Source organism: Martes martes (genome assembly GCF_963455335.1).
Source record: "Martes martes genome assembly, chromosome: 14".
Taxonomy (NCBI): Eukaryota; Metazoa; Chordata; class Mammalia; order Carnivora; family Mustelidae; genus Martes; species Martes martes.
Genome location: NC_137902.1, coordinates 56,256,894 through 56,399,025, shown reverse-complemented (window position 1 = coordinate 56,399,025; position 142,132 = coordinate 56,256,894). Strand labels below are relative to the sequence as shown.

The following is a 142,132-nucleotide window of genomic DNA, read 5'->3' as shown; positions in this document are numbered from 1 at the left end:
ATTCTCTCAAAGAATTCATTGAAAGTTCTTTAGAATCCACTTCAAAAGACATTTGGGACTTGTATTTTCTTTGAGTTAAGATTTTAACTACTGCTTCAATTTTTTTGAATAATCAGACTGTCTGGGCTTTCCATTTTTTCTTCAGTAAGGTTGATTAGGTTGTATTTTTCCAAGAATGTATCTACATTGTCATATTTTTCAAATATAATGATATAATTTTTTATTTAGATATAATTCAAACAATATAAAATTCACCTTTTAAAAAAAGTGTACAACTCAGTGTTCTTTAAAATACCAAGTTATGCAACCATCACCACCATCTAATCCCAGAGCATTTTCAGTGTCCCAAAAGGAACTCCATCCCCATTAGCAGCCACACTCCCTTCCTCCTGAGCCCTAGCCCAGGCAAACACCACCCAGCTCTCTGTCTCTATGGGTGCACCTGTTCTGAACACTTACAAGATGGAATCATACCATATGTCCCCTTTTGTGTCTGGCTTCTCTCACTTAACGTTTTCAAGCTTCCTTCATGTTGTAGCATGTGTCAAAACTTCCATTAAATGCCAAATGATATTCCATTGTATGGATATAGTGCGTTTTGTTTATTCATTTATAAGTTGATGGATCCGCATTTGGTTATTATGGATAATGCTGCTGTGAACATTTGCGAACAAGTTTTTGTGTGAACAGATGATTTTCATTCTTTTGGATATACATCTACTAATAGGATTGTTGGACCATATGCTAACTCTATGTTTTAACTTTTTGAGGAACAGTGAATTGTTTCCCAAAGTGGCTGCATCGTGGATATTCCCATCACAGCAGTGTGTGTGTGTGTAGTGGAGCATTTTTACCACCTTGTCCTCGTCAACACTTGTTATTGGCAGTCTTTCTAATTACCGCCATCCTAGTCGTTATGAAGTAGTATCTCACTAGGTGTGGATTTGCATTTCCCTAGTGACTCTTGGTTTTGAGCATCTTTTTTATGCTTATTGCTCATTTGTGTATCTTTGGAGACACGTCTGCTAACATCCTTAGCCAATATTAAAATTTGGCTATTTCTCTTTTTATTGTTGAGTTTTAAGTGTTCTTTATATATTCTGGATAATAGACCCTTCTGAGATGTATGATTTACAAACAATGTCTCCCATGGTGGTGGCTTGTCTTTTCATTTTCTTGATAATATCCTTTGAAGCATACAAGTGATACTTTTGATGAATTCCAATTTATTTTTTCTTTTGTTTGTGCTGGTGGTGGTGTATTTAGAAAACACCCTTGCCTGACACAAGGTCAAGATTTACCCCTATGTTTTCTTCTCTGTATTTTATAGTTTTCGTTTTTACATTTCGGTCTTTTACACATTTTGGGTTAATTTTTGTATATGGTGTGAGGGAGAGGACCAACTTCGTTCTTTTGATTTGGCTATCCACTGTCGAATCCCAGCACCATTTCTTGAAAGGACTGTTCTTTCCTCATTGAAGGTTCCTGGCACTTTCGTCAATAATCGATTGACCATAAATGTATGGGTCTATTTCTAGACTCTCTGTTCTATTCTGTTGATCTATAGGCCTACCACTATGACATGGAGTTTTACTAATATTCTCTCGTTATTTAAAAAATATCTAGTGTATCTCTAGTTATGCCCCCGTTTTCATTCATTACATTGTTCAAAGCCTTTTCTCTTTTTGTTGATCAATTTTGCCAGAGACTTTTTTGTTGTTTATTTATGTCTACTTTGTTTGATACTAAGATATTTGCATGTTATGGTTAATGTTTGCATGTTATATTATTTGCTGTCCTTTTATTTTCAACAATGTGTACACTTATATTTGAAGTGTGTCTTTTAGGGGCACCTGGGTGGCTCAGTGAGTTAAGCCTCTACCTTCTACTTAGTCGTGATCTCAGGGTCCTGAGATCAGGCTCTCTGCTCCGCAGGGAGCCTACTTACCCCCCACCCCTCTCTGCCTGCTGCTCTGCCTACTTGTGATCTCTCTCTCTGTCAAATAAATAAATAAAATCTAAAGTGTCTCTTTTGTAAACAGCATTTAAATGGATCTTATTTTGTCTTGTTTTTATATCATCTGATAATTCCTGTTTTCTAAATGGAACATTTATTCTATTTACATTTAATGTAACTACTGTTACGGGTGGGTTTAATCCCATCTCCTGAATGCTTTGTATTTTAAATTGTCCTATTTGTTGTTTCTTTATTTCTGTTTTCCGGACTTCTTCCTGGATTAATCAAAGTAGTTTTGTTATTCCATCTTAGTTCATCTATTGGCTTTTAAATTATACTAATTGTTAAATGCTTTCATTTTCTTTTGAGATAAACTCTGCACACAATGAAATAAATAAACTAAAATTTTCCATGTGGTGAGTTTCAACAAATGCACACCCTGATACAATTAAGTGGACAATATTATCTTCATCCTGGAAAAGTTTATTTTGTCTGACTGAGGTGGTACTCTAGGGGTTACAATATGGATTTTTAATGTATCACAGGCTACCTTAGTGTTTTACCATTTCATGGACAATGTAAGAACCTTATTGTATAAATCTATTTACCTTCCTCCTGCCCTTCATGCTACTGTTAACATATAGTTTACATATATATTTGTTTTAATACCTACAACACATAGTTATTGTTTTAAACAGTTGATAGTCTTTTTATATTAAAAATGTGTTATGTTAATCCACTTGGCTACTTTTTCTTTCATTGTACAGTAACATGATTCCTTCTGGGATCATTCTCCTTCAAACTGGAAAACTTCAGTTAGCATTTCTTGTAATACAGTACTACTGGAAGTAAATTCTCTCAACATTTATTTGTCTGAAAATGTCTGTGTGGGTTTTTTTTTTTTTTTTTGCCTCATTTTGGAAGGATATAGGTTTCTAGTTTGGAGATTCTTCCAATATTTTAAGGATGTTATTTCATATTTTTCTGGCTTCCACAGGTTTTTGTGTGAGCTCATACACACACACACACACACACATGCCCGCACGCGTGTGTGCGCGCACACACACAAGTGGGATGGGGCAGAGGGAAGAAAGAGAATCTCAACAAGGCTCTACAGTCAGTTCAGAGCCCAGCATGGGGCTTGACCCAATGACCCTGTGCTCATGACCTGAGCTGAAATCAAAAGTCAGGTGCTCGGGGTGCCTGGGTGGCTCAGTTGGTTAAGCGATTGCCTTTGGCTCAGGTCATGATCCTGGAGTCCTGGGACCAAGTCCCACATTGAACTCCCAGCTACACAGGGAGTCTGCTTCTCCCACTGATCTCTCTCCTCTCATGCTCTCTCTCTCTCTCTTAAATAAATAAATAAAATCTTAAAAAAAAAAAAGACGCTTAACTGACTGAGCCACCCAGTTGCCCCTGACTTCCATAGTTTTTGATGAGAAGTCAATCACCATTCTTATTTTTCTCCTGCAAGTAATGTGGCTTTTTTATTGTGGATGTTTTTGAAGGTCTCCTTTTATCCCTAGTTTTTAGCATTTTAACTACAATGTGGGTGGGTGTGGCTTTCTTTTTATTTGTTCTGCTTGAGATTTGCCGAGAGCTTCTTTAATCTGTGGGTTGATGTCTTTGTTGGATTTTGAGAATTCTTGGCTTGTGTCTTAGTATTTCTCCTCTCTCCTCCTAGGACTCTAATATACCTATGTTATATTATTTTATGTCTCATACATATTTCATGTTCCACTCTGTTTTCATTAATTTTTTTTCCCTCTGTGCTTCAGGTTGCATAACTTCCACTAACCAAACTTTAAGTTCACTGACTTTTTTCTGTTGTATCTATTCTGCCATAAGCCAAGCCAATGAATTCTCTCTCTCTCTCTCTCTTTTTTTTTTTTTTAATTTTTTTTTAAATTTATTTATTTGTTAGAGAGAGCGAGCGAGCACAGGCAGACAGAGTGGTAGGCAGAGGCAGAGGGAGAAGCAGGCTCCCCGCGGAGCAAGGAGCCCGATGTGGGACTCGATCCCAGGACGCTGGGATCATGACCTGAGCCGAAGGCAGCCGCTTAACCAACTGAGCCACCCAGGCGTCCCTCTCTCTTTTTTTTTAACAAAATACTGCATGAGAAATGCTTAGCAGAGGACATGACTAAGGAGTGCCCACAATAAATGACTATCATCAGGGGCACCTGGTGGCTCAGTCATTAAACATTTGCTTTCAGCTCAGGTCGTGATTCTAGGGTCCTGGGATCGAGCCCCATGTTGGGCTTCCTCCTCAGTGGGGAGTCTGCTTCTCCTTCTCCATCTGCAGCTCCCTCTCCATATGTGCTCTTTCTGTCAAATAAATAAATAAAATCTTTTAAAAAATGATTATCATCAGCATTGGATTAATAGAAAATGTTTTTTGCTATACTTTATATTGATATCTAGTTTTATTGGGTAATGATAAGAGAATGTCTTATAGAGTAGGATGAGATAAAACAAGTAGTATTTATAATTTTTATTGAGATATAATTGACACATAACATTATATAGTTTTGGGTATAAAATGTGATGATCTGATTGGGCACCTGGGTGGCTTAATTGGTTAAGTGTCCAACTCTTGATTTTAGCTCAGTCATGATCTCAGGGTTGTGAGATTGAGCCCCACATCAGGCTTCCCACTCAGCAAGGAGTCTGTTTGAGATTCTCTCTCTCCTTCTCCCTCTGCCTCTCCATCCCACTGTCTCTCTCAAAATAAATAAATATTTAAAAAATATAATGCTGATATATATATAGATCCATCGATCAATCTATCTATATCTCAAACTGATTGCCACAATAAGTTTAGTTAAAATCCATCACCACACATAGTTAACAAATTTTTTTCTTATGATGAGAACTTTTAAAGTGTACTCTCCTAGCAACTTTCAAATATACAATCTAGTATTTGTTAACTATAGTCCCCATGTTGTATATTACATCCCCAGCACTTACTTATCTTATAACTGGGCATTTGTACCTTTAAACCACCTTCACCCATTTTGCCCACCCTCCTCCATCCCCACCCCTAGTAACCACTTATCTGTTCTCTGCATCTATGAGTTCAGTTTTTTTAGATTCCACATACAATTAAGATCATATAGTGTTTGTCTTTCTCTGTGTGATTTCCTTAGCTTATAACATAATACCCTCAGTCTCCATCCATGTTGCGGCAAATGGCAGGATTTCCTTTTTAAGGCTGAATAATATTCCATTGTATATGAATACCACATTTTCTTTATCCATTCACTGATAGACAGAGGTTGTGTTTGTATCTTGGCTATTGTAAATAATCTTGCAGTGGACATGGGAGTGCAGATATTTCTTTGAGATAGTAATTCCATTTCCTATGAATTAATACCCAGAAATAGAATTGCTGGGTGATATGGTAGTTTTAGTTTTAATTTTTTGTGGAACCTCCATACTGTTTTCCACAGGAGCTAAACCAATTTATATTCCCACCAACAGTGCATGAGTGTTCCCTTTCCTCCACATCCTCTCCGACACTTGTTTCTTGTCTTTTTGATAGTGACCAGTCTAACAGGTATGACATGATATCTCACTGTGGTTTTGATTTGCATTTCCCTGATGATTAGTGATATTGAGCCCCTTTTCATGTACCTGTTGGCCATTTATGTGTCTTCTCTGGAAAAAATGTCTACTCAGGTACTCATCAGTGTTTTAACTGGATTCTTTTTTCCTGTAGAGTTATATATGTTTTTGAAATACTTTGGATGTTAACTGGGTACCTGGGTGGTTCAGTCGGTTGGGCATCCAACTCTTGGTTTCAGCTCAAGTCATGATCCTCAGGATCATGGGATGGAGCCCTACAAGGAGCCCATGTTGGGCTCCTCACTCAGCAGGGAGTCTGCTTGTCTCCCTCTGCCCCTCCCCTGGCTCATGTGTACTCTCTTCCTCTCTCTCTCTAAAATAAATAAATAAATCTTTAAAAAAACATTTTGGATATTAAGGCCCTATCAGTCGTATGATTTTAAAATATATTCTTTCATTCTTTAGGTTGCCTTTTCATTTTGTTGGTAGTTCCCTTTGCTATACAGAGCATTTTAGTTTGATATAGCGATAATGTGAAAGAGCTTACCCTTTGTTTTCTTCTAGGAGTTGTATGGTTTCAGGCCTCAGGTTCAAGTCTTTAATTCATTTTGAGTTCATTTTTTTTTAAGATTTTATTTATTTATTTGACAGACAGAGATCACAAGTAGGCAGAGAGGCAGGCAGGGGGTGGGGGGGAAGCAGGCCCCCTGCAGAGCAGAGAGCCCAATGCAGGGCTCGATCCCAGGACCCTGGGATCATGACCTGAGCCTAAGGCAGAGGCTCTAACCCACTGAGCCACCCAGGCACCCCTTGCGTTCATTTTTGTGTATGGCATAAGATAGTGGTCCACTTTCATTTTTTGGTACATGGCTGTGCAGTTTTCCCAACACAATTTATTAAAGATACTATCCTTTTCCCAATGTATAGTCTTGGTTCCTTTGTTGAAAATAAATTGACCTTAAATGTGTGGGCTTACTAGTCTGTTCAGATTTTATATTTTTTCATGGTTTAGTCTTTTTTTTTTTTAAGATTTTATTTATTTATTTGACAGATAGAGATCACAAGTAGGCTGAGAGGCAGGCAGAGAGTGAGAGAGGAGGAAGCAGGCTCCCTGCTGAGCAGAAAGCCTGATGTGGGGCTCCATCCCAGGACCCTGGGATCATGACCTGAGCCGAAGGCAGAGGCTTTAACCCACTGAGCCACCCAGGTGCCCCTCATGGTTTAGTCTTAATAGTTTTGTCTTCTAAGAATTTATATCTTCTAAATTTTCCATTTTGTTGGCATATAACTGTTAATATTAGAATCTTATCAACTTTTGTATTTCTGTGGAATCTGTTGTTAACATCTCTTTCATTTATGATTTTTATTTATTTGAGTCATTACTTTTTTCTTGGAGAATCTAGCTGAAGTTTTGTTTAGTTTATCTTAAAAAACAAACAAACAAAACAAACAAACAGCTTTTAGGTTCATTGATCTTTTCTATTGTCTTTTATTGTCTTTATTTCACATATCTCTATTCTGATCTTTGTTATTTCCTTCCTTCTACTAAATTTGGGCTCTTTTTTTACTTCCTTTAGGTGTAAAGTTAGGTCGTTTATTTGAGATCTTTCTTGTTTCTTAATGTAGGTGTTTATCACTAGAAACATCTCTCTTAGAACTGCTTTTGGTGCATCCCATTAGTTTTGATATATTATATTTCCATTTTATTTCATCTCAAGATTTTTTTTTAACTTCTCTTTTGGTTTCTTTTTCGACATGTCATTCAGTAGCATGTTGTTTATTCTCCATATATTTGTGAATTTTCCAGTTTTCTTCTTGTAATTTCTAGTTTTTCTAGTTTTATACCATTGTGATCAAAAAAGATGCTTCAAATGATTTTGGGTCTGGTTAAATTTATTAAGACTTATCTTGTGGCCTAACATATGATCTATCCTGAAGAATGTTCCATGTGTGCTAGAAAAGAATATGTATTCTGTTGCTTTTGGATGGAATGTTCTTTATATGACTGGTAAGTCATTCTTTTTCATTCTTTTTTTCTTTTTTGCTCCTCTGATTGGATGCATTCCACTGCCCTGTCTTTCAGTCTGCTGATCCTTTCTTCTGTTTCACCTAGTCTGATGTTGAGCCCTTTTATTGAATTTTTCAGTTTAGTTGTATTCTTCAGCTTTATGATTTCTGTTTGGCATTATCTTATATTTTATTTTTTTTAAATTTTTTGCATTATCTTATATTTTAAATCTTCTAGTTGAAATTCTCCTTTTGTTTCTGCATTGTTCTCCTGACAGTGGTGAGCATCTTTGTGACCATTATTTTGAACTCTTTATCAGGTTAATCCCATATCTCTGTTTCATTGAGGTGTTTTTCTGGCCTTTATATTGTTATTTCATTTGGAACATATTCTTCTGTTTCTCATTTTTCTTGACTCTCTAAGTTGGTTTCTATGCACTGGATAATACAGCCACCCCTCCCAGTCTGGAAAGAGTGGCCTCAGGTAGAAGAACTTTATCACTCAATCCTACCCTAGCTGTTGGTTGTCTCTCAAACCTTTGTAATTGTCCAAGCAGCTTTCTTTGTTCTTAGTGGCTCCTAGTCCTTGAGGGTGTGCCAAGGTGTGTCAGTGTCCCAGGAGAGAGAATCTCCTTCAGCATCTAGATGGAGGCTGATTAGAAGATCTCGTCTCAGGCAGCAGCTTTTAAGGTGTGCAACTACACCTCTTTCAGGGGAATATGGGGAAATGGGCATTTCTCTTTGTTTCCTCTGCACTGATCCCTGGGAGGATAGCCCATTAAGAACTGTTTCTGTGTTTGCTTTTGAACCTATGAATACAAGCCATTCTGGCCACCAGAGCCAGCCTGTCGTGAGTTGTATCTTCTGGGCCATGGCCACAAAAGCCAGGGTGCCAGGCTTACTCACAAGTTTCTTTTATGGAGACACAAGAGACCTAGGGGAGGGGAAAGGGAGAGTGTTAACATTGCACCTGCCAGCCTCTCTTTCCCTGTAGGGGATTGCAGTTGGTCCCTAGATATGTGTTGAATTAGTGACCCTCAGGCTGTAGTCTTAAGATCTTTAAGTAGGCCTTAGGTGGAAAAATTGGATATTTCAGTCTACTGCCTCTGCACTGTGCCCTGAGAGAATAAGCAAATAAAAACTGTTTTGTTTGTTTGTTTGTTACAGTTTTGTGAGACCCTGGAATGCAAGGCCTACTGACCACCAGAGCCACATAATCAAGGGGTGTCCTCTAGGTGGCAATTGCAAAACCTGGGGCACCAGATGTGTGCCCAAGCTTCTTTCTGGGAGACACTGGACACCTGGAGTGAGGCATAGGGAGAGTGTAAAGATGGAGTAATTAATTCTTAATTTAAAATACTGTGTTTTTTCAATTATAGATATCCATGAGTTTTTCTTTTCTTTTCTTCTTCTTCTTTTTTTTTTTTAGCAATTCCTTTATGGGCATTCTTTATCTTTTCATCCATGTTGCCCATCTTTTCTTTTATTTTCTTTAACATATTTATAATGGTTATTTTAAAGTCCTCGTCTACTAATTCTAATTTCAATTCTGGGTGACCTGTAAGACTGTTTTTTATTGTCTATTTTTTCTCTTGCTTATAGTTCACATTTTCTTACTTCTTGGCATTACTTCTCTCTCTTTCTCTCTCTCTCTCTCTCTCTGTGTAATAATGGCCATAGAATCTGCGTAGATGTTGTTTTTTCCCAGAGAGAGAACAATCCTTTCTTCTCTGAGACAGCTGAAATGATAGACTCATTGCTTCAATCCAGTTTTATATTGAGCTGGATCAGTTTACTTTTAGTTTCTAATATCTTAAGATTGATGCTTAACTTGTTTTTATTGCAGATACTTTTTTCAGGCAGACTTCTCTTTCTCAAACATAATATTTCAGGAACTCTTCCCCTGAATTTCCATTCTAACGCCTAGACTCTTCTATTGCCCAGATTATAGTAAAAATCTGGTAGGGGAGCACTGGCAGGTGGGGAAACCTGTGCACTCAAGCTGTGCGCTTGAGCCTTCTTGAGATTCTACTTTGTCAAGCCAACCTACTTGGCCATTAAAAGCTTGCTTTTTCTTTCATTCTCTCTGTCAGCAAGTTTGCCTTTCTGAGAAGCCCAATTTCTATCAGTCTATGCCCAGACTCAGCAAATGCCCTCAGAGAGGAAAGCAGTCGCTAATCTCCATTGACCTTAGAAGAGTACTTTCTGCCTTGGAATTTAGTTCCATCAGACTTCCTTGTATCTATAGCTTTTAATGTCTCTAAAAAGAAATGTGATTTTTTTCAGCTACCCATTTTTTCCCCAGTTGTTACAGTGAATAGAGTCATCTGCTGCTACTTCTACAGCCTAACCACCAGTTTCAAATATTTTGAATTCTCAGTATGATTTCTTATTTTACTTATTATTTAAAAGAACTTCTAAGTTTTTACTTTCATAAAATATGAAGTTTTAAAATTTATCATTTTGTTGTTAACATCTAACTTAATTGTGTGTTGATCATAGGATATGGGGTTCACAAGCTTATTCAGTAAAAGGCCAGATAATAAATATTTTAGGACTTATGAATCATATAGTCTGTACCACTGTAGCACAGAAGTCTCTAGAGACAATATGTAAATGAATGGGGATGGCTATGTTCAAATAAAACTTTATTTATAAAAGCAGGTGTCAGAATGGATTTGGCCTGCAGGCCGTAGTTTGCTAACCTCTGGTCTATATTTATGTTTTAGAAATCTATTAAAGTTTACTTGGCAAATACTTCATGTGTGCTTGAAAACAATATATAATCTCTGTTAAATAAAAAATTCTATATACGTCTATTAGATTAAACTTGTAATTTTGTTGTTCAACTCTTCTGTGTCTTTGTTGACTTGGCTTGTTAGCTCGACCTCACAACAGAGAGAAATATATTTAAATCTCTTCTTAAAATGCAGAATTGTTAGATGCTTCCAATAGGTCCAACAATTTTTACTTTAATTATTTAAAGGTCAATTTTTTTAAAAAGATGATTTATTTATTTGAGAGAGACAGAGAGAGCACGAGCTTGGGGAGGGGCAGAGGGAGAGGGAGAAGCAAACTACCTGCTGATCAGGGAGAACAAAGCAGGGCTCGATCCCAGGACAATCATGACCTGTGTTGAAGGCGGACACCTAACAGACTGAGCCACCCAGGTGCCCCTTAAGGCCGGTTTATTAAAACTTTAGTACATTCTTCATAAGTTAAAATTTTAACATCCTTGTAGTTACCCTCTTTGTCTAATGATGACTTTCATTTTATAGTCTGTATTGTCTGATATTAACTCACCAGCTTTCTTTTGGTGACTAAGTCACCTGATAGATCTTTCTTCATTCTTTTGCAGTCAACTCTTTGGTCACGCTTCAGACATACTTCTTCAAAATAGCATTTGGCAGTATTTTTGTTGTATAGTACATTTACATTTCTATAATTATCAATATATTTGAACTTTTTCTACTATTTTTGATTTTATGTCTCTTTTAATTTATTTTGACCTATGTTTCCTTTTACATATATTTCATTTTTCTCTTTTCTTCTCTTTTTTGCGGCAGTGGAATTGAGAGGTTGATAGGTATATCTTTTTCCAAAGTAGACAAGTATTTTAGCATATTTTCATGTACTTTGGTCTCTCCAACTCCTGCAGAAGAGAGTCTAGAATATTAGTTCTGTGCTGTTATTGACAAACTTTCACTTACTTGACTGTTTTCTTCAAAAGTATTTTCAAGGAGAAACTTTATGTGGCAAGTTGAAGATTTATATATTAAAAATATTTTTACTATGCCCTTATACTTAAGTGATCATTTGACTGGGTATAAAATTCTAGATTCAAGAATCCTTTCCTTTCAATTCATTAAATTCATTGTTTTCCTAGTTCCTTTTTGTTGTTAAGAAGTCTAATGTCAATCTAGTTCTTATTCCTTTTTGGGTGATTTGGTATCTCTCTAGAAGCTTTTAGACTTTTCTCTTTTTTTTGTCTATGATATTCTGTAATATGGGGTGGATATTCCCTTTTATCTTTTGCTTATCACTCTATGGCCTTTTCTTTTCTTTTTAAGATTTATTTATTATTTATTTGAGAGAGAGAGAAAAACAAGCAAGAGAGAATCTCAAGTAGACTCTGAGCTGAGCATGGAGCCTGAGGCAATGCTTGATCTCACAACCCTGAGATCTTGACCTGAGCCGAAACCAAGAGTCAGATGCTTAACTGACTGCACAATCCAGGTGCCCATTTATGGCCTTTTCAATCTGAGGTCCTTCATTTTTTTTCTTAATTGTAGGAAATGTATTTCTTTTTTCTTTAAATATTTTCTATTTTTATTTTTCTCTTTTTCTGGAGCTCCTCTATTATACAAATATTGACACTTCTACTTCGCTCTTTCATATTGTTTAACTTTTCTACTTCTTTTTCTTTCCCCACTACTTACTAGGAGAGTTCCTCAATCTAATATTCTAACTCGGCAATTCTTTCTTCACCTGTATCCATTCTAATAGATGTATCCATCTATTAAGTTTTGCCTTTTATTTTCTAACAGTGTCTCCCATGGAGAAAGAGGTTTTAATTTTAATGAAGTTTAGTTTAGTTCGTTAGCTTTTTCTTTCATGTCTCAAGCTTTTGGTCACACACACACACACACACACACACACACACGTATATATGCCTAATTTTCTATTATGTTGTTTTTCAACTCTGTATTATGTTTTTCATTTTTAAATTTAAATAATTTCATCTTATTTCTCACCATTCTTCTTTATCTCAAGTATATCTATCCTTTAAATTTTTTTATTTAAATAAGTAAGTATATCTATCATCTTTATTTTACATTCTTGGTCTGCCTATTCTAATATTTCTGCTTCGAATGGTACATATTGCCTGGTTTGTTGATGTTCTTTTCAGGTTGTTTTGGTCCTCAGATATCTAATTAGTTGCCTGGTGAGTTTTTTCACTTAAGGGTTATCCACCGCTCTGTCTTGGAATGTGTACAGGGTTAGAGCCTAAGGCTAGAGCCTAGTCTGAGGCAGTCCCAGTGAATTCATGGAGACGGGAGAGGCTGAGCTCTAGGGTGTAGATTTCTGGGCCACCAAACCCACAGCTGAACATTTCTGTTAGCCCCAAGTATTTCCCTTGGTCAGGGTTTCAGGGATTGACCTTAATTTTTGTATTTTTTTATAAAGATTTTATTTATTTTTTTGACAGAGAGAGCACAAGCGGGTGAGCAGCAGAGGGAGGGGAGAGAAGCAGGCCCCCTGCTGAGCAAGGAACCCAATGTGGGGATCGATCCCAGGATGCTGGGATCATGATCCGAGCCTAAGGCAGCTACTGAACGGACTGAACCACCCAGGCGCCCCGGGATTGACCTTTAGGCTCTTAGGAAGAAGCAGTACTAGGAGGGAATATCTCACTGGGTTATCATCTTCCAGCCCCTGGAGATAGGTGAGTAATACCTGAGGCCATTCAAGCCTCACCTGCTTTTCTGTTCTGCTCTGCTCAAGCCTTCTGCCCTGATCTTACTCCGTGGACCCCTGTACTGGGATCTGAGATACTCCCGCTTGGAGTGAAGGAGCAGGAAGCGACTGTCTCAGGTGATATGCAGGGAGAGGCAGGAGCAGATGGTACATGACTTTTCTCTAACCTTCCCCTTCTTTCACCTGCACAGTCAGACATTTCCTGTGGTGCAGCCAATACACATGGATATGGTTGTTCTCGTTTGCAGCAGTGGTAATACAAAGGGGATTTTACCCTATGCCTTATGCCGCATCTAACTTTTTTGGCTTAACAATACATCATGGATAACCATTGGGATTTATGTCATCTTTTTAATTTTTTAAAGATTTTATTTATTTATGAGAGAGAGAGCAAGCACAAACAGGGGAGAGGGAGAAGCAGACTCCTGATGAGAGCCTGATGCGGGACCCGAGGCGAAGGCAGGTGCCCAACGGAGTGAGCCATCCAGGCGCCCCATCTTTTTCCTTTTCCAATAGCTTCTTATAGGCCTAGATGAAATACTATTCACTAGGCATCCTGGTGCTGATAAAAACACAGTGTGGGGACGCCTGGGTGGCTCAGTTGGTTAAGTGGCTGCCTTCGGCTCAGGTCATGATCCCAGCGTCCTGGGATCGAGTCCCACATCGGGCTCCTTGCTCTGCGGGAAGCCTGCTTCTCCCTCTGCCTCTGCCTACCACTCTGTCGACCTGTGCTCGCTCGCTCTCTCTCTCTCTCTCTCTAACAAATAAATAAATTAAAAAACAAAACAAAACACCACAGTGTGTTTTGGGAACACCTGGGTGGCTCAGTCAGTTGAGTGCCTGCCTTCAGCTCAGGTCATGATCCTGGGGTCCTGGGAGTCCTGCATCGGGCTCCCTGCTCAGCAGGGAGCCTGCTTCTCCCTCTCCTTCTGCCTGCGGTTCCCCCTGCTTGTGCTCTCTCTCTTTGTCAAATAAATAAAATCTTTAAACAAACAAACAAAAAACACAGTATGTTTTGTAGTCAATTGTGGAGGGATGGGGAGGGCTGGGTGCAACAGTCAATCTGTTGGTGGGATGAGGCCTGAGGGGCCAGAGGAAAGGAGACTGACATTCCCCAGGGAAACTGGCAGGTTAGCTGACATCTGAGGTCAAATCCGTCTTCTTGGATCCACCAGGCATTTCCTCTGATAACTAAAGCACTTACTGTAAAGCCTTTACTGCTGATATGACGGCTGCCTGGCTCATTGTTCTTGGGTGTATGTGGGCTTCATCTGTGTTTTGTTTTTGAGCTATTTGAGGACTTCATAGTTCACTCTGCTCCCAGCCCCCACCACTCACCCATATCCTCTCCCTCCTGTGCCTGGTACACAGCAGACGGCACTTACTGGGTCGAACTGGGAATTCATCCCTCCCCTGAGACAGTTGAGCTATGCATGTGGCCGGTCTGTGGGCCCCAGATCCTAGTCTGTCTAGATTCCTGAGTCTACTTGTGAGGTCAGGAGATGCTTCTGGCAGGGAGGACAGGGTGGACTGTCCTGGGTTTGAAGCTTGGGATCGGCCCTGTTGGACAGTGTCTGGAGTTTTATACAAAGGAGAACTGAGTGGTAGATCAGCTGGGAGGTCATTGTGATATTCCTGATGCCCTGAGCCTCACGGGCACTGGAACCCTGTGGGAGCACATAGTTGGCATTTTTTGCTTGAGATAGAAAGTCTTTTGCTTCCTCTGTGAGGAGGCTTGAATGCAAAGGACTGTTGGGCTAGGATGGAGTCTTTTTCGTGGTAAAAATGAAACAGAGATTTGGCTCTGGTTGTTACGAGGTGGTGGGCAAATGAGCTCTGCTTCCAGCATTTGGTGCAAAGCTAGATTAAGAGCTCGTGTTCACATTGTTGTCCGACATCACAGGAAGCATAGAGAAGCTGTGTCTGTGGCCTCAGAAGAGTGAGCTTTGATCTCGAGGTGACTCTCCAAAGACCATCCTTATGCAAGAAGTGTCAGAGACCCATTTCATTGGAAATTTCTCTCAAGGTTTTGTTTCGGTGGATGATAAGTTCCCTATCAGCACTCAAGGGCTGATCTGACATCATCTCCAGATAGTGGTGTCCCCGAGAGCCTTCCCAGGCCTGGGAGGTACTGACTGGCGGGGGAACGACTGGGCTGAGAGGCAGGGCCCTGTGTTGTATTTCCTCCTGGGCCTCAGTCTGGCTCCCTCCCAGAAGCGCTAATCACCTCCCTGCTCTCTTCCCAGGCTGTGGGGAGAGAAGTTTGGAAAGAGAATGAATTTAAGTTGCCTTTTTATACTCTGCCAAATTTTTTTTTCTCTCTCAGTTGGGTCTTTTGTTAGCATAGTCTTCACAGTAGAACTTGTCTAGGCTTGGGTTTCTCAGTTTGAAGAAGAAATGGGTACTGCTTAGCCCCAGCTAGACTGGAACTTCATGTGCAGAATGTTTAAGTGAACGTGCGAACGGACCTGCCCCTGGTTGGCTTTGATGAGGGGCCTCGGAGTGACCCAAGAAACATGTTCTGGGGATGGTTTCCTCCAGAAACTGAGAAGATCCTGGTTGTGAAGTAGTTAATACACATAAGCATGGGCGGTTTAAATACACAGTCCAAGTCACGAATGCAGGACTTAAAAGAAAGCACATGGGAGGGGCCCAGTGAGTTGGGGAGCATCCAAGGCTCAGGCCAGAGTTAGGAGTCAGCTCCTTGTGACCTTTATTTAACATTCTTCAGAATGTGGGCCAGTCTGCTCAGCAACCCTTGAGTCGGACCGCCCAGCCAAAGAGCACGTGTACTTGTTGCTATCACGTTCACTCTTGCTTTAACACAAGTGTTTATAAGTCTGGGGTTTCTCTCCTCTTCGGTTGGCCAGGGATTGTACCTTTGCTAAGAACCACCGATCAGCATGATTGTCATCCTTGGGAGGTTGTGGGGAAGGAGGAAAGGGTTTTCCGCGAGAGTCCAGAGAACTAAGGCCAACGGAAGGAAGTCAGAGGGAGGAGTATTTCATCTCAGACACAACTTGCCAACAGTGGAAAAAGCTGCTTTTAAGGGTGAGATACTGCCTACCGGGTCTATTCTGGGATGGGGCAGGGGGTGGGACATGATGGGCTAGGTTCTTTCCAGCTCTCAAACAATATGCTTTTACCTCCTGGAGTCTCATCTCCTGGGAAATTAACCTCCAATTTGCTAAAATCCTTGTATTTTGTCCCCACCTCTAATCCCATTGAACAACTGGTCCCATTTTTCTCAATGGCTACAGATTCCTTATCGGCTGTTCTCTCAGAATGTCATCTACGAATTCCTCTTTCATGGGGAGAGCATGAGAGAGGAGAGAGAACCGATCGTCCTCCCTTTGATGAGTGAATGCGTTTGAGTGTAGACATAGAGAATGTGGCTCTCAACTTGAACAGGTGGCTGAATGGCCAAGAGGGCTTCTTAAACACAGACCGTTGGCTTCTTCCCCGAAGTTTTCAATTAGATAAGTCTGTGGCAGGACCTGAGAATGTGCATTTTTAGCAAGGTCCCAGGTAATGCTGCTCCCACTGGTCCAGGGACCATACTTTGAGAACCACTGCCCTAGAGGGCGGAAACCCAGACCAGCCTACTCTCAGCAAGGTCCAAAGCTGCAAGTGGTGAGTTAATAAATTTTAGGGCACGTCCTCCTCCTCCACCATTTTCTCCTCCTCTTTTATTAAGGCTCCCTTGTCCCTGCCTCAGAGGTTTCAAAGAAAACTCTGACCTAGACCAATGTGTCCCAGATCCAAAGTCACTTCCTCCGGGAAACCTTCCATGAATCCCCAGGATTAGAAGCTGTGGCTTCCTATACTTCCTTATGATTGCTACCAGACACAAGTCACAATTTATAACGGTAATTCAAGCAATTTCTTAATTAACATCTCTCTCCCCAAGAGACTATCAGGAAAGGTCTTTGAAAGTAAGACTTAAGAACCATAGGAAAGAGGTAAAGTGGCCGGTGGGGGGCAGGGTGCATTTAAGAGTGGCGGGTCATCCCCAGAATTATGGAAGAGAGTGGAAGAACAGGGGCTTTTGTCCCCCAAAGAAGTCCTCATGAATGGAAGAGGAAGGAAGGAGGTGGCATTCTCCAGGATTTTTGGCTCAGATCCACCCCAGTTCTGGCTGGCACCAACCAGACATTTGTCATCTCTAATTTTTCCATCAGCCAGAGTATTTCTTCTCTGTCCATATTGTAAAACCTGAGTTGGTTTTGCTTGCTCTACGCCTCAGCTACTGCATCCATAAAATAGAGTTAAAGCCCCAAGGTGGAAGAGATCTGAGTTCAAACCCCAGTTCTGCTACATTTCATGTACATTACCGTCGCATTTCCATGAGCACCTGACTTCGCTTCTATAAGCTTCCGTTTCCCTAGGCACAAGGAAGAGGCTTCTGCTCCCTGGCATTTGGGGGAAACTTCTAGAGTCAATGCACAGTTTCTGGTGACTGTCATGAGGGTTCAGTGCCCGTGGGCCACTGTTCATCACTGTCCCCACCTCTTCAACGTCGCCATGATTCTTGCCCCTCACCCAAGGTTTTTGTGAGGTTTCTATGAGTAGGATAAAGAACTTCATAACCATAAAGCACCTTCTGAATGTCTAGGACACCAAATGTCCCGGCCCCTACCCACGAGGCCACCGTACCATCTTCTTCATTAGAAACAAGTCCTGTGCCCTTCTTTCCATAGGACGCCAGTGCACACTGTCCTCCCGCCAGTCCTTTGGTGACTCTTGATGTTATGACAAATGCACCTTTTGTCTCTTTCTGTTCTCAGGACTCTCAACTAACCAACTAAAGAACTGTACCCAGAGCATTGTTCCCGAGGAAGAAAAGAGCTAAACACCCACCCACAACTGCTTTGTGCCAAGAATCTACAGTTGGGTTGCAAGTCAGCACATGTTGTCCTTTTGGAAAAATGAGAGTGAGACCAAGTGAAGAGGCAGCAGAGGGGTCTCAAGCCATCCCAAGGCAAGTGGCCAAACCGTGGGGGTCTCCCTCCTCCCTGGGCTAGACTCCCCTGCCCCAGGCCTTTTGTAGTACGTAGCTTCCTATCCTTCTCTGTAAATAAATACTCAAGTCTCATGATCTCAAAGTGTAGCTGCTAGGGTTTAAACCCACTTATTTTACTTATTTTATTGATGAGGCCCCGGGAGGGACAAACACTTTCCCAAGCTTACATGGTGATTTGTAACTAGACCAGAACATTCTGCAGCTAGGTCTTTTGATTCGAAGTGTTAGGGCTAATGCCATCTACAGTGTGATTTTTTTTTTTTTTTTAAGGCAAACGCTGTGTTCATCACAGCTTGGTAAACTGTAAAAGACCTCCCTCTCCTGAGTACTCACTTGCTCTTCTCAACTAACCTCTGCGTTAAATGGATGCTGGGCGCCGTGGCAGGAGAGCGTAGTAGAATGCTGGGGTGTGTGGAAGCTGGAGCCTGCCCGATGACAAGGCTTGGCTCCGCTCCTCCCCCGCTGTCTGAGGCCAGGAAGTCCCTTTCTCTTGTTGAGCCTCAGTTTCTCCATCTGTAAAATAGGATAATGAGACTTAGGAGGGGTTCTTGCCCTTTAATGCCTTGAATCATTTGTAGCAGTGCCTGATAGATACCAAACACTCAAAAATGCTAGTTAGAATTACCTCTGAGTGAGTTGCTGAAGAGAAAGATGGAAAGTCGATTGATGAGGGGGCTCAGGGTGTCTGAAAACAAGGGTAAGTGATAAAAAGAAGGCAAAGCTGGAAACGAGCAAGGAATATGGCCATTAGGAGACGCAAACGAGTTATGGATTTTTCTGTTACTAAAATGCTGGCATATCCAGATCCCTAAATTTAGGTAAATGATTCAAGAAATGAAGCATCTACTTTGAAAGCACGTTATGATGCTGCCTGTGCCGGCTGTTGTGGGAAAGGCAACACTTGGTTCACAAAGATGCTTTAGAATCTGAGGAGGGAGTTCTGGAGAGATCCGTGCAAGTCCCAGAGAGAAGAGTGAAGGGCTCCAAGGGTAATGGAGTGATAGGGGAATGCCAACCCTCGGCACGAAGCAGGCTGTGTATGCAGAATGGAACTGTGGAATAGGACGCCATGGAAGAAGAGGACGATAACATAATCTCTGTCTTTCGACAGACCCCTGGGAACTCAAGAAATTAATGCCGATAGGGAAGGTGTAGCGTTTGTTCTTTGCAAGGTTGCTTTGGTGATGCAGCGGTGTGTGAACCAGCTTTGGGAAGTTACCCGGGTATCAGAATGGAAGGCAAGAGCATATGTGGGATCTGCTGACATGCCGCTTTGAGTGCTGGTGGGCAGCGTACCTCCCGAGAGCTCTCCTTGCCCAGGGCCTGGGGCTGGGGAGCACATGGTCCCTTGCACCTCAGCATTCAGGAGGCTGAAGTGTGAGGAGGGGTGGGTGATGTGGCCCAGACTCTGGAGGAGAGGCTGTGTGTGGAGTGGGGAGAAAGAGAGCTTTGGAATCTGTGAGATCTGCACCCTGCTCGTCTCCCCCAGGTCCTGCTGGGTGATTTTGAGAAAATCACAGCCCTCTTCTGCATGTCAACATTTTCAGCCCTACATGGGTCTTGCTACCCGCTTGTAATGGTGTGACAGGATCACATGAGAAGATGTGTAAGAAGTGTGAGGCAGTTAGTGCTCTCTGAATGCAACTCGTTCTCCTTGCAACATTATTAACGGTTATCGGGCAACAAGGTTTCTTCCAGCTTCCATTCAGGCCATGCTGATGGTTCCCTTGAAGGAGCCACAGAGCTGTATGTGACCCTCACCACAGCCTCACCATAGCCAGGAGGCCGACAGGAGAGCAGTTGCCATCTGGTGGCACACAGAGGCTTGGCAAGGTCTAGCACTGTCCCTGAGACCACTGGGCAGCAGGTGGTGGACCCCGGGCCAGAGCCGGCTCCTGGCTCCAGTTCAGGGCTGCTCCACAGGAGCCTGCTCCTGAGGGGCTGGGACCAGCTCCATGGGGCTCAGTTACCTGCTACTACCTACAAAGCACCCCATAAAAAAACTCGAGTGACCTCCAAGATCAAGCTCAAGATGCCGTTTCAGCCGTTTGGGTTGTGCTCAGCTGGGTGTTCCAAACGAAGAAGCCCTCCGCTTGTGTGTCTTCTGCTCGAGCCTCACTGAACCATTCTGGTTATCCCAAACGAGGAATGTCTTATGATCTAACTCACTTCTACTTGGAGATGAAAGAGGACTCCAGTGACCTCCATTCTGACCTCAGTCTGTACTTGCTAATCAATTAAGTTCTTCCTAGCTTATCTCTTAACTCAGGCCAAAGACTGAGTGGGCAGAGCATCCTGTGGTGGGAGCCAAAACTACCCCTTCAAGCGATAGGGGCTGCCCTGAGCCAGCAAAATCTGGCGGGACTGGCCCCAAGATGGTGATCGCCCACCTGCTTGTACCCACTGACCTTGGTCCCGTGTTTTCCTTATATAAACCTGCATGTATTCAGCCTTTTTGGGACAGTCTTTGAGACATTAGTCCACTGTCTTCTGGGTGACAGTCTCGCTGAAATAAATTCCTTTCTTGTTTCACCAGCACCTGGTCTCTGCCTTGGGATTTTGTCAGTGGCAAGTGGCCAAACCTGGTCTGTTTGGAACCCGCGGAGCAGGTGCTTTTAGACCCTGCACCCCAGTTACAGAGATAGTGTCAGACCCCACAGGTTAGGGGCTCAGTCCCACAGGCCTTCCCCCTCCCCCCTCTCTGATGCCAATCCCAAGGCCAGGTTGTCACTTGTGCTTCTGACCCATTGGCTGTAGAGTCTCAGTCTTCCTTCCTCAGGTTCGCTTAATTTGCTAGAGCAACTCAGAGTTCAGGAAAACAGTTTACTTGCTAGATTACTCCATAATCATAAAAGAATGTAACTGAAGAACAGCCAGATGGAAAAGACACATTAAGAAAAGGATGTGGGAAAGGGTGCACAGCCACCATGCCCTCCCCGGGTGGTCACCCACCCCCACCTCCTCGTGTTCCCCAACCTGGAAACTCTCTGAACCTTGTCCTTTTACATTTTTATGGAGGTTCCAGTACTTAGGCTTGAGTGATTAAATCACTGCCCATCCGTGACTGATGTATCCTCCAGCCCCTGCCCCTGCCTTGAAGAAAGTTCCCGCCCTTAAATTACAAGGTTGGTTTCCCAGGCAACCAGCCCCATCCTCATTAGCACAAACTCAGGGTCGTTGAAAGGGGCTTGTTTTGAGTAACTAGACATGCCTACCACCTTTATCACCAGAGCTATTTCAGGAACTAGAGCTATTTGAAGACAAAAGACCAACTATTTAAAGATGAGATTCTCCCATTGCTCTAAAACTTAGGAAATTACAAAGATTTTAGGAGCAGTGTGCCACGAATGGGGACAAAGACCAAATATGTATTTCTTATTATAAATCACAATATCACAGTGGTTTGGCAGAGCTGAGCAGGGGGTGGCTGGTTTGAGTTGGGCTTACTCCCACATCTTAGTCTCCTGCCTGGCTGGGGGATGGCTGGCCTAAGATACTCCACTGGAGCTAGGATGGCTGTTTCTACCTCGTGTGGCCTCTCGTCATCCAGTCGGCTCACTGGGGCTTCTTCCCATGACAGCAGTAGCAGGGTTCCCAAGAGCGACAAGAGAGGGTAAGCTTGTACTTAAGTACTCAAGAGAGTAATCTTGAAAAAGATTTTTCAAATCTTTTCTTGTGATGCATTGTCCAATTGGTCAAAGCAAGTCACTGGCCAAGGTCAGGTCTTTGTGGTTGAGAACTACCCAGGGGCCCGGATAGAGAGAGGCAGGCCAATGGTTGCAACAAGCTACCTTGTATACAGTGAGCAGGGGAAGAAGGTAAGCACTGGGGCTCCAATCTTCATCCAACCTAGGATTCTGTGCCATGGCCAAAGGCTGGTTTCTTACCCTGAAAAGTCTTGGATTCCCAAATATATGTAATTCAAAATAAACTACCCACTCTTCCCCCCTCATCACATGCACTGTCATTATGCTGTTATAAGCTCTGCAAGTCAGGGACCATATCTATCTTTTCTATCTTCTCGTCTAGCACTGAGATTGGCATGCCGTTGGTGCTCAATAAATACTTGTGTGGAATGGACATTTGTATAATTTTGCCTTTCAGAATCACAGAGAGGTGTTTTCTCCTGTTTCATAATGGGCCTGTATCTGGCAGGTCTGATAGCCCACCTGGGCTTCTCGGAGTTAGAATAATCTCTTGCCCACTATGAGTAGGTGAATGTAGATCAAACAAAATACCAAAAACAATAATAATCAGCATTTATTTAGCACATTTAGCCATTGATTCAATACTTACTATGCCAGGCTCTCTGCACAACTTAATCCGTAACCCCACCAGGAGAGTTCTAGACCTTCAGATCCAAACGTTCAGGTTCATAGAAGGCTACTTGCCACACTTGGCTCCATGCTGCCTGTAGGGCTCTAAGACAGCCACCAGAGCAGGACAATGCCAACCATTTCTTTTCTGAGCGTCTGTGCAGCAGTCCACGGGGGGAGAAGCTCTCACTGGGTAGATGCAGGATTCCTCCTGGCTGGAAAAGCCTCCTGCCCAGCAGGAGCCAAATTCTCCTCTAACAACTCCATAGGGACAATTTCCACGGTCTCTGTAGGGGACAAAACAAGGGTCATCTCACTCAGAGAAACCTAGAAGCTGTGGCATCCCATCTCGTATTCATAATGTTTCCAACCCAGGAGCAATCTAACAACAAGGGGTCAGCTTTATCATCAGAAATGTTACCTAGTAACAGGGGCGCCCAGGTGGCTCAGTTGGTTGAGCCACTGACTCTTGATTTCAGCTCAGGTCATGATCTCAGGGGCTCCATGCCTGGTGCAGAGTTTGCTTGAGGATTCTCTCTTTCTCTCCCTCTGCCCCCACCAACAGTCCAAATAAATAAATAAATAAATACATACATCATAAGAGAAAAAGAAACGTCACTCATAACATATTTGGCCCAGCCGTGCAGGTGTGAGTCCAAACTGGCCTGAGCTCTCTGTCAGGGTGTTCATTCCTGTGTGAGAGGTAGTTTCAGTTTCTCGTGGGGATGATCTGCCTGCAGGGTCTTTCTCCTGAATTAAAAGATAAGCTGGAGAGAAGAGCTTTCAGGAAAAATGTGGGACAAATTTGGTGACTACAAGCCGGTGAGCAGTGAAGGTTTACCAGGTAGGAGCGCCTGGGTGACTCAGTGGGTTAAGCCTCTACCTTCCGCTCAGATCATGGTCTCAGGGTCCTGGGATCGAGACCCGCAACTGGCTCTCTGCTCCACAGGGAGCCTGCTTCCCCCCCTCTCTCTGCCTGCCTCTCTGCCTACTTGTGATCTCTGTCTCTGTCAAATAAATAAATAAAATCTTGAAAAACAAAATAAAACAAAACACATTACCAGGTAGCTGGGGGAATGGAACCAGAGGGTTAACCTAACGCCCAGTTCTAATGCAAAAGGGGAAAAGGTTATTACTTCTCACCTCTTACCTCCCTCATTTTACAATAAGGAAAATTAGGCTCAGAGAAATTTTAGTAAGTGGCAGAGCGAGGATTAGAACCCAGGTCCCAGGCTGTGTTCCTGTTTTAACTGTTAGCCTGATATAAGCATAATTAGGAGAAGATCTTTTTATCAAAACAAAGTTAAATGATAAATTACAAAGCAAAATGCATATTGTCTTTAGATCACATTCTGCTTTGGCCTGTGTTAGCTGTTGGTTTTTAGTTAGCACAGGTTGATGGACCTGCTCCTGTGAGTGTGTCAGTGTCTGTACAGGAAACTCAGAGGAGCTGGAGACAAAACCCAGAAGGTTCCACACTCTCAGCCAGGGCTCTCCAAACCTGTTTGGTCATGTACTCTATCAGTAAAATATTTCTGCAGATGCATTCCCCAACACACGTATCTTAATTTTTTTTCGGATTTATACATTTATAATCCCTCATAGTGAAATGTCCAAAATAGGCAAATCCATAGAGAAAGAAAGTAGATTAGCTATTGCTGGGGCCTGGGGGGAGGAGAGACTGGGAAGTGACTGCTAAGGACGACACGGGTTCCTTCTTGGGGTAATAGAAATGTTCTGGGATTTCTGGGATTAGATAGTGGTGATGATTGCACAACCTTATGAATATACTAAGAAACATGTTATATGTATTCTAAAAGGCGAATATTTTGGTATAGGAATTATATCTCAATTTAAGAAAATTATGTACTTTAATAATGTACTAAAATAATGTGTATGTTACAAAGAATAGCCTAAAAAAGTTATAGGATGAAATTTTAAAAGTCATAAATAAAAGTTCTCATATCATCTTCTGTCACCCCAACAAATTGTCTTTTGCTCTCCCTGTGGACTGAATTCTTTAAACCAATCCCCTGGATAGTCTATGTCTCAATTATAAGCCATTTATGACCCCTTTTTGCTTTCACAACTGTTGTGAATTTCAGTAACGTTGCCAATCAATCAACAATAATAATAGTTAATAGATACATATCGAGTATTTGCGAGATGCAAAGCACGATTCTAAGTGCTCTATTTGCATACACAGACCTGTTCCCATGTGGCTCTATTATTACTGTTAATGTCCCCATTTTACAGTTGAGCAAACTGAGGTTCAGGTAGATTAAGTAATATTTCCAGAGTCAAAGCTATTACATGGCTGTGTAAGGCTTCATACCAAGCAGCTTGACCTCAACACTGTGTTTCACTCTTGCCATGTGCCAAGCCCTGGGGGACCCTCAAAGTCCCTGCATCCTGGAAGTTTATCCTCTTATGGGGGCAGGAGGTAAATATTAGACAAGTACCGATATTTTCAAGTTCTCTGAAGAACATCCTAGTTGTGTGTATCTTCTCCCCTAGAAATGCTCAGGATGAAGGAATGAAGTATGAGCTTTAAATCACATTTTGTTAATGTAAACAAATAACAAAGACACCCCCCAAATTCTGTTTATGCCTCTGAGCTGGGCCAAGGAGGGATTGGGATGTCAAGGGAACTAGGAATCCCAAAAAGACCAGCTCTGGCAGAATTCCCCAGCCCCGAGCCACTGGGGTTTGGTGGCTGGAGGCCCAGTGTTACATCACTGTTTAGAAGCCTGGGCTCTTGGCTGACTCTCTCCAAACTGAAAAGGCCTTAAATAGTAGGGAAGCTTTTGGATTCACTGCAGCACACTAATTGGCAGGCAAATCACATAATACTTGTAAACCGCTCAAAATATGGTAGAGACTTAATAAAATTGCTATGGATTTCAGGGGTGTCTCGGTGGCTCAGTTGTTGAGCATCTGCCTTTGGCTCAGGTCATGACCCCAGGGTCCTGGGATCGAGCCCCGCATCATCGGGGTCCCTGCCCAGCAGGAAGCCTGTTTCTCCCTCTCCTACTCCCCCTGCTTTTGTTCCCTCTCTCACTTTCTCTCTCTTTCTGTCAAATAAATAAGTAAAATTTAAAAAAAAAATTTGCTATGAATTTTGACTTAGGATATCTGACCCTTATTGAATTATTATCATACCATTCTTGAGTCAGCCTTTCTGAATATGAACTGTAAGATCTCCACCCAGTGTAACAAATTTAAAAAAAAAGCGACAAGATCTTTATTAACAGACATGAAAAAAAGTAGATTTAAAAAAAGTAGAAGAGCATGGTTCCATTTTTGTGTTGTTACTGGTGTGTGGTTATCTGGAGAAAAATATAAGGGAGGATACAGACCAAAATGTTAAGAGAACTTATTTCTATAAGGAGTAAGGGTGATTCTGATTTTTTAATTTTTAATTTTAATTTTAATTTTTACACTACTTGCCTGTACTGACTTTTTTGTGTGTATGATGAGTGTGCTTTGCTTTTGTGATTAGAGAAGTGATTTTTACCCAGGGTTACACCTGACCCTGTTTAAATTAGGAGGAAAGCATGACACTGTGGTGAAGATCAGACTTAAAATTTGGGCTTTTTGAAGTTGTCTTGGCTAATGTCCATTTCTATTGGATTTCTTCCCTAAAGTAAGACCCTTTTTTCGGACTTCTTTGTAAGCAGAGGAGGCTGTTGGTGATGGGGACCAGGTTCCAGGGACTGTCTTCTAGAAGAATACCCTGCCAGAACCCTTATGACACTTTACTTAGGATTAAGGATCCTTCCGGACACAGGGGCCACTTTTCTGCCCCTGGTCCTCAGTATTGGGGTGTTTCGCTTCCCAGCTGGTGAGGAGGGGAATGAGGTTGATGAGCCCCTCACTCTTCCTCCTTTGGGCTTTGCTTTTCTCCAGGCCTCCCAGCCCCAACTGCTGAGAGTGACTGCTGAGAGCAGAAGAGGAGAGAGAACCAGCAGAGAAGAAGGAAGTTGGGCACAGCAGGGGTCCTCCCCACCATGGGGCAGACCTGCCAGCGAGGATGTGTGAGTTGTCCCCTTGCTTTCCTCTAAAGTCATGGGGTCACACACACCACGGCCTGCCCAATGCACTCTCCCACTGGGTGTTCCTCTCAGTCCATTTTCTAGAAGGGAAACCCAGACCCGGAGCACAGCAGAGATGTGTCATGGGGTTGGGTAGGAGGTACTCACATCCAGCCTCTAGCTCTCCCTGTGCAATTTAATCTTTCTTTCTTTCTTTTTTTTTAAGATTTTATTTATTTATTTGACAGAGAGAGAGAAAGAGACCACAAGCAGGTAGAGGGAGAGAGAGAAGCAGGCTCCCTGCTGAGCAAGAAGCCTGATGCGGGACTTGATCCAGGACCCTGGGATCATGACCTGAGCCGAAGGCAACTACCTAACCGACTGAGCCACCCAGGCGTCCCTCTATTTGCAGTTTAATTTTTACTGGGTCAGATAGGTCCTGAGCAAGGGGCACCCAAAGGGTCATAAACGTCACCTTTGGTTAATCACTTCTTAGGTTGTTATACTGCAAAGTCATGAATGGATGTTGAAAACAGGAGTGTGACCTTTTCTAAGAGAAGCCTTCCTTGGCCAGATTGTATATGGCCGTGTCAAAGCAGAAACCCACTCTTGCCCCCGACAGAGAGCTTTACTTCCCCCCACCCCAACCCCGGGTGTGGAAACAAGCCCGGGAAAGTGTTTATGGGACAAATGATGTTCTTCTGAGTAGCTGGTTCATTTTCAGTCAGCCTGTGCTGCGGACGGTCCCGCTGGGGCAAGGGCTACGAGGCCCCCTTCTTACAGTTTGGGAAATGGAGGCACAACGGCCTGTCAGCCCAGTGACACACACAGGGCTGGGACTGAAGCAGTGCCCTTGGGACAGGGTTCTCTCAGAGCAAGCCTGTCGGTCACTGCTGTGGCCTGACATGCCTGCTTTGTGAGGACTTCCCTGGTCAGTCTGTGGGTGGGAAATTCATTCCCAGACCGCATGTGGGAGTGGGGAGGAGGGAACACTTTCGTAGTGGCTTTCGCCTCTGTGTGAGGAGGGCTGGCACCTTTCCCCAGTCCTGGCTTGAAAACACCCCCTTTGTCATCTCTGAGGAGATGCGCCTTCCAGGCCAGATACATCCCCTGAGAGAACTGAGTTTGACCCCACTCTCACACCCACGTGGAGGCTCGGGCTCCCATCTCAGTCTCCTCTTGGCACTCCGAGGCACCTGCCTGGGCTATGGTGAGCAGGAGCCCACTTGACATGTACACCTTACCTGAAAGCCCCTGGGTCCCGGGCCCCCAGGACCGCTTCCTTCTCCTTGACTCCACGCTCAGGGCGAAAAAAATTTTGCCTGCTCTAGGACAGGGGGAACACCTCCAAACCAGGAGGTCTGCTTGGGATGTCTTTGCCACCTCTCACGGTCCCCACCGTCCCCTTCTGTGCCCCTACCCGGCCTCGTGAGCCTCAGGCAGAATGCCACTGAGAGCTTCCAGCAGGCCAGGCCAGCTTTGGAGAGGTGGCACAAAGCAGCCAGTGTCCCCGGCGCCACGTGGCAGTCAGCAGGCTCAGGCGCTGGCCCTTGGACTTAGTTCCCTGTCGGCCTCTGGGTCTCTGGCTGGTCCTCTGGGGTCCTGGGGGGTCCAGACACAGGAAGTCAGGCTCTGGGATCTCAGACACAAGCAGGAAACCCAGGAGTTGGAAATAGGTTTGTCTTCTCACGGGCCCCAGGGTGAGTTCTGATTATTGCCCTGGGTCTGCGTGAGCCCGTGATCTTCATTGTAGCTGCTGTCACTCAGGGAGCAACTGCCCTGCGCCCGGCCCTTCACACGGTCTCCTTGCATTTTCACAAAGTTCCAACAAAGTAGTTATCATTCTCCTCTCACAGATGGGAAAACTGAGGCGTAGGGAGCTTAAGGTACTTGTCTAATTTTACACAGTTCATCAGTGACAAACCTAGGACATAAACTCAGGTCCCTATGACCCCGAGCCCGTGTGCTCTTTCTACCTACAGGACAAACCCAGGACTGGGGGTGAGGATTGGGATGCCACCTGTAACTGCCTGGGGACATTCATACTTTGAGTGGTTCCGAGCTTAGAACTGTTGGGCTCTGGATATTGACTTCCCACTGTTAATCTAAGGAAGGGCCCCAAATTATATGGTCCGTTCTGTTTCTTTGTCCTTAGCTCCTTGGCTGTTCCAAGCCCCAGGCAGTATTTTGCATCATTTCCTTACACTTAATTCTCCGAAAGGCTTATAGACACCTGTCAGGCTTCACGAGAGCGCCTTTTAGCAGCAAGTTTGCTCTCATGGGGTATCGGCGTAAAGCCCAGACTGTTCGGGTTTTGGCCACGTGAAAACTTGCCGAGATGGCCCTGGTCCCTTGGGTTGTCTATGGAAAATGCCTTTTCTTGCTTCTGTAGGACCATGATTTCTGTAGAGCTTCTTAGAAGAGCAGTCTACGAAGAGGTTGCGTTTTCTCTGTTCACAAACCACAGACATTTATAGGGCACCTACCCTATGTGAGGCAGGGCAAGAAGGGCTGAGAAGATGATCTCTGCCCTTCAGGGAGGATGTGTGCGTCACCCTGGTTCTTATACGGACTGGCTACACGCCTGTGGGCCGCCACGCAGCCCTTCTAGAAAGTGGGGTTACCTGTCGTGCTCTGTCTCTTGGGGCTCCCTCCCTCCTCACCCGCCAAGAGTGGTGGTTCCAAGAGTCCTAGAGCCGCAAGAGAGGGCAGGCCCTAGCACAGGTGTGTTTGAAGGTATGATTGTCCTACTGGCTAAAGCCAGTCACACAGCCAAACCCAGAGACACTGTGGGAGGAGACGACAGAGCATGGGCACAAGGAGGAGAAGCTTTATGACTGTTTTCTGCAAACAAGGTACCGCATCCTCCTTATCCTATCAGCCGCCATCATGGAGAGATCCGCATGGGCCGCTCTTTGACTGGGAGCAGCTTCCAAAATCTGTGAGGTGTGGAAAGTCCTAAGAGGGATACAGAAGGGCAGGATGCTAATTCATCAAGGATACTGACTCATCCAGCCGGTTGCTGCTTGATGGCCATGTTCCCTCCATGTTCATGTGGGAAGTATTGTGTCCTACAATCATGGGGACATGGTGTGGCCAGGGGCTTAGCAGGGACAGACCCCTGTGTTCCCCCAGCCCCACTACATGCCTCTCTGGCAGCTCAGCCAGCACCATGCTTTCATTATGGATGGGCACGTCTGTGTGCTCTTGTGGAACGGGGGCTCCCTGCGGGCAGAGCCACTCTTGTCTGTCATCTTTGAACCCCGCTTCCCAGCACAGTACCTGTTCAGTTGTAAGCACCTAATCCACGCTGATGTGATGTCCCTCACGAATAGGACATTTCTGAGCTCGGCTGCATTCCATCCAGAGGATGGTTAATCAAGTCAGGACGTTGTCAGCGATTTCGGGCTTACTTGTAGTTACTGTCGCTTCTGAGCCTGATTGATTAGGTATGAGCGTCAACATGTTGCAAATACAAGTTGCTAAGATGCCTTTGTCACACCTCATTTTATCCTGTCTTTCTTTAAGAGTGAAGCATCTGAAAGGCCCATCAAACCCCCGCTTACTGAAGCTAAGGTAAGACACCTAAGTGTCTCTCCATATCCTTCTGTAACATTTTCTAGACAAGAGGGATAGTGTGTGGCGATTCCCTTTGGGAACTCTGATCTTGCTTTCAGGGAGCCAGGCAGCCCCACTGTGGATTCCCAGGGGAGGAAGAACATTTACTTCTCAACTGCTCCTCCCTGGGCCCAGCCCACCCCACAGGGCAGATCTTTTGTTGGGGGGGCCTTTGTTACGAGGCTCTTCTCTCAACCCTTTCTTGGGAGCAAAATGCCAAGAGTCTGAGCTAAACGCAGGACCTTGCTGCCTTGGAGCTGTACGGCCTCCCTCCGGGAGAGGGAATGGAAGGGTATCTTCCCTCTCGTCTCTTCCAGTGTGCGGAATCCAGCATGCCAGGAACTTGGTACCCATCCCCTCTGCGCTGGAACATGACAAAAAAAGTTTCAGATCTTCCCTATTGGCATATCCCATGTGGTTCCAAATCAGAGAATTTTCTGTGCTATCTGTGATGGCCCTTACCTACCCTCTCGTTCCCCAAGTGGGTGCTTTACTGTGCCTATCACATTGCAGTAGAGTGAATCTGAGGTGGGTTGCTTCATGTGAAGGGGGTGAGGTGGAAGCTTTAGAGAACCACCTTTCTGGGACAAAAGTACAGTAACTTTTGATTTCTGCTACACCTGCCTCCCTTATCTAGTCCCAGGTGAGGTCCAAGTATGGGTCCTGATTTGTAGCCACCTCTGTTCTGCTTCTTATTCCACTGATCAGATAGCGCTATTCTTGTTCTTTCCAAAATGAATCAGAGACTCCAGCATTTGAGGATTTATGGCTGAGAAGTAAAGCTCAACATGCAAAAAAGGAAAAAGTTACAATGTAGAGTGACATGTACCTTAAGAGCCAGACAAGGGAGGGATCCATCCTGTCTTGGGGAGAGAAGGAAGGTTGGACAGAGGAGGTGAGATTGGCAAAAGGTCTTGAGGCAGAAGAAGGAATCTACAGGCCAGGAAGGACATTCAGGGCAGAGACAGCAGTTAGGGCAAACACGGAGTCTGTGAAGGATGGAAAGAAGCTGGGAGGCTACCTAGTGTGTTGACGGTGGGGAAGGCGGGAGGGGAGGCTGATGAATTTGGGTTGGGCTGGCACTGGATATTAAGTCCAGTTAAGGAACTCTATGGAGGGGGCCCAAAAGATCTTTAGGTTGAAGAGTCATGTGATTAAATTGTGTTCTGTCTGGAAGCAGCAAGGAGCATGAGCCTTGAGCCTCCAGGGAACCAGCCAGGAGGCAGTGGGGATGAGTGTAGAGAGCTCCCCAGAGGCAGTGTGTATGCAAGATGATACTCCTTGGAATGGGAAGAAAGTTTTACAAGTTCCATTGCTAACAATTTTTTAAAGCTCAGTCGGCAGTGGTAGCCTTGCTTGGTGAGCCTTGCAGTTGGTTACTTGTTTCATTTTGTGCTCAGGGTCTCTTTTCATGAGAAGGGGCACATCGTGGTCCCTTCCTTTTTTTCCAGGGCCATTTTTAGTATATCATGAGGCATTACCGTCTTCTGACTGCCTGGTTGAAGTAGTTTTACACATCATATTCTCTGTCTTTAACTCAGTTGACCCTCACAAAATAAGCAAGTGGCTTAGGAAGATTTCTGCATAGAAACTATGGATTAAAGCTAATGAACAATGGGGCAACTGGTTGGTCTGTAGGAAGAGAGAGTGACTCTTGATCTTGAGGTCTTGGGTTGGACTCCCATGTTGGATATAGAGATTACTAAAAAATAAGAAGCTAAAAAAAAAAAGAAAAAACCACTAATGAACAAAGAGAAAATAAGAGCACTGACTTGTGTCCTATCCCTGGTACCAGCTACTCATCAGCCACATCTTGGGGTTAAAAGAAATAAAAGATCTGATCAGATATAATAAGTAGAGAGAAAAACAGGGAAGGCTTTTTGAATTCTGGCTTTATTCTTATATCACTAATGATAAGCTAATCCTTATGTATATAGAGGGCCTTGAGATCATTAGCTAATGGTCCCATTAGGCCACCACATTTAAAAACAGTTTATCTCATCTATATGCATTTTTTTATTGAAGTATAATTTATTAACAGTCAAAAGCATACATCCTAAGGGTCAGGTCAAGAAATTTGAACACATGTCTATACCTATAGAACCCAGTTCAAGTTATAAAATATTTCCAGGCACCTGGGTGGCTCAGTGGGTTAAGCCTCTCCTTCAGCTCAGGTCATGATCTCAGGGTCCTGGGATCGAGCCCTGCATTGGGCTCCCTTCTCACTGGGGAGCTTTCTTCCTCCTCTCTCTCTCTGCCTGCCTCTCTGTCTACTTGTGATCTCTGTCAAATGAACAAATAAAATCTTTCAAAAAAAAGATATAAAATATTTCCATCACCCCCCAAATCTCATGTCCCTATCCAGTCACTACTTCCCCATCCCCTGTCCTGAAGGAATCATTGTTCTGACTTCTATCATCATAGGTTAGTTTTCCTGTTCTTGAACCTCATGTAAATGGAATCATACGTGTATACACTTTTGTACCTGGCTTTACTATTTTCATATTGCTGCATGTACCGAGTTCATTCTTATGTGATCTTGTATATAAACAAATCTAAGATACACACACACACAAGCCCACACACTATTAGAATAAACACATTCAGTGAGGTTTCAGGATACAAAGTTGATATGTGAAAAATCAGTTGTACTTCTATACATTTGCAATGAACAACCCAAAAAGAAATTAAGAAAACAATTTCATTTATAATAGCACCAGAAAGAACAAAACACTTAGGAGTAAACTTAAAAGAAGTCCAACCCTTATACTCTGAAAACTATAAAACATTGTTGAAAGAAATTGAAGAAGATCTAAAAAAAAAAAAAAAAATGGAAAGACATTTCATGTTCATGGTTTGGAAAACTTAATATTAAGATGGCAATACTCCCCAAGCTGACCTACAGATTCAACACAATCCCTATCAAAATTCCAGCTGGCATCTTGGCAGAAATGGACAAATTAATTCCAAAATTCATATGGAGATGAAAGGTACTCAGAATATCTTGAATAATAAGAAGAAACATCTCAAATAATAAGAAGAAAGTCAAGGAACTTGCATTTCCTGTTTTTACAATGTATAAATCTACAGTACTCAAGACAGCAGGGTACTGGCATAAGAATAGACCTATAGATCAATGGAATAGAATTGAGAGTCCAGAGGTAAACTCTTACATTTCTAATCATTCAGTTTTCATAGGGATATGAAAACAATTCAGTGTGGTGAGAATAATCTCTTCAACAAACAATGTTGTGACAATTGGATGTCCACATGCAAAAGAATGAAGTTGAATCCCTACCTCAAACCATATACAAAAATCAATTCAAAATACATGGTAGATAAAATTATAAAACTCTTAGAAGAAAACATAGGTATGAATGTTTTTGATCTTGGATTTGGCAATTGTTTCTTACTATGATACCTGTTACGGGCTGAATTGTGTCCCTCTACTACCAAATTCACATGTTGAAGTTTTAACCCCCAGCACTTCAGAATATCATCACATTTAGAGATGGGGGGCCTTTAAAGAGTTCATTAATTTAAATTGAGGTCTTTAGAGTGCACCCTATTCCAGTCTGACTGACATCTTTTCAAGAAGAGGAAATTTGGACCCACAAAGAGACATCAGGGATGCCTGTGCACAGGGAGAGGGCCATGTGAAGAAGGGGGCCCTCTGCAAGCTAAGGAAAGAGTCCTTAGAAGAAGCTAAACCAGCCAATACCTTGATCTTGGACATCTAGCCTCCAGAATTGCGAGAAAACTCATTTCTGTTGTTTAACCCACCCAGTCTGTAATATTTTATCTATCAACTGATGAATGGATAAAGAAAGTGTGGTATATCCACACAATGGGAACTTATTCAGAAATAAAAAAGGACCGAAGTTCAGACACGTACTACAACGTGAACAAATGTAAATGAAGCACATTTACATGCTAAATGCAAGAAACCATTCACCAAAGATCACAATCTGTATGATTCCATTTGCATGAAATGTCCAGAACAGGCACACCTGTAGAGATGGGAAGTAGATTTGTGGTTGCCTATGTCTGGGGAGCACAGGAATTTGGGAGGTGACAGCTAAAATAACAATTTTCCTTTTTGGGATAATGAAAATACTCTAAAAATGATTGTGGTGGTGATGTCATAACTCAACAATCATTAAAAATCATGGAACTGTACACTTTAAATAGGTGAATTATATGGTATGTGAATTATATCCCAGTAAAACTGTTACCAAAGGGGGGGGGACAAGCATTCCATTTTTATAGTTGAAACATATGAAGTATGTATAGATATAGTACAATTTTTTAATCTGCTCATGTGCTCATGGACGTTTGAGTTGTTTCTAGTTTTGGCTATGACTGATAAAGTGCTGTGAACACCTGTGTACAAATCCTTATATGGACATATGCTTTCATTTCTCTTGGGTAAATACCCAGGAATGGAATCACTAGGTCATGGGCTAGGTATATATTAATTTTTTAAAAGATATATTTATTTATTTGAGGGGGGGAAGGGAGCATGTGAGCAGGGAGAGGGGCAGAGGGGAAGGGAGAGAGAGAATCCCAAGCAGACTCCATCCTGAGCGTGGAGCCCTACGTGGGCCTCATGACCTGAGCCAAAACCAAGAGTTGGATGCCCGGCCGACTGAACCACCCAGGCGCCCTTATGATAAACTCCATTAGGAATAGTCGAAGGATTTCAAAATAGTGTCAATTTACACTCCCATCTGTCTCATCTGTTTTCATGTCTATGTTTTAGGTATGTTTTATAACATAAATAATAGTGCAGCAGTATGCATCCATAGTTATAAGTAAATATATAGATTATTGAGGTATGAGGTCAAAATGTTTTTGCTACAGGGGATTCTGAACTGACCAGTTCCGCAGCCCGGGACTAGGAGAGAGTCCATCTTGCTAAGGGCTTTGTATCGGTTTTGTAGGGCTGCAATAGCAAATTGGCACAAAGTTGGTGGTTTAAAATAACAGAAATTTATTATCACACAGTTCTGCAGGCCAGAAGTCCGAAATCAAGGTGTCAGCAGGGTGGGGCTCCCTCCGCAGGCTCTCGGGGAGGATCCTTCCTGGCTGCTTTCACTTTCGATGTCTCCAGGCACCCCCTGGCTTATGGCTGCAGAACCCTCTCTCATCTCTGAGCCACCTTCAAGGGCCATTCTCCTTTCCCCCCTACTGTCTTCTCTTCCGCCTCCTAATCAGGAAGGTCACTGGGTTTAGGGTCCACCAGGGAGATCCCATCCCGGAAGATCCTATCTCTAGATCCTATCTCAAGATCCCTAGCGACAATACACAAAGACCCTTTTTTTCAAATAAGGTCACATGCACAGGTTGTGAGTTAAGGTATTATCTTTTAGGGGGCACTGTGCAACCCACTATAGGCCTGTTCTAGCAGAGGGAATGAGGAGAAGAGGATAGATTTGGGAGAGCTCTAGGCGAGATGGGTTTTGTTTTGTGACATTTGGGAGGGGAAATCTCAAGGATAATGCTCAGGTTTCCAGTTTGGCTGCTGGGAAGATGGTTCTACCTGGGACACTTTTTCCAGAGGGAGGAGGAAGCACAGGCACAGTGCTTTTTATTTTATTCTGATTTCTGCTCAAATGTCGGATCCTTAGAGAGGCCTCCCCTATTCATGCTATCCGAAAGGATACTCTCACTCTCTGTTGTTCAACCTAGCTATCAGTGAGGATCAGATTTGGCTGATATTAACAGGAAACTCCAAAACAGCAGTTGGATGAACACATTGAAATTTTATTTTCCTCTGAAGTTCTAGAAATCTAGAGGCAGTGGGGGGCTGTTATGGGGCATCTTGGTGACAGGGACACAAACTCCTATTTTATTTTGTTCCTTTGTTTCGTGTGGCTGCCATTCCCAAGTTTATCTCAATATCCAAGATGTTCCTGGTTCTCTAGCCCATTCTCTAGTGTCTGTATTTCAGCCAGCAGGAAGGAAGAATGCAAAGAAGAAAAGCTGCATAATCTCTGTGTCTTAAGGAAGGCTCCTGGAAGCCACCCTGAGATGCTCTCACTTTAATCTCCTTGACCAGAACTTGCTCCCATGGCCACATGTAGCTGTAGGGAAGGCTAGAAATATAGTCTTTAATTGGGGGGGGGGTGCTGGATTCAGCTAAAAATTGAAGATTTGTTAGCCAGAACAAAGGGGAAATGGATCTTGTAGCAGGTAGCTATGCCGCCTACCTTCTGCTTTACTTTTCCTCCTAGCACCTGACCTAATGAGTATTTAATTTGTGACTTACTTGCTGCCTGTCTTACCCCACCAGAATGTGGCCAGGGACTCCGTCCTGCTCACCAGCCCATTTCTAGTGACCAGGAAGTAGAGGCAGACTAGGGGCTTCCCAAATGTCTGTTGAGTGAATAAATGACAAGTGGGGAATCGAGAAGAAATGACTACAATGAGAGCCCTCCGAGTTTCAGGTGCCTGTGGGGTCTAGGGGTTGATGTTCACAGGCAGTTGGGACCTGGGTCTGGAGCTCAGGAGAGAATTGGGGGCTGGAGCTCTTGACAAGAGTGATTCCTTGGGTAGGGCACGTTGGGATGGAGCCACAGAAGACAGTGAGGCAGGAGGGCACACTCAGCCAGCTCAGCTGAATCCACCAAGCTGGATGCCCCCCACCCCCACCCCACTGGGAAAGGCAGCTGCTTCTGCATCTCCCTTACAAGCCCCCTGTGGGTCACGCAAATCTGCCTCACCGTGTGGTTTGAGAATTTCCTTTATAAGAGGGCTCTACAGAGCCAGGCTCCTCACTTTACAAACTAACCAGGCATGACTCAGTACCCTACGGGAGAAGCTCCCCAAGATGGGTTTTTGGACCGATCTGCAACTGAGACGTTCCTGGGCCTGCACAGAATGAGAGAAACAAAGACAGTATGGTGAAATGAGCATTTCACCTTGTTAGAGCTGAGGGGGTGGGGGTGGGGGTGGGTCTCGAGTCAGATTCTCTGGGCACACATTCCCCTCTTTGCAGTAGCTGTATGACCTTGGAGAAGTCCCCTGACCTCCCTGTGACTCAGTATTCTCATCCATAAAATGGGGATATAACTGGTATTTACCACATTGGGTTGTTCTGAGGGTCCAACAAGTTAATATAAGAATTTAGACCCATACTTGGTCCCCAGTGAGTTCTCCCTGAGAACTAGCTATTATATATTATAAAGTCAGATATATTTAGTTTAAAAAGCAGCCCTTTTCTCTCTCTCTGACTTAGAACATCTCTTTCCTTTAGGCAATGATGGTGATAGGGGACAGAAATTGTGGCTACAGTTTATTTTTTCTTAGCAAAATGAAAAGTCAGCACCTAGTTTTTATTTGTATGCGTGTTTAACTTGCTGACCTAGGAGATGCCGCAGCCTAGGAACCCTGCCTGGGTGTTGACATGGGCTCTCCTGCATGAACATTTCTTTGTGTATTTTGGAGCTAATTCTAAAGGGAATCATTGGCCCCGGGGAGGTGGTCGAATGTGGCATTGGAGAGAACTATCCCAGGAAACTCAGAGGAATCAACAGGGTGATTTTTGAGATTGCTCGGTGTGCACAAGATACGGGCTTCCTTTGGGGAGGGAGCAGGCTTGAGATAAGGAGCCGGGCTGACCTCAGCCATCTGGTTAACCCTTCTTCCAGGAGGTCATTCTTTCTGCATAAGAGGCTTATCAGGTTTAGAGGCAATGGAATAGAGGATGTGCTTTAGGATACCTGAAAGGGGTGGGACTTGGGGAAGCGAGAGAGGACACACAGTGCAAGATTTGAACTGCAAGACTGAAATCTCGCACACCTAGGCACTGCCTCTCTTGCCTCATCCTAATCCCGGTCCTCATACCTGAGGCCTTCTGCCTGTTAATTCCAAATATTGGGATCTTAAAGGCCTAAAGGGACCAGACCTGAGTGTGCCTCAGTGTGGGGGGCCACCTGGAGGGGGGCGGGGGGGCCTGGGGCAAGCTGCAGCACCCCGCACTGTCTGAAGGGGGCAGAGGCTGCTCAGAGCTAGCTGAGCGTGGCCCGGGAATACTAGGCGCCCAGGGTAACTAGACCTGAGATGCTGGGAACCTTGATTTTCAAGTGAAATCTCATTTTTCAGTATTTCATCATACTTGTAACATATTGGGTGGGCTGAATAAGCGATGTGCCTGGCGGTTGCCAATTTGTAACTCTGTGACGATGTTGTCAGGGGGCAGAACTGTGGGCAATAAAAAAGGACGGGAGGCAGGCCAAGAATGTGATTTTTTAAAATTTTAAATTCAATTAATTAACATATAATGTATTATTGGTTTCAGAGGTAGAGGTCAGTGATACATCAGTCTTATGTAAACCCCCAGGGCTCGTGCCCTCCTTAACGTCCATCCCCCAGTTTCCCTCCCCGCCGCCATGTGATTTTAGAGCCCCAGCCCCCTCCAGGGAGCAAAACCAGCTGCCAAGTTGATGGGAAAGTCACCGTGCACTTACATCCCGGGGTCTCGGCATCTGCAGAGCCTCGAGGGCCCTGGAGGACCAGCCTTTAGGTTTGTCCTAGAGGGGCCTGTTGCCGTGGAGAGTTACATCTAAAGCAGCGATTCGCCTTCCTAGCTGCGCCTCGGACATACCGGGGAACCTCGACAGGTGCTGTCTGGCCTGCGCTCCAGGTCAGTTCCGCCGCCCTCTGGGGCTGAGGCCCGGGCATCAGCATTTGTAAAATCTCTCCCGGGGATTCTTTGGTATAGCCAGGTTGGAACCCACAGATCTCAGTAATAGAAATGTGGGGTCAGGCCCCCTTCCAGGTGCTTCCTCTCAGACCACGTTTTGCCTGCACCCCCTCGCCTCAGGATTCCAACACGCAGCAGTGGCTCGCACGCTGGGCTTGCTTTTTCTTTCTTCCTTTCTCTGCCTCTGAGACCTTCTACGTGCCCACAACCTCCATAGCCCTCCCTGACTGATTAAGTGGGGATAATGATATTTGCCCTGGTAACCTCACCAGCCTGTTATCAGGAGACACAAGGCATTATTCGAGAAAATAAATGCTCTGTAAACTGTCAGTATTATGCAAACACTGCTGGTAGAAGTGTGTGCGCAGGTGCTGGGGTGCAGCTCCGATCCGCGGGAGAGGATTTCTGGAGTGCCATTCCCAGTGCCCTGGGTCCAATGGCAGTTGTCCCATCTGACGCGGCTGTGGCTTGCCTTCTCTTACTGGCAAGTGGGTTTTGTGGCTGGCAGCCCGGCATGGCCTGACCCCCACCCCTACCCCAACGCCGGTACAAGAGGGAGCACAGTCAATGAACAGGGTAATCCAGCACAGTCAATGAACAGAGGAATCCGGGGGAGTTTGGTGAGAGGGGAGGGCACCTGGAGGGTGAGGGGAGACCTCTGGAACTAGATTTACAATGGTCAAGGTCATTGCTGTTCTTTCTTGGGGCTCACAGAGTAATCAGCAAGGGGCTTGATGTAGTTCTGGAATACTGGTGAGGTCCGGAGCCGATTCAAGAATTCAAGAAAGAATTCTTGAGACCTTTTTGGGGCAAAAACGTGGTTTTATTCAAGCACCGGGACAGGACCTGTGGGCAGAAAGCTGCTGCACTGGGGTTGTGAGGAACGCTGATTATATATTTGGGAGTTAGGGGAAGTAAGGAAAAAGAGAGATGTCCAAAAGGGCTTTTGTATGCTAAAGAAGACTCTCAGGATACTGGAGGCCTGGCTCTTGTCAAGTGAAGGCTGTTTTTCCCTCTAGCAAAGCATCAACACTAAGACAGTGGGAAGTTTCCTAAAGGAATGTCATACAGAGCCCACCCGGGAGTGTGTGCGGAAGGGAGATTATGGGGTGTCCCCTGTGCTTCGTCCTCAGCTGCCCTTCTGATCCCTCATCAGGCTCATCTGGGATCTAAGAGCTACCTGACAGCAAACAGAGGCGGGATGATAAAGAAGTGCTTGAGGTGCTCAGGGGACACAGACCCAGCTCTGAGCCCAGGAGAGGACGCAGCAGTGCAGAACGGGCTCTGGTCTCAGGAAGCTGTGTGATTGGGGCAGAGAAGGCCAGCCCCCCAAGAAGACAGTCAACAGTATCAGGCTGACTGTTAGGGCTCAGCCTCACTTATCTGAGGCCCAGGCTGCAGTGAGGTGGGGGAGGATGGACAGAGCACTGGCTGGGCATCAGAACCGGGTTTGTGTCCCAGCCCCGAGCGCCACCACGGCCTGACACTGGACAAGATGGCCCACTTGCTGCGTCGCAGGTTCCTCGTCTGTAAAGAAGAGTCTTGGTCCAGATCTAGATGGACTCTGAGCACAGTCCGAGTTGGCCGTGTGGAAGTGCTGAGGCCTGGGAGACCGGGGTGAGTAGCATGCTCAGGAAAGGCTTTCTGTGGCGGGTGGGAGAGATGGGTCTCCGTGAGAGGGTGACCCGGACACTTGGTTGGGGGGTGGTGAGTGGAGAAGGCAGGGCGAGCAAGGACATAGGAGCCCTGGAGCCCTGCTTGAAGGGACCTGGTGGGTCAGGGAGAGTGGGGGGGAGGAAGAGGTAAGTGGGGAAGAGTTGAGTCAGATGGCAGAAGGCCTCAGACATCAGGCTGAAGTTTCAGTTGGCTCTGTCAGGAAGGAGGGAATCATCAAGGGATTTGGGGCAGAGCTATGATGTGATTAGGCTGCCCCCATTTTTTTTTAAAAGCAGGAATAATGTGGCCTGGGCTTCAGAATGACTGGGATGGTAGAAAGCCAGAAACCAGGGAGGGCAGCTAGGAGACTCTTGTAATATTTCTGGCATGGGACCACGAGGCCTAAGGGTTGAAGGGAAGCAGTGGGGCAGGCCTAGAGATATTTCTCAGGAAATACTGATGGACCTTGGGGACTGTGTGTATTCAAGGGGTGGGGAGGAAGGAGTCATCTTGAGAAGCAGTTTCTCTCTCCATGGCCAGGGAAGAGAAAGTATTGGCAGCTTCCTTGTCTGCAAAAAGAACATGTCAGGGTAGCCTGGAAAACTAGGAGGTTCAGCTGCTCCCTGGTTCCAGCTCAGTGATCCAAGAGATCATGGATGGAACGGGGGTGCAGTGATGGCAGGGGCCCGGGTAGAGGGGTCTGTATACTCGGAATGCTCCTGACCACTGCACGGGGCTCCTTCCACCACCGAGGGCTGGATGTGGGAGCCAGGGTAATTTGCAAAGCACAGTTCTTGATCCTCTAGGAACTTCCAGCATTACCACTGCAGGGCTCAAATGGCAGTGGAGAACAACCAAACTGTTCTCTTTCTCCCCAATTTTGCTTTATGGCCATGTAGGCAGTGTAAGTATTGGACGGATGCCAGAGAACTTCTGTTCTTAGTTTATGACGATACTATCCTGAAGGCAGACCCAGACTTTGTGGGGTTGGAGACTTAAATAATTTCAGGGAGCCTCTTTGGTTAAACAATTCAAAATTACAAATATAAAATTGCTGTGCAATTTCCTCAGAGCCTAGAATGGGGAGGAACACAAGTGAGAAGCCCTCATTGCTTCGCAATCTTACAATACCCACCATTTATGGTGTATAATAAGCAGGTATTTTATTTGTATCGGGTGGGTGGGCTTTAGGATCTCCATGTTACAGATGAGGAAGCAAGCTCAGAAGGGTGACTCAGAAAGCCAGCCCTGGGTGCTGAGCTCTGGACTGAAGGCTCAGGCCTCAAGGGTCACATCTGAGGTCCTCTTTGCTTGGTGACCACAGCGGTCAGACCCCTGATGTTCCCTAGAAGGAACGTCCTGGACCTAAGCCTTCTCTCCCCCGGATCCAGGTCTGGGGTAGAGGTGGTGGTGGTGGCGGGGGAGTTGAACTGTGACCATCTCTCAGGGCCCCACGTGGTGCAGCCTTGGTCCCGACAGCCCGGCCTGTTGAGGCAGAGAGGCTGCATACAAAGGAAGGACAGCCAACTGCAGGGGTGAGTACGGGCTTTGAGAACACACGGACCTAATCCTGGGATCTGCAGCTTCCTGGTTGTATGAAGTTCGGCCAGAGACGCGGCCTCTGGGAGCCTCAGCTTGATGACCTGTTGAATCAGGATAGTAACCTCTTCGCTGTACTTTGAGCTCCTTACACGTCCCGTGGTGAGGCAGTAAAGCTCCCGCACACAGACGCGACGATCTAAGAACAGTCCCAGCAGCAGCCTAACCGCCCGATTCCGCACCTCCCCTCCCCCTCGTCAGGGCTGAACGTTTCTCCAAGGATTCCTCCCAGCCCGGCTCACTTCCGTTGGGGAAGTGAAAAAGGTGGCACGTCGGAGGGGCCGGACGGCCGCGAGCCTTGGGGCGCGAGGGGAAGAGGAAGCCGGGGGGGCTGCGGCCAGGCCGGGGAGTGAGCCCTCCGCAGAGCCGCGGGCTCCAGGGACTCCGGGGCGGGCGCTGTGGGGCGTCGCTCTCGATTTAGCAACACAAATCCGCCTGCCGGAGATTAGGCCGGGCGAGCCGCGCTCGGGGTGATGCACCGCCGGGAGGACGCAGCTGGGGCTCGGCGCTCTGCCCCGCGGAGCCGCAGACGCCGGCCGGAGCGGGGGTCGGCGGCGAGGACCGCGCGGCCGCGGGCGCTCGCTTCCGCCGGCCCAGGCCCAGCTCGCTCCGCACGCCCGCTTCTGCGCGCGCCTCCGGCGTCTCCCCATCCGCGGAGCCTCCGGGGGCGAGCCCTCGTTTCCCCGGGAAGGGGGCCGCCGCGGCCGGCCGTGGGCCCTCCTCGGGGGCCGCTCGTCCCGCCCGAGTCGGGCGGCGCCTCCTCCCGCGCCCCGCGCGCGTCCGCCCGGCCGGGCGCCGCCAGGCGCGACCCTGCGCGCCCGAGCCAGCCTCCCGCCCTCGAGCCGGCTCCCTACGTGGGGAACGTGCCGGCAGATGCCGGACCGCGGGGGACTCCGCGGCCCCGCCGCCGCCGTCGCCGCCGCCCCCTTTCCCGCGCGGGAGGGAGCGGCGGCCGCGCCCCCCCGCCCGGACCCGGACGCCGCCGCCTCGCGCCGCAGAGACGGGCGGCAGCCAATGGGCGCCGAGGAGGTGGGCCGGCTGGCGGCTGTCACCCGGCCGGGGACGGGAGCGCGGAGCCGGGGCGCGCGCGAGCCACCGCCTCCCGGGCCTTGGGGGTGGAGCCGCGGCTGGAGGAGGAGGAGGAGGAGCCGCGGAGCAGCCGCCCGAGGACCACGGCTCGCCCGGGCTGCGGAGCTCCAACGCCGGCCCCACGCCCGCCGCCTCGCGTCCGCGACCGTCAGCATGATCGCCGCGCAGCTCCTGGCCTATTACTTCACCGAGCTGAAGGATGACCAAGTCAAAAAGGTGCGCCCCCGCCCGCGCCGCCGCCCGGCGCTCTGCCCGCAGCGTTGCATTCCGGCATCCGCTCGCCGCCGCCGCCGCCTCCATCCTCCCGCGCCCAGCCTCCCCCAGGCCGGCACCGCTCGGACGGCAGGGCGGAGGGGAGGGGGGGAAGCCTTCGCTCTCCGATTCTGCCCGGGATTGTGTGTGTGTTGGGGGGACGACCCCCGAGACGGGGCTGCTTGCTGCAGTGTCCTTGAGCTGGGCTGTGGATGTCAGATGGGCCCCCGGGCCACGCGGGGAGGCGCCTGAGCTGGGGGGGGGGCGGTGGGTCGGTCCTCAAGGCCTCTTCGGAAGGTTCTGAGCGCCGTGGGCGGAGGAGTGATTACAGGGATGGTGGGGCGCTGAGCGCGCAGCAGGCGGGGGTGCCGGCTGGAGGCCGGGCATCCCATAGTTGGGGGTCCCCGCGGAGGGCGCCGGGTGCCCGGAGAGGCTCTCACCCCGGTTCTGCCAGCTGTTGCGGCTGCTCCTCAGTCTGGGGACAGGGTGACCCGCCCGGCTTCCCGGAACCGGGAGGGGTGCCGGAGGCCACCGGAAACTTTGCTCATAGGCCTCAGGTCGGGAGCGGCATGTCTAAATGGAATTTTTTATTCCTCTACGTGACTGCTCTCTTAAACTGTAATTTCCAGCCAGGCCAGGGAGCTTAAATAAGAGACTGGTCTTTTGAGTCAGATAGAGGCCTTGACATGTATGCCTGTGACATGTGTGTACTCGCACTGGGACGCGTCTCCCTACCCTGAAGGGTTGCTGCCTTTGACATCCGTCTAGCAGAAAATACTGTCCATTGGCAGGTCTTAAAGGTGTATCTCTCCCCTAATGCCAGCTTTGCCACCGTGTTTTTAAGGAACAGCCTAGGCTGTGGGGAAAAGCAACCGTTTTATCAGTCCGAGGCCTGGCAGAGGCTCCTGAGCCCCCACACCCAGCATGGGTGACGGGACTGCTGGAGTAAGCTGGGATGGACAAAGTGAGCCTGACTGTGGCGTTCAGACAAGGGAAGTACCTACAGGTGAGAGGTGGGAGCCTAAAGCTTTGGAGTCTCTCAGTTCTCTTCCCATCTCTGTAGGACAGCCCCCTCTGGCCCAATAGGAAGTAGGCCTGCTGAGGGCCGTGACCTCATCAAGGTCACCTGGTGAGTTAGAGGCAGAGCCAGGGCGGGTCTCTCCCTCCCTCCTCCGGGGAACTTGGACCTCCTGGAAGTTAGCTGAGGGGGAGGTGCTGAGACCAGGGCCCTGGGGATGCTGCTTGGATCCTGGGTCCTGTGCTGCGTGGGGACCAAAGCAGGGCAGTGAGGAGACAGGTCTGGAAATCTGCCACCATCCCTCACAGCTAGAAGCAACAGTGACTCTAGAGTTGACTGGTTGTGGGACTCCCGCTCCCTGCTGGGCAGTGCGGTGGAGCTTCCCCTGGCCACGGAGCTCAGAGAGCTGTGCCTGCCTCCATGTATCGTTCAGGCTCTCTCCAGGGATGTTGTGTGCCGCTGACGTTCTTCCCATTTCCAGTGGGGAATGTACCGTTCGGATGAGTTCACGGTCCTTCCCCTGCACGTGGTGCACACTGTAGCTCCAGACAGCAGACCACTGGAGTGGGGGACCCAGAAGACTCCTCTAAGCTTCCACCATCCATACCCGCATCACCTGTGTGGCCTTCGGGGCCTACGCTGGGTTGAGGTTTGAACTGTACTCAGTAAGAATTGTTTCGTCAGGCACTCAGTGTTGACTGTGGCCTCCCTCGAATTCCATCGACCAGGCTCCTGGAGGCATCTGGGTGTGTGACTTCTGAATGGATTGGTCCTCCTCAAATCCCTTTTGCTCTGAGATTGGGATCCTGGCCTTCCCTCCCCACCCCTTTCTGGCCTCAGAACATTGCTGGAGGAGGGTCTTGAGGCCAAAGCTTCCATCATGTAATATTATTGGCCAAGGAGAGTTTTAGGAACGAGATGGCTTTCTTGCCACCCCACCGGGGACCATCTTAAACTGCTCTCTATAGGGTGTGTGTGTGTGTGTGTGTGTTCCTGCCAGAGGATCACCTTGGTCTGCATGATGGGCTATGTGGCATTACCCTCCATGGGTGTGGTCCCCAGGAAGCTTTCAGGGCCTCCTGAGAGCCTAGTGGACATTCTTAAAAACGGCCTACTCATTTTTCCCCACCTCCACCTGTACAGAGGCTGGGGGACTGCGTCTTCTCTCTTGGGACTCCAGACTTGGTAGAGGGCAGCCCTTCCCACCCACCACTTACTGTGAAAAGGCTGAGTGGGGCTGTCGGACTCCAAGCCCTGCTCTTCTTGCCTAAACCAGGCTCTACCTGCGACCCAGTGGGGACCCAGTGGGGACCCAGCGAGGCTAGCCCCCGCCTGCCTACCCTGCCAGCGTGGGTAGCCATGATGATTCAGCCCTTCTGCCCTAGGCAGCCTCTGGGGCTCTGAAGACAGCCCCGGCCTCTCCCACTAGTCTTCATTCATTTTCTTGCCTTCTGGCCTGGGGGTAGGAGGAAGGAAGATGGGGATGGTGTCAGGGAAGGTTTTTCCAGGATTGCTCAGGATACAGACGCAATCATGAAAAGAGTTTTCATTTGTCTCTCCATTGCCAGTGAGACATGTCACTGATTCAATCTTGTAAATACATCTGGGGTTGAAACAGGCCAAGGGCCTGGCTGCCTGGCGTGGAGCCCCATTTACCAGACTGCATCTGCATGCTGTTGGTTAATGGGGTGCTGGGAAAAGCGTGTCTTGGTGTTAGACTGAAGTAAGTACAAGACATAGTTTCCTTTTACTCTCCTGGTGCTTTTAGCAGGAAAAGGAAGGCACGTGTGTGCTTGTGAAAGATTCCATTCATCAGAATCCCAGACATCTGCTAGTTCTGTAGCTAGAGGCTGGGTCCTTTGACCTCCAAGTAACTTTTAACAGGCCTGTCCTCTTGCCTGCTTCTTCCGCTTGGCTTCGCCGTGAAGAGCCTGGAAGAGGGTGACGGTGCGCATAGTGCTTTGTTTGGGAGAGGAGGATGAGTCCAGCAAGGTGAGAACGTGGCCTCTTAAGGACTAGCTTCCCTGGGGCAGCCAACTGGCCCAGTTGGTAAACCATGCTTAGCTCCATCTCAGGGTTGTGAGTTCGAGCCCCATGTTGTGTGTGAAGATTACTTAGAAATGAAATCTTGGGGCGTGTGGGTGGCTTAGTCGTTAAGTGTCTGCCCTTGGTTCCAGTCATGATCCCAGGGTCCTGGGATTGAGCCCCACATCAGGCTCCCTCATTGGCAGGAGACCTGCTTCTCCCTCTCCCACTCCCCCTGCTTGTGTTCCCTCTCTTGCTGTCTCTCTCTCTCTGTCAGATAAATAAATAAAATCTTTAAAAAAAAGAATAAAAATAAAAAACTAAAATCTTAAAAAAAAAAAGTAAGGACTAGCTTCCTTTCCTTCAAGTTTGTAAGAATGGCGACCAGTGGGTTCTCTCTGAGTGGGATCCCCGTGACCCTGAGTAATCCCCATCAGCAGGTGAACAAACAGGTGTGATTTGTCCAACAGCTGAACTCAGGAGTGCTTGCCCCAGGAAGGTGGGGGAGACTATGCTTGGCAGTTAAAGAGCTACCCACGGTTTATTTTCTCCCAGCCCATATATCCCAGCTGCAACACCAAGCATTAATAAAATGCCCTTTCCTTATTGCCCAGAGGCGAGGGAGAGGAAAGATAGAAAATTATGAAAATTACCTCAGATACCTTTTGATCTGCTGTTACACAGCTGTCCGGTTAGAGCCTCACTCCTTGGTGATTCTTTATCTTATTATTACTTGTCCCTGCTACCGGGGATGTTCTCGGAGCCCGCGCCCCCCCACCCCCCCGAAGCCCCAACGCTTCGTTTGGTTTGATAATTTGGGACTGTCGTGAGGGAATAAACTGGGAAACCGGGTGGGTACGAGGGACTTTCACATCTGGCCATGCTGCGCCGTCCTCCCACGCTCCTGCTGTTTTCTGGAAATGGCATGGGCAGCCTTCTCCAGAAAAGACAGATTTGGTACTGTCTCTCCACGCGTGCCTGCAGTCAGGGACTCCTGCGGGATGGAATTAGTTGCTGGAGTCGGCTCTGAGCGTGCCTGAGGGCGCCCCTGCCCCTGCGGACAGAGAGGCAGCCAGGCAGCTCCGAGGCCGGGAGGCAGCCGTGGCCGGGCTTCGGGCGCCTGTTTGTTGATTTGTGGACCTTTAGAATCAAGTCCGCTCCTGGGGACTCAGTAGTTTCTTGAAACGGTTGAGTCCTTTATCATATGCAGAGGGCTGTGCTAGGCTGGGGCGACGGGTATAAACTCGGTGTGAAATGCTCCCTACTCCCCCGGAGCATCACTAATGATTTGCTGTCTTGGGAGAAGTGCAGAGCACAGAAGGCTGTGAGAGCATATAGGGCCAGTGGTCGGATCATGGGTGGGAAAGTGCTAACTTAGGAGGGGCTTAAAGCCCGGCCCTAGGTGGGCAAATGGGTCTTAGACTTAGAAACTTGGTGAGGGAGAGTCAGATGGATAGTTCTCAAAATGTAGTTTTGCTTTCTCCTGAATGGCTTGTTATCTCTGAGCATCCCGGAACAGTTTATGGCTGTCTTAGCAGGTATCAATTGTGTGTGTGCGCGTCCCCACCTGTCGAACCATACACACGCATATATTAACAAGCTTGTGTGTATGTATGCTTTCAAAAACCTGCGGTGAGGTTGTGAGGGCAGGAAGTAGTAGTATTCCTGCGTGTCCCAGAGCAGCGCTCCCCCCTTGCAATGCCTCCCCTGGGCATTCCCCCCACACCCCCCCACCCCCCATCTGCCCTTTATGCTGCAGACGGAAAGCAGGGATTTTATTCCTCATTTAGAAACAGGCACTGGAGGTCCCATGGAGAGAGACATGACTTTCTCAAGGTCTTAAGACAATCTGGAATGGGCTCTAGTGGGCTCTTCTTACTCCCTCTGCTTCTTTCCTCTAGGAGAAAAATCCATCCTTGTTGATTTTACTGATGTAACATGGAATCTGTATTTTAATTCTCTCCCCCACAAGTCAATATGTAGGAGACACATTTTATTATGAAATATTCGAGGTGCATAAAAATGAGATTTGAGATCAGCATAACAAACACCTGTGTACCTACCACTCAGCCTGAGAAGTTACAGACACGGTTACAATTACATTAGAGACAGACTGAAAGCTCAGCCTTCCTGTCTTCGTCCCATTCTGTCTCCTTCCAGAGAGTGCCTCTGTCCTGATGTAGATGTTTATTATTTCCGTGCATGTTTTTATGCCTTTATTACAGAGCGTGTGTCTATAAACAGTGTATCGTTTATAGTTACTTTATGTAGTTGTAAGCTTTTGTAAATGATGTATCCTTCTGCAGCTCGCCTTTTTACCTCAGCAGTCTGTCGTCAGGATTGCTCCACGTCGATGCACACACCTGTGTTTCATCAATTTGGACTGCTGCATGCTCTCACATTGTGCAAAACACCACAATTTAGGATTTATCTATTCTTTTGATGGGGATTTGGGTTTCTGATGTTTGACATTAGAAATAGCGCCACTGTGATTCTCCTCACGCACGTCTCCAGGACACACGCATGTCGCTCTGGGCTCGGGGCTGTCGATCTGGGCTGGAACTGCTGGGTGGAAGAGTGTGTACATCTTCCCATTTTTCAGGTTTTGTCAAATTGCCGCCCCCGGGGGTCCTGCCACTTCATACCCCCACCAGAAGTTTGTACAGGTTCCTGTTGTCCCACATCAACCCTCGGGACAGTCAAACCTGTAACATGTTTTAGTAGATAATTTTTAAAAAGATATTATTTATTTATTTGACAAAGAGAGAGAAAGAGAGCATAAGCACGGGGAGCAGCAGGCAGAAGGAAAGGGAGAAGCAGGCTCCCCGCTGAGCAGGGAGCCTGATGGGGGACTTGATCCTAGGACCCTGGGATCATGACCTGAGCTGAGGGCAGCTGCTCAATGGACTGAGCCGTCCAGGTGTCCCAAGTAGATAATTTTTAAAAGAGTCTCTTTCTTCCCAGTCATTTCCATTCACATTATAGCACTGGACCTTAGTTCAAAATTAGCAGTTTCCTAGTTTACTGTATGGAGCAGAGCCCTGGTGAGGTTGATAGCTCTCGTGAGTGGCGCCAGTGACTGCTGCTGGGATGCGTGTACACTCCGAGAGTGGGGGAGTAGGTGCAGGGAAAGGCGGGGAGGGCTCTCTGAGCCCCCCTCTGCCCCCCGTGCTCCAGTGTGGGAATCCGTTGCACTTTTCCGGGAATTAAAGCATGCACGTGGGCTTTTGTCCACACACCCTCTCTCTTCCTGGGTGGAGCCGAGCCAGGCCAGGCTGTCTTATCAGCCACCTAAATGTGGCTGGCCCTGTTAGAGGACGCTTAGGCCTGCAGCCTCTCTGACTATCGTCCCTAAAAGGAGAGGGTGGCTGTGCCCCACAGCAGGATGACTGAACCTCGAAGTGGGCAGCCCAGCCGTCTACAAACCGCAGTCCCTGCTTCTGGGCTGAAAGTGTTGGATCATGTTCATCTGATTCCAGGCTTGGTTACAGGCCACAGATGCTGACACTGGGAGGGGACCTTGGAGGGACACTGAATGCTGACTAGGGGCCTGTCTTTCCTCACACAGGTCTTATTTCATCATTAGGATTTCATCATGGAACGCCCGTCGCATTCACTGCCGGGTACTGTGCAGAAAACATCACATCCCCACATCGCCCCTGTGCAGGGGTGCTGTTAGGATCTCCACTTTTGGATAAAGACCCTGAGGCTCAGCTAGGAAACAGCAAAAGAGCCAGCATTCAGACCCATCGAATGTGATGGCAGAGCCCCCGTTATTTTTTTAGTTGAGGTATAATACTCATAGTGTAAAACTCACCATTTTAAAGTGTATGGAGTGACTTCAAGTACAGTCACAAGGTTGTGCAGCCCTTAAACCACTATCTGATTCCAGAACATTTTCATCACTCCCAAAAAAACCCCGTACCCATTAAGCAGACGGTCCCCATCCCACCCTCCCCCCAGCCCCTGGTGTCTATTAATCTATTTTCTATAAAAATGGATTTACCTCTTCCGGACATTTCACATAAATGGAATCATGCAGTATGTAGCCTTTGTAGTCTGGTCTGTCACTGAAGATTGTGTTTTCAGGGTTTGTCCATGCCGTAGCATCAATTGGTCCTTTGCAGCTGAATAAAATGTAGTTGTATCCAGATTCCACAGTGTGTTTATATATTTGTCAGTTGATGGACATTGGATTATTCCCACTTTGGAATAATGTTGCTGTGAACGTTTGTGTGCATGTTTTTCCTGTGTGGATTTTTATTCCTCTTGGGCATATGTGTAGGACTGGCGTTGCTGGGGGAACCCTTGTCTTTATCCACCTGGAGAAAGGCACTGCCTCCATTTAGAAGAGAGGAAATAGAGACCACCCCACCTCTGGGGGGGTGAAGTGACTTGCCAAAGACCACACAGTTCATTAGTAATAGGGACAGGAACACTCCCTGGTCCCTGAACTCAGAAACCCGTGTTCTTCCCACCATACTGACCCAGTCCTCCCTTTTCATTGTTTAGGGAAACAGCCAGGGAGCTTGAAAGTTGAGGCAGAGCTGGGCATGGGACCTCCTCCCAGCCCGCAGGTTCCCCAGGCCTCTTTCTCTCCTTCCCCATCCTCCCCAACACTGGCACCTTGGCTTTGCTTGCCTCCTCCCCCCATGCCCCTCTTCTCTTGCTCAGTGTTGACTGAACTCCCTCCCCTTGGGAAGGAAATTGGCCCAATAAAGTCATTTACAGTTAAATGTTAGAAATTTCCCATTTTTCAAATTTCCCCCTGTACCCTGTCTTCCTCCCCCATCCTTGTTTGCACTTAAAAGAGGACCCCCACCAAGGGCCGTGCCTAATCTTCCAGAAGAACCCCCAATGCTTTTATAATGCACAGTCCTGAAGATTGTCGGCACCTGCAGCCTCTGCCCAGCCCCACTTTGAGCAGCTTGTTTCCTTGATTGGGGTTTGCCTTCAGCCCTGTTATTCGATCTGACCTCGTTTCTCTGGTGTCTCCCGGTGCCTTCTCTGATGTCTCTCTGGGTGGGTGGGACGAGTGGAGTAGGAGACCCAGGCCACTGTCGTAAAGGCACCACCTCAACTTTGCAGGGATCTGTTCTGTTTGCGACATACTCTAACGGGCTTGGTTTAGTTGAGTCCTTCCAGGCAGCTTGGATGTAGGCGTTTCTTCCTGCCTCTTACACCTGCGGCTGGTGAACCTCAGGAAGTGAAATTGACCTGATCTGGGTGGCCACAAAGCAGTAGGATGAGCTCGGGGATTGCAGGCCTGTCTGTCTGACACTGGTGGGCAGATCTGGCTGCACCTGTGGAACCCGGACCGAGGTCCAGGGCTGCGCACATGGCCACAGCTTGCATTAGAAACCATCACCCAGGGCTCCTAAAATGGGGGTGCTGAGCTGTGCAGTCCAGAACAGTAGCCGCTGGCCACACGTGACTACTGGGCACTTGAAATGTGGCGAGTCTGATTGGAGATGTGCTAGTAGGTGTCAGGTATGCACAGGATTTCAAAGACTTTGTATGACAAGAAGATATATAAAGTATCTCATTAGCAATTTAAAAAGCATAATAATAATATTTTGGCTATATTGGGTTAAGTACAATGTTATTAAAATTAATTTCACCTCTTTTTAAAAAAACATGTGGCCACTAGAAAGTTTAAAATTACATACGTGGCTTTCATTATATTTCTGTTGGACAGAGCTCTGCTAGACAGTGCATTTTATGGCTGAAGTTTGGGCAGAGGCACCCTGGCATTCAAAGTGGTGGGTTCTTAGGGGTCCTTGGGCCTCAGTGTCCTCATCTGAAGGCTGGGAGGCTAGAATCCATTATATCTAACAGATTCTTCTAGCTTGAGCAGTATGGTGGTGGCCGGCGAGCTGTCTGGGCCTCAGTTTCCTTATTTGTCAGGTGGGATGAATGATTCCTGCCTTGCCCTCTGCCCGTTTATCCAGCTACAGAAGGGATGTGGAACCACTTGGAGAGCACACGGAGCTGTAGGAATGCCGGGACACACCTGTAGGCACCTCAGAGGAACTGCGGGGGGAGAGTCATCTCTGGAGAGGAGGAAGAGTAATCCTGGTGCCTGGAGCTCCTGCAGCCCTTATGAGGGACAGCGGGCAGCTGTTTTGCTGATGAAAGTGACTTGCCCCCAGTGATGGGGTGGGGCGGGGTAGCTGGAGGAGGCCCGAGGGCTTTGGGGTTCCAGGCCAGTCTACTCACACTACTGCGCTGTTTGCACCCCGGGGCATTAGGGTCTGATTGTCTCAGAGTGAAAGCAGAACTGCCCTTTGGAGCCTCTCTCCTCTCCTGTCTGGAGGTGCCCGGGACTTTGGGAAGGGTGAGTCTGGAGGCTGGCCCCAGCCCAAGCCATGGACTCAGGCAGGCTGGGAATTAAGCCTGTTGATCTTGCCCTGCCGCATTCCAGGGCGGCTCTGTTCCTCTTGAGGCCTGTGGGTACCTCCTTTATTTTTAGCTAGTTCATTGTGACAGCTTTGTTCTCATCCTGGGCCGTAGCTTGGTCTCTCTCGCCAAGGAGAAAGTGCCTACTCTTGGGTATTAGTAGGTACTAAGGTCCTCAGGAGGCCCTTGGGCATGACCTCAAGGCCTTACACGGTTCTCCTAGCAAGAGGATTCTGGGCAGGAGGAGGAGCGTCCGAGTTTGGAGGCTCGAGCTGGAGTCATACCAGTTGCTGGGTGCTTGGGGGCCCCCCTTGATTTCGTGGCCCCAGCTTTTTCCTGTGTCAGATGGGGTCCCTATGCACCGCCCCCCCCCCCACAGGTGTGCAGTTTGATGTACCCAGCGTGGACCCTGTCCCTGCTTAACATCACCCTTCCCCAGACCTCAGTTTCTCATCATGAACAGGGATCCCGTTTTCCTCCTGGTTTGTTGTGAGTACACACAAGTGTGTATGACTCATCTGTGGTGCCCAGCCCATGCTGGTTGAAAGGGAACTAGCAGTTCAGAAGCATAAATAAGATGGTTGGTAAGGGTGTAGAGCCCTGTCCGGTCCCTGGGCTGCCTGAGGAGATGAACCTCCATAAAGAGCCTGGGGAGAGGGAACCTCGCCTCGCAGGGTTTTAACATGCCGAGAGGTCCTGTTTGCTCTGGCGGGGTTTGTGCTCCCAGCTTTCACTCAGGAGCCTCTAAAGTGGAATTTATTTTCCCAAACACATTTCTTCTGGAGGCTCTCAGGTATTAGCAGTCTCAGGCAGGCCTGGAGAGTGGAGTGAGAATCTCGGTTACCCGCAGGCCTGTGTCCTTCTGGGCCTCAGCCCTGAGACACAGATGTGGGGCGGGGGGGGGGGCACTTAGAGAACCAGAGAACGCCCAGAAGGCTCTGTCCCTCCGGGAGAGGCTGTTGGCCCCATGCAGGTCCCCAGGAGGCTGAAGTGAGGGGCTGTTCTGGGAGAAGGGCTGGGCTATTCAGGGAAGAGGAGTCTCCGTCCTTATCTGAGCCAGCAAACCCTTCTGAGACCTCCCCGGCTAGGCGTCACCAGAGGCCTTCCCGCCCAGCGCCCAGCGGAGCAGGTGCCCAGCCCAGTGGCAAAGACACCCGGAGGGCTTTGTAGAGGACACAGAGGGCCTGGAAGGCATGGCCCCTGTCCCCTGGGCCCCCACAGACTAGCGGGAGGCACAGATATGTGTTTGTTGCGGCAGCTCCTGGGAAAGGCTCTCATGCTGCCATGTGTCCCCCGGAGCAAATTCATACCTACAGAGTGACCACTGATGGCGGAGGGGATGTGGAGGAGAGGAGCGGCCGGTGTTGGGCGGGGTGGATCATGGCATGCCTCTCGGAGGAGGTGAGTGTGGAGGTGGACTTTGGGAGAAAGGAGGAGTGAAGCGTGGAGAGGCCCTTTGCAGACTGAACCGGCAGAGCGGATGGTGGTCTGTGAGGAAGGGCCTTTGGGGGTGAAGAACCACTGTTAGGACCCCAGGCTGCCTGAGGGAAGGCAGGCTGCTGCTGGGGTGATGGGTCCTCTGGGGGACTCCGCAGGGCAAGAACGTCTCTTCTTGTGGCCACAAGGAGCTGAGCAGGAGCTGCCTGCCCAGTTGCCAAGAACAGGACAGAAACACAGGTTCCCTAGGCCGCCATCCGTAGCTTGAGGTGGGGCTGGGCACTGAGGAGCCTGGGCACGTAGGAGGAGGGGCTAGGATCTTGCCAAGGGGCAGGAGGTGGGGGTGGTGGTGAGTGGGGGGCGCTTTTAGGCTCGCATACACCCTACCTGGCCTGCGTTCTCCTTGGCCTGAGCAAGAAAGGAGCACAGGAGCAGGACAGGGAACTTGGTGTCTACCCCAGTTCTCTTGCTGGCCAGTGGTCAGCTTGGCCATTTGAGGAACCTCCTGGGCCTCTGATTTTTCCTTAGGGCATTGGAAGCTATGACACCTGCCCTGAGTTTTTCGACAGGGTAGTTTGAGGACCACTATGAAAGTGCTGGGCACAGTAGAGAGGCCTTTGTAAAATTGAAGCCATGTGAACACACCCACCCACATTACAGATGACAAAACTGAGGCACCTACAGGATAGCAAAGCCAGAGGCAAACACGGGTGTCCACGTTACCCTGTCCGTGCCTCATCATTGAGCCAGGCAGGGTCCTGAGGAAATCCAAGGGTGGCTCTTAGTGCGAGTCTTAAAGGCAGGTTCTGGAGGAAGTAGGAAGGTGGGCTTAAGCTTTCGAAGGAGCAAGTGTTTATGATTCCATCCCCCACCCCCACCCCCCACCCCCCCCCGCCCAGGTATGATTCCTTTTTGGAAAATGAAAAAGGAAAAATGAAAAAAAAAGGCAAAAGGGCTGTATGTAAGAGTGTTTAGGTAGAAAAACTGTCTTAGTCCATAAAACTCTTAGCTCTTCTCTGGGAAGACTAGGGGAAGAACTTAGACTTTTTACTTTAATGCATTTTTGTGTTGTGTGAATTTTTTAAATAATAAGTGTATAATGCTTGTTGTGACTATAACTTAACTGATAGTTTAAAAAAAAAACAACTAATAAAACACGTACAGCGTTTCAGAGGAATTTTGCCAGAGTCTTTAATTTGCGTGGTTTTGGGCATATGGCTGCGCTACCTTTAGTGGTCTTTTCTATAGAATGGGGCAGTAATGTTCGGTAATCAGTGCATTTCTCCTAGGTATCTAGATGAAAAGAGTCAAGGACCTGTGACTGTTGGTAAGCCAGGGCATGGAAGGAGATGACCTCCCTTTTGGTCCTTTAGATGGGAGGATGGGAAATGTTATTTGATGTTTACCTTGTTCTTGGCACATTCTTAAAATTCTCCCAGTAGCTCCCCGAGGTGAAGGCATTATTATCCCCTTTAATGGTGAGGAAGGCAAGACTCAGTCAGGTTAAGTAACTCGTCCAAAGTCACACAGCGACGAAATGGCAGATCCGAGGTTCAAACCCCATCCCCTTCCTCCCTGTTCCGTGTTCTTTTCAAGGTGTACGGCGAAGCCCAAAACGAGGGCCTGGAAGACTTGGACTCTAGACCCTGCTGTTGCCTCCAAACCATGAGAGCTAGTGTGAGTCATGGGTCTCTGTCTCCTCGACTCTGAAATGGGGATGAGGCTGTCCTTCCTGCCTCTGTCCCCAGGTCATGGTGGTGGAAGCTCATGTTACTCGTGCCTCCCTCATGCCCGGCCGTGGCGTCCATGAGCTCCTTTCATTTCTTTCTGCAACATCCACGCGGGTCAATGTGTGTGACAGTCCTGTGTAAAAAGGCCAGAGCCCTCAGCAGATGCAAACTGTTATCCAAGTGACACTCGTCACCCGGCCCCCTCCTCTCCTGAGTCAGCCTCGCTGAGAAAGAGAAGTGAATCTGATGTTGAAATCTCTGTCCTGTCCTGAGGCAAGAGTTTTTTTAACGCTGGACCGCCGGCCGCACTGTGGAGCGCCTCCCATGGAAAGTTCACTCGGGAGGCGGGTGCCAGACGCCTGCAGCCACCCCAGCTGCCCTGCCTTGTTCTTGGTCCTCGGGGGAGAGCAGAGGACGGAAGGAGTGAAAAATGTCCCTGGCCATGTCCCCGTCCACGAGGGGGTCAAAATGCCCGGGTCACCAGGGGTGACCGTGCCTCCTGGCCACGAGGGCGTGTTCCCTTGGGCCTGTCCTGTCTTGAATTGGCATTTTGTGCATGTTCTGTTGGGAGCAGGAGGTGGGGCCGAGGTCAGATGCAGAGATATCTGCGTGCAGCCCGGAGCGGGGCCCCTGGGTTCTCTCGTTAGCCGGACAGCTCTGAGCAGAGAAGCTTGGTGGGGGGCCGTGCTCTCTCTTCCCACGTCTCCTCCTGTCTCTGCCGTGGTCCAGCTTCTGGAGCGGCTCAGAGCTTCCAGGCCTTCTTGGTCCACACAAGGGACCATCCAGGACAAGGATTTGCACAGTATTAGGGCCCCTTCCCTTCAGGGGATGGTGAAAGGTGCCTGGAGCCGTGACTAGGGTCTTTCTCCGTCCTGGGCAAGAGTCTGCGGGACCCGGGCCGCCGTGCGGTGTCCAGGAGCCTGGCATCTCCCCATGTCCTTCATAGTCCGACCAGAGTCCTGCATGCATGTGTCAGACGCCATGGGCGAGAGGGAGCACGCTGGGACCCCGAGGGTTCCTGTCAGGGCTTCCTGGGAGCCTCTGGCCTGTGACAGACCATCCAAACGCTGAGGCTGGCGGCTTGCAGCCTCTGGAGGTGCTGTGCCATGGCCTCCTGTCGCCAGAACATAGAGGGGAGAGGGTTGGAGGCATAGGAGGGGTTCTTTGGGCACCAGCGTGTGGCCAGAGCCACCGAGCAGCAGCGGTGTGTGCACGTGGCCGGAGCGGGAGGGACGCGGGGAGGAGGGGCCCGATCTGGAGATGCCGTGGAACGGGAATAGAGACAGAGAAGTTGGAAAGACCAGACTCTGGCCACTGGCCAAGTCCCCGAAGACCAGAAGTTGGCCTTTCTCAGGTCTGCCTCCCTCTGCCGTCCTCTGCTCCTGGGCTCCCGGCCCCACCGAAGGAATAGCCGCTCTCTTGCTGCATTTCTTGTGGGGCACAGCCCCAGCGAGATCCGGAGCACGTGGGCAGGCGGGATTGGCCCGACACCTGTCCTCCTTCCTGCCACCCATGACCTAGTCGTCCTTCCCAGGTGGATGGGGCAGTGCAGCCTGCTGCCAGGCAGGGCCGGTCTGAACGAAGGAGTGAGGCCCCTGGTTTCGTGAGGTGCTGGGCTCTCTGGGCCCCTGGGGACTGTTCCACAAGTGTCCCCTGATATGGGCTTTGCTCCAGTGTCTCCTGCGCTGCTTAAAGGGGCCTGGTCCGTGTGCCGTGGACCCGCTGAGGCCTGCACCGGGTGCTGCTTGGCTGTCCAGCCCACCCCCGGCCCAGCATCTGTGCTGGTTCAGAGGCCCCTCCTGAGCTCCCGAGGACCAGTGGAAAGGGCTCCCCTTGCTTACTCTCATTCACATGACGTCCAGGAGGCCTCAGGCCCAGTTCCCACTCTTGCCCCAACTTAAACCTTCTTTTTGGATCCTGTTTCCACATCTCTCCAGAGAGAGGTTGTCCCACATGATGATTCATGAGCTTGAACCAGAGGAGGAAAGCCTCCTTTCCGTAGATGCTTGGGGGCTGGCTTGTCTTCTGTGTCCTCAGCCTGCTTCCTCCTCTGAGCTTCTAGGCTCTTTTCGGGTCTCGGATCAGTGTCCCTGTGCTAACCTGCACCTTGAGTCAGGGGGCAGGATAGCTGTGGAGCTGCAGGGAGCCTTGGCTTTTCTAGATGCTTCTTCCTGTCCAGCTGGAAAACCTCAGCAGCTTTACTTGGGTTCGGCTTCCACAGAATAGGGGAATTGGTCTTCCCTGAGGGATGGGAACAATTAGAGGGAGCAACGTCAGACTTGCAGGTATGAGACCTGACCCTCTCGATGTGTCTTTGAACTAATCACTTTGCTTTGTGGAGCCTCAGTTTCTGCATCTGTAAAATGGGATCAAGAATGTGTCCCTGGTGGGGCTGTTTTGAAGGTTAAAGGACTTACTGGGTATGAAAGTGCTCGATCTGCTGTGAGCCATAGGATAAATATAGAATAGTAATTTAGCACTTAGTATCAATTAAATTGCTCCTTTGTACCAGGCATCCGGGTGAGTTCCTTTCTCTAGGGAACTCACATGTTTTATCAGAGGAGATAGACCCATCCATAAATGCAGCACGGAGGGTGGGAAACGTGATCGCGAAAGCATGTCCCAAATGCGGGAGTAGCAACGCGACGATTATCGATTAGTACCCGGTCTTGCCTCTGCTCCCCCATTCTCTCCCCAGCAGCCGGCTTGATCTTGTGGAAACACAGATCTCATTGTTGAATACTCCTGAAAGTCATCCCAAGGCCCTCTGTGCTTGGGATCAAGTCTAAATTTGTTAACGTGCGTTACAAGATCCTACACAATTTAGCTCCTCTCGGTCTTTTTAATTGCCTCACTTTTTACACTGTGCTCGATCCATATTGAATTTCTTTCTGTTCCTTGCACACACTGCCCCCCCCCCCACCTCACCATCAGCCTTCACACATGCTCTTGACTGTGCCTGGATGCACACTCTGACATCACGCCTCCGGGAAGCCTTCTCAGTAGACTGCCGCTCCTGGCACTGCTCACACACCCTTGTTTCGTGACTGCCTCCCCCCCGCCAGACTGTGGGCACCATGGCAGCAAGTTCTGGTCGTCTGGTGCCAGCCTTGGGGGTAGAATAGAGCGGAGCGTGTCTTCTCCTGGGGCCGTGATTCTGGCAATTTCTACTTGAGCTCTTGGTGGTTTCTGATTGCTCTTCTCTGCAGGGCTTTATTACAGAGGGAAAAGGGAAAGGTGGTTGTGGAAGGAGAGCTTGGGGGTGGGGCAGGCTTGTTTCTGGCCACAGAGGACACTGGGGGGCTCCTGCCAATGGGCTGATGGTTTGTGAGACAGGAGACAGGCAGGGCTTGGGGGAGCATGAGGCACGGAGGCCAGAGTGAGAAGAAGGGTGCCCCAGCTCAAAATATGCAGAAAAGACCTAGGGCTGGGGACTCTGTGTCCTTGAGTCAGGACATTTCCAGTCACCCTGCAAAGTGAGCCCGAGATGCCATTCTCAGAAGCAAATAAGCATCAAGGTCTTTGCAACCTCATCGGGTCATAAATCTCTCTCTCCATCCACCGGGAGTCTTCCGTGTGCAAGACTGCGTGCAGGGCACTGAGTGGGGGTGGGGGGTCAAGGTGAACGGAGCAAACACTGGAATAGGGGACAGGGGCAGAAAGCTGTGATCCAGGCTCTCCCGTGCAGAGAGATCAGTGCTGAGGGAGGGGTCCTCTCCAGCCTGAGGAGCTCCGACACCCGCAGGAGAAGGGGAGGTTTGATCTGAACCTGGAAGGGGAGGGGAGATCTGGAGAGCTGGAAGGAGAAGGAAGAGCTTTTCGGTGTGAAAGCCTGGGGACCCACCAGGAATAGTACAGGTGTTTGGGCCAGAGTTCAGAGAGCCTGAAGCCACACCTGGAGAGGGTTGGTGCCTTGGACATGGAAGACATGCGAGGCTTTGAGCAAGGGAAAGAATGAGCGGGGTTGACTTCACCAAGGAGACCATGGCAGTGGAGTACCAGATGGGGTGGAAGGGAGTGAGGTTGAAGATGGAAGACCGTTCCGGTGAGTGACTGAGGAGGCTCAGGAAGGAGGAATGAGAAGTCCAGGCACGTGGCTTTCGGGGTTTCCTGAGCCGAAGAGAAGCAAAAAGAATGAACAGTGAGACAAGAGGGCTTAGAGCCTGGGTACACAGGAGGGGCCCAATAAATACTTCTGGAGGGAGTAAACGGGAACATACTATGAATGAAGATTAGCCAGCGACAGTCCAAGGGGTCTGGCAGTTAGAAGCCTTGGAACCCCGAGGAGAATGGGGAGCCCGGGAAAAGCAGCAGATTGGGTCAGTACTTGGGATGACTTGGGAGTGTGGGCATGTCAGCCCCGGCCCATGTGTGGGGGATCCTGGGGGCTATCCCCATACCTTCTGGGGACGGTGGGGTTCAGGTCTCCCTGCTCTTGGGCCTGCCACCCCATGTTCTGAAGGATTCCAGCCCTTTGGCCACTATTTCTGCCTACCTAGAAACCGTGCCCAAGGAATCCCCCCAGCACCACTGTCTCATGTTAACACCGACGGCTCATTTTTCTTGAGCACTTCCTGTGTTCTAAGTGCTTCTCCGTCTCAACTGATCTTAAAACTCCAAACTCTGTGAGTTAGATCCTGTTTATCCAGTCCATTTTTCAGATGAGGAGGCTGAAATTCACACAGCTGTGAAGTGTTGGTGCTGGGAGTGGAAGCCCGCGTGGCTGGCTCTGGCACCCTCGTTCTTAGCCTCTGTGACACTGCCATCCATCTGCGGGTGAGCCGGCCCCTTCTCACAACGGAAGGGAGTCATGGGTAGGCTTAGGGCACCTCCGGTGCGTGCTTGGGGATCGAAGGGCAACTTCCGTGGAGCATTCAAGGATTGGAAAGGACTGGAGCTACCTGGTTCATTTTGCAGGAAGAAATGGGGCTCGGACCATTTGCAAGACTGCTCTGAGGGGCATGGCTGATGGCATTTGTGTGACTGCCCATCCCGTCGTGTGGTGTGTCAGAACTTGTGGGAGCTGGATGGCCCTACACAGGCGGGTACCTCGCTCTTGCCCTGTCCCTCCCCAGCCAGGCTCAAGCTGAAATGACCTCCTTCAGGCTTCACCTCACTTGCCTTCCTTATTCTTCCCCCAGATTGACAAGTATCTCTATGCCATGCGGCTCTCCGATGAAACTCTGATAGATATCATGACTCGTTTCAAGAAGGAGATGAAGAATGGCCTCTCCCGGGATTTTAATCCAACAGCCACAGTCAAGATGTTGCCGACGTTTGTAAGGTCCATTCCCGATGGTTCAGGTGAGTCTCTCACCCAGAGATTGGGCTCCGAGAGCTGAATTCTCCGTGAAAACATCCTGTCTACTGTCTTCTCATTTGTTCATTTATTCCCTCACTCCTCCACCCATTCATTCGTCCATCCGTCCATCTGTCCATCCAGCACATGCCTGCTTAGTATCTACCATGTGCCAGGCATCGGAGATACCACAGTTGGATAAGGCTGATCTGCCCTCATTGGACCGAACTGTCTAATGGCTAATGATAGGGAAGGATCGTGTGTCCCAACCTTATAGATGCTGTGTGCATTGCTCTTATGTCTGTAGAACATGACAAGCTCCAGAAAAAATGAGTTCATTTTAGGAAAATCTCCTCATCAGGGCACTAAGACCTCCCTTCAGGTAAGTAGCAATCCCAGGGGCCAGCTGGGTATCAGACTTAGAGGGGAGATTCAAGTTCCTGTGTAACAAAATGTTACAGATGGGACGTGAAGGTAGCCTCTAGAGCAAATGGCAAAGGGAGGTAGAACTGGAGAAAAAAATTCTCCTGTCAGTGTGCATCTGTGTAAGTTCAGTGCCCCACAAAGGGGAGTTGGGTGCTCCTCGTGGATCGTCTGTACCCCTTCCCCAGAGGAGTGGGCTTAGCTCCTCTTGGCAGAGCGGAGGCTGAGAGGGCACAGCTCAGCAGGCTCCGTGGAGCCGTTCTGTCTGACTGACTGCAGCTAGTAGTTTGTGGCGGGGGGCAGGCGGGGGGAAGTCCTCTGGTGGCCCCAGTGAGACACCCTCCCAGGAACCCCGCTCGGAGGGGTGTTTTGTGCTCTGGACTGGGGTTCACCTGCTGCACATGAGAGGGAGGGAGATGATGGGGAGGTCCTATTTCTCTCGGGTTGGGAGTCCACACCCTGAGAGCCTGGTCCTCACACCCCGCTGTGGTTTCTTCCCTGTTCTGGAGGCTTCGTTTCAAGCCTTCATTTGGAGCCTCTGGTACACAGCCTGCAGAACGGGTGTCAGGAAAACCACCGTTGTTGGCGTCCACCTAGGATGGGCAAGCACACACTTGCTGGAGCGGACCGGCCATGGTGGGAAGGTCCTGCCCTGTGTGCGGGGTTCTCTAGAAGCCCCGGATGAGATCTGGACGCCGACGGAGGCTGTGTGCTCTGTTGGCTCTGTGGCGCAGGTGGGGTTTGGTGTTCATATCTCCCTGCTTCTTGACTGTTGGAAATCTGTTCCACTTCCCTCCTTTTGTGTTCCTTGAGGTTGTGGTTACCAGCCGTTTTAACTTTGTAATAATCACCCAAGAAATTCTGGTCCCTGGAGTGATGGGGCTGTGGTGTGCCCAGGGTTTTGTCCTGACATCTCTGGCTTTGTGGTTCACTCCTGTTTTTTCCCAGCTCTGGGTGGTCCCGCATCTAGGAGCAGTGAGCCTTTCCAGGGTGAGCGGAGTTCTGTTGGAGACGCATGGCTTTGCCTGCTTCCGGCTAAGAGAAGGGGGAGAGGGGAAATAAAGGTGTGGGCAGCCCCTGGAGGGCCCCCACTCTGGCTTGGCTGGGGGCAGCGCAGAGGGATACCTGATGCCCACGGGGCACCTGATCCTGTGGGACTGGCCCAGGGCTAATGTGTCCAAGGACCATATGTCTATGCCAGGACCGTATGTCCCCTGGGGGTGCTTTCCTTTCCCCTTCCAGAAACCATTTGCAGAGCTGAGGGTCTCTAAGTGTGATCCAGCTATACGAGTCACCTAGCCATTTACCCCCATTGGCTATTTTTCAAAATAAGGCCCAGCATTCAGACTCCCTGGGGAAAAACCCTCTGCAGCCCTGCCTCAGACTTTCATAACACGTGCCAAGACACGGTAGGCCCTGAGCTGTCCTGCAGAAAAGAAATCTGTTGAACCTGGCGTACCTGCCTTTTCCTGTAACCTTTGCGCTTTTCTTACACATTCCATCTATTTTGAGGCACTTTATAGTTCGAATGGCTCTGGAATCTGTAGTGCACTGTGCTGTCATTGCACCGTAAAATGATAACGGCTGGTGTTCGCTCATTCTTCGTGTTGTGTAAAATGACGCCGTCTGACTGTTAGCTGTGTTCTCAGTGTGATGACATGTGCGGTAATGAAAGCCCACAGCCTGGGCCCCAGGCCTCCTTTTGAGCCTCTCTCTTCCCCAGTATGGACGGGCCGAATACTTAGGGCCTCTGAGGATGGGAGAGTGATATTGAGAGGCAACGAAACCAAAGCTCTGCAGTGATAGGACCCCCTCCTGTGCAGTCTGGGTCTGCCTGATGGCTCTCAGCGCCCTTCCCTGCCTCCCAGCGCCTTCTGGCTTCCGGTGGTGGGAGGCAGTCCCTGGTGGTGCTTGGCCTGCCAGCGGCATGTCTTCAGTCTCTGCCCTTGTCATTACAGGGCATTTCCCTCTTATGGGGATACTAATCAGATTAGGCTCCACACTCAGGGCTCATCTTAACCTGGTTACATCTGCAAAGACCTTGTTTCCAAACAAGGTCACATTTCTGAGTCCCAAGGGTTAGGACGTCAGTATATCTTTTTTGGGGGCGGGGGTGTCACAGTGCAACCCTAACATACCCTATGGCCTTGCTCCCCATTGCTGTTCCTAATATTGACGGTTGGGCTCAGTTCCTATGCCCTGGGGCCCACATTCCATTTGGAACCGACCCTACAGCCCACACAGGCATTGACACTGACTTGAAGGCCTCCCATACCTGCCCCCAGTCCCCTCCCTGTCCCTTTGTGGCCTGTACCCCCTTATCAACCAACAACCAGGAAGTCCCTTGAAGTAGTCAGAATGCAGACCTCCTTGATAGTAAACCATGGTGTCGTTCCCTTTTTAAATGTTAATCACTGCTTTAACTGTATAATTAGTCAGCGACAGAATTAGTGGTAATCCCAAACCACTGAGGGATAAATTGGACTCAGCTCGGTGGAGAGATGCCCCCACCTGCTAAGGGCGGGGTGACTTCGGAGTCAAAGGGAGAAACCTTTCCTTTCCTTTCCTTTCCTGCTGACCTTGACCCCAGGGAACTGACCTCAGAGTTTTAAAACTACTGATTTTTTGGAAATGTATCAGCACATTTTTACTATTTTCCCCCGCTTTGGACATCTTTTATGGGCAGTGATTTTCCTTTAAATTGCTCTTCAGTAATCTATACGTTAATTTTTTTTTAAATGCTAAAGTGGCTTTTAGCTGCTGCATATCCTTTTTGGAGTAGGAAAGGTATGAATAATAAATAAAAGAAGGAAGATATTGAAGCCATTTTACTTTGGTGACTTGACTAAACAGAAGGTCCCTTTTCAGAACTGCGAGTCTCTGGGGACAGCTGACCCTCCACGTCTCGCTTCCCTCAGAAGCGCTCGTTCTGGGTCTCATTCATGAAACCTCCCCCTTTTTCTCCTCTTCTCATTTCTCAGTAAGGATATTGGAAATACCAGTTAGGTGGCAAAGTTTTTGAGGGTAAATTGAGTTGAATATTTCACTGTTTCTGCCTTATGGTTCTAAGCACGTGTTTTACCCAAAGGATAAGTTGGGAAATATTTGATTTGCAGTGTGTTCAGTTAATTTTGGGGGCCCCAGATCGGTCAGGGGAAAGAACATACCGTCTTTTCCCATGGCAGTTGGGCTGGTCACTTCCCTTTCTCTGTCTCTGTTTCCGGATCTGGGAAGATGATTGGATTGTCTTTCCACCCATGAAACCTGCGTGTCTCGGATTCTGGTTGGGTTTTTGATGAAGGTGTAGGACTGTCATCTGAGTAGCTGGGTTGCAGACATGCAGGGAGAGCCTTTGCATCTCACATACAGAATCAATTCATCCAACAGGGCAAAGGTAGGCATTTCCTGAGGGCGGGCTTTCTGTTTGCCCTGTATTCCGTCTGGTGCAGACCTGGACTTGAGAGAGACATCTGTCCCTGTGTTTGTTTTCCACTATTTGCTGGGAATAATGGTGTCATCATAAAGCGGAAAGCCGCCGGAGGCCCTTCAGATGCTTTGTTTAATGAGCCTTGTCTGGAGGAGCGGTTCTCCTGGCTTCAGTGGAAATGGGCAGTGTGGGAAGAAGTTGTAAGGAGGAGGCAGCATGGGCAGGAAGGAAGGTTGAGGCCAAAGTTTTGAAGAGGTAGTTGGAGGGAAGCCCAGTGCTCTAAAAAGAGGCTGAACTTGAATTAAAAGGGGGGAAAAAAGCCAAACCAACCCAGAACACTGGATTAATCTCCGGCTCTACTCCTTATTATCTGTCTGACCTTGGAGGTGTCCCTTAACTTCCCTATGCCTCCATTTCCTCATCTGTAAAATGGGTTATCGGACCCTGCCTTCCCTGCCTCAGAAGGCTATAAGAGGATCGAACGAAAAGTGCTTTGGAAAATACCAACCACCGTGACAGTTCTAGTGGGTCGTTGTCCTCCTTAACGCTAGTGTCATCTAACAACCAACTTTGTAAGAATTTTCTGGGAGGGCCCTTCCCAGCTGATACAGCTGGTCACAGGAGCCCCACCATCAGGCCTAAATGTGTAGGTCTAGCCCTGGACAAAAAAGATTCAGAATTTTTCAGAATTCACTGGCCTCTCCGTGATGCTGTTAGGGGAGAAGGCAGAAAAAAGGGGACAGCAGAGGCAGGCTGTCTCACTCCCATCCCCCCGTCCCCACCGCAGAGGCACCAGAGCTGTGATCTGGGGCTCCTCTCCTCCTCTGCTGTGGGGGGATGGGACACCGAAGCTCTAATGGGGAACCAACCTGAGATCCAATAGATGCCCTTTGTTATGGAGGGCAAGTAGGCATTTGGGGGATTCCTTCCCTAATAAAGAGTGTCGGGCTCAGGAGCCTTGTAGCTGAAAGAAATCGAACTCAAATTTGTATGAGCAAAAAGAGCAACATTTTAGGTTCATATAACTGCGAAATCTAGTTGTAAGTTGGCTTCTGTATTCTGAGACTTGCCTGTCCCTTCTTGCAGTCTGGGTGCTGGCTGCATTTGAGAGCTGCCTCTTCCTTGGGTGGCAGACAAAGATGGCTCTGGCAGCTCTATCCCACGCCTGCCTCAGAGCTAGTGATCCCAGCCATGGTCTTGGAGAGGGTGATGATTGGCTGGCTGACTCAGGTCATGTGCCCATCCTGAGCCAATCATGATGGCCAAGGTGGGAGACTGGATGCTGCTGGATGCCCCTGGAGCTGGAGCAGGGGCTCAGCTTACCCCCAACCTCAGATGAAAAATGGAGAGGATAGTTATCTAAAGAGAGGCTAGTCAGCCACCAGAGTCCACTGGAAATCTTGTTCCCCTTACCAGATGTCATTCCTCGGTATCTTTTGTCATGGCAGACACTAGGACCAGACAGGCGTACGTTTGACCCAGACAGTTCTTTCAAACTAGCAGCCAACACTGATTCCCTGCCTTGTGTGAGCCTTGGGGAGTGGGGGTGGGGGGAGGGAGGAAGTAAGCGTGTTACATGGCCCTCACCTCCAGGTTGCTTATCATCCAACTGAGGAAGATAAGCCACTTACCCCTAGAAGATAATGAGCATCACAATATTTGCAAGTACGTGGGCGACTAAGAAAAGGGAGGGGCTCTGGCGCCACTATAGGTGTGACCAGGAGCAGGTCGTTTAGCTGGATTGGTTGAGCTTCCTTCTCCAGAAACCAGGAAGATGAGTTGATATTTGTCCCCTGACTCCCAAGCTGCAAATGTGATTTACAGAAGGAGGTGCCATTTCTCTGGGCAGTCACAAACATGCCCTGGAATCAGGGCCACTGCTCAGGGAGGGACCAGGAACCGCGCTGGGCTTGACCATGACCCCATGTAAACTTCTTCTGGGAAAGGCCCTCCTCAGATGGTCAACTCCCACTTGCAGGTGTAGGGAGTGTCCAGTGTTTAGTGTTTTCCTGACATCTCAAGGTCACCTTTTCTGGTTGCCACGTCAGACTCGAACTTCTTGGGACCCTGTTGACCTGTACTTGTTGAGAAGAGCAGGGGAGAGCTGGAGTGGACAGACCGCAGCGGGAGGCTGGCATGGAGCACCGGTCTTCGCAGGGTTGTGGAAGTGGGGCCCAGCCCCGTGTACCCGAAGGCCAGAGTCTTCTGGTTATTGGCAGCTGAGGTCATTTGCACTTTCCCTGCTTGAAAAACTTCAGGTCTGGGTCCCGTGGAGGTGCTGCCTGAAACCTGACTCCTTCCTGCAGCAGGGCCTGAAAGCTCTCACCTGATCTGACTTGGCACTGACCCCACTAACCGCGAGCTCCCCCCCCAGACACCTGGCCCCTGAGCATAAGAAGCTGCTTTCACTTAAGACCGTTGATTCACCTGGAAATGAGACTTTGGGCCAGGCTAGCAACCGAAAAATGGGTCATGCTATTTTTTTTTTTTAAGTTACGATGTAAAGTCAGTGTATAACAGGAAATAAATAAATGTTTATTTAAACATTAAAGCAATAAAAAAATGTTGAAACAAAGCAAAAAGCACCCATAATTTCATGCTAGTACAGTGTTTGCCTTTGTGCTCGTTCATCTGCGCAAGTGGGTTGGAATTGTTTGCTGCACAGAGTGTGCGTTGTCTTCACTGGAGAACGAGGCAGAACAGACCCAAAAGCCGCGAGGAGTCGCTGATGTTGAGGAACCCCAGAAAGGCGGCCATTCTGGTGGTGCCGGAGTCTTAGTCCACGGCGACCCCTGGGGGCCCGTGTCCATGATGTCTGTCCAGCAGGCAGTTGGAATCGTGGTAATGACTCCAAGCTTTGGGTTCACATTCTGGCTCTGCCACTTAGGTTGTGAGCTTGGGCTAGTCATCTGACCCCTCCCAGCCTTTACTTGCTCACTTGTAAAATGGGGATCACAGTAGTACCTACCACATAGGGTCGAGGGAGTTAAAAATAAAATGATGCATCTGAAGGACTTAGCAGCTGGAATGCATGGAGGCCCCGTGAATGTTGGTTGATGGTAAAATAAAGGCTTTTGATACTCTAGTAATTCGTCTTCCTGAGAGGAGGAGCAACCTTATACCAAATTCAGTTTTTTAACTGAGCACCATGGAGATTAGGGTTCTGATGGGAACCCTAAGAAAACTCTAAACCATGGTGCCTGGCGGGCCCAGTCAGTAGAGCATGCGACTCTTGATTTCGGGGCTGTGAGTTCGAGCCCTACACTGGGTGTAGAGATTACTTAAAAATAAAATCTTAAAAAAAAACCAAACCCAAATAAAAAAGCCCTCTAAATAGATTTGAACACCCCACAAAGTCAGGGTGAGAGTTTCCTACCGATCTGTGACACCTGCTTCTTGGCATTTTCCCTTGGTCTGTTTCCTTTGGACCATAGAAGCAATTTAAAACCAGTGGCATCATGTCGTAATATTCATACAATGGGATATAATTCGATCCCAGAAATGGATGCAGTACTGACACATGCCACCACATATACAAAGCTTGAAAACATCAGCTATAGAAGGTGAAAGAAGCCACCCACAATAGCCTAGCTCTTGTATGCGTCCATTGACACGAAATGTCCAGACTAGGAAGATCTAGAGAGACACATAGTAGATTTGTGATTGTTGGTGGATGAGAGGGGTTGCCAGGAAGTGGGGAGTGACGGCTCATGGGTACCGAGTGTCTATCTGGGATGCCGAAAACGTCCTAAAATTAGGTAGTGGTGATGGTTGTGTAACTCTGTAAATACACTAGAAACCCACTGGGTTCTATACGAAAATGGATGAATTGTAACAAATGAGTTAAAATAAGAACCTTAAAAAAAATAAGATGAATGAGTTCTATGCTATATGAATAATTTCTCAACAAAGCTGTAAGTTAAGAAGCCAACCGGCCAGCAGTGTCACTGCTCTGTGCTTAATGACCAATGAGTGAGTGAATGATTGGGTCACCAGCCCCTGTGACCAAGCATCTGCCAAGCATTTGCTGATCTTTCCTGGGTGCCATGGTTAAGATGCAAACAAGCCCAGGTTGTGGTTTTTTCCCTCAAGGAACTTGAGAGCGAGGTTAAGAATGGGGAAAATTCACTCAGATAATTCTTTGGTTTGTTCATTGACTCCTTACCACCCTCCTGAGCTGAAGTATTTGTTGAGCTCTTACTGTATATCAAACACCATTCTGAGTTCCAGAAATAGAGCAGTGTGTCAGAGCTGACAAGTTGGTGAAATCAAATACAAGATTTACAAAAGAGAGGCTTTTTTTTCTTCCTAACCATTACCTTAAAAATTGAGAAGAAGAAAGCTCAAGCAACCCAGAAACACCAAAACAATCTTGAAAAAGAAGAACAAAGTTAGAACACTTTCACTTCCTCGTTTCAAATTTTACTACAAAGTAACATTAATCAAGACACTGTGGTACTGGCATAAGGATGGCTGTGGATCAGAATTAAGAGTTCAGGGTATCAATTGTATATCAAAATTGGGGGAGGTGGGGAGAATTGAGAGTTCAGAAACCCATACCTGTATGGTCACTTGATTTTTGACAAAGGTGCCAGGACTGTACAATGAAGGAAAGAGCAGTCTTGCAGGAAATGTACTGGGATAACTGGATATCCACACATAAATGAACTAGGTTGGACCCCTGCCTCACACCATAAAGAAAGATCAACTCAGAAAGGATCAAATACTGACATGTAAGATCTAAAACTATAAAACTCCTGGTAGGAAATGTAGGTGAGGATCTCTGTGACCCTGGATATGGCAATGGCCTCTAAGATATGGCCCCAAAGGCACAGACAACAAGGGAAAACAACGGATACATTGTACTTCATCAAAATGGAACATTTTCATGCTTTAAAAGTCACCATCAAGAAAGCGAAAAGCCAATCCACAGAACAAGAGAAAATATTTACAAGTCCTATATCTGATAGGGACTTAGGTCTAGAACGTGAAGGACTCTTACAACTCAACAGTCCAAAGACAACCCAATTTTTAAAACAAGCTGGGAATCTGAATAGACATTTCGCCAAAGAAGGTAAAAAAAAATGGCCAAGAGACACATGAAAAGGTGCTCATTGTCATTAGCCAGAGAAATGCGAACCAAACTAAAGTAAGATGGTGATGAGAATTGAGGATGTGGAAGATTGGAACCTTTTCGTATCACGGGTGGGATGGGCAATGGGACGGCTGCTCAGACACCAGTGGCGGTTCCTCAGAGAGTTCAGTGTGAGTTACCACTGGCAGCAGTCCTATTTCTAGGTATATACCCAAGAGAAATAAAAACAGGGCACACACAAACTTGTGCAGAAATATCCATTGCGGTGTTATTTTTGACAGCCAGAGGTAGAAACCACCCAGGTGTTCCATCCGCAGACAAATGGGTAGATGCAGTGGGCTGTTATTTGGCTGTACGGAGATGACATACTGACCCATGCTACACCAGGATGTTGGCCACGGGCGGCCACATGCTGTGTGATGCCGCTCATACAGACGGTCCAGAATGGACACAGCTGTGGAGACGGAGAGCAGATTAATGGTTGCTTAGGGCAGGGGGGAGAAGAGGGTGCTTGCTTGAGAGGAAGACAGTTAAAAAGTCCAGGACTTCTTTTTGGAGGTGATGAAAGCACTCTAAAACTGGTGTGTGGCCCTGGTGGCATCACGGACGATGCGACAGACTGTGGAATTGCACACTTCAAGTGGGTGACTTGTCTGGTGCTTTAGATCTCAATGATGCCGTTATCAAAAAACAATGTTAAAGATGCTTCCCTAGGAAGATGAGATCCCAAGCAGACTTATGTCTATGCTGCTGTAGGATTGGGGACTTTGGGGACTATCGGGGCTCTGGGTGGCAGGGGGGGCTGTCACCCCTGGCCCGATACCCACTGGGTCAGTTGAGGATATCACATCAGTAGTAAAATTCACAGATTTTCGCTGTTTTTCTGGAAGCATGTGAGAATTACCAATGAGAAAGAGGATGAGGAATGTTAGATGGTGGCTCGATGGTTTGGGACCCTTCCCACGGCCGCCTTCCTTGCTGCCATCTGGTGGCCCTGGGTTGTGTACAGTGCCATCATCCGTGTCCCACTGAGGCACGCCTCCGTCAGGGCCCACATCAGACCTGAGGGCTGCAACCATGTCAGGCCATTTCCTCCTGCGTGACCAAGAGAGACTTCTGTTACAAGCCTTCCCCGGTACAAGCCTTCCCTGGGTAGAGACAACACAGGTGTTCCCCGGCAGGTGTCTGGATGGATAGGCAGTGAGGTAACGACATACAGTGGGTTCTACCAGCCACCTTCAGGAAGCGGGACACTCTGACACAGGCTATAAAATGAACTTTGAGACATTATGCAAAGTGAGGGAAGCCAGACACACAAGGCCAAGTATTGTGTGATTCCACTCCTGGAATCATCCATCCTGATGAGGTACATCCGTGGTGACAGCAAGGCGAGAGGCAGTGACCAGGGGCTAGGGGAGGAGCAGGGAATGGTTCTAGAGGTTTCTAGGGAAAAGTTCTGGAGATGGATTGTGGTGGTGATGCAGGCACAACATTGTACTTACCACTGCTTAAGGATGGTTCCAGTGGTGAATTTTATGTTACATAGGTTTTACCACAATTTAACCCCCTATCCCTCTTCCCATGGGGAGTGAGTGGGGGTGTGTTAGGAACTCCAGGCATGGGACCGACCTCAGGTATGGGGTGTTCTCGGAGTTGAAATGCTCTTTTTATTTTATGGCTAATGGTGCTGTCTGGCGGAAGGGGTTGGGCCTTAGAGAAAGCCTGGGTGGGCCTCTGAATGGAATTTGGCCCTCGCCTTCCCCTGCTGGGAGCTGGCCTGCATGTGACAGGCTGGGGAGGTTTCCCTGGCCTGTTTCCCAGGTAGGCAGTGGTCGGTTGAGGTTTGCATGGGGGAGGTAGGCCAGCTGGACCCTGTCAAGAGGTGGGCAGAGTGTGGGGCCTTCCCCTCACATGTGACCCTGATGTGATCCCTGTTGTCTCCCTGAACAGAAAAGGGAGATTTCATTGCCCTGGATCTTGGCGGGTCTTCCTTTCGAATTCTGAGGGTGCAAGTGAATCATGAGCAAAACCAGAATGTTCACATGGAGTCCGAGATTTATGACACCCCGGAGAACATCGTGCACGGCAGCGGAAGCCAGGTGGGTCCCTGCTCCCTTCTGATCGGCCCCAGTGGGCTCCTGCCTCCGGGAACCCGCCCCCCAAGCTCTGGTGTCTGAGCCCCTGGAAGGGGTCCCTCATGGATTCACGTGGAGAGGGGCTCCTGGGTGGAAGGGTGTGACCATTGAAAGAGAGCCCACTGTCTGGGATAATTGGCAGGTGGGAGGGGGGCCCCGGGAAGAGGGCGCCCGGCAGCTCTGTGGGTAAATGTATTCATTTCCTAAGGATCCTGGGGTTGGCTCCCTGGGGCAGGTTTCGCAGAGCGCTTGGGTGAAAGCAGCTCTTCTAAGTCGTTGGCCTCCTCACCCACCTCACTTGGGGCCCAGGCCTCATGTCACCTTGTGGGGCCACAGCAATTTGAGCTCGTGGCCCCAGGGCTGTTCAAGGGCTCCTGGCTACCCGATTGAATAGCCTCCTGAGAGTCCTTGGTTCAGAAAGGCACCACCTCCTTCCCTCACATCTGATACCTGAGGCCCGTCCCCTTGGTGGGGCACCCCCGGGAGGACTGTCTTCCTGAGCTGGCCAAGGGGCTGCGGGCACGATCGGAAGGGCCTGTTGCCCTTCCCCATCTCTCTGGCTGTGGTGAGCGGTGGGGCCCTCGCTTCCAGATCATGGCTTCCAGTTAGCCTGTGCGCCGTTAGCCCGCCACGCGTGGGGTTTGCTCCTCCCGCCCTCCCATAGCTGCTCCGGCCCCTCTGGTCTGGAGCTCGCCTCCCGAGTCATGGCTGCTGCCCAGGATATGTATTCAGAGCTCGCCAACTGTTTGCTTTAGGAAGGGTGTGTTCCCGTAAAGGTTCATGACTAAGTTCTCCAGAAAACTCATTTGTTCTGAGCTGGACTTTGAGATGGGACCCAGGAGCCTTCTCCTCTTGACTCTACTTTGTTTCTAAGTTAATGTAGGTGGAGTCTGGAGCCATCGCTCTGCCAGTTCCGTGGTTTGTTTGTTTTTTTTTTTTTTTTCTGTTCTGAGAGAAAAGGGCTAATCCTAGCCTTTCGTGTGCTCCTGGGGGCTTGGGTTCAGAGCTTTTCCCACCCGGTCGCAGGCAGCATTGCAGAGGACACTGTCTCCAGAGCAGATGAGTGTGTCACTCATTGGATGGCCCTGCCTGGAGGTTCCCCTGCTTATCCCCGCACGGCTGGGCTGTAGGAACCGGCCCATCTGTCCGATGGTGCACGAGGCCTGCCAGCTGCTGGATCTCCCAGTCCAGGCCGGCGGCTGCTGCCTTGTCCTTACAAGTGACCAGCAGCCTCCAGGTGGCAGCCTGCTCTTTCCATCGGGCAGCGAGTACTGACCTGTCACTCTCTGTTCCCACTGGCCTTGGGTTGAGCCACCTTGCTGCCTTCGCCCTCAGGACTGTCCCCCGTGCTGAGATGGTCCTGTATGCTTTGGCTTCACCTTTTAGGAGCAGGGCCTGTAAATTAAGGGGGTGCTCCCAACAGGGGCCCACCTGGCTGTATATTTACTTCCACAGTGACTACTTCTTCCTGCGCCCCTGTGACCGCCTCTGTCCCAGCGTCTGTCCCCATCTTCTCAGCTCCAGGGTCACTGTTTCCTGCTGTCTGCTTCTGCCCCTTCCCCTTTCAAGCAGTCTGCAAAGAAAAGGCGATGAGGATGATGATAAGATTAACGATGCTGTGTTATTATCGCGGAGCTGTGTGCTCACTCAGCTCGTCGTCCGTCCCATTTTACAGATGAGAAAACGGAGGCGCAGGTGTTAAGCCACCGCCCCCTGGGTCACACGGCTCAGAAATGGTGGAGCTGGGAGTTGCACCCACGTAGTCTGGGTCCGGTTGTTAGGGTTTCAGCAATGTGGACCACTCTGAGCCTGGGTCTTGTCTTTTTGTCTTTAAACCTTTTGGTTGGTGAGGAAATGTGAGGGCTGTGGAGGAGAGTTCAGGGGCTGAGGAAGAGGGTTGGCAGTTGAAAATAGGGATGAGACAGGAAACTCTGCTTCAGAAGTTTGGTTTGAGGTTAGACATAAGTATCAGAGGCCATTTTTCTGATGGACCTGTAGAATCCAGCAGGAGGCCAAGGGCCCCACATGCCTGTGAAGCCGCAGAGACTCACAGACTGTGGACAGCCCCGAATTCACGGGGTGGTGGTCTCATCTTCTGGAACATGCAGGAATTTTAAGTAGATTTTTAAACCTTTCATTTGGAATGATACTAAACTTAGGGAAAATTTTAAGATAAGCACCAAGAGCCTCCCATATATGCCCTCATCCACATTCCCCAGTCGTTCACTATTTGCTTTATCTTTTTCTTCCCCCACCGCCACGCTATCCCAAAAAGTTCAGTTCATCTTTCAGCTTTAATAATCTTGGAGGCATCCGTGCAGACTTCTGAAAAATCACTTATTTAGTTTGGGAAATTTTGAATAATATTTAAATTTTTGTTTTCATCATTTTTACCCTTTTCAATGGGGAGAAACTGACTCTCTGGGGGGTTTTAAAATAATGATTACATTGTTTGGAAAGAAAAAAATCGTGCTTTTTAGACACAAGAATTTTGAGCCCAGCGAGGCGGGCGAGCTTTCCTCCCTGGTCGGTCACAGGCTTAGGTTAGTGTGGTGGTGGCTTCCGGTCTCTTTGAGCAGGCTGGGAGCTCCCGGGCTGTGGGCATTTCCTTCTTTTTTTTTTTTTATTTTATTTTATTTTATTTTTTTTATTTTTTTATTTTTTTTTTTAAATTTCTTTTTTTAAAGATTTTATTTATTTATTTGACAGATTACAAGTAGACAGAGAGACAGGCAGAGAGAGGAAGGGAAGCAGGCTCCCTGCTGAGCAGAGAACCTGATGCGGGGCTTGATCCCAGGACCCTGGGATCATGACCTGAGCTGAAGGCAGAGGCTTCAACCCACTGAGCCACCCAGGCGCCCCTGGGCATTTCCTTCTTAACAGAGCGCTGCGGGGTGGCTGTGTTTGGCTTGGATCTGGGAGCTGTCACAGCGCCTCATCCGTGGGAATCTGTTTCTGCAGCCCGCCGTCTCCCTGCTTCTGCCTGCCTGGGCCTTCCTTCCACCCTCCTCCTGCCTCGGGGGCCGTCTCTTGGGAGGGCCACAGGGGGGCATGGGGCTTGTGAGAGCAGATGACCTGGGGCTCGCTGACGGACTTAGTAATGGGTTTATGTGACTTAGAAATGTAGGTCGCAGGAGACTTAGCCGAGCTCCTCCGGGGAAGGTGGTCATGTGTCTCTTCAGTCAGAGTCACTGGCTGCAGCGGCAGTCTGAGTAGTGGTGATTCAGGGACGGAGGCTCTTAAATCGAAATTGGCAGGTTTTCCTTTACCCCCACAGGAAATTCAGACCGTAGAGTAGGGTCAGAAACCTCTGAGGAAAGCTGGGGAGAGGAACAATGACTTCCGGCCCCCTCTGGAGGATATCCCTGCAAGGAAAGCTTTCCGGGAAGAGAGCCTTGTCTGGGAACATGGGCTGGGATTGCTTTCTGTGACCATGTGGTGGGCCCTGCCAAGAGTGCCTTCTTCTGGCCTTCTAGAAGCTCCGTGGCCTTGTCAGTCCCATACATAAGGGAGGTCTAGTGTTACGACAGCCGTGTGAAAAAGACAGGGTTACCTAGACTGGCTTGGTTGCCAAAAGAGCATATATATGCTTTGATTACATTAATAGAGGTATAGAGCCAAAGAAGAGGGAGAATCTTAGTTCAACTAAGCTCTCCTGTGTTTAGAACACATATGAAACATTATATTCAATTCTGGATACATTTTAGAGATGAGGGGAGGTATTAGAGAGATCCAAAAAGGTTGCCTTAGAGGTGGTTAGCCTTCCATCATTGACAGTATTCATGCAGAGGCTAGGGAAACCGTGTCATGTGCTCTTTCTAGTGGTTCCTAAGATGTGTATGCATATCCCAGGCAGTGGGTCACAGAGTAGGCGAATTTAAATTGAAATCCACTGAATGCAACGAGAATGACTAGTCTACAGGCACACGACAGTGTGGATGTTTCTCCCACACGTAACGTGGAGGGAAAGAAGGTGGACACCAAAGAGTGCGCCCTCCTTGCATTTATGCGTAGTAGACAGATGGCAGAGCGAATCCAGAGCGCTAGACGTCACAGTGACTGCCGAGCGCCCTTGTGGGGTTAGGTGGTGGCAGTGACTGCAGGGGGCGCGAGGGAGGAGTCTGGGCATTGGCAGAGCTGGGTTTCTGGATGCAGGTGCTGGTGACACAGGTGGGTGGGCTGGGGAGAAGCCAGTGAACGCTGTGCTTTGGCTGTGTGCACTTTTCTGTGCGTGCATATCCGACTTCAGTAAAAAGTAAAAATAGGACAGTCTGAAGATTGTGAAATCATTCCAGTGGGCTAGAGGCTCTGGAACGGCCCATAGAATTTTTGGAATTTGCACAGACCGAGGTAGATAGAGATAAAGATCCAGATCCAGAGAAGGGGCCAGACACCATGCCACCCCTTGGGCTGATAGAGACCCACTGCCCTGCTGTTATGGAGGGCTGGGGGCATTTTCTATTACTTTAAAATTTCCTCAGCACCCATTGGCTAGTTCTGATTGAAGGGTTGAACGGCTTCCTACGCTGTGCCGCCCTGCAGGGAAGTCTCTCTTTAAGGGACTCTCTCTAGCATTCACACCCAGCCTGGCTTTCCCAGTAGGGCTGCGGGTGCTTCAGGGTGCTGTGGAGGTGCTGTGGGGGTGCCGCGAGGTGCCGCGGGGATGGGCAGCCAGTGTGGCCGTGCTCTTTTCTGTGTGTGCAGAGGGAATTGTTTACGTTTTCCCCCCAAATGTGGGCTCCCCTCTCTCCCTCCTTACAGCTCTTTTGTGCTTCCTCCAGCTTTTTGATCATGTGGCTGAGTGCCTGGGAGACTTCATGGAGAAAAAAAAAATCAAGGACAAGAAATTACCTGTGGGATTCACATTTTCCTTCCCTTGTCGGCAGTCCAGAATAGACGAGGTAAGCACACTCTGGGCTTGGCGGGCCCCGCAGAAGCCCCAGAATGGGAAAGTCGATGAGCCCCCTTTCCCAACTCTTTTTCCCTTTTGCTCTACTGGGCGGATGGCCTGCCTGTCTTGTATTTCTCAGGAAACATTTGTAGGAATTAATGTGAGATCATGTTACTGTGTCTGTCTTTCAATTACTTAAGAGATTTCCATATTTCTGGAGATGAGGTAGGTGGGGACATTTATAAAATGCAAGCAAGTGAAAGAAAAGACAGTAGATTTGGTGAAAGTGGCGAGAGGCGGGCAAACCTTTTGTCAGGGTTGTGCAATGTGGAGTTTACCTGGAGGTCGTCCCGGGAATGGGGAGTCTGGTCAGGACCCCATGTCTCGGGTGCCCGGGCTGCGTCTCCAAAGCTTCGCCCGCGAGCAGCTCCATCCCCAGAGAGGCCCTTTGTGACCTCCGTCTGGGTCCTCGCGCCCATGGTGTTGTGGGTCGTTGTTGATTCATTCACCTGCTCAGCAGAGGGACTCAGATGAACCCCAGGGCACCACTGTGCCTGGGACGGCAGGGAGACAGAATGAGTAGACGTGACATGAGAGACAGAAAACACACACACAGCGACCTGTGAATAAGCCTCTCATAATAGGGACCCTGGGAGCTCACGTTACCGAGGGGCCGTCAGGTGCCAGGCTCTCTGTTCGAACGTGCACCCCACAGTGAACATGGTATCTTCAAACACGCCCGTGCATGATGTGCTTGTGATTCCCAGTTTATAGATGAGGACACTGAGGCTGGCAGGAGTCAGGAACCTGCTCAGGATCACCCATCCGGGAAGCAGCGGAGCCCAGACTCACTCTGGGCGATTTGGCTCCCTGGCCGGTGCTCCTAACCAGTCTGCTTCCCTGCAGGAGAGTAGCATTGGTGCATATGGCCCCCTCCACGCTTTTGGGCAGCTCCCCTGTATGTCTTTATCGGTAGGGTAAGCGCCCTGTCTCGGCCACTGCTTCACGCCCTTGGAGCCCTTCCATCTGTGCCATTTGTGTCGTCACATCATATTGGAGCAGGAGGGGGCTTGAGGGCTTAGTAGGGCAAACCGACCAGTGCCCAGTTGGAGAACCAGACCTCCCAAGGTCACAGGGCTTATTAATGGCAGACCTAGGACCAGAATCCCAGGCATTCCTATCACCCGTTCCTTCCCCCACCCCCCATTGAAGACCTCTGGGACACTGCTGTCCCCATCCCCATCAGGACTGCCGTGGTCTGTCCAGACTCTCTGGTGTCTGGCTTGCAACACCTCCAAGGTGTTCGGATCACTTTGGCCTCCATGGTGTCTTCCTGAACCTTTCACAAGGCCTATTCTTGGTACTCAGTTTTCCTCGGCTTCTGAGAGCAGAGACGTGACAGTCACATCCCCCTGGGAAAGGGGGGGCAGAGACTGCTTGACCTAGCTCCGTTGTTAGGGACACTGCCTAGGTGCCATCCCCATATGGCCGGGCTAGGCCCTGAGAGAAGACAGGGAGCAGATGGGGCCCGCCCCACAGAAGCTGCCGTCTTCTGGGGAGGAAGGCACTGCAGAAGGGGGAGAGAATATCCTCAGAGGCAGGAGAGCCCCCCAGGGCAGGGCAGATGTGTCTGCTACAGGTGCTTTGTGAGCAGAGGGGTGAGAGGCCCCCCCTCCCAGGCCTTGACCCCCATCCGAGGAGGGATTCCTAGGCTGGGCTGCACTGCCTGCTGGGAAGCCAGTGAGACTCATTACCCATGGGCGGGGGGGGGGGATGCTATGCACACTCTTCAGGGCTGCCTGGAACCTTCTGGATTCTCCAGATCTAAACCATCTGCCTTATTCCCCAGATGAGCAAAGTGACCCTCAGAGGAATCTGGGGAGCTGCCCACAAGGAAGTGGGCAGAGGTGTGAGAATGGGACCGGTCTCCTGACTTCCAACCCCGTATTCTTTCCACAACATACTCTCTGAGGCTTTTGGGGGTTGGGGTTGAGGGGAAGAAGACAGGGTCCAGGGGTTTCGGGAATGCCTGGCTTAGGAGCAGGCTGCTGCTGAACAAAGAGCCACAGAGAACCACGTCTCCTAAGCACCGCCCCGTTCTGTGTGGCTTTCACTGTGAGCGGGGGCGGGCTGCGTGTGGGCCAGCACCCACCCCTGTGGCACCCTCAGAGGCCCACGGGGCCCGAACCACAGCTCTTTCCCACCCTGCCGCACGTGTGGCAAATTTCTCCATTCAGAGAAAAAAGAGTCAAGTATAACATTTATTCTTTTCGACTCTTTGATTTAAAAAAAAATACAAAAGCAATTATATAATGCTATTTATATAGATAATATAAAGATGTAAAGCAAAGACTAAAATTCCTACCCTTCCCGATTCTCAAGTGAGTGACCATTGGCTGTTTAGTCTTTTTGATAAGTCTCCATTAATACACAAACAGAAGTGGGGCCTATTGGACCCATTAGTGGAGTTGCTGCTTACAGGTAGGGGTTAAATTCCAAAGTTGGGGAAGAGGCATAAGTCATATGCGCTGGGTATTATCCTTATATCTCTAGCACCTGGCTTTAGAAGTTCAGTAGCCAAGAATTCTTCTGACATTTTGTTTGTCTTCCCCATTTGGCTCTGCCTGTCTTCTCTCGGGGCTGTGGGAGCTGGGCTCTGGCTTGCCAGCATGGAGGGGGAATCAGGTAGTAACAGGATTTCTCTTGTTCTCTTTTTACTTGAAGTCTGTCTGTGTAATTGACATCCAGGCAGATTTGCACGCTGGATTCTAGCGTGAGCCGCATGGCTTTTTTCCGTGGCATCCCCCAGAGAAATCTATCCTGCCAGTGGGTGGACAGGAGATGGGATGGAGTCTGGCTCTGTGGTTACCCGCTGTGATCTGCAGGGAGCCACCTGCCCTCTCTGGGCCTCTGCTTCCTCACAGCCCTCGAGTGGCCTCCCCAGGGACCTGGGGGTTCTGCAGGACTCCCAGCCCTCGTCCAACCCCCACCGGCTCTCCTTTGCAGGGCATCCTGATCACCTGGACAAAGAAATTTAAAGCGAGCGGAGTGGAGGGAATGGATGTGGTGAAGCTGCTTAACAAAGCCATCAAGAAGCGCGGGGTAACTCTTCTCGGGGCCACCTGTCCCGGCTGTGTGGAGGTGGGGCGGTGGGGGGAGGAGGCTGGGATCTGGAACAGACCAGGCCCTACCTGGGGGCAGTTGGGCATGGCCGGAGGCATCACATTAGGTGTCCTGAAGACACAGGCAGATGAACAGGGAGAGTCCACAGGCTGGAAGGTCAGGGTGGTTCAAAGCAGGGTTCCCAGAAGCACTGCATGGAAATGCTGAGCCCTGGGGCGGGGGCTGCCTCCTTCTGACTGGAGTGCTGGGCTGTGCGGAGGCAGCTGACACAGGCAGGGGTTGCCTTTGTGGTTGGAACAAGGGCCGTGAGCACAGGGCTGTAGTGCGTGGTTTGCAGAGGGCTATGGCTCCGCTTGGAAGAGAGTCTTAATCCGGGTAATGAAGGTGACCGTGTGGTTTCCGTGCTGTAATCACTGCACTCTCATCCAGTTGGTCTGGGGACCGGCAGTCACGAGAGCAGCACACCCCCCAATCCCCATAGGAGCAGTGCTGGCTCTGAACACGGGGGCTCACTGGCCGTGCCCTCTTGGAGGTCAGTGATCTCTGCTCCCATGTGAGAGTGGACAGTGACACCCCCATTCTGTGTCCCCAGGACTATGATGCCAACATTGTGGCTGTGGTGAATGACACGGTGGGGACCATGATGACCTGTGGCTATGATGACCAGCAGTGTGAAGTCGGCCTCATCATCGGTAATGTCACCCCTTTCCTCGGGCCTGCCCTCAGCCAGGGTTTCCAGAAGGCACAGGCAGCCCGCTCTCGCAGCTCCTGATCTGGTCCCTCTTTCTCTCCAAGGCACTGGCACCAATGCCTGCTACATGGAGGAACTGAGGCACATCGACCTGGTGGAAGGCGACGAGGGGAGGATGTGCATCAACACGGAGTGGGGGGCCTTCGGGGACGACGGGTCTCTGGAGGACATCCGTACTGAGTTTGACCGGGAGATAGACCGTGGCTCTCTCAACCCCGGGAAGCAACTGTGAGTCCCACCTTTTCTGCCCAGTTGTGTGCGTGACCTTGGGGATACTTAGCCAGAGTTAGGGGTTGAGATGAGGGGGCAGAAAGGCAGGTGATCACAAAGCCGAAGCCCATCGAATCTGCACAATCCTTCATTCCTTTGGCTAGATATGCGGTTGTAGCATCTGCAGCTTTAAAAAGCATGTTTTGAATGACTTTCTCTTTGTTGAATTACGCTGTAATTGTGTCCTGGTAAAAAGTTTTGAAGATGGAGAGCACAGAAGTGTTAGTATAGAACTAGGGTTTCAAAACCCTCGTGCACCCTGTAAGTCACTCACATTGCTGCTGGGGGGAAGCGAGGCCACGCAGCAGGCAGGGCGGCCGCCGAGCAGGGAAGTGAGCGTCCTGAGCGCCTTGTGCTGGGTTCCGAGGGTACCGAGGACCCCCTTCCTTCCCGCACTTAGAGCTAGTTGGGAATGCGAGTCCCACACTTGCATGTCTGTCCTGCAGAGGAGTGGGGGCAAACCGTTGGAGTCATACAGACCTTAGGGAGCCCAGAGCACGGAGAAACTTCCCCCATGTTACGTATGGGCAGATGGGTCAGAGTTGGTAACGAGCATCAGACTTACTGGGCCAGTTCTTTTTGGCCTGGGAGAGCCCCGGCTGCAGAGGTGTGAGTGATGTCATTCAGGGCGGCGTGGGCATTTCTTGATTTGAGCTGTTTGGTTCTGCAGTGTGTGCTCCTATTTCTTTGTGATGCCGGTGGGCTGCTGGCTCTCTCTGATGGCCCTGCTGGCTGCCTCGCCCTGGGGTCGGGCGCTGTCAGCGTGCTGAGAGATGTTCGTCGACTGCCTTGGCTTACGAGTCCTTATCTCATGCCAGAGAGACATGGGAGTTCATTTGAAGCCCATCCCCCAAAGATCCCTGTACCCTGGGCTGGATGATGGGACTTTCCAAACCCCGAGCTAATGGCATCGCGTAAATGGCCTCCACCGGGAATGGCGGTGGCAAGTAACCTGGGTTTTTTAGAGAATGCCAAGTTCTTAGACCCAGAGTTGAACATTTACTTTATATCCGGAGACTGGGGTACCAGCTTGGGATAAAGGATGCCAGTGTCAAAGCTCTGATAGCCAAAGGTGTTTTTTCCCCCAATCTGTTCATCTGCTCATCCGTTCATGGGAGAACTGCGGCTGTGCCTGATGGCCCTGCTGTTTCAGGGACCTCTGGGGGATACTCTGTAATATGTACATATGCAACATGTTACATCTTTAAAACCCTCACGCTTCCACATTTGCAAGCATATGTGACCCCAGGGGTTTCAGATAGTGACTGTCATGCCCTTAATCAGAAGGGCAGGGGACTGCTGCCTTCTCAGTGGAGCAGGGCAGTTACCTGGGATAACTGACAGATATGACCCAGACCCCTGTCTGTCCTGGCCCGGGTGGCGGGATCCCCTGTGGCTAGGGTGGAGACCTGGATTTCGCTGCCATCCGTTTTGAATTATTTCTGAATTTTTCTAAGGGGCTGAACTATAGCCCTAGGCTGAATGGTGAACTGGGCTCACAGTTGCCTTGCAATAAGCATTTTTGGAATGATGGCTGGATGGATGCGTGGATGGATAGTGGATACGGAGGGGGGATGGGAATGGAGAGATGGATGGTGGATGGGGGTGTGGGGAGATGGGTGGGTGGTTGAATGGATGGTTGGGAAAATGGAGGATGGATGGATGGGGGGATGGAGGGTGGATGGAGGGTGGATGGAGGGTGGAGGGGCATGGCTAGATGGCTGGCAGATGGGTGGGTGGATAAACAGGTGAATGGATGAAAGAGTGAAGGGTGGGGTGAAGTTCACCTTCTCCAGTGTGTTTCCCTGTGAACCGAGCCCCAGAGATCAGGTCTTGTTAAGAACAAGGCTGAAGAGGGGACAAAGTCTTGAGTTACATCATGTATTCCTGGAAATAGGCTACTGGTCAGAGAGTTTTTTGTCAAAAAAATTTCTGCTCTTCTCCTAGGTTCGTTGTCTAAGTTTTTGGGGATTCCCTGTGTCGTTGTCTTTGTAATGCTGAGTTCTTCAGAGCCGTTTTGTCCTCCTTGTCAGGGAGGGGTGTTAGCTCCATTTGACTGGTGGGGAGATTAAGGCACTGGGATAGGACAAGCTGCCCCAAGAGTCCTGGTTGAGCTTTGATCTGGTTTAGGTTTAGGGTTTTCTGCCCCATTTGAAAATTTGAGTTTTTAGAGTGAGCTTCTAGAATGTCTAAGAGTCAGCTCTTCTCATTTTCAGAAAAACGTTTATCAGGAAGGGTCTGGAGGAGTGATTTTTCATCCCTGATTGCATATCAAAATTACATAAAGGCCTTTTAAGAACAAACTGCTGCCCAGTCACCCCTCACCCTACCCACCTCCCTCCCAGTTCTGACTCTCGGTGGGCCTGGGCTGGGGCCTGTCCTCAGGAGCCCGAGAGTTCCGCAGCTGATTACAGTTTGTAGCCAGGGTTGAAAATGTAGGCGTGTGGGATTTGCACGAAGGCCAACCCCCAGGTGGGCTCTGGGCCCCTACACTCCCGCTCATTCATTTTGTCTGAAGTTTGCACTCACCGAGTACCGACTGTGTACGGTTGCCGGGAAGGGCATCGGCATGGTAGTTCTGCCTTCCTTGGTGACCTGCTGCTTTCAGGACAGCAGGGGACAGCTCCGAGTAGTCAGCAACCCCAGCCAGGCCCCAGAGTTAGGCAGTGTCTCTCTAAAAGGGGTCAGACACCCAGCTCCCTCCCTACTGTCCTTGTATTCTAGGCCTTTGAAATTCTGGTCACAATCCTATCTCCTACTCTGGATTTGAGTCCCATCTTCTTTCATTTTTAATTCTCTTTCTCCTCCCCTCCTGTCTCTTCGGGCTTCTTGATCTTCTTTTTCTGTGTCGTGTCTGGACTTTTGAATCCCATTGCCCGGTGTGATTCCTTACCACATCCTTCAAAAGGCAAGGAGACACTTGCCCCACAAAACAGCACCAGCAGTGAGCAGGACGCCTCGACCTGGAGAATTCTTCGGTCTGAATGGTGGCAAAGTCCGTCCCCAAACACCCGTGCTTACCATCGCTCTGCCCACTCTGCAGACCTCTGCACACGGCTAGTCCCGCTTAGCATGGCCTCAGACCTGTCTCACCTCTCCGTCCCTGGGCTGCCGGTCCCAGCACACCCTGGCTGCCAGGGAAGCTCCCGACTGGCTGGCAAGTCCTTGCTCCCCTTGTCTCACCATGACCCCCACCCTGCCCCTCCCAGCCTGTCCCCAGGCCCCATGGGTCTCAGCCCTGCCTGTGTATGCCAGTGGGCAGGAAGGCCACAGCACCACGGTGTCGCCTGCCAGCCTGTGGTCATCAGCCTCTGACTCCCACCAGGCAGGTTGCCACTTGCTGGGTCCTGGTGCAAAGAGGGTGGAAAACGAGCCTGCTATGTCCGCGTGCCTCCGGCGCTGAGCGAGGCCCATCAGAGGTGCCTTTTCCTCGTCCTGCTGTTCTGACGGCTTCAAAGGGGCAGGTGGGATCTGTGTACTTAAAAGACGTCTTGTGGGAAAGGGAGATCATTTTGCATGCCTCCAGAGGGCGCAGTGAGAAGCAACGGGTAGAAGGTGCCAGGAGGCTGATCTTAGCTCTTGCTAAGGGGAAGAAGTTTTTCTGTTGTCACATTTTGCCCGAAGGGGGCCGGCTGCCTAGGGAGGAAGTGAGCTGGTAACAGTGATAGCTCACATTTGATGGCACTGCCCACAAGAGAGACAGGACAGCACGGTGCGAAGAGCCTAGCCTCTGGTGCTTAACTGGGTTCCAAGTGTGGACTTGCTAACTCTTGGCTCTGTGACTGTGGGCAAGTGATGTGACCTCTCTGAGCCTCAGTTTCCTCATCTGTGAAATGGGGATAGTGATGTTGTCCACCTCATGGGGCTGTACTGAGCATGGAGTAAATTAGTACACGTGACGTGCTTAGTAAAGCGTGAGACGCTCCTCATGACCAGCAGATGCGGTAGCACGTCCCCCCCATGAGCCCTGATGCTCTGCACAGTGACCTCATCAGTGGGCCCTGCCCTCTCCCCAGTATCCAGGTGAGGAAATCGGGGAGTAAAGAGCGCGGTCAGTGGAGAGCCAGGATGGAGCCCAGACAGTCTGGCTCCTGCCTGCTTTGAGATTCCTGATCGGGACTACACAGAGGCAGTTCCCACAGGTCCTTTGGGTGCTGGCGGAGCGGCCGGGCCTCAGAGAGGCGCCCTCCTGCCAGGGATCTCCGACACGGCTGTGGCTGGGGCAGTCATGTCTGGTCCTGTCCGGAGCAGGAATAATGAGAACCGTGTTTCTCTGTGGCCGTGTTGGGGCAAAGGGGGGCCAGGTGCTCAGGTCCCAGCAGCACCCAGGCTGGCTCAGGGGGGTACAGCATATTCTGCTGTGTCATGGGCAGCTCTGGGGGTGCCAGCTGGGCTCCCTCAGGGGAGAGGCAGGCTCCTGGATGTCGGCCTGCCGCTGTGGTCTGTCCCGCTCGGGGCTTCCTCCTGGCCCCTGCTTCACCAGCACACGGGGCCCGAATCTGGCTCGGAGGTGGCACGGAGCCCTGGTCCGTGGTCGCCACCCTCCTACAGCCTTGGGCTCAAAATGACTGCTGCACTTCCAGACCTGCCACCTCCCAGGGAGGCAAGAGAGAGAGGATATACTCTGGGACTGGCCTGTGGCTGCCCATGAGCTGCTCAGAGCCTCCCCTGGGATTTAGGGTAAAGTCAATGAGGGAGGAGTAGGCTCCCCAAAGCAAATTCATGGTCGTTTTGGCTAGAGAAGAAGAATGTGGATGCTGGAGGGGTGGCCAGCGACGGGGGTCCTGTGGGCGTGGCTGTGCTTCAGCCCCATCAGCTCCCCCCACCCCTGCCCGGAGAAGGCATTTACCCTTTCTGAGCTGGGAAATGGAGAGAATACTTCCAGCCACCTTCTGTCACAGGGCTCGGAGACCTCCCTGCTGGAGTGATGGGCAGGAAGGCCCTTTAAAAGGCATGTGTAGTGTCTTGTAAGAAATTATCGTTTTCTGCATTTCTGTCTGGGGCGGCCTCCTTGTCATCCCCAGTCTCACCTCCGGGCAGCCTTCCCTGCCTGTCCCCGTGCCCCGCCCTGGCGATGGGTGTGGGGTCTGGAGGAGACGCCCCCTTCTCCACTGCTGTGTCGTGGTCATTTAGTGACACAGATGTGTGGTTTAGCCTACCGGTGAGCCCGTGAGCTTAGGAGGATGAGGCAGTGCCTCCTCCTCCTCCCTTCTGCCTCCTGTCTGTCTGTCCTGCATCTCATGAGCCACCCTGGGGGGACGCTTGTAGGGAGGCCCCGACAGGTGCCACGTGCTTTTCTCCTGCAGGTTTGAGAAGATGGTCAGTGGCATGTACCTGGGGGAGCTGGTGCGACTGATCCTGGTCAAGATGGCCAAGGAGAGCCTCTTATTTGAAGGGCGGATCACCCCAGAGCTGCTCACCAGGGGGAAGTTCAGGACCAGTGATGTGTCAGCCATTGAGAAGTAGGTGCTGCCCCTTGGGCTTTCTCTTTCCTTTCACTCCACCCCGCACCCCTGCCCACTCACACACATGAGGGCTGGTGATTAGAGGCCCGGAAGCTGATGATTCCATTGGTGAACAAGGAGTTCACTGAGCCTGAGCCCTGGGCTTGGAAGCCCCCTGGGACATGTGAGGACCTTCTCCAGACTCTGTTCCAGGGAACCCTGGTGACCTCAGGATAATTGGGCGTTCCCTGAAGAAAGGGTTCTGTGGCTAATAGGATTGGGAAATACTGCATATTTATTCTCCATTGAGAGATTTGTAGTATTCATTACCATATTAAAGAAAACACAGTTCATTTTGGTTGACTTATAATTTCCCAAAGTCCTTTTTTTTTTTTAAGATTTTATTTTATTTATTTTGACAGACAGAGATCACAAGTAGGCAGAGAGGCAGGCAGAGAGAGAGGAGGGAGCAGGCTCTATCCCAGGACCCTGAGATCATGACCTGAGCTGAAGGCAGAGGCTTAACCCCTGTGCCACCCAGGCACCCCAACCTTTTTTTTTTTTTTTGCGAGAGAGAGAGGGGAAACACACAAACGAGAGCACGTATGTGAGCGGGGGTGGGGGGAACGAGAGAGAGAATCCCAAACAGCCAAGCAGACTCCATGCACAGTGTGAAGCCTGACTTGAGGCTTGGTCCCACCACCCTGATATCATGATCTGAGCAGAAATCAAGAGTTGGACGCTTAACCGACGGAGCCACCCAGGTGCCCCAATTTCCCAAACTTCTCTGGTGCCTGAAACACCCTCTCCACTGCCCGCCCCGCATTCTCTCACCTCTTAACAGCCCGATGTGTTCCCTGGGACAAGTTTGATAAATGTGGTTAGCAGCTGAGATGGGGCCGTTAGACAGGGAGGACTGAGTCCCGCCAGCCACCTGACTGCGCTCTTTCCCCCGCACCATGAGAAACCCAGGCATCTCTGCCCCAGCTGTGACTTGTGGGCCTGAACCCAGAGAGGGAAGAGGGAGAACTTGATCCCAGGGCAGTCTGATGTGGTTGGGCGCCTCCAGGTCTGAAGGACTCGTGTCTTGCGGCTGGCCTCTGTGGGCCACCAGCCTCGGTTCCTGGCTCGGAGACAGGTAGCCATGCGAGGCCACCTGCTGAAAGATAGGGCTGGCCGGATGCTAGAGACGTCCGTTATCTCTGCATGAGGCTGTCGTTCCACTGCCCTGCTGAGTGCCAGAGACATCAAACCGGTGACTTCCTAGCTCCGGCTCCTGGGGACAGATGCAGGTCAGTGGGCTGCAGTCAGAGGCGGCGGCTGTGGAAGTTGGAAGGGGTTTATGTGGACTCACTCCTCTCTCACATTCCCGGGCATTTACCCTCGGATCACTCTCCCCCAGGAGCTCCTGGGGCAGAGCGACTGTCGGCAGGGCACCAGATTCCAAGCTTCCAGCCCTCTCTCTGCTCGAGCCCCCCAGCTAGCTACTGGGAAGGAAGGGGGCAGGAGGCCCATGGCGGGTCTTCAGAGCCACTGACAGAGTCAGGAAATGCCTCTCTTCCCTTTGGCGTCTTCTGGTGTTGGCTCTTTGGTTACCAAGAAACAAAAGCCCACTTGAACTAGCTCAAGAAGACAGGTAGACTGTCATAAACGTGTCTCAACAGAACCTGAGCATCCCACCAAGGCAGACGTTCAAAGCATTTTCTTTAAAATCTGCAGTAAGATGGTGTCACCCATTTTTATTTAGCATTGTTCTGAAGTCTAACCCAGTGGAAAGAAAGTAAGAAAAAAAAGAAGGAAGGAAAGAAATTAAAGGCATAAGAATTAAAAAAAAAAAAGGAAGTAAAATTATCATTATTTGCAGATGTTAATTGTCTGTGTAGGACACCAGAAATACCTCAACAAGTGAATAGAATAGCAAGAGGTTAGGAAGTTGACCGGAGATAAGGTACAAAAGTTAAACTGTATTTCTATATATTGGCAATAATTAAAATATGTATGTGTTTAAATAAGTCTTTTATTTTAGAATATTTGTAGACTTACAGGAAAATTGCAAAGATGGTACAGAGTGTTCCCAGGTATCGCTGACTCTGTTTTCCCTAAACATCTGGCGTTACGGTGGTACACGAAGGTGAAAGAAAAGGGAACATACATGTATGTATATATGTTGGTATATGCCATCTATACCATACCGTCTATAATAGTAACAAAATCCTAAAGTACCTCAGAATGAATCTAACAAAAGACGCACAGAACAGGTATGCAGAAAATTCAAATTTGACTGGAAAACCTCAAGGAAAGGGGTGTCCGCATCCCAGGGCGACTACCAGACAGACCTCAAGAGCAGATTTGCCTGTGTCTCCTGAGCACCGAGCTCTCTGGCGAAGGTGACCACGTCTCACCTCCACTTCTCTCCATGGCCCTGGCGTGTCATGTCCCAGCCCAGCACAGTTTTTTCTCTTATTACCTGGTATTTCTTATGGAGGAGACTCCTTCGTGTGTTCTTTTCAGGCATTTGATGGTCTTAATCCCATACCCCGCCCCCCCCCCGCCCCCCCCCCGCCACACACACATGGCGAATGGATTTCCCCTTCCCAGGACTCTGGACCCTCAGTGCTTTGTGCTCCCCAGTGGGATCCTTAACTCACGGTTATTGGCCTCTAACCTCACAGGAATAAGGAAGGCCTCCACAATGCCAAAGAAATCCTGACGCGCCTGGGAGTGGAGCCATCCGACGACGACTGTATTTCAGTGCAGCACGTGTGTACCATTGTCTCATTTCGCTCCGCCAACCTGGTGGCTGCAACGCTGGGCGCCATCTTGAGCCGCCTTCGAGATAACAAGGGCACACCCAGGCTGCGGACCACGGTTGGTGTCGACGGGTCTCTTTACAAGACGCACCCACAGTGAGTCTGCCCTTTGCTACCATTGGCACTCAGTGCCCATCTGGGCCGAAGACTTCCTCCAAAGGTCAGACTTTTGCACCCAGTGAAGGTTTTTGGCGCACAAGACAATTGTAGTTCTGGGCGGAAAGATCAGAATTGTCCACTTGAGAAGTACCCGACCCTCAGTCAGTGCTTCTGGTGTTGCGTCTGTACCGTCCTTTCCCCCTCACTTCTTCAGTCTTGTTAGAGACATCTGTGGCTGCCGGGAACACTGGGTGGAATGTGTCTGTATCTTAAATTCTCTTGCTTATCCATTTTGTGTCAGAGACCTTCATCCTCACTGTAGCTTGCTTGGGTCATGTTGCAACGCCCACATTGTTGTTTTGGAAGCTCCTGTAGAAGGCCCCCCAGCCCTCAGACATACCTTTTGAAAACAGGCAGCTTGTAGACCTTTGCATGTGAGAGCTGGTCCCTGTTGGTGATGAGGGGCTGCCTTCTTGTGTACCGAACCCCTTAGCTGTGAAAGCCTTCCGTGGTACCGAGAACATGACTTGTCCAGTTTAGAAAGCTAAAGATGAAATTCCGAGTCTTCGTGTGCCATTAGCAACAGCTGCCCATGATATAATTGTTTTGCACAAGACCTCAGATGTTTCGGCACTCTGTGTATGAAGTGCATGTGACGTGGTCTTGTGGGACCTTCACAGACAGTTCTAAACACAGTTAAGCAAATGTGGACTTAAATGGAAACCGTTCTGGTACTGAGCAGCTAGGGCGTGAGCTCGTTACATGTCCTTATCTGTTAGGTTCATAATTTTATCTCTCTGTATTTTTAAAGTATTTGTAACTTTTAAAAAGATTTTATTTATTTATTCAAGAAAGGGAGTGAGCACAAGAAGGGGGCAGAGGCAGAAGGAGAGGGAGAAGCAGGCTCCCCACAGAGCAAGGAGCTTGATGCGGGGCTTGATCCCAGGATCCTGGGATCATAACCTGAGCCGAAGGCAGACGTTTAAGGACTGAACCACCCAGGTGCCCCAGTAATTGTAAAATTTTTGATAATGAAACCAGCAATCTCTTTGAGGGATAGGTGGTTTCTTGGCAAGTGTTTGGATAAGAAAGGGATTTGCAACATCACATTAAACATTTTTTTTTAATTGTGGTGAAACACATGCTATGGAATTTACTATCATAACCAGTTTTGAGTATACAGTTCAGTAGTGTCAAGCACGTGCACAGTGTTGTGCAACCGGTCACCACCAGTGCCCTCCCGAGCTCTTCATCTCCAATGTCACGTGTACAACCAGTAACTTTGATTAGATGTGTTCTGTTTCAGAAGCCACAGGTGTTTGGTATAGAAACTTGAGACAGTTCAAAAAATGACAGAGAGAATAGAAGGGATTTTTTTCATCCTACCCCTGGCATTGGTCACTGTTAATATTTTGGGGTTCTCGTTTCCCTGTTTCCTTTGGCAAGCAGCCTTCTGCACTTAAAACAGACCATTAACTTTGGGGAGGTTCTCTGTCTCACTGAGTCCTAAAGTTCTCTTCTGGCCAATAAAGAATGTCTTGACTCTTGGGGGCGGAAGGAGAGGGCAAGTGAAAATAAAAAACAAGTGGTTATTCACAGAGCCAGTAACCAATCGAATAAGCAATTGATGAACTCACTTAGTTCCCATCACCCCACTCTCCGCCAGATCCTGTCAGTCCTCATGGACTCCAAGGTTAAGTCTCAGGCCCAAGGTCACCTAACGCGGGTGGCAGAGCTTGTCCTTGTCTTCTGATCTGTCTGACTTCCAAACACCGGGCTCTGGACCTCCGTGTTGTCAGCTCCATGTCGTGATTGAGGACAGAACCCTTTGTGGACCCTGAGTTTTCTATATTTGATACTCATGTCTTCACGTGTGTGACTGTGGGCCCTTTCATTTTTCCTTTTTACTTCTCTGCATTTGCCAGCTTTTCTCCAATGCACATGTATGACTTGGGTGCTGAGAAAATCAAGTCTAGAACATGGAATTCAGATGTGGGAGAAGAAAGGGGAACCAGAGCTCCCTGACAGATGTCAGTCTAACTATTGTGGGCTGCTCCCTCCCCCCCGGCCCCCAGGTATTCCCGGAGGTTCCACAAGACTCTGCGGCGCTTGGTGCCTGACTCCGATGTGCGCTTCCTCCTCTCGGAGAGCGGCAGTGGCAAGGGGGCCGCCATGGTCACCGCGGTGGCCTACCGCCTGGCCGAGCAACACCGGCAGATCGAGGAGACCCTGGCCCACTTCCGCCTCACCAAGGACATGCTGCTGGAGGTGAAGAAGAGAATGCGGGCAGAGATGGATATGGGCCTGAGGAAGCAGACGCACGACAAGGCGGTGGTCAAGATGCTGCCCTCCTTTGTCCGGAGCACTCCAGATGGGACCGGTGAGGGCCTCTGCTGCGGCGGACACACCCCTTCTGCTTCTCCCATCAGGGGCCAAGCAGGGCTGCAGGGAAGTCGCGGATGCGTATATTTTTGGCAGGAACTAGAAACGCAACCCTCTGCTTTCCGTTTTTCCCACTGGCTGGCTCCATGTGTGAGTCAGGGCGCTTGACCTGCCCTGGATCCGGCCTCCCAGGCAAGCACCATCTCTCAAACCACAGTCCCGCTCAGAATCAGAAGGTGTTCTTCCAGCAGTGAGCCTGGGCCGGTCCCGCAGCGCTGGGATGGCCGTGGGTCCTCTCCCAAACACATTTACTGGCGGAAGGATAGATACCCAGTGCACCCTTCCTAACTCCTGACACGGTGTGTGGGAGGCAGACAGGGGCCTGGGGCTCCAGGCAGGTGAGAGAACAGAATCCAGCCCTTACTGCTGACCTTGCTGAGTGCTCTACAGACTCGAGGGGCTTCTCGGGTGGGCCTGGAAATCAGATGTGTGGTGGGAATTAGGTCCCATATGTAGGTGACTTAACAACTGTGTTACACCTTTGCATTCAAGACCACCCTCAAGCCTAGTGGCTTCAAATGGCAACTACGTCTTACTGCTCCTCTGCGCCAGGCCCAGAGGGTCTCTGCTGGACGCATTTGTGAGTCTGCAATCGCTGGGTCAGCCTTGCTGGCTGGGAGGCCTTGCTCACGTGCCCAGCCATCAGCACTCAGCGAGAGTGCAGTCTTGGCCTTGGCCTTGGCTGTGAGTCCCATTCTCCAGGGGCTGCCGGCCTCGTCCACGTGGCAGCATCAGGGCCCATGAAGGAGAGGAGGGACTTCTAAGGCTCTCGGAGGCCTGGGCTGGGACTGGCTCGGCTTTGCCTCTGCCACACTCTGTCGGCCAGAGCGAGTCATAGGGCTGGGCCGGAGCCAAGGGGAGGAGAAACCAACTCCATCTTCCGATGGGAAGAACTGCAGAGTCACTTTGCAGAGGAAAAGTACAGGGAGGAGGATGACTGTGCACATTTTTACAAACACTCCACACATTGATATAAACTGCCAGTTTTTGTGTGAGTTTCCCTAAAATCGACTCACTGTCGCCACGCTTTTTAGGAACCCCAGAGAAGTTTGTTTGTTTGTGGGGACCGGTGGTTCATCTGTGGGTCTTCGGTCCCTGCCGTGGGGCTCGAAGGTCGTGGCGGTCAGAGCGTTTGTGCCTACCCTCCCTGAGCCCGAGTTGTGTGCTGGAGGGAACAGAAGCTGAGGCTTCCCCCTTGTATTTATTTATTTATTTATTTTTAAAGATTTTATTTATTTATTTGACAGACAGAGATCACAAGTAGGCAGAGAGGCAGGCAGACAGAGAGGAGGAAGCAGGCTCCCTGCTGAGCCGACAGCCCGATGCGGGGCTCGATCCCAGGACCCTGAGATCATGACCTGAGCCGAAGGCAGAGGCTTTAACCCACTGAGCCACCCAGGCGCCCCGATCCCCCTTGTATTTAACATGGGGGCTCGGGTCTTGGGGCTACCGGCTGCCACAAGGCGCTGTTTTTGATGTTCTTTATGTTCTTGACTGTAACAGAGCACGGAGACTTCTTGGCTCTTGATCTTGGAGGAACAAACTTCCGTGTCCTCCTGGTGAAAATCCGCAGTGGGAAGAAGAGAACGGTGGAAATGCACAACAAGATCTATGCTATTCCCATTGAAATCATGCAGGGCACCGGGGAAGAGGTGAGACAGTTTGGCTTTGAAGCCACGATGGCCCACGTGTGTCACACGTCCAGTGTCCTCCGTGGTCCGCCCCCAACCTGCCGTGGGGTGCATGTGGCTCTGCCGTCGTGTCCTTGTGGCCTGCAAGCACTGGGCACCTTCAGCAACACTGGGCTTCTGATGCTCAGGGGGCTGCGGAGTTCCTGAGGGGGCCCTCGCTCTGCGTGTGTCGGGGTGTGTGTGTGCACGTGTGGAAATGTGCCTTTGCATGCATGCCCTGAAGCGTGAAGCCAGAGAGCATGGGTTATCCCTTCTTTTCTCCTGCAGCTGTTTGACCACATTGTCTCCTGCATTTCGGACTTCTTGGACTACATGGGGATCAAAGGCCCCAGAATGCCCCTGGGCTTCACCTTCTCGTTCCCCTGCAAACAGACGAGCCTGGATGCGGTAAGTCTCTTTCTTGCAGGCCCCGGGCGGCGCTGGCCTTGAGGGTTCCCCCAGCCTCACTCGTCCCTTTGGTGTCGGGAACGGTTCCCACGTCACAGTGGGTTGATCCGGCTTTACGTCATGCGCTCCTCTTCATTTTAAGACCCTTCTCTATTCATTTTGTATCATTTGCCACACCCACCTCTTCCGGTACACAAGGTGGAGCCTGTCATGCTGGAGGAGCCACGGGTGCCTCCTTGTGTCACAGGTGGGGGTGTGGCCAAGGAGGGAGCCCCGGAGTGGCATCAGATCACGTGGAACCTTAGGATTTAAGGCAAATGATGGGCAGCGCTAAGGAGGCGAGGTTGGGCCACTTCTGGAAGCCAGTTAATCAATTCACCATGCTGACTTGGGGGTTTTTCCTCGGAAGCATTTTTACATCTCAGCAGCTAGGTCCAAATAAACTTGTGTTTTGCAGTTTTTAAAGCTCTGCATTGTTTAAGGAGTTCGCCCTCACTGACACCCGTGGTCATTGTAGTCGAGGACACACCCAGCAAATGTAGAACTTTGTTCAAACTGAAAGTTCACTTTAGGCAGTAACAGTGTTCCTAAAAGTTTGCATTTCTCCACTTACATTGTTGGAAGACTGTTCTTTAGGGGAACTAGTTGGTTATACCAGGGGGCACGCCATTATCCTTCTATGCCTCGGTTTCTCCATCTATAAAATGGGCATTGTGGATCAGACTGCCATGGGGACCATTAAGAGGGGGCAGGTCTGTGGAGGGCCCCTTCTTTGGGCCTCAGATGCTCTAACCCTGTCTCCCTGTAAATTCTCGCAGATGTTTACTCAGGAGGGAGGGAGTGAAATGTTATGTTCTGCCCAGAAGGGCTGATGCCACAGGACTCTCCTGGTGCCTTTGCTCTTTCAGGGAATCTTGATCACCTGGACGAAGGGTTTTAAGGCAACTGACTGCGTGGGACACGATGTAGCCACGTTACTAAGGGAAGCGATAAAAAGGAGAGAGGTAACTATTAAAAAGATATTTTTAAAGATCTTCACTGTTTGGGGGGAGGTTTATAAAAATTGTCCTTGCTGGGTCGTAAAGAATTCAGACAATGCAGAAGCGTGTGTGACCTGGACAAGGAGATTCCCTAAATTGTCAGCAGGTAAAAAGGAGGTGAATGGTTTTATGTTGTTAAAGGATGGTTTAAGAAAGGTAAAATCATGACTCTCCGACAGCTGGAAGAAGAAAAAAGCAGCCCCTGGTGACTGGGCCCAGTCAGCCTTGGTGGCTGGGCTTCTGGTGAACACGGAGTGTGACTCCATAACTGACGGAATTAGACAGGAAGGAGAGGAGTCAGTACTCATGTCCGCACAGAGCACGCACTCAGACAGTGGCCCTGCTTCCGGACAGCCTTCAGGCCAGAGCGAGCCCCGCTCTGAGCCCTCCCGGAAACCACCAGCCCAGGCTCAAATCCTGGAGCGGGTGCTTTCTAACCTGTTCCGAGATGCCCACAAGCTGTGTCACCCGCATGGCACCTGGTCCCTGTGCCCGGCTCTGTTTGACTGCAGGTGTGTTTCTGATGGTCTTTGGCTGGAGGACATTGAAAAAATATAAAATGGAAAATTCCAGAAATTTTGTTTGACTTATCAATGAGGGAATTAGTTAAAAAAAAAAAAAAGTCCATATGCCTGTAGTTCAAAAGAGTAATCAAAGGCACCAGCAGTGGGGAAGGCTAACGTGCATGGGTTTTTGAAAGAGGGATTGGTTTCACCCAGCAGAGTACATAAGACAGCTTACATCCCATCGGAAAGAAACCTGGTGACCTGCTTTGGCCCACATCACCACTGTCCCCGTTAGCATTCTTCCACCCTACGTTCTGTACAGAGACTGACCCACGTATGCACATTTCGTAACAGGAACCCTACCGTACACGTTCTATTACACCTTGCTTATTTCCCTTAACATGAAGAAGGCATCTTGTCCTGTTGTCACATAGAGACCAACATCCTTTCCTGTGGCCACACAGCAGCACGGTGGTTGCTGGAATCATGTCTTACACAGGTTCACACATAGCCCCTTTTGATCTAGATTTCTGGTCCGTGCAAGCCATGCAGTCAGTATCTTTGTGTACCTGCATGGCTGTTCCCGAAGGAAGGATTCTGAGGAATGGATATTGGTAGTTCTGTTTTGCCTTCTGGAAGGCTCTAACACTGAACTCCTGAGAGAGAGCTGTGCGGCCATAGTTCCTCTTTCCTCCGTTCAGCGGCTCCCTCCAGGCTGCCTCTGTGGCACTCGGTAGCACCTGTGAAATGGTTGGCATGGTTCCTCTCTTGAGCTCTCCAGTGTCCGATTCATCATTAATAGCAGGTGTTTAGTTAGTGAAGGAATATTTAGTCACCTCTTAAAGGCTGGTGAGGAAGCTGTTTCAGTTGAGGCATCAGGAAGCACTGTCCCTCCCCTAAAGCTGTCTCCCTTTCTTTCCAAAGGAATTTGACCTGGACGTGGTGGCTGTGGTCAACGACACGGTGGGCACCATGATGACCTGTGCTTATGAGGAGCCTACCTGCGAGGTTGGACTCATCGTAGGTGGGTGTCCTGGAAAGTCTGTCGCTTCGAGGCAGGGAAGGCTGGGTTTTCCTGTTCTGTGTGGGGCCATAAGCCAGCAGCTCAGTCCTCTGTGGGAGACACTCTATCTGTTCCTTTTGTCCCCTTACTGCCTCCAGAGTTTGGAACAAGGTTGCAGAGCTGTCAGGGGACTTTCTCCTCCCAACACTCATGCCAAGGCTTGCAACCAGATGGCCAGAACGGAGCTGTCCTGGATCGAGGCCCCAGATGGCTCACACGGCTTGGGTGGACAGGGTGGGAGTACCTGGGGCCGGCCTGGCCACCAGGGCAACCACTGGGCTTATAAGGAAGGCCACCAGGCAGGAGTTGAGGGGTGAGAGCCATGACTGGGAAGGCGACAGAGCCCTCCTTCTCCCCTGACTGTGGGCAAGGGCCAGAGAGTAGTCTTGGGCACCGTTTTGCTTCTAGTAGCCACTGTCCCTTGAGCAATCCCAGCCACTTGGGTGGGTCACAGAGAGGTTGGCTCTGAGGGTTCGGGTATAGTCCAGACACAGGAGGGGTCTGGACTAGAGAGCACGTCATATCAGAAGCACATCAGTTCGGGCTGTGAGAAGACCGTTTGTCCCACCGAGTCTGCTCCTGGTGTCCGGATGCTGGGTGAAGGCCCTGTTTCTTGGCCAACCTCTGCAGGCCCTACCTGGTCAGGGAGGGCCGGCAGGCCTGCCGGGCAGACCCTTTGCCAAGTGTCTGGGAGATGGGGAGAAGGCCCTTGAAGGCTGCCTTCCTGGTGCTCGGGAGACCTTTTCATTTGTAAAACCATTTTGGCTCCCGAGGAAATTCTGAAAACTGGGGAGCAGCTGCAGGTGTAAGGTTTTGGGGGCCTGATCTGGGGCTGTTTTGTTCCTTCCTTCCTTTTGCTAAGCTTTCTTCACCCGCCCCACCTGGCACCTCAGCTTCTGAATGGGCTTAGGTGTGACACGCAGATCCAGAGTGACACAGCACATTTCCCCACCACCAGGCGGGGCCTGGCCTTCCTCCTCAGTTCAGGGCTGCCTGATGAGCCGTTCCGGCAGCGGGGGGAGAGCAAGCGGGTGGGGTGGAGCTTGTCCCAGCCCCGCCCCCTCCCCTGCCGCATTCACACCCACTTCCTCCTTCCTCCACCCATCCATCCCTTTGCTTCTGACACCCATTGGCAAGAAATATGATTTATGTTTCGGCTTTCTGGGCACCCCTGGCCATTTCTGGGGCTCCTCTTCTCTTTCACACTTTAGGGTGAAAGGGAGCTGAGAGAACAAAAACCCCAAACAGTCCAGTGACCACAGGGAGAAGCACCGGTGAATTCTGCATACCTTTCTTTAAAGGAAACGAAAACAATCCAAGCCCTTTTGGTCCAGCTAGTGGGGACTGCCTTGTGTGCCCCAAGGGGGCTGAAAGTCTATCTGTATCCCACCGAGGCCGGGTTGGTGGTGCTCTGGGGCCTGGTTACAGGGAGTGTGGACCTGCTGGAATTTCTGTTAGAAATGCAGAGTCCCAGGCCCCGCCCTCGACCTTCCGCTTCAGAATCTGCATCTTAACAAGCTTCCCAGGTGACCGAGGTGCAGATCCAAATATTGGGGCAAGCATCCCGTGGTTAGTGGGTTGGTTTTACATTTTCTAGTCCCTTCACAGAGATAAGGCCCAGGACCCCGGGGTTGGGATGTCGTGGTGATGGAAACTGCCGAAAACGTTTCAGATGCTTCCTCTCAGTTTCTGTGCTCAGCTCCTCGGGGATGAGAGCAGCAGACTGTTGGTGGTCCCACCGCAGTCCTTGCGGGCCCACAGCCTGGGCAGTTCAGGGACGGAGAGCAGAGGCCGCTGGGTCCCTGGGAACTGTATGTCAGACTTGGTGTGTGCACCCAGACGCATGTCCCTTTTCTCAGGAGCACCCTCAGGTTTTCAAGGAGGGCTGTGGCATCAGACTGGCACGGCACCTTGAGAAAGGTGCCATGGACGTGCTGGGACACTCTCGTTCCCTGAGCCAGCTGTGAGCTTCATTCTGAAGCCCATGGGGGGGGGGGGACCGGGCCAGCACAGTCCATGACCACATTCGATCCGTGAGGATGAGTGGACATCCATGGTGTGATGGTAGGCAGCCCCAGTGTATTTATTTTATAGATATGCATGCGTGTATGCAGTTGTGTGTGCGTGTGTGCGTGTGTGGAGAGAAATATTCTTCCAATCTGAATACTGCCTAAACTTTTGCCATTGAAGACCTTGTCCTCTTTTTTTTTTTTTAAAGACTTTATTTATTTATTTGACAGAGATCACAAGCAGGCAGAGAGGCAGGCAGAGAGAGCGAGGAGGAAGCAGGCTCCCTGCTGAGCAGAGAGCCCGATGCGGGGCTCGATCCCAGAACCCTGAGATCATGACCTGAGCTGAAGGCAGAGGCTTTAACCCACTGAGCCACCCAGGCGCCCCCCCCCTTTTTTTTTTAAGATTTTATTTATTCATTTGACAGAGAGAGAGAGAACACAAGTAGGCAGAGCAGCAGGCGGGGTGGGGGTGGGGGAAGCAGGCTCCTTGCTAAGCAGAGAGCCTGGTGCAGGGCTCCATCCCAGGACCCTGAGATCACGACCTGAGCCGAAAGCAGAGGCTTAACCCACTTAACCCACTGAGCCACTCAGGCGCCCTGAAGACCTTGTTCTTTGTTGTCACACCGTCTTCTGTTCAAATAAACAGAGCTCTGCCTGGGCAGGTAAACGCGTGAGGTCCTCAATTCTGACGTCCTGGTTTCAAGTAAGTGAATCAGATGCTCTCTGGGTAGTTTAACTCTGACTGTCCTTCTATTTCGAGCTTTTCCTGGAAAACAGTAGGAAAGCAAAGCTCTTGCTTTATTTGTCGCAAGGATGTACCCCCCCTCTCCCTGGAGTCCCGGGCCCCAGGCCCTCCCTGTGACCCCAGGTCTGGGGGCCACGGCTGGTCACCTCCCCCTCGTGTGTTGCAGGGACCGGCAGCAATGCCTGTTACATGGAAGAAATGAAGAACGTCGAGATGCTGGAGGGGAATGAGGGGCGCATGTGTATCAACATGGAGTGGGGTGCCTTTGGGGACAACGGATGTCTGGATGACATCAGAACGGTCTATGACAGGCTGGTGGACGAATATTCTCTGAACGCTGGGAAGCAAAGGTAACTCTGCTTGGTGGCAGAGGACACATGGGGGGCCAGGATGGTGAGGGTGGAAGGCTGTGGTCTGCCTGTTGAAATAGAAGAAGCTTCTAGTAGGAGTGGAGTCTGGACACAGGCTTAGAGACTAGTCCCTCAGATTCTCTCCTGACCTTTGCTTTTGGCTCAAGGAGAGCAGAGAACCAGGAGGATGGCCCCCCCCCCCCCGCCCCCACCATGGTACACGTGGGCCCAGGTGGGTGTCCTGGCCAGGTGCTGCCTCTGCCCAGGAGTCTGCCCAGAGGACAGGGTGGCAGCAGCCACACTGCTTCCCTCAGTGACCATGTTCATTCTGGAACATTCTGGTCTTTCCACTGCTCTAGATGTTTCTTCCCCATCAGATTAATAGAAGCCTCTTGGTCAGCACGTTTTTGTTTTGTTTGGCGGAAGTAAAACGCACTTGACCTGCAGTTGTCAGAGGACACGGTGAGTTAGGATGTGGCCAGGGGGCTTCTGTTCATTGTCCCCTAGCCCCCTGCATCGCCTCTTGGCAGTTTGGAGCCTGGGTCCGATGCCCTGCCTGAGATGTCATTGTCCTCCCTACGGACAGACCAAGGACTCCTTATCTGGGGCTCCCAGGACTCAGGCCATCCTCTGCTGTCGCCAGGATGGGTTGGTCCAAGCTGTGTCCCCAGGAGCAGGAAGAAGCACTGGGGCGGGGGGGGGGGGGCGGGGACAGCACCTCCCAAACGAGACTTGTCCCCCAGCCACTTTCAGGATCTTCGCCTTTTCCAGATACACCCACGCTGTTATTTACTCAATGGTTTCTTTAAGTCAGCTTCTATTTTTTACTTAAATTTAAGGAAGGAGAACGAGCGGGAAACCAGGATTATTGTAAACAGGTGATATTCGTTAAATGAATATAGCAAAGACGAGCGTCACTCGATTCTAGCTCCTGTTCCCCACTGTAGGCTCTAAATGAGGACACCCTGGGTGGGCAGGGCGGTGACAGGCGGTGGAGGGGTTAGAGCCCCATCGGCACCGCACTGAGCTGGTGTTCTTAATGGTGTGAGAAGGACGGGAGGGGAACTGATGACGATAGCGCCATCTCATGGTTTGTTTTCCTTTGGAGCCCCTGAAATCCTCTGGAGGGCCCAGTGGACTCTTCCCAGCTTGGGGACACTGGGACTTGAGCACGCGAGGGCAGGAGACAGAAGCCCCAGGAACAGGTTGCCCTCAGGAGCATGGCAGCCGCCTCAACCCTCCAGGCTGGGTGGCTTCCTCCCTGTGCTGAGGGCTTGACCAGCACTCTGGGCTTTTTCAAAACCTTCCAGAAATTTAGTGAGAACTTTCCCCTCATTGTCTTCTTGTCCCTTTAAGACTCAGACTGGTTGTTTGCTTATTCTGCAGATAATTTATTGAGCACTTGACTGAGAGCACTGGATTTGTGCTAGACCCTGGGCCCCAAAACTGAGCGGGACACGGGTTCTGGCCTCTCGGGGCTTCTGCGGCAGGGCCAAGAGAGGCAGTGTCCCTGTGTGCCTTTTGACGGGAAGGGAGGATGTGTGGGAGCCTGAGAGAGGCAGATAGAACCTGGTCGGGGGGGAGGGGAGAACAGGCCTCTTGGAGGAGAGTTTGGAGCTGAGAGCCGGAGCGGGGTTCTGCCAGACAGAGGCAGGAGGGAGATGGTTCAGCAGTTAGACAGGAGCCCTGCTGATTTCGGTTCCGAGCCTGGGGAGGGTTGAGGCCCCCTCGGCCCTTCCTGGCCTCCCTCTGCCTCCGCTGAGCACAGGGTTGGGTGTGTGGGCTGGTGATGCTCCGGGAGGGGCAGGAAAGCACCCGAGGCTGCTGGAAGACCAGAGGCAGCCCCTAGACAGCAGTCCCTGCTCGTGTTTCAGGTACGAGAAGATGATTAGCGGTATGTACCTGGGGGAGATTGTCCGCAACATCCTGATCGACTTCACCAAGAAGGGCTTCCTCTTCCGAGGGCAGATCTCTGAGACACTCAAGACCCGGGGCATCTTTCAGACCAAATATCTCTCCCAAATTGAGAGGTGAGCGATGGGGGGCGTCCCCGCTGTTAGAGGCCCACATCGCTGGGCCTGGGGTGGGTGGGGCCGGGGGGTTGTGATGAGCGTGGAGGCCCCTCACAGGACGTTTTGTCATGTGTAAGGACTTCCTCCTCCCTCTGGAGTAGTAGACCCTGAGCAGCTACATAATGAAACCCTATAATTTTATTATTAACGATTTTCCTTTTCCTCACTCGGAGCATTATGTATGTTTATTGGAAGTCAGGCGAATAAGCTGCTGGACCCCGTGTCGGGGTGAAGCTCCTCACAGATACTTGTGTCGAGGGCGCTGAGCCCAGTAGAGCCAAGAGCCACAGGTCTGGTCCCGCCCTCGTTCACCTGAAAGGCAGCCTGGGACCCGGACTCTTGCTCACATGGGAAGTGTGCCCCATGGCGGGTCGCGTCCTCCTATGTTCTTTTGTGCACAGACTGCCCCCTCCCTGCCTCTGCCCTCGTCCCTGGTGGCAGGTGCAGGGCACTCTGCATAAGCAAAACCCACCTTGTCCTTAGACTGGTCACAGAAGCTGGGGTACCTGGCCGGCTCAGCGCACAGCTCTTGATCTCAGGGTTGTGAGTTCGAGCCCCGTGCTGGGTATAGAGGTCACTTTAAAAAATTAACTTAAAAAATAAATAATAAAACTAAACAAGTAAATGTTTTGGAGGAAGGAAGCCCTCACAGCCCTCCTCATGCTAAGTACAGTGGTTTGCGGCTGGTCCCCTGGTGCGGGCTCCTAGGCCGCTCTGTGGGGCCCTGCGTCATCCAGCCTTCTGGCTTTCGTCCACCGCAGTGACCGATTAGCGCTGCTCCAGGTCCGGGCCATTCTCCAGCAGCTGGGCCTGAACAGCACCTGCGACGACAGTATCCTGGTCAAGACTGTGTGCGGGGTGGTGTCCAAGAGGGCCGCGCAGCTGTGTGGGGCGGGCATGGCTGCCGTGGTGGATAAGATCCGTGAGAACAGAGGGCTGGACCACCTCAACGTGACTGTGGGTGTGGACGGAACGCTCTACAAGCTTCACCCGCAGTGAGTGGGGCCTCTGCTTGGGTGGTCGGGGCATCCTGCGCTGCTGAGGTCCCTTGATGGGTTATGGGCCCCCAGGATGTGAGCCCCCCACCCCTGCCCCACGGGACAATTCCTCACCAGGACACAGCCGACCCAAGGCTGTGCATTCAGGGACCGGGCCTTGTCTGGTAGCAGCTGATGAGCGGCTCTGAAGCTTGTTTTTTTTTTTTTTTTTAAGATTTTATTTATTTATTTGACAGACAGAGATCACAAATAGGCAGAGAGGCAGGCAGAGGGGGAGGGGGAAGCAGGCTCCCCGCTGAGCAGAGAGCCTGATGCGGGGCTTGATCCCAGGACCCTGGGATCACGACCTGAGCTGAAGGCAGAGGCTTAACCCACTGAGCCACCCAGGCGCCGTGAGTGGCTCCGAAGTTTAACGGAGATCCTTGGAGAGGAGTGGCTCTGCTTGGTTCAGCTTACACTGGTGGCATAGATCTCCCTCTCCCCACTCCTCCTGTGACCCCCTCAGGTCAGGCAGAGTCCGAGGGGAGGGTGGGTGTGGCCTTACCCATCGGCCTGGGTAGCTGCAGCCTGGCAGGAGGCTGAGTTTGGTAAGCGGGGAGAGGCAGTGGGGATGGAGGGAAGAGGACACCTTGTCTTGTTCACCTGCTAGATCAGTTTCTCAAGAGGCTTGCAGGGCAGAAGTGGGGTGGGGAGGTGCCTCCTTATGGTCAAGATTCTGAGACTCTGTGCTCGGCCCCGCCTGCTCTTTGATCATCCACATATCCCAAAGCTTGGCTCTTCTGAATGGAGTGACCCTACTATTGTCTAAACTGCGGTGCTTTTGCCAGTGAAGAGACTACCGCTACTAACTACACTGGGACCGTCGCTGTAATCGGGGCCATAATGTCACTCTCCTTAAAAGCAGCCTCACCCAAACCAACGTGGGCATATGCTGCTTAGCTCGTGGCCATGGCTGGGGAGGGAGCCAACTGCTCTGTCTTCCCCTCCACCTTCACAGTTGTCCTCTGTGTCCCCTGGGGCAGCACACCGGTGGGGCTTAGAGCTAGGTTTTAGAGCCATACGCTCTTGGCTGTGATCCCCACACCATCATTTGGAAGCCATGCTAAAGTGCCCCACGGCCAGGTGTCCTTGTCCTCATGGCCGATGGCCACGGGCAGGGCTGGAAGGTAGTATTGTGTTGGGGGGAGGCCCTCACAGGGCTCTGACAGCGGGCAGGCGGGCTCACCCCTGAGAGCTCCATTGTCTGAGCTGCTTCAGCCTGGCCATGTCTTACTGCCCAAACACAGTGTGGGAACCCAGAGTCACCTGTCATTGAGGGTCTCTGTCACCGGGGGCCTGCCGCTCTTGGCCTTGGAGGCCAGGTGTTAGGCCATGGACAGTGATGGGCTGGGGACCTCGAGGGGCCGCAGCTGAACTGACCTGGTGCTGGGCCACACCCAGGCGCTGGCACCCTTCTCTGTATCCTATTCCCCGGAGGCCTTGGGCTTGGGGGATGGCTGTGTCTGAGCTCGTTATTCCTGGCCTGGCCCTGATGAGCCTTCTGGTCACTTCTGTTTGGATTCTCAGCTGCTCCTCCCTGCCGGAAACTGAGGTGGTAGGATCAGGGCAGATCCAGTGTCCCCCAAACCCTTCTCAGGAAGCCCCTCCCATCTCGGTTGTCCCCTGTCATTAGGGTCCTGAGGCATCCTCGTGTGGGCCCGGCGTCTCTACGCATCTTCTCCACTTACCCTCCTCTGTGTGTTTTCTCTCTCAGCTTCTCCAGAATCATGTACCAAACCGTGAAGGAACTGTCACCAAAATGTAATGTGTCCTTCCTCCTGTCCGAAGACGGGAGCGGCAAGGGGGCTGCCCTCATCACGGCAGTGGGTGTCCGGCTCCGGGAAGAAACGAGCAGCTAAGGGTCCCAGTCCCCCGGCCTGCTGCCCCTCCGGCACGTCTCTCTTCGGGCGGCCACCCCTGTCCCTCCCAGTGAGCTGGGCCGGGAGCCGCCGGCGCCAGAGCCCGCCATCGCCGCGGCGGGGAGGGGACGCAAGCCAACTAAGGCGCATAACGTAGGGTACAAAATAGAGCGTGTGCTATTGATAATCTCTCCCCACTCCGGCCCCCTCCTCACCCGCCCTGCCACTCTGCATGATCCGATTTCAGCCCGGTCGTCCGCTCCCCACGTGTGAAGTTTAGTGGCGCCCATTTCCGGTTTCTGCATTCGTCTGACAGAGTTATTTATTGGCCCAAGATGAAAAGTCACGCCATCTGACAGGCCTTCTCGGCCTCCGCAGCCCGTCCTTGGGGACTCATCCCCTGTGTGAAATGTATTCTCACCAGCAGACACTGCCGGGACTCCTCCTCCCAGGGGCATCTGAGCGGCTTCCTCCCGTCCCAGCCCCCACTGCTGTCTGGCGTCCCGAGGTTTCCATCGAGACGTGTCCATGCCACTGAATCGTATGTCCGTGGAACTGGTCAGAGCCACGTTGTGACAGTCTTGCCTTCTGTCTGTCTTGGGGGTGGGAGGGGAGGTGGGCAGTTCTGCGGGAAAGTGTCTTGTCTCCATTTGGGTAAAAGGAACGAAACCAACAAACAGTGCCCTCATTGGAATTCCCCATTGCTTTTGTGAGCCATGTTGTATGACCTAGTAAACTTTGTACCAATTCAAAGACCCTGAGTGATGCTTGCTTGCTGGAGGGGGGGAGGCCATGCGGGATGCCAAGAAAACTGAGCCCTGGGGATCCTGGGTTGGGTGGGGGGGAGAGTGCTTCAGCCCCCGGCCTTCGCTGAGTACTGTAACTTCTCTGTTCTCTGCAGAGTGTCACCAAACTAGCGTCTGCCCTTGTTTTCTGGCCCCCGCCTGGCCAGTTCCCTGCTGTAGTTCCCGGGTCCCACCCCCGCACCTTTAAGAAGGTAAAGTGGTGGGAGGCCTCTGGGCTCCCAGGGGCTGTTTGGGTTTAATGAGAGGAGAGTGGGCACTGGCTATCCCCAGGTAGACCCCACCCTTCATCACCTTCTGCCAACTCCCAAGGGACCAGAGGGTGTAGACCCCCGCTCTAAGGCGGATGAAGTCTCAGGCAGCCCAGGGAGCAGGTTGTTTGCACTGTCCTCCTCTCCCCTTCGAATGAATCCCTTCTGTAGGAAACCGTGCCTCCCCTGACCCTTTCGTCCCTCTCCCACCTTAACCTTGAGGCTGCCATTCCACCCCACAGCCTGCCAGTGGATCCCACATCAGCCCACTTCCCATGCCCTGTGCGGTTTAAGGCCAGAGTCCCTTTATTGGGCACCGTGATCTCTGTGGAGGGCGCACCTAGCATTAAACTCTCTTGCTGTGCATTTACAGTGTCACGTGGTTCTTCTGGAGGGGCAATGGGGCGTGCGGGGTGAGGCGGCAAGTGGGGAGAAGTGTGTCTTTGGGGTGCACCGGGCCAGGCCTGGAGCTCTGCTGGAGTCGCTTCCTGCCCACCACCTTCTTGCTGCTGGAGTGAGGGTGACCGCTGCTGCTTGAGCCCTGGAGGCACCCGTGTAGCACGGCTGGCTTGGTGGGGATAAAATTCACGCCTGCTGGTTCTTCAGCACTCCACGCTAGTTTACAGGCCTCGCTTCAGTCTTCCTCACAGCATCCCTGTGAGGCAGTTTTGCCCCTGGGAGTAGAAGAGGCAGAGGGTCAGAGTGACTTGTCCAAGGCAACACAGCCAAGGCTCCTTGGACTCTTTATCCACCATCTACACTGAGCTGGGTCTGAGTTCAGATGCCGACACAGAGAAGCCCCAGGTCGACTCACAGCTTTCCAAAATAAGCCGCTCCCTCCCCGTGTCTTTGGCCTGATAATAAATCAGTATCATGGCTGGGTGCTGTCCACAGCGGTGTTTGGTTTAACCAAGAGTTATACAAATGTGAGCCAAATGTAACAAATCTGGAAGTCTCACGGATTTGGATTTCTGGTGTGTTTGGAAGGATCCGGAAGATCTGGCAACAGTAGGTGCCCGTTACCTCATGACAACCTTTGTCCAGAGCTGGTCAGCTGCTGTCCCCTTTAGATGCAAATGCCCTCCACTTCGCACCGGTCCCTGTTACCCCAGCGCTGGAAGTCACTCCTTGAGTTGTATGCCCCAGGAAGGCATCTGAGCTTGTGACTCCTGGATTAGATAACTGTTCGCTCACACTGTCTTCCTGGACTGTCACTGGCTGATAGGAAGCCCCATCAGAGAGGGGGCTGGGCCCTCTTAGAGTTCTCATCTACTTGCCGCGCTCCTGGCCCCATCTTGTTTTTCCGCTGATGTACTGGAGGCTGGAGCATGGGTCAGACTTTCAGATCTGGACCTCTCCACTGGCTACTTCTCCAAGGGTGCCAGGGACAAGCCTTCAGGGTTCAGTAGGTACCCCATCTTGGGGACCCCTGGCCTGCCCATTGGTAGCCTGAGAGGGGGCAGTATCCCCAGTCATGAAAAAAGTCTCTTTAGTGTGACACCGGTTGGCCCTCATAGAAAGGGATGGAGTATGGGTCAGCTCAATCTTATCCTCCTCAATTGGTGTGACCCACGGGCAGCAGCGGAAAGCAAGCCGGAATCCAGAGCGAAACCTAGGAGACAGGGGGTCACCTTGAGCAGAGGGGTGAGGGGGACAGTCTGGGAACTCCCCCCACCTCCAGGAGCCGATCTCCCCTCCAGAGGGAAGTCGTCCTCTCACCCCTGTCTGTCATTGTTCACTGTTCCTGAGTGGATTTGAGTTTTGGAAACGCCCAGAAAGAATCTGGAGCTAAATCTAGTGAGTGAAGCGGGTGATTAAGCCTAATTAGACCGTTTGTTATCACAGACAGAAAGAAACCAAATACAACTTAAAGAAATAACAGATTTTCTTGTTTGACTTGTTCCTTGGCTTCTAAAGGAGTATTCTAGAGGCTCAAGAAGTTTGGGCTTTGGCCGTGTTGGGCAGAGTAAGGATGCTCTCCCAAAGGGGCTGCTTTGAGGGAAATCATGCACAGGGAACGACTACATTTTGGTATATTTGCTTAAAAAGTAGCTCTCCCCATGGCTGGACTAAAGGTAAATTAGAAGGGGAGGCAGATGGCAGTGGAGGAAATGGCCTGGGAGAAACAACACTGGCTTGTCAGAGAGGAGCAGAGATCAATGGGACCCTGGGTGACAGCCACTTGACTGTTCCCAGGGGACAGAGGTTGCCTGTTTCAGAAGAGCAGCCCTGACTTTGGTTCCTCACCTTGCAGCTCTACAAGATTCCATGGTGCGGCCCAACAAATGCCTCTCTTGTGGGTGCTTCATGGCCTCTGCTGTCCCCTCTGCTGGATACCTTTCCCCACACAGCTGCAGGGCCCACTCAATCCTCATCTGTGCTCAAAAGAATCCTCAAGAAGACCAACCCTGGCCATGCTATAAAAGTGCTCCCCCTGTACCCCCTCCACCCCCCAGCACCTCCTGTCCTCCCATCCCCAGCTCTGGTGTTCCTTTTTTTCTGTAGAACTTATGCCTAATGCACTATGTGGTTCATCCACTTGGTGGATTCTGGAATTATTTCACAAATGTCTAGAGGCTGGGGACTTGCTCAGACACTCAGGGACTGTGTCACTGGGTAATGGGAGAGAGCCTATGCACAGACAGGGATTGCCAGTTCCTGGGTCCAAGTTCTCCTAGAAACTACATCAACAGAAAGGCGTGATGTGGGGTCGAGGTTACAGGCCTTGGAGATCCATGGAATCCTGGTTCCACTGCTTGCCGTATGAGTTTAGGAGTGTTCCTTTCTGGGGCTCAGTTTCCTCAACTGTAAAAAAGGATAACACCTCCCTTCCTCCTATCATCTTCTTCTTACCTCTCAGGAGACGATGGAAGGTTCTAGCACCCATTAAACACAAAAAAAAACCACCAAAAATCACAATTCTCTCACTTCCTCCTGGCCTGGCCCAGGTGGCTGGAATGTCTGGGCAACAAAGATCCTAACAGCATCATGAGTGGCCTGGACATATGGGCGGGCGGGTGATCAAAGGCTTGAACACAGAGGCCCACGGTCAACCTTATCCACATGGCTGTCTTGTAGAGACCAGGACTGTGTCCACCTCTCATCTCCTCTAACCTGACCCCCCTTTGGGTTTCCTGAAGGCTTCCACCTCTCCAGGTGCCCCAGAGCAAATGCCAGCCCCTCTGGGGGAATGCTGATTCTCCAGAAGTATGGGGCTGGGACAACCAGGTATGTCTGAGGAGTGACAGCTTGGTTCCTTCTTCCCTGACGGTCTCTGCCAAGGTCACACTCCTCAGCTGTCCCAGAAATCCCCCTGGCAGCAGGAAATGCCCTCTGATCTCCCCAGGGAGCAACCTGCTCCCTCACCAGTCTTGGCCCAGAGCCCCCCCAGTGAGTGCTTCATACTGCTGGGGCTGGTGCAGGTCACCTGGCTCAAGGAAACGTCTCATTGTGGAAAGCTCTTGGATATGTCAGGACAGAGGAAGTCCCGCCCCCCCTTTACCAGGCTCATTCCTTTCTCCCTGTCTGTCCTATGGCCTCTCTTTGACCCTGCTCCTCCCTCCATCTCTCTGTCCCTCCCTTCTCTCTTCTCCTGGCCCCAGATGTAGGCCCTGAAGAGAGGGCAGGAGCAGATGGATGGTGATTACTGTGGCCTGGGCAACAGGACAAGGCTTTGGGGAGGTGGAGGGGGCTTGAGCTGGGCCCCGACGGGAGTGAGGATTGTGCTGTGGGCTCAGTATGAGGACAGCAACCCCATGCGGGGGTGGAGGGCACAGGCTCACACTGTGCCAGGGAGCCCAGCTGGGGCCAGGCCCTGGGTCCCTGAGGACCGAGGAGAGGAGGGCTGGGATGAGGGCTCACCTGTGGTTGAGGCAACAGTAAATGATGGGATTGTACATGGTGGAGCTCATGGCCAGCCAGAAGAGTGCCAGGTACACCTGCTGGATGAACTTGTGGTAGTAGATGTCCTCTTGGAAGCTGCCCAGGATGAAGTAGAAGTGGTAGGGAAGCCAGCAGATAGCAAACGTCACCACCACCAGCACCATGGTCTTCACGAACTGGGCCGGGAGAGGCTCAGGTCACACCTCAGCCTGGAAGCAGCACCCCCTCCAACCTCCAAGAGTGGCGGCAGGACGCCCCTCATCCCTGGGAAGCCCTCGGTCTCCTGGAGCATTCACGGTCTTGACCCCTGGGCCCTACACCTCTGCCCGCACTGCTGTTCTTTCTTTCACATCCTTACTCCTTAAAGCCCAGCTTGGGGCCGCCTCATCTAGCTGGTGTCCTAGACCCCTCAGAGCAGCTCCCCTCCCTGCAGAGTGGGTGAGCTCCTAATCCAATCCTTGGGGGATCCCCTATGCCAGCTATGGTTCTCAGGTGCCCCTCCCTCTGTCTGTCATAGCCCTTCTAGTCGGGCATCCCAGGCTCTGCCCAGGAGCCAGCTCCCTGACCTTTCCCCTCTCAAGCCTGGTCTCTGCAGGCCCTCTGGAGCATGGCCCAGTACTCCATGACGAATGGAGGGCAAGTCGGTGATGGCAAGTGGAGACCAGCTCATCATGAAGAGGGACACTCAGATGGTGTCCCATGTCTGCCTACTTCCCTGAATTGCCTTATGAAAAATGCCCAGTAGCAGACGTGAAGCCAAGACGGGAACCTCATACTTGAGATTAACCATTACCTCCCCTGGACTCCTAACAGGAAGGGCACGGCAAAGATAAGCTTCCCCGAGAAGAGAGTAGAGGAGGTCTGAATCATAGAATGCTCTATCGAGACCCTTGGAGGGCCCCAATGGCCGGCAGGAGGGAGGACACTGGCACTTGGGTTGGAAATCGAAGGCAGACTGCGTGCAGCTGGACTCCACGGATGGGAGGTGTGCATTCCAGCATTTGAGAATTCTCTTGTGATTCTATACGGAAGCCTCCCGGAGTTCCGTGGGGCTTCTTAAATTCAACATTCCAATTACGCAACATGTCTAAGATTTTGAGATTCAATCATTCTAAGATTCTTGAGAGTACCTGCAATTCTGTGGGGCTTTAGGATTCTCAAAACATTCTGGGGGAGTTCCTCCAATTTCGCATTTGGCCAAGGGCCAAAGTGTGTCCTCCTGGGAAGAACTAACTCAGGCTCTGGCGGGGGCTTGGCACTGGGAGAAGTGGGGTGGATCCTGTCCTCAACGGCACTGCCATAGGGGCGGGCTCCGAGCCCGGACGGGCGGTGCCCTGAGGCGGGCCCCGGACTGACCCCGCCCCCCCGCCGAGCCCCGCCCCCGGCGTGCACCTTTCTCTTGGCCCGCAGGTGGCGCAGGCCGGCGCCGTGCATTTGGTGCCTGGGAACCTCGCGTCTCCAGAGCTTGAGGCCGATGACACTGTAGGCGAGGAGCATAACCACGAGAGGCAGCACATAGATGAGGACGATCACCGTGAGGTGGTACCTGGAGGGAAAGGCAAGGGCCTGGGCACGAGGCGGCCAGGGAGCGACTTCGGCATCCGCCAGCACTCAGTTTCCCTGTCCCCGAGCGCGCCCCTGAGCCAACCCTGGCCGGCCACACAGGGCCACCTCCCAAGGCCTTGATTTAACATAAAGGGGGGTGGGCAACACTGGCTAGCATATATGCCCAAAGAGGGCTTCGCCTGCTGCAAAAGGGACACCGGCTTTATCTGTGTGATCCTCCAGGTGATAGACAAATACTACCGAAAAGGGAAATAAATAGGAATGAAAAAATTAACCAAATAGTACATTTGTTTAACATTTAAAATGCCATTAAACACAAAGGAGGAAGTAAAATTACTAATTCCCTTCTCACCAATCTTAACAATTTGGAATATTTTCTTCCCAAGTCATATGTGTGTATGGATCTATGTACATATGCATTAGATAGACTCTATATGCAATATATAGATAGCTGCGTCTGCCTGGACAGGTAGATTTTCTGGAGCTGATACAGTTCCCTTCCCCGCCGATATCCTTATCAGGGAACAGGCCAGGGGCAAGAGTACCACGAGGTACAGGATATGGGTCCTCTCTTCCTGCCCATCAGCATTTGGTTGGGAACACAGCTCACGTCTGCAGGCTTTCTCTCACACCACCTCAGAGCAAGTGGCCCAGATCACACTGACAGTCATTCATCTAGTCCCTGCGGAGGACACCTTGGGCTGTGTGGAGCAGTTTCGTTTCCTTTTGGAAAGACAGTATAAAGGAGATGTGTGCTGCCCATTCGGGTTTCTGAGAAATGCTGCAGCGGGGACACCTTGTGAATGGGCCTGAGACCTGCGGCCCTGTCACATGGCCTTTTTCTAGGAGGGCTGAAGTGTTCCCAAGGCCCCATGATCAGTGTGCCAGACTTGCTGGGCCCCTTTTCCAGAGGAGCTGCCACTCAGAGGGAGGGGAGCAGGGGGCTCCAGCAAATGCCTTCCTTAAAGCCTGGGTTGAGAATTCTGTTTGCTTGCTCTTTGGGCATGTATGCTAATTACAAAAGGCTTGTGGGCAGGGGTGCTCCTAGATGTCCAGATCCTCATCTAGTCTGGCTGTGGAGCAGGTAAGGGCAGGGAAGGGCAGTGAATGCCAGACCTCCCTCACTTTACCTTCATTGTAAGGTCACAGAGTGTCTGAGCTAGATAGACCTTGAGGATCAGCAGGGCCACCTGCCTCAGTGTCCGGAGTGGGGAACTGAGGCTCAGAGAGGTGCAGAGTGTCTGTGACATATGAAACACCTCCAGAGATTTAATCAACACTCAAAGGATTTCCCTACCACTGAAGGCCAGCTCTGTGAAGTCAGAACTGAGTTCTTGTTCAGGCTCTCACTTCAAAGTGTGACTTCAGGGTGTGCCCGGGTGACTCAGTTGGTTAAGCGGCAGCCTTTGGCTCCGATCATGATCTCTGGGTCCTGGGATACAGACCCCACTGGGCTTCTCGCTCAGTGGAGAGGGTGCTTCTCTCCTGCCTATAGCTCTCACTGCTTGTGCTTTCTCTCTCCACCCCCCTCTATCTCTCTGTCAAATAAATAAAAATCTTTATTTAAAAAAAAAAAGTGTGACCTCAGGCAAGTCTGACCTGTCCCTCGGTCTCAGTTTCCCCATTTGCAAAACGAGGAGGTAATCACTAAGATCCTTTCCAAGTATGAGTGACATTCTTTCCTTGGGACACTGTTCAGGACAGAAATTCACTCTGGGCCAGGTTCCTACGCAGAAATGAGCACCAAGGAGTCCTGGGGATCATCTGGGGTCTGCCACAAATCAGGACTGCCTCCTCTCAGAGCCTGGGCTTTTTGTATTTTGATTTTGGGGGGTCTATGTGCGTTTTCCTGGACAGGGCATTTGTAATTTCATCAGATGCCTGCACACCCAGGATGGGAGCCTGTGAGGATGCAGCCCCCCATCTAAATCTCAGAAGTGCCTCCAAGAAAAACAAATAACACATTCACACACCTAAAACCAGGCTTTCCCCATACCCTCGCAGAATTCAAGGTAACACCAACGTATTGCCTTCCTAGCTCAACGTCTGCCCTCCTGTTTTCCCTTGGTGCCTGAATCAGGGTTGGAACTCACCATTCCCGCAGAACTGGTGCGGGGTCCCCAGCGTTATTACCGATCCCCCTCTCACCGAGAAAAGCCTGTATTAAGGTGGAGAAACACTGCCCCCCAGCGGTCAGCCACAAAATACTCTGCTCTCCACCCCTCCCCGAGCCTTCCCTACAAGGCCACTAGCCTTGGAGCGACTAGACCTTCGGAGCAGGGTGGGGTGCAGAGAGAGGGCAGAGACCTGGCAGGGCCCGCCCTCGAAACTCATCAGTCCCCAGAAACGGGCTTCTCCGGCTTCTTCCGTAGCACTGAAGGCCACACAGCAAGGCCCTCTTCTGGCCGGTGCTCGGGGCAGACGGAGCCGGTATCGGCGGGTGGCTGTGAGGGGGACGTTGGGGGAGGGGTGTTCAAGGAGGCGGGGCTGGGGGCGGGGCCTGTGTTGTTGCGGTGACCTGGCCGCATGGCGCCCGCAGGGGCACATCCTCCGGCCTCTGGCGGCTGGGCCTCTGTTGGGCGAAATCGGCCACCTCCAGGTTCGCTCTCATTTGTCCCCTGCTTAAACTACCGCATACTGGGTGCCCGTTCCGGGCCAGGCGCGGTGCTAACGGCTCAGCGGCCTGGCTCTCGCCTGCTCGCAGCAGCCCCCAGCGAGTGCTCTTAGGAATCCCCACGTAAGGGGTGGGGGGGTCGCAAAGTGACTACGAAGGGTCCTCCAGCCAGCAGGAGACAGAGCAGGACTCCCAACGACTGCCTCCCAGACCTCAACCAATTCTTCACCCTCTGCTAATCGACCTAGCCACGCGCCTGGGCATCCGGAAGCCAGAATGTAGCAAACCGAGGCTCAGAGAGGAAAGGACTTACCCAGGGTCGCTTGGTGGCCAGCCCAGGTCTGAGTTCTTCTGCCTGGTCCTCAGCGGGAGACAGGCACCAGGCAGCTTCCAGAAAACACCTGCCCTTTCTTTCCGCCTCAATACGGTGACCCTCTGTGGCCCGAGCATGTACAGTGCCCTCCCACAAACACACCCCCTACACACATTTCCACACACCTGTGAGCACACCCACTTCCACGGACATGCTTCTGGACCCTCTCTCACACACGCGCACACACACACGTGGGTGCATCCTGGCCGCTCAGTAGCGCCATATGCATACCCTCACCTAAGGACGTCCCTGTCCCTATCTGAGTGGCAGGGTGGCACAGAAGTGGGGCAGGGGCCTAAAATGGCTCTGCCCAGACTGAAGCCCTCGCAGCACCACCTTCCAGCTGTGGGACCGTGGGCATATTACTTGGTTTCTAATGCTTCGTTTTACTCATCTGAAAAATGGGAATCATAAGATCTGCGTGCCGCATAGTGTTAGGAGAATTGATCGGCTTCGTGTGTGTAAAGCCTGACTCTCAGGAAGGGCTAAGTGTCACTTGGTGTACATATGGACTCACATAATCCCAAACACCCTCAAAAACGCACGTGCACCCTCAAGTGCATATGCAAAAGCACGTATGTTCTCAAGCCTATGCACCTGCACACACACATGCACACAGACGTGTACACACACAAACACACACACACTCATGCTCCCCACCCCCCAGGCCTTACAAAAGGAGCGTCTTGCTGCCGTTGTCCTCTGGCCAGACCACGACACACTTGGTGGCGCCCCGGTCCATGAGGATGGTGGAGTAGAAGCACTGGGGGAAGGCGAGGGCCAGGGCCAGGAGCCAGATGCCGGCGATCACCGCTCTGGTGCCCAGGGCCGAGAGCCGTGGCTGGAAGGGGTGGACAATGGCCACATACCTATGAGCAGAGGGCTGTGTGAGCTATGGGCGTCCTCCCATCAAAGCAATCCCCATCCCCTTCTCCACGACTCTGTAGCCCCACTCCCCTCCACCCCCCACCGCTGCTGGGGACTTGCAGAGAGCTACCCAGGCTGGTGACTGTCCCACAGCCCTAGTGCCCGAAACCCCAGCCCTGGTCCACCTCACTGCCTCCCTCTGACATGAGAGAGTGGTGTGGCCATGCTGGAAGTCCTCTCAGGACATTTGTCTGAAGTTCAGCCTGGCTGAGCTGCTTGGCCCTATGCCAGCCCTGCTTGTGCTCAGAGACCTCAGCAGAAGCGAACAGTCTCCTGGACAAAGCCCAAACCAGCACCGCCCGGCTTTCTATGGTGGTGGACATGCTCTCTGTATGCCCGGTCCTGTGCAGAAGCCACTAACCACACGTGGCTATGAACCCTAGAAGCGTGACTAATAAAACTGAAGAACTGAGTTTTAAATGTTCATTAATTTAAATGTAAATAGGCACATATTGCTCTAGTTACATATTAGACAGAGCAGGTCCAAACCTTCAAACTCAGCATTCAAGGCCCTCTGCACATGGCCAATGCACTTTCCAGCCCCCTGTCATTGCTTCCAGCACCTTCCTTGGCTCTCTCTGGTTAGGGAATAGCCCTGCCTGTGGGACCTTTGGGGGGAGGAGTGGCATTTCTTCCCCCTCAGCCTGGAATTTCTCCTTCCATTCTGGATTCATTAAAGTCCAAGTGAAAGGCCACCTCTTCCAAGAAGTCGGCCAGAAGCAGTTTGTCTCCTCAGCCCCTGCCTCTCTCCGGGGGAACCTGCAGGGATCTGGGCTGCTGTATGGCACCCTGCTGCCTGGTGGCCGAGAATCTCAGGCAAGGGGTGGTCTCTCCCTTTCTTGCACCAGGAGACTGAGACTTGGAGAAGAGGAAGAACGAGATTGGAAGAGGCAGCACTGGCTCTGAACTGAGTTGCGTGGCTTGCCTCCGCCCCCAGGACCTCTGAAGCCACTGTAGGAATGTCCTGTAGTCTCGTGGGGCTGAGGCCTCATGGGTCGGGACCCCAACCAGGGATGGAGAGCTGGGGTAGCCGCCTGCTTCCCAGGTCAAAGGACCCGAAGAGCTCTATCCATCAACGACCCAGGACACCACCTGTGCCCCCATACGGCTTTAGTCACCGCCTCGGAAGAGGGAGGCTTTGGGGTTAGGTTGGGGCTCTCTTTGTGTCATGGACCTGTTGGCCATCCAATAAGGCCCATGGGCCCTCCACAGATTACGGTTTTTACAGGAATAAATTACACGAGATTAGAGAGACAACCAGCTAGCTTAAAATACAGTTATCCAAACATGAAATAAGGGTGCCTGGGTGGCTCAGTCAGTTAAGCATCTGACTCCTGGCTCAGTTCATGATCTCAGGGTCGTGAGATCAAGACCCGTGTTGGGCTCTGCGCTCAGTGCGGAGTCTGCTTCAGATTCTCTCTCCCTCTCCTTTCCTCACTCTCTCTCTCTGTTTCTCAAATAAATAGAATCTTTACATATATATAAAATAGATTTGGGGCATAGCAAAATGCACACTTCTTTATCAACCCACTAAACAACAAGATCTAGCAGGAGGTCTGGAACCCATGGTAATTTTTAAGTAGTGATGGTTGTTGGCAATACTTGGAAATTTCTGCACAGCAGAGGTAGCTCTGATTTCTTCTGGTGACATTGTCCCAGGCACTGCTGGGGTCCCAGCAAAATGTGGTGTGCTGCCTCTGTTTATAATGGTGATTTTTAACTCCCAGAGAAGCTCTCAACCCCTGGGATTTGTGTGCACAGTTCGTGGTCATGGGTAAGGCGCGTCTGGGCTAGATGATTGTTGACCTTCTCCCCGAGACGTTGACCTTCTCCCCGAGACACTGACCTTCTCCCACTACTGTGGCTGGGCTTGGGGCCAGCTCCAGACCTCGGCAGCCCTGGACCCTGGCTGAGGGTCTCAGCAGGGCAAGAGGAGAGGCCATTTTCCTCAGTGGCCCCCTCCCCACAGGTAAGGCAGGTGACTAGTGGGTCAACTTGGGGCTTGGGCTCCCTCGTTGTTCTAGGAGGTGGGATGGGAAGGAGGAGAGCTTTTCTTCTTACCCTGCTGGTGCAGGGGCAGGTCTGGGACTTTGGATTCATACTGATCTAAATCTGAATCCTGGCTAAGCTACATTCCAACAGTAGAATCTTAAACAAACTACCTGAGCCCTCTCGAGCTTCTCTTTCCTCTTCTGTAAAGTGGGCAGACAGTCATTTGTGCACCTGCGGTTGGTGTGGAAGGGCAGCGAGATGTTTGAGAAAGGCTTGCAGACTGGTGGGGATTAGGGTGTGAACGCATGGTTAGTCCCATGTATTTATTCCCTTTAAATCCACCAGAAGTGACTTTCGTCCTGGATGACGCCTGGGCCTTCCTCTCTGGGATTGATCCAAACCTTGAGACGAGGCCAGGACAATCGGATGTCCTTGCCCTGCACAGGGCAGTTCACATCCTGGTGTTTGGGGCACAAGAGGAGCACTGAGTCCGTGCGCCCTGAGCTTTTCCACGCTGTCTCTTTGAGGATAGACCTCCTTGGCACTCCTCATGCACACTGGGCACGATCCTGCCATGGACCTTTGTTGCTGCCGTGCCCGCCCCCTGGAATGTTCTTTCCCCACAGCTAATGAGGCTCACTCTCTCTCTCCCCTCCTCCTTCCATCTTTGCTCCAAACCTACCCCATAGAAGGGCCAATTCCACACCCCGTCTGGCCCTACGGCCTGCCCCCAGTCCAACACCCAGCCTGGCCTCTCGGGGCCCCTTGCCCTTCCCTGATATCTTCCCACAGCACTCATGACCTCAAAATACAACGTACCATTTCTTCATGCACTTATTGTTTAAATCCTTACCAGGCAGGTGTCTTTATCTGTTCATTTCCCCAATGCCCAGAACAGGATCTGTACACAGTGGGCATGGAACGTGGGAATGAAGAAATGAACGGATGCGTTCTCACTCTTGCCACCCCGATCTCTGAACACCGTCCTCTCTCGTCTGGATGATTACCCAGCAGCCTCCTGCCTGGTTTCCTGGCTCCCATCCCACCCTCTCCAGTCCGTATGCCCCCCACTGCCCCACACACCCCTTTAAAATGGAAGTTCCACGAGGCCTGATTTCCAGGACTATTTTTCCCACCGGTATATATCCCCCAGTGCCTGAAACAGAGGGAACACTCCAGTATTTGTCAAGTGAATGAAAAGGAAATATTAGTGGACTTGCAGAAATGTCCAGGGGGACTGAGGTGCTGCTGGTGGGGCGAGGGGTTGAGGTCGGGTGAGGGGCGTGCCTTTACTGAGAACAGAGAGCTTTGGGTTCTGGGCCCCTGGCCCTGTGCCCGACTTGCTGGCAATCCTACTTGTCTTGATCCTCAGTTGTCCCAGTTACAAACACAGAAGTGTGGCCCACACAAACAGTTTTCACACTTCTCTTTTCATTTTTAATTGATAGAAATCCATTTCTCCAATTTAGGAAAACTCCATAGAAAAACAGCCCAGGGCAGAGAAGCCAGCCATTATGTGTTGTAGGGCCACATGTGGGGGGGGGGATGGAAACTAGGGGGGATAATGGGGGACAGTGGGGCTGATGCTGCCTCAAACCATCCTGACAAGGGGTCTGTGTCTCTGAGGGTCCCAGGCCCGTCCCATCTCCTACACGCACCTGGTGTCTTTCTGTGTCCCTGTTCATTTGCTGTCAGTCTCATCCAGACTCCCACAGGGTCAAACAGTCCCCTTCTGAGTCCAAACTGTGCCCTGCCGGCCCCAGCCAGCTCCAGAAGGACTGTACATGGTCCACGGATCCCTCAGCCCCCTGAGAACAGCATCAGGAGAAAACTGGACCCATTATAATTATACGGTAACTGTATGTAATATTCAATTCCCCCATATCATCTACCTAGGAATAGGAAATCAATATAAACAATTTCCTTGTAATGAAAGACACCAAAAAAAAGATCAGCTCCAGAGAAGAACATTCCAGAAGGTCCCTAAACACAGCCGCTCTCTCCCTATGGCCTCAAACAACCGTCCAGTACTAGGTTCTTCTTATGTCTAACCTTAGCTTTGCCTGCCTTTGTTCCACAGTCTCCCGTCTTCCAGAGGCATCCTCTTGGATCACAGTGTGGCTGGGAGGCAATTCCCTGAACTCTTCCCTTAACTTGCTGTGTGACTGCAGGCACGTCATCAGCCCTGTCTGAGCCCCAACCAAGTGAGACCCTTTCACCCAGCTCCCCCACGGCCCCCTCTTGCCTGTCAGCGGCGATAGCGGTCATGGAGTAGATGCTGACGAACATAGCCATGATGGGGAAGAGGTTCTGGAAGTAGCAGAAGGCACGGCCAAAGTACCAGATGTTGTGGCTGGCGTAGACGAAATTAAAGGGGGCGTTGAAGGTGGCCATGCATAGGTCAGCCAGGGCCAGGTTGACAATGAAGTAATTGGTGACTGTGCGCATTCTCTGATGGGCCAGGATGATCCAGATGACTGTGGCATTGCCCGTCACAGCCACCAACACCAGGGCCAGGTAGGCGGTGGCCCACAGTGCCAGCTGCCAGCTGGGCATGGAGAAGGCTGTGACGCCCGTGGTGTTGTTCTCAAGGCTAGACGAGATGTTGGCGTCAGTCACAATGACATGGGCCCCCATGGCTGCCTCTGGGTCTGGGACAAGTGGCCTGCTTCCTTGCTCCTCCTGGGCCCTGGTGCCCTGCCCGGATGTGCTACGGAAGAGAAATCCTCTTGGCTGCGGGAGTATGTGGGGGAGAGAGGAGTTGGTGCAAAGCCAGGCACTCGGGGAGATAGGGGTCACTCCCAAGCCTCAAGTGAAGATGAGCTGGGCTGAGCAGAGCATCAGGTCCAGAGCCATTCACCCTTCAGACTCCCATGTCCTGGCCGGACTTCTCAGACATCCCATGGAAATCTAGAATCCAAGACACAGTTTCAGAGTAGGGAACATCCTTGTCAATCATCAATCAACCACTTTCCTGCAGAAACGAAGGACAGATTCCAAGAGGGGATGTTCCCAGCCCAGCTCACTCAGTAAGTGGGTGACAAACCAGGACTCCAACCCAGGCCCCTCCATTCTGGAAACGTTGTGGATCAGATGAGCACACGGCGGCAGCCTTTGGATTCCACGGGTCAACAGTGCAGCGGGCTTTGCTCCAGGCTTTGGGGAGCAGGCTGGCCTGCGGTCTGGGACATGCTCACCATTCTGCTAACTGCCAGCCCTCGGAGACACGGCCTTCCCTGCTGCTCTCCCTGGTGCGGAGGTGCCGAGGGCCTTGGCAGGGGTTCAGCTCTAGCTCCCGCCCCTCGTCCCACCCCCTGCTTGGATGGCCCAGCCTTGACTCTCGAGAAAAGATTTAGGACTGGGTGCCAGAGCAGGGAGAGACCCAGGGGAAAGAGGGGACGGCAGGGGTGGGGGCTGGCAGGGAGGCACCGTCCTGGGGTGTGGGGGTGCGTGTTTACACACTCGGCCAGCCCAGGCCGGGGGCTGCATCTAGAAAGTGATCAGGAGCACATGTTGGGAGCCAGGCTGGGGCTGAGACTCCCTGCGTGACTCCGGGCAAGCCTCTTAAGGTTACCGAACTTCGCGACTTTGTCATCTGAACAGAGATAGGACACATCGGGACACATCTCACGGTGTGTTTGTGAGCTTTAAATGAGATAACATACACCGAGCCTAGTTAACATGGGGGCTGGTGCGGAAAAAGCATGACAGGGAGCTGTAGCCCCAGAGGGGACCCAGGAGATGGCTCCGGGTTGCGCAGGTGGGAGAGGACAGAACTCAGAGTGCTTCTGGCAAGTTCCTGGGACAAGGAGGGGGCTCGCTGCCTCTTCTGTGAATCCCAGAAAGGCCAGAGGGCTGCGCGGGCATCTGGTCTTGGTGATCCTCTCTGTGCCTGGAGGGGAGGGGGTGGGAGTGGGGGACCACGTGATGCTGGCACGTGATGCTGCCAAGTGACACTGTCACATGATGCTGCCACGTGACGCTGTGTCTGAGCCACTGTGGGTGGCTGACGTGTGGAAGTGCACACACCCTGACATGCACACCTGTGCACACCTGTGGGGGTGCGGTCCCTGAAGGTGGGGGGCAGTCTCAGCAGGCCAGGGTGCGGCCTCCATGACAGCAGAGGGGGGCTCTCAGTCACCAGCAGGAGTGGCCCCGTGGGGCTGCTGCGCCCAGCGTGTGTGGTCTTGGGGGATCCAGCCTTGCCCCTTGAGGGTCCCTGCTCCTCGGGTGGGCAACTGCGCTGTGGGGCCCTCCCAGCGCCGGCTCCCGACACACGTGACTTCAGCCCCAGCCAGGCCAGGGGGCAGAGGCCTGTTCCCTCTCTGGAGCTGGCCACCCACCTCCAGACATCTATCCCCTCTGGATGGGCCTTTGCTCTCTCTGGCGATGACAGCAGCACCCACTCAGTTTGTGGGCTTGTTTCTGTCTCCTTTGTCTCTTTGCTGTTCTGTCTCTTGCTTCCCGGCAGCCAGAATTTGCTGATCCTCAGGGGCAAGCACAGTGCCGGACTGGGACCCTGACAGCGCATCACCAGGTCCAGAAGTCCCAAAATAGCACCTGGTCCCCCTCCCGTGACAGCCTGCCACCTTCCATGGATATGGACGGGGATTCGATTTTGGAGCTATTAAATCTAAGGGTTTTTCATTCGCCCCTAAATCTTGCAGCTTTGCACCTGTGTCCTTGTTTTCTCAGGGCTGACTCGCCAAGTCCATCGCTAGACAAGCGTCTGGAAGGTTAGGCTTTGTGTTCGTAGGAAAAGAACTCTAAGGTCCTTTAGCTCCTCTGGACACAGGAAGCCTCCAGTTTGCTCATGGAGGTTTGTGTACGGGAAGGACACATGGGGGGAAAGGCTGCCCATGGGTTCTGGCCGGTGGGCGGAGCTGATTCCGACTTTAGAGGCAGGGGGTTTAGAGGGTGTTAGAGAGCGCTTCGGGAGCCCCCCTGGGGAAGGCAGGGGAGGAAAGCCAGAGCGGGTGGAGGAGGAGCTAAGATGAGATTCGATCCCACCGGGTCGGTTGCTGTGAACTAGAGTGGCCCTTTAGCCTTGCCTTGTGAAGCACAAAGGTGGCCAGCCAGCCATCGCCGCCAGTAGGCTGCCCCAAGAAGGGGTGGGACCTTGGACAGGGCAGCTCTCTGCAGCCGAGGCAATGGCTGAAGCCAGTGACAGCTGACAGTCTATAGGTAGCGTGCCAGAGGCTCGCAGGGGATCTGGGACGCACAGGACCATGTCCCCCTGGTGGAGCAGCAGCCTCTCCCATGACACGGGGGCGTGTGATCGTGAGTGCTCCGTGGGCTTCATGTTGCCTGGCCCCAGGATGGGGGCTTGACGGCTAGAGGTGGGAAGGGAATTGCTTTCCAGGGGGTCTAGAGGAGAAGAAGGTGAGATGGACAGCTGCAGGGCTGAGGGAAGTGGAGGGAACAGAAAAGGGGATTCCAGGAAGCTATGTGGGCTGGGCACCCCGTCAGCGGTGTCTGAGAGATGTCACTGGAAGTCATCTGACCATGTCTTCAGCCTGGCGACTGTGCTGGGCTTTGGCCACTTGGTTATGGCTCCAGCGGGTCACACGCAGCACCGCAGGACACTAGTGCTCGGCCATGGAGGCAGCCTGGGTTCGCCTGGACCAGGCAGAAGGAGGACAGCAACGGCAAGACGGTGAGCTGCTGCTTCAGCTGAGTCAGTCCGGTCTGCAAGGCCCGCCTCACAAACCCTCCCTGCTCCAGAGCCAAAATATCCTTTCTTTTATGAAATAATGTGACGGCAGATGGCAGGTGTAAGGCTGGCTCTCCTTTTTCTCCAAAATTCCTTACTCATTGGAATAAAATCTTGGTGACCTCCACGGTTCCATTGGTTAAGTTTCTGATCTTCTTCTCGGTCCATGAAATTCAAAGAGGATCCCCAACCTAGTTCCTTATTGGGAGAAGAGGCTGGGAGCCCCGAGAGGAGAAGACCGGCCCCGGACCCCATTGCCTGGGAGGTGGGTTCCCAACCCTGATCGCCTCTGTCTGACACAGTCTCCACTGGCCTGCCTGCCTCCTCTCTTTCAAGGCCTGTGGTCAGCTCCTTGTCACATGGGTGGCCTGGATGGTGTCTTACGTCCAGTGTCTAGGAGAGGGTCCAGCATGTTATAGGGGCCCTGTAAGTGTTAGTTGAATGAAAATGATGAGTTACATTTAAAATATGACTCAGGGATGAGGGCTGAGGAATTCTTCCCATCTATCTATCATCAATATCTAGCATATACAGACAAGGTATGAAAGCCTTAAACCAATGGGATGAACTCTCATGTGGGCTTTGAGACAACTTGGAGTGGGTGGGACAGTGTAATATTTAGCAATTCGCACCAAGTGGGTGCTCCACAAACAGCAGGTGAATTAATGAAGGATGAATAGCAAAAAAAAAAGTTTAAAATATCACTGTGTTGGGGGTGAAGGGAGTAACGTTCTTATTTTCATAAGATCTAAAACTTCAAAAGGAAAGAACATGTCTTCGTAGCTCAGTGGGGACTTGGGAGGACATCGGGGTCTTCATAGGACTTATTCTTCATGGAGAGCTACCCTTTGTCCAGAAAGCAGAGGGGCCCAGGCTGGCCCCTGCAGGAGAGGATCTCTGTACCCGCTGCTCCCTGGCCCGTTCGTCGGTGGCCTGGAATCCGGGACTTCGTTGGGAGAGCCGGCCTGTGCCAAGAGCATGAGCTGGGGCTGACACTTTTTTTAAACACCGTGAATGTGCTGGGGCAGTGCCTTGTCCTGAAAGCCTGAAGTTTATCTAGCTGGGGAAGACAGGCTGCCAGTGTTTACATCTGCCCCGGTCCTGGCGTACACAGAGCTCAGAGGCTCTTAACACAAAACGGGGCCATCTGTCCACGTCAGGCTCCAGCAAAATCTGCCCATCTATGGCAGACGGAGGAGGAAGTCGGCAAGGCTCGTCCTAGGAGGGGACATCACAACACCCACCTGCTGGTGGGACAGCAGGATCATCCCAGAGGAAGCCTGGGTCTTACAGATGGGGTGTTGGCACGTGTGGCGGCAAGTGTGGGAGCAGAGATGAGGTGAGGAGAGGCTGGCAGAGGTCTCTCGATCAGGCAGGGGCTCACCAATGATCAGCCGATGGTTAGGAGAAAGGGTCATGTCTCTACCTTCATGAAGCTCCTGGCCAACCTGGGGAGCCAAGTCCCAGGGGAACCAGATAACTCACCCTACCCATCTGTTAAATGGGTGACGCCATGAACTTCAAGTTTCAGAAAACGGAAGGAGATGACTTTGGGGGGTGCAGGGAGTGAGGGGGTGCTGCCCCTTGAGTGGTCCTTGGACGTAATGAAGGTGAGGACATGGAATGAACCCCCATTTGGACAGAAAGGTCAGACTGGCCTGGCTGGAGTCGAGGGTTCGACAGAAAGGACTAGGAGATGGATTAAGCCTAAAACTCAGTTCACACAGCCAGGGGTGCCAGAAAGGTCCCATTTCCTCATTCTCTCATTCTCTAAAACCTCTCTGGCAGGGAAATCCAATTTTATTTCTTCTGGGGCCCCTGTCCCCCCTACCCTGGGGCTGTCTATAGTGCCAGGGCATCTGGGGTGCAGCCATTCATGCATATATGAATGTGGCCATTCATGCACACATGTCACTCTGGAGAGGCCTCTTCTTGTTTCTGCAGGGTCCTGGGGACTGTCACTTCTGAGACACACCTGTGACCTGAGAATTTGGGGCTTACCGGGGATCAGGTCCCGGTGACCCATCCTTGCGCCACGCCTCCCCACACTGGGTCACTCCTCCTGGGGCCCCGCCAGGGACAGAGATGGAATGCTCACTTCTCCTGGCCCCACAGTCCTCCCTCCTCCCCGTCTTCTTAAGGAAGTTCTGCTTCTGTAAGCACTTAGTCTCTCCTTCCAAACCTCACCATGCTTCTCACTCTTCCACGGCAACTTTGGCAAAGCCCAGAGCACCAGCCATCAAAGAGACCACTCTGCTTTCCCCAAGGGCCTGGAGACTCCAACCTTCAGCTCTTTCTAGGAAGTGAAAACCATATTGTCATTTCACCCTTCAAGTGTGGCAGAGAAAGGTAAGAAACACTAAAGCTAAGTTTCCATATGAAGATGATGGGAACATCCATCTCCGGCTCCAGAGATGAGGTGGGAGAGGAAGAGTGGAGGCCGCTGGGGAGAGCCTTGAATGTCCTTTCTGGGACATGTTCTCTGAAGTTACCCTACTGGTCCTTCAAGCATCCCTCAAGTGCTACTTTGTTGGGGAGAGAGACACCAGCATGTGCTTTCGGGGCCAAAGGGCCGTGTTTTTGTTTTGTTTAGTTTTAAAGATTTATTTATCTATTTTGGAGAGAGAGAGAGTGCATGCATGTGAGCAGGGGGAGGCGCAGAGGGAGGGAGAGAAGGGCAGACTCCCTGCTGAGCCCAGAGCCTGATGTGGGGCTTCACTCAAACTCGAGAGTCAGACTCTCATCCGACTGAGCCGTCCAGGCACCCTTCTCATGAAACACATTCACAGCACGTCTGATTCTGCGACAGGCGGGCTTGGGCCCTCCTGGTTTGGGCTCTCAGTGTTGCAACATGTCCCCTCCCTGACTCACCCCAGCACTGGGGAGCATAGCCTGACCCTGTGACCTCGTTGGCTCTCCTAGAAATGACAGCTGACTGGCCCGCAGGGTTTCAGCTGGGGTTACTCGCATTTAGTTTTGCAGAAATGATGTCACGAGGCTAAGGGATTCTGAAGATCCCCAACCAATGGAAAGCAGGGATGAATACAGATGTCATGTGTCTTCAACTCATGCTGGAATCCCATACTTTGTCATACTTTGTTATAAACTTTTTTTCAACTGGTCAAATATGTGCCTGGATCCACATGCCCTCTGTCCATCCTCACTGGGCCTAGGTCACCATTATCATTAGAGTTTCAACACTAGCCTCCCCATTACATACGGTCTTACCTGCTGGCCCCCTCCACTCCGTCTTCTACCCCAGCGATCTTTTAAAAACACAAATCTGACCATACTCCTCCTGTTGGAAACCCTTTGATGGCCCCCATTGCTCTTAAGGTAAAAGGAAATCACCCCACTCCTCTCCCAGGTACGACTGCTACCCTTCCTTCAGGACCATGTCCCCCTTGTTCCTTCCAGCCACAGGACCTCCCCGAGTGTTAGCTGTCACCTGGCTGCCCAGCAAATGACTACATTTCCAAGCCTCCCTTCCAAGCTAGATGTGGTCACATGATTAAGATCTGGCCATGGGATGTGGGCAGGGCCCGTATACGAGTATGTACCCACAACCTCAGCATGTAGGACGCCATCTTTAAAGAGGGAGCTGATTGCCTTTCGCTTCCACTCTCCCCTTCCTGCTGTCTGGGGATGACAAGGGCAGGAGCTGCCATCCTGAATCCGGAGAGGAGAGCCCCATATTGGAGGTGGCAAAGCCCGGGACCGTTATGTGAAAAAGACAAAGAAGCGGGGAAATGGACATTGGGGAGGGTATGTGCTATGATGAGTGCTGTGAAATGTGTAAACCTGGCGATTCACAGACCTGTACCCCTGGGGATAAAAATACATTATATGTTTATTCAAATAAAAAAAATTAAAAAAAGAAAAAGACAAAGAAAACAAAACAAAAAAATTTCTCTTATTTGAGGCACCATCCTTTGGGCTCTAGTATAGCCCTTACCCCTAAGTGATAGATTAGCCTTCAAGAACTTCCTGGATTCTCACCCAGGCTAGCTCTCTTTGTCCTATACTCTGACAGCTTTCCTAACTTTCCTTCTTGTTAACATCCCAATCCACCACACTTGTTCAAAGTGCGTTTTCCCTACAAAGCTGAAAAATCCATGAGGCCAGGAATTATGTCCGTCTTGATCATAGCCATAGTTCCCTACCCTCTATTGTAATTAGCACATAGCATATGCTCAATGGTATTTGCTGATTAAATACATGAATGATTGTACAAGTGAATGAACACATTGAAATAACTTGGATATAATATTAGGAATACTTTTTATTCTAAGAAATAGTGATTAAACAAATGAGGGCTTATTTTTATCACATGACCAGAAGTCCAGAGGTAGGTGATCTCTTGTTAAATAGCCTAATGATTTCAAAGCTCTTTGGAAATTTTAGAAAAAGATTTATTTACTTATTTTTAGAGGTGGGAGAAGCAGAAGGAGAAGGAGAGAGAGCATTTCCAGCAGACTCCCCACTGAGAGCCAGGCATGATGCAGGGCTGGATCCCATGACCCAGAGATCATGACCTGAGCCGAAATCGAGAGTTGGACACTCAACAAACTGAGCCACCCAGGTGCCCCACTCTTGGAGAATTTTTATTTTTCTTGGCCTTTGCCTCATGCCTGCAAGATGGCTGCAAGAGCTCCAAATATCATGTCCCTACATAACAGCTTTCCTGTCCCAGGAAGGAAGAGAACTCTTCTTCCAGACTTCCCTTTTTTGGCCAGAAGGAAAACCTTTCCCAGGATCCTCTTAGCAGATGCCCCTCATATTTTATTGGCCAGAACAAGGTCACAGGACACGCTTAGCTGCACGGGAAGCTGGGAGAGGGAATGTCTTCCTTCTTTAGGGCTTTGGCACTGGTGCTCACGGGGGGTGGTGGGAAGAAGCCAGTTGTAAGAGCTCTTGCCCTTCCTTGCCTGCATGGTCCCATCTGGAAAGTCCCGGGGAGCATGGGGTATCATGATGTGACCACAAATATCCTGTATTGTTCTTAGATGCTTGCTGGAGAACATCGCTTCCTGTCTCGTGAAATTCCCACCCTGACACTGGCCCACCCTGGAGACTGGGTCCTGCCGAAGAGCTCGCCTGTTTCAGTATAGACCATGCAGAGATGGGCACCACCCATGCGCCAAGGGACTGAATAAGTCGTACAACCTCTCTGTGCCTCATCTTCCTCATCTGTGGAATGGGGTTAGTTGTACTACCTCATAGGATTATTGTGAGGATTAAATTAGTTAATACATGCAAATATGTAGACTAGTACCTGGCATATAGAACTAACTAAGCATTCGTTGTTGCTATTTTATTATATCCCCATTCCACAGAGGGGACTGTATGCTCAGAAAGGTTAAATAATTTGTCCGAAGTCATGTAGTCAGTGGAGCCAACAGTGAAAGACTGATCTGACTCCAGAGCCCATACCCTTTCTTGTCTTACCACATGGTATGTTTCTCCTGAATGTTCCAAAGGTGGGTGTCTTGCCGTGGACACCATCTATTAATTCCTTTCAGGTCTGGATGGAATGCCACCACCTCCAGGAAGCCTTCTGGGGCACTTGCTCTCTGCTCCTCACAGGCATTTGGCTGGCCCCTTGTCTCTTCTCTGGACAGAAAATATTAGTCTTGCCCACAGTGTGGTCATCAACACACACAATCTTAGCCCTCCAGAAGCACCTAGTCTGGATAAGGATGCTGGTGCCCAAGCAAGGCGCTCCCCTGAGGTCCGACAGCCAGGATGAGCAGAGCCGTGCCTTGGACTGGGGCCTCCAGACTCCCTGTCCAGAGCCCTTTCCTCTGTCCAGGGCTTCCTCCAATGACGAGAGCACTTCTGAGAGACAGCAGCTCATCCAAAGGAGACCTTGACTCACAGTTGGGCCGAGCATGGGGCTCCCTTGGGAAATCCTGGCCTGAGCATTAAAAGCAGACAGTGTCTTACCCACATCCGAGCTCCTACTTCTACCCTGTGCTCCTCCCTAGGCTCAGGCTGTCTCACCCGCCCCCCCATCTCCCCCTTCCCCCCCCATCCTCCCCCATCCCCACCGCCACACCCCACCCACTCGCCCAGCAGATGTGCTGGCAGCTGCCTGAGTACCTGTAGTACACAGACGCCGACACTAGAGGGAGACATAACTGCTTTACTCTCTGTGGCCACGAGGGCTTTAGGAGCCGCCTCTGAATCAGATCAGGATGAGGTGGTGATGATGGTGATGGTGACCACAGCCAGGGTTACTATTTATTGATCCAAACTTCCTTGTAATAAGCACGGACCACCTCCAAGAAGCAGGCCTTTCTGGGCATACCCCTTTCTTCTGTGTCTGCATCTCAGAAAATGGGCCACATCTACCTTGTTACCCTGGTCTGAAACCTGGACTTGACCAGCTTTTCCACTCTCACTCTCCCCGATATCACCTACTCCTGTGTACTCTACACCCCAGATCCTAACCCGTCTGCTTCTTTCCACTCCACTGTCTGGCCTCCTCCGGTTCGCCATTCAATTTACAGAGACTCACAGGCTCTCGCCCTGGTGCAAGCCAGTGGTTCCCACAATTTGCTGTACATTAGAATCACCTGGGCAGCTCGGGGAACCTCCTGATGCCCTGTCATCCTGCAGCCCAATTAAGGCAGGATGTATGGGGGTGGGAGCCAGGCACCAGTGCTTTTGAAAGGTCCCCAGGTCGTTTGAGTTTGCACCAAGTTTAGGAACGACTCTTATCTCCAGACCCTCCTCCACACGCTTTCATCTGGGCCACTTCCACTAAGTCTGGCAGGCCTCCTTTGAACATCGCCACCTCCTGGAAGCCTTCCCGGAACACATTCAGACCCAGGCAACTGCTCCTCCGGGATCTGGATCTTACCACACTGTGTTGTTCCTGCTTTTTCAGATGCCTGTCTTCCTCTCCTTCCACACCTCCTTCTGCTCCACGAGGTGTGGAACCAGGAGTGGGATGAATCTTTACACCAACACAAGGGGTAGGTTTTATTATTCTTAGGATTTTGAATTTTGTCCCAGGTTTTTATTTCTGCAGTTAGTCTGTTTACAGTGCTTGAAGCATAAAGAAATAGATTTTCTCTTCAAAAGTAGATGTAGATGTAAAGACATCTGTTCTCAATACCCTTAAAGCCATTTAAAAAAAACAACAACCCGTTTTCCGTTTGAAAATAGAAACTGTGGCTAATATCTGCCCAGGGGCCTTGAGACTCTGGAAAATATCCCAAATGTTGTGGCTTATGGAAGACTCAAACCAAAACAACAATGTTTTTTAAGAAGATTTATTTATTTATTTTAGAGAGAGAGAGAGAGAGAGAGGAGGGGTGGAGCAGAGGGAGAGGGAGAGAGAAACCCAAGCAGATGCCATGCTGAGCACAGAGTCCCAGCAGGGGTTTGATCTCACAACCCTGATATCACGACCTGAGCTGAAAGCAAGAGTCGGACACTTAACCGATTAAGCCACCCAGGTGCCCCCTAAATAACAATTTTAACTAAATATGAAACCAGGGAGCTGATGGCTGAGTTCATCTGCAAGGATCTGTGCCTGGGGGTCCTGCCTGTGCCAGGGAAGGGTATGGGAGGGGACTTCTAATCTAGTCCACGAGGGGGAGGCTCATCCTTGTCCTCTCCGATAGTGATGTATAAGTCCGTGCCCATTTTACAAAGGAAGAAATCCTGACCTAAAGATGAAATGCACTGCCCGGGATCTTATTACAGGTAAACAGGAGAGGCAAAATTTAAACTCAGTCCTGTCTGGCTATCCCTGTTCTTTCCACTATATCAGGATGGGTCAAAGCTCCCAGGTTCACTTTCCCTTCACTCTTTAAGTAATTTTTAAATTTAATTTAAAAAAAAATTTATTCATTTATTTTTTATTAGAGAGAGAAAGAGTGAGCACACAAGCACAAGCAGGGGGAGGGGCAAATCGAGAGGGAGAAGCAGACTCCCTTTTGAGCAAGAAGCCTGGTACGAGGCTCGATTCCAGAACCCTGAGGTCATGACCTGAGCCAAGGTCAGAGGCTTAACCGACTGAGCCACCCGGGCACCTTTTAAATTAAATTTTTATCCAAATATTAAATTTATATAGTTTAAGAAGTCAATACCATAAAACTTAAAAACAATAAAAAGTGATTCCTTATAGTACTTCCCTAACCCAGTTCCTGTCCCCAGAGGCAGCGGATTTCAATTCTTCGAGCTAGTTTTCTGGAATTGATGTCCATGTCTTCATAACATAATAACAGTATTTCTTGATTTGTAAGTTTAAGTTATTAAACTCTTACCTTTTTTTTTTTCTAAGTAAACTCTATGCCCAATGCGAGGCTCGAACTCACAACCTTGAGATCAAGAATCCCATGCTCTATACTGACTGAGCCAGCCAGGTGCCTCCTACCCTCTTGCTTTTTTTGAGGAAGGGAATATGTTTGATCTTTTTTTCCCCTGATTTTTGAAAATTTAGAAGGAACTCATACATTTTTAGTCTCCGTTTTATATAAAAAAATAACTTGAGGTCAATGTTTCCTTTGTGTACATATTTATTATAATGCATAGATTTGGGGGGGTTCTTTATTGCATTATTTTCTAGGAAATGTTATTTTAATTGCAATTTTCTCATTGATCTACAAGTTATGTTAGAAAAATGTTTCATAATTTTCAGATAGTTGAGGAAATTGGGGGGTCAATCTCAATGATTTCTAGTTTCATTGGTCTGTGATCAGCATATGTTGTTAGCAAAATCTCAGTTTTATGTATAACTTATTAGTTGCCACTGCGACTAAATACATGGCTAATTTGGTAAGCTTTCCAGGGGCGTAGGAAAAGTATGTATGTTCTTTATTTCTGATGTTAAAAATTCTAAGCATACCTATTAAATTGAGCATGTCGATTGTAGTACTTAATCCCCTGTATTATGAAATTATTATTTGCTTACTTGATCCAAGTTTTTTTAAAAAGTATATTAAAATGTCCAACTATAACATTTTCTTAAATCTGTCTGTAGGCCTAGGAATTTTTACCTTAATATTGTATATATATTCTGTGTTATACATACTGTAAATGTATAATATTATTTGGTGCCTTGTAGCTTTTACACAGATTTTCAGTTACATGATGAAGTACTAGGTCTTATTTCATGCTTTCGGTCCTGTAGGTCACATCGATATTACTGGGAGTGGACGCCCCGTACCTGTCCTTGCCCTTGGAGATACAGGGCTCTCTGTGGCCTCAGGTCCTCCTTCAAGTGTCCCCTCCAGGCTTCCTCGTTATTACCCAGAGAATGAGTGAGCTGGCAGGGGTGGTAAGGGATCGGTGCAGTCAATGCTCAGTCAAGCTACCTTGATATTGAGTTCACTGGAGCCAAGTTTCTAAAGGCTCTGCTTTTGCTTCATGCCTGGATATTTCCTGCACAAACAAGTGTTGCCCGTCCAGGTGTGGCTCTGCTGTCTGCTACAGCGGGCCTAGTAGGGTTTCTCGGACGGCATTCTGTCTGTACTTTGTTTCATGTTTTTTAAGTAGGTTCTGTGCCCAGCGGGGAGCCCTCGGGGCCTGAACGCAGGACCCCAAGATCAAGTGCACTTTGAATTAGCATAGAGATTTGCAGCAGCGGATTATGATTCGTGTGGAAACAAAGGGATAACAGAGAAAATGTAAGAATGCATCCTGCCCTGAGGGTGGATATGTTTCGTGCAACTTTTGCTCAGTCGTGCGTTTTGTAGCCACACTGCGCGAGTGTGTAAGACACATCTCTGGGGAGAATTTTAAGGTGTGCGAGCTCTGCTGAACTGGAGGACGTTCTGCAGGGTAGTGATCTGACTTCACAAGAAGGTAAATGTAAAGGGGGATTAGATTCTTTTTCGTTTTACGATTTTTATTTATTTATTAGACAGAGAGAGAGAGCACAAGCAGAGGGAGCAGCAGGCAGAGGGAAGGGGGGAGGCAGGATCCCCACTGAGCAGGGAGCCCAACGCGGGACCCGATCCCAGGACCCTGGGATCATGACCTGAGTTGAAGGCAGATGCTTAACCCACTGAGCCACCCAGGTGACCTAGGAGGGTTAGATTCTTTACGGAAGAGGGAAGAGACACCCTCCACCCCGAGCTGACTCTAATTACCAGGCCCCCATGGCATTTATGATGCTCTAGGGGTAAGCAGTGAACGGTTATCTAAGCTGCCAGGGGTCTCTCCCCAGCCCCTCTCACCTGACCCCCCAGGAGCCCAGACTAGACTGGTTTCTCCACAGTCCCTGCAAAATGCTCTGGGCCTCGTGCTCAGGTGGAGAGTGAGCACATCCCCGCTCGCCGGAGGGAAGGAAGCTGAAGCGGTGATGGAGGAGAAGCCAGAAGGCAGCCTGGGTTCCAGTCCCCGCGCCGCTCCTCATGGGCTGCGAGTATGTGTGACTTTGGGGACGCTCTCTGAGACGGTCTTCTCATGAGCCGTCCCGTCTTGTGTCCCACATCACGCTATTCTGATCACCAGGGGAGAGAAGAAACCAACCGTTTGGTCAGCACATGTCTGGGACAGAAGACGCATGTTGCAAATGGAAGGCCTTTTGTTTTCTCTAGGCAGAGCGAGGGGGATGTGGGTAGGACAGAAAGACAGACAGTAGGTGTGGCAGCTGAGCTGAATTGCTCGGAAAACAGGAAAGAGGAAGTTGAAATGACCTGAGGAAAAACATAGGAAGTCAGAGAAAGGGGTCCTAGTGACCCCACAAGTTTGTCATTGAGTGCCCAGGTGATTGGATTTCTGGTGGAAGCCTGGGGACGGATGGGATATTGCAGTCTGAAATGGGGCACAAACTGAGTCAGCCCACGTGGCCAAAGGGATAGCTGACTGGTGGCCTCCATGTCCCATGAGCGGACCCCACCCCACCCCGTGCGCAGCACTCCCCCAGGCGCTGGTGGTAGGACAGTCCCTGCCTCGTGGTGCCAACAGCCCGGGAAGGAGGGTGACATCCAGCCAAGTCTGGAAGTGGTCAGGGCTCTCCCATGTGGGTGAAAGCACTTTGTAAACTAGAAACTGGGGACCCCACAGCAACCACCCATAGCAGGACCTTCCTCGGCACAGACCCGCAGATACAGAGATGTTTTCTGAGTGTCGAAGCCTTCTATCTCTTCTTCGATAGCTGACGGAGTAAATCTAAGACCCCACTTCTGTGTCCCCCAGATCCCATTCTTGGCACCCTCAGACTGCCCCAAGAGCGGGGTTCCTCAGAGGCTCCCCTCCCCCAGCAGCACCCAGGCTTCTGGGAGCCACTGCCCCGCCCTCTCGACTGACAGGTGGAGCTACTATGTGGCCGAGCTGCCTGGGCACCCGGCCACTCCCCGTGAGTCATGCAGGCTTGGCCCAACACCCCATCAGCCAGTGTTCCCAGGCCGCCTTCCCAGAATGCTTGGCTGAACCCCAAAAGGGCCAACCCCTGCTGGCAGCCAGTTTGAAGCCCCTTCCCCCATCCAAGCACAGGGAGACCAGCCTGGAGTCGTCTGAGCTCGAAGGGCCCTCGCTGTGGGGAGGAGAGGGTGGGAATGGCATTTTCTCAGCCTGTCAGCCCTCCACATCGCCCGCTTCAAAGAAGCTATTACTTAATTGGAAAATGTGCAGAGGAGAAAAACAGGAAATTTATAGAGCCACAAATGGCTAATCAACATACAAAAATACACTCAACCTTACTAATTACCAGGGAAATGCAAATTAAAATAAAAGAACATTTGTCTTTTTTAAAAGACATTTTATTGTGCAAAAGAGCCCACATGTAGGCAAGAGCCCAAGGCATGAACTACACGGCCAGCCGTGAGCCGGGCGCTAACCCTCTCGCAGCTGAATTTCTGTTTGTTCACAAAAGGGCTGGACACAGTGATGCCCTGAGAGCCTCCCAGCTCTGGCACTTCCAGAACTGCGGTTCTGCTTTGTTGCTAATCACCACCCCCCCGCCCCCGCCCCGGGGAATATATTTCCCTGGGGAAAATGTCCTAACCTCTCTCTTATCTCATTCCTAATAGGGCATACCAGGAGGGGCCCCGGGAGGGTAACTCACATTTCCAGGTCTTCGTTCTGAGTTGGCTCACGCATGGCTGGGCTGGCATGGGGCCTACCCCAGAGTCTGACTCTGAATCAAATGTTTCCTACCCCCTGTGCTGATTCTGGACCCCCCAGCTCACCGTCCACATGCCCCAGAGGTCTACGCTCCCACCCCAGGGCTCCCTTGAAGAAGTTCCTTCCGCTGGTCCCACAGGTCTTCCCTCCTGTGCCTATGCTGGCTCTTCCCACTCTGAACTCCTATGAGGTGCTGGGAAGGCTGGAAAGAAGCAGGGGGACCAACTTGTTCTGCTTTTGCACAGGACTTTTCTGGTGTTAGCACCTAAGTCCCGCACCCCAGGAAATCGCTCCGTTCTAGGAGAACGGTTATGGCTGCTAGGGACTGTCCTGGTTTTCCGACTGAACCCACCACAGGCCCTGAAACCCCCCTCAGGATGGTTGATGATCCCAGAAAGAAGGGACAGAGAAAGGAAACAGATCTTGCCGGGGCATTCGGTTTCCCCACTGAGGGATCCAGAGGGCGAGAGATCGGGAAGGAAAGGAAGCCGTCTCTCCATCAGTGTCCCCGGCTGGACCGGGGGAGGATCCTCTGCCAGGTTCGCAGGGAGCCAACTGGGAGCGCCAGGGCCTGGCTGCAGGTGCGCGGCTGGAGCAGAGGCTCATGTGCACCATCCATTGGGGCCGCTGGGAGAGCTGCCGGCAGTGAGCCTCACACCATCTTCAGGGACATGTAGCCTGTCACTTGCAGAGTAATAACGTCCCAAAGGCCATGCAGACATGCCCAGGGCCCCGGCTGGGAAGCCAAGCTGTATAGGAAGAGACTGGACCCTTGCTGGTCTCGCAATTCAGGAGAAGCCCTCCTACCTTCTTCTTAAAACTGAGGCCCCTTCTCATAAGAGTGAGACCTCACACTGCACCTTGAGGGGCGGTACATACTGGGGAAAAGCTATGATCATATTGAACTTACCTTTGGGCATCTTGCTTCCTCCACCTGCCCCCCACACTCCGACCTCCCCTGCCCCCCACACTCTGACCTGTCATGAGACAGGCCTTCTGGTTCACACAGGCCCTCCCCACCTGAAGCCCAGCACCCCAACGATGAATGCTCCCCTGGGCTGCCCTTCAATCAGGCATCCATCCATAAGTGTGCGGTCAGAGCCTGTCCCCTCACCAGAAGGCTCCTGGGATGCCAGCTGGCACTGACCATCCCCTGCAGGACCCACCCACTTGCCAGGTCCGGGGTCCTCCAGCTTGGTTCTCTGGGTTCGGGACGGGGCCACGCCCCTTAGGACTCCAGAGATGCCCCTTCCGAAGGCCGACAGCCCTTCCTCCATAGGCCCTGCCCTCCCGGGACACCACTGTTCTCTTCCCCCTCCCATCATGGGGAACAGGGAAAAAAAACAAGCTGGGAAAGCTGCGTTGAAGAACCTGACCCAGGCCCCACCCCCACCCCAAACAGACAGAGCCTCAGAGTCCGAGGAGCTGGTGTCACCACACTTAAGCCTTTCCACATCACTTCCAAAGTGTGCACAGGCCTCCCTGAATGTGCCATCGTTCAGTCAGAGTTCTAGCCTAGACCTAGAGACCTAGCCTAACCGGCTAACATCTCTCCCCCAGCCCCCCTGCTTCTCGTGTGCCCTCCCACAGCTGCCCCCGAGGATGTCAGCTCCAGCTGGCCGGTCAGGAGCAGCTCTGCAGTGGGGACAACAGGGGACAGCAGGAAGGAGGGCCTGGGCTGACCTCTGTGGGAGGAAACATTTGCATAACTGGTCCAGGATCCTGTCTCTAGAAGGAAGGGTGGGGAGGGGCAGAGCACAGTGGACCTTTGGGACTGGAGGGGGCCTTGAGGACAGGTGGTTTGGTTCCCTCTGCCCAGCAGGCGTTTTCTGAGTCCCCTGCGGTTTTTGAAGGCCTTGGAAGCAGTCTGGGAGTGCTGCTGGAAGAAGGTATCCAACAGCCAAGGGTAGGAGGGAGGCTGTGGGATGTGAAGGAGTGGGGGTCTGGGGGCAGTCAGCTTTCCTGGGGGACAGAAGGAGGCAGCTCTTCAGGGGATATAAAAAAGTGGGAAAATGGCTGGAATGGCCCAAGCCCCTCTGAGCATGAGCATCTGGCTTTCCTAGGAGGCTCTTGTCTGGAATTCACCTGGTCCCCAAGGCCATCAAGTACATGTCCCTCACCCCACGCAGGGCCCTAAGAGGTCTGATCACAAACAGAGCTGGTTGTCTGACAATCACAGCAAAAGAAGTTGTATAACTTCGCAAGGTCAAGCACAAAACAATCTGTTTCTGATTTTCCTCTTAACTTTGAGGAGGTCACTTCCCACTTTAAAAGAATTAGGAACCAGTCCCACAGGAGACCGTTTCCCAAAGTATATTCTGAAGGATCCTGGTTCTCTGAGATGTTACAGCTGGTGTCTAGGGGAAACTGAGTCATGCAATCAGGAACAGCTGAGAAAGGCTGCATACCCCTCTCAGCCTCCTCTGTTCCCACGGTAAAGGCTCTGATGTCCGCAGTATCCCAGACTTCCTTGATAGATCCTTCTTTACAAAGCGCTTAAAATCTCATGGAACTACTATTTTGCAGAAACCTACACTAACTCTATTTTCCACTCTAACCAGTATCGAACTATCAGTATCTGAGCTGAGTGTATTGTTCCCAGTTGCTTTTCAAGCCACCCAGTGAACTCATTTCACCTTCCATTAATGTAGAAGGTGCACTGCTTGCTGAGTCAAAAAACACTTGAACTTCCTAATGGAGAAAAGTCAGTTTGCTTCTCTGAACTTCTGTAGCCTCCTTTGTAAAGTGGGATCTATCAGATCAAATCCCACAGATTTTGAGGACTTTAGCTCTGAGTACGTGAAAGCCCACAGCTCAGAGCCTGATTCGAAACAAATAATTGATAGAGGATAAGTGGAGACACCAGACTTCAAATGGGACGGAGAAGTGGCCTAAAGTCTGAGCCAGGGGGTGGCACTGAAAACAGTCAAGGAAAACCCAAGGACAACTGAGTCCCTCTTGAGAATAAACATATAGACTGGAAAGTACAGTACTTTGGGACAAGAATGGAAGGAAGAGAGAGAAAGAAAGAGATTGGTATTTGAGTTTGCGTGTTTTTTTTTTTTTTAATTCATTTATTTTTTTGAGAGAGAGAGCATGAGAGGCGAGAAGGTCAGAGGGAGAAGCAGACTCCCCGTGGAGCTGGGAGCCTGATGTGGGACTCAATCCCAGGATTCCGGGATCATGACCTGAGCTGAAGGCAGTGGCTTAACCAACTGAGCCACCCAGGTGCCCCTGAGTTTGTGTTTTTAAGAATTTTTGACTCAGGGCACCTGGGTGGCTCAGTCGGTTAAAGTCATGACCTGACTTCCACGCAGGTCATGATCTCAGGAGGTCCTGGGATGGAGCCCCCCTGAGGGCTCAGTGGGGAGTCTGCTTCTCCCTCTCCTTCTGCCCCTCCCCCCACTCATGCTTATGCTCTCTCTATATATATATTTATTCATTTTTTTAAAAGATTTTATTTATTCATTTGACAGACAGAGATCACAAGTAGGCAGAGAGGCAGGCAGAGAGAGAGAGGGGGAAGCAGGTTCCCTGCTGAGCAGAGAGCCCGAATCGGAGCTTGATCCCAGGACCCTGAGATCATGACCTGAGCCGAAGGCAGAGGCTTTAACCCACTGAGCCACCCAGGCGCCCTTCTATTTATTATTATTTTTAAAGATTTTATTTATTTATTTGACAGAGAGAAAGCAGGAGAGCACAGGCAGGGGGAACAGCAAAGGGAGAGGGAGAAGCAGGTCCCCCACTGAGCAGGGAGCCCGCTTGCTTGTCCCCTGTGTCCCCACAACTCTGTCCCCAACAGAAGACAGCAGGTTGTCTCGCTTACGGATGTATCCCAGAACTGGGGCAGGGCCTGATTCACGGGAGAAGCTCAGTCTACATTTGCTCACCGATCTGACCATGAGGACGATTGCTAAGGTTGTTAGAGCTAGAGGAGAAAGTGCTGAACCTCACGGTTTTCCAGATGGGGAACCAGAGGCACAGTCATTTGCCCAGCGGCGGGAAGGCAAACTTCTGCAAGCCAAGTCGGTCCTGCATGGCCTTGGGTTCTTTCTCATAAGCATCAGTGGCCGCTAAGAGCGGCAGCTAGTTATCTCCTCCCACAATCGGCCTGCCAGGTTATCATGAAGACAGATCTCAGAACAAATTGTGACATCCATAAAAATATCTATAAAACGAACATTTATTGGCAAGTAGCCACAAAACTGGTTCCGACAATCTGTTCTGTAAAGTCAGGGAAGGCCCGGCTCTCTGCTTTTAGGCACTCTACTGCCTTACCCAAGGGTCTGCCCAAGGAAGCTGCAACCTTCTAGAGACTGCTGCCCACATCAGGCAACCAGGTACCTTGGAACATGGGATCTTCAAGAATTTAGCCCCACCCATCATCCTCAAGTGAAATTCTTTTCTTCTGAACAAGAAATGGGTGTGTGTGTCTCATTTTAGATAATCTGCATATTTTGAATACTACTGATTTCACCCAAAGAGAGTGCATTTGTAATGCCTATTATGCTGGGGCACCCGGTGGCTCAGTCGGTTAAGTGTCTGCATATCATAAGCATATGATACCAGGGTCCTGGGATCGAGCCCTGCATCAGGCTCTCTGCTCCATGGGAAGCCTGCTTCTCCCTCTCCCTCTGCTGTTCCCCCGGCTTGTGTGCTCTCCTTCTCTCTGTCAAATTAATAAATAAAATGCTTAAAAAAATACTTGTTATGCTAATGATGAGACATGAATTTCACGGATGCATTCTGTCATTATGGGTAGGGTTCTCTGGGGTAATCAGTAAAGCTGTAGGGGTGGACAGAGAGAGGGAGGGGTGCAGAAGTGGGGGGAGCGATTATGTCTCTTAATGCCCAGGGACCACAGTGGAAGTATTCCCACTCTGGAGACCAGCAGCAGGAGCTCTCCCATCCACTCCCCACCAATGGAGGGGCAGTCATTAAACCTTCACCAGCACACCACTGGCTAGCCGGCTGACCTCTGGAGTGTGGTCTATCTGACGAAATGACCCCCTCCCCCGCATGATTACCTCTGGATCGGTGAGACTCTGTCCTGGCTGCCTTTAGAAATTACTTGGGACCTTTAAGATAATACTGATCCCTGGTATTATCTGACTTTGCTGAGGTAGGGTGGGGTTTGGATATCAGCGTCCATTTATTTTTCATTTTATTTTTTGTTTTTTGTTTTGTTTTTAAGATTTTATTTATTTATTTGGCAGACAGAGATCACAAGTAGGCAGAGGCAGGCAGAGAGAGAGGGGGATGCAGGATCCCTGCTGAGCAGAGAGCCTGAATCGGAGCATGATCCCAGGACCCTGAGATCATGATCTGAGCCGAAGGCAGAGGCTTTAACCCACTGAGCCACCCAGGTGCCCCTGTTTTTTTTTTTTTTTTAAGATTTTAAAATCTTTATTTATTTGTGTGAGAGAGAGAGAAAGTGAAAGCAAACCGGGAGAGGGGGAGGGACAAACAGACTGTGCTGAATGTAGAGCCTGATGTGGGGCTCCATGTCTCGATCACAACCTGAGCAGAAACCAAGAGGCAGACGCTCAGCCGACTGAGCCACCCAGGCGCCCCTTGGCATCCATTTAAAACACACTAGGTCGTTGTAAACGGCAGCGAGGGTCGCACTCACACCTGTAGACACACTGTTTATACCACACATTCTAACAGTGTCTCTGAAAGTTCATGGCAAAACCAGGATTGGCCCTAGGCGGCTAACCCCCAGCCCAGAGCTCCTGGCAAAAAGAAGGAAAAGTTACAAATAAGGGGTCACTTCTTCTGAGGTCTCAGTGTTTGCAGATGTGGCTGGGGGCAGCCCACAGTACTTGGGGTCAGGTTAGGGGTGGGGGAGGGCAACAAAGGTGCCCAGGAGCCCAGGGAATGGTGTGCTAGTCCCAAAGAAATCCAGGCTCCCGGCATGGCTGTCCCAGCCTCTTCCCTTGGGGCGCTACTTACAGGCGCTCAGGGAGAGCCCATAGGGGCTGCTCCAGTTGGGTTTGTCACCAGGGAAAACCTGAAATGGAAGAGGAAGTGCAGCTAGCTAGAGGCCAAAACATAAGGCCAAGGGCAACTGGAAAGAAAACCTCCTTGGCTAGGCTCTCCGCCAGGGAGAGGGAGATGGACGGCCCCCGGGGGAGCGGAGGGATGAGACCAGTACCTCAAAGAGAGGGTGTAAGGTGAGCTCTGCCGGGCTCGGGGGAGAGAAGCTAGTCCCCCAAAGAAGGGTAAAGACTTGGTGTCCTCCTCCTCAAAGGATAACTTTTAACACATTAGTAGGATGTCTTTGTGGCCCTTGGCTACCCTTTTCAGTGTGCAGCGGTCCCTGGTTCTGTGCCCCTGCCCAACACAAACACCCGTTCAGGACTCGCTCCGTTTGTACCGGGAGACTGAATTCCCTTTTTCTCTGGCAAGGCATTGCCTTCCAGCGGCAGGGGCCAAGGGCAGGCTGCCCCAAGATGGGCCACTTTGGCACGAAGGTTATTTTGAACTGAGAACCATTGAAGCCCAGCAGATTCAGGAAAAGCTCTTTACCTCCCCCCTCAACCACCTGAAAAGAATTTAGATGGAGAATCTGCTCCAGGAAGACACAGATAATCACATTATGATATAAAGTAGGCAAGGTAGGGGCGCCTGGGTGGCTCAGTCTGTTGAGCCCCCGACTCTTGATTTCGGCTTGGGTCATGATCTCAGGGTTGTAAGATCGAGTCCCCCATCAGGCTCCACACTGGGCATGAAACCTGCGTAAGATTTACTCTTCCCTTCTCCCTCTGTCTCTTCCCCTCTCTCTAAATAATAATAATAATAATAATAATAATGATAAAATTAGGTATGGTAAAAGGGGAGGAACCTAGCAAGGCCTGTTTGAGCCAAGTCCTCTATGTTGCATCGTTCCTGCGGTGGGGACCCAGCAAATATCTGTTTATCAAACATTTACTCTTTCTCATCTTCACAGAACTGCGTTTCTTCTTTGAAGTCCCAGATCCCTAACCTTTTCTCCTTAGTTCAGAATGACACATGTACCTCATTTTGCCTGTCTTTGGAATT

At 50.7% G+C, this 142,132-nt stretch overlaps 2 protein-coding genes across 2 annotated transcripts; one reads left to right on the top strand and one right to left on the bottom strand.

Annotated features, from left to right (window-relative positions):
• The first annotated feature begins 43,189 nt into the window (after window positions 1–43,189).
• Window positions 43,190–106,302, top strand: HK1 (hexokinase 1). The gene is made up of 18 exons (XM_080823469.1): window positions 43,190–43,267; window positions 61,054–61,216; window positions 72,107–72,255; window positions 77,073–77,192; window positions 80,189–80,284; window positions 80,898–80,997; window positions 81,101–81,284; window positions 86,633–86,788; window positions 89,443–89,676; window positions 91,755–92,059; window positions 93,625–93,773; window positions 94,080–94,199; window positions 95,108–95,203; window positions 96,670–96,769; window positions 99,732–99,915; window positions 101,790–101,945; window positions 102,749–102,982; window positions 104,739–106,302. The coding sequence occupies exons 1-18, from the start codon at window positions 43,205–43,207 to the stop codon at window positions 104,881–104,883; spliced, it is 2,754 nt and encodes a 917-aa protein (XP_080679595.1). The 5' UTR covers window positions 43,190–43,204; the 3' UTR covers window positions 104,884–106,302.
• Window positions 106,303–107,332: 1,030 nt separating this feature from the next.
• Window positions 107,333–119,928, bottom strand: TACR2 (tachykinin receptor 2; the record flags this gene model as incomplete). Its single annotated transcript, XM_080822713.1, has 5 exons — window positions 107,333–107,549; window positions 109,799–109,995; window positions 111,212–111,365; window positions 115,047–115,241; window positions 119,537–119,928. 5 exons carry the CDS (start codon window positions 119,926–119,928, stop codon window positions 107,333–107,335), a joined length of 1,155 nt encoding a protein of 384 aa, XP_080678839.1.
• Between the last annotated feature and the right edge of the window lie 22,204 nt (window positions 119,929–142,132).

Coding starts and splice junctions, on each gene's coding strand:
- HK1 (XM_080823469.1), top strand. CDS start 43,205: ATGATCGCCGCGCAGCTCCTGGCCTATTACTTCACCGAGCTGAAGGAT. Junction 86,789..89,442: donor GATGTGTCAGCCATTGAGAA/GTAGGTGCTGCC, acceptor CTAACCTCACAG/GAATAAGGAAGGCCTCCACA. Junction 94,200..95,107: donor AACAGACGAGCCTGGATGCG/GTAAGTCTCTTT, acceptor TTGCTCTTTCAG/GGAATCTTGATCACCTGGAC.